Below are 139,040 nucleotides of genomic sequence, written 5' to 3' on the forward strand. Positions count from 1 at the left end.
CTCCACCTATCTCTTGAAACATATTCTTTCTGATTTATCGGCCAGTCTCTTCTATCCTTAGTTCTCAATAGTTGAGGTTGCCTGGACTTCACCTTGAGTGAGGAAAGTTCTAGCAAGTTAGTAGGGCCTTAACTGGATCTTCTAATTGGAGGTCAAATAACATCCACAAAGGCTTCTCTGGAGGTTGAGATGAAACATCCATTGAAACACCAATAGTGCTTGATCTGTATTTTGGTTCCTATTTTTGTAGTGTGATTGGCAGGGTCTTTAAAATGCATATTTCCAGGGCACACACTCCAGAAATTCTATCAGTCTATTATAGGGCGTAGAACATGAACATTTACCAAAAACCCAGGTCATTCTAACGCAAGTGATCTTTCTACTCTTACTCAGCAAAAGTCTAACCTCTGACTTTTGCTCTATTGGTCAGGTGAGTTAGATTGTTTGTAAGAGAATTAAGTGTTGTTTCTTGACATGTAATTTAGACAATGTAATATTTGCAACTTTTAACAAATTCATTTTCTTGGTGTGCAAAGAAATTTTAAAAGAGTATATAACTAAAATATGTGTTTGTTCTACACTTAGTGTTATTAGAACTTCTGGGATTTCCTCATCAATTTAACATTTAAGAACAGATTTCTCATGTGGAGCTAATAGGTAGATGTCTAGCTGGTCCAATTTTTGAACAGATGTGTACTTAGACTACTTGCTTCCTATTTTTATTTTGACTTTCTTATTTATAATTTTTTAGGATTTCTGATAAAAATCCAGTTGGAAAATTTAATAATAACCACACAATATCTTGCAACTATATGAGGGAAATATCTCCAAAGTAAAACCAATTGGCATTACTCACACATAGTATATTCCACAATTTATTTGAAATGGCATGCAGATCCCAAAGCCTTAGAAGCTTCTTTCAGGGACAACAGATTATTTCTGTTCCAAAAAAAAGAAAAAGAAAAAGTTGTACTTATTGAAGAATTTCCTATTTCTATAGTAATAAAAATATAAAATACTAAGGAACTATATTAGGTAAAGTGATTGAAGGCATGGACTCTGTGGCCATATAGTCTGGCATCAAATCCTGCCAGGTCTGCTAGCTGAGCAACCTTGAACAACCTATACCTTATTTTCCTCAGGTCTATGGGTGGAATCACGATAATACCTCCCTCCTGGGGTTTTAAGAATGGCTGTTTATCCTTTTAGTATCTGAGTTTCCTCATCTCTAAAATAGTGATAAAATCTCTAGGAATGTTTGTTTGCTGTGAAGATTATGTGATTTATATATGCACACTGTTCAGTATGGTATGAGTTGAGACACATACGACATTTAAAAGGTGCTTGGCATATACTAAACACTCAATAAGTGTTAGTAATTACTATGCACTACTAAGAAATTGAAAATAATTTTGTTTTTATTTGTAGGTGAATAAGTATGGACAACACAGACATACGTATGTTGAACTTTAAAGGCTATAATTTTGAATTTTCTCTAGCTGATCTTGACTTTCTAGAAAATCTAGATGATTTTGAAATTAGAGATGATGATGTCTTCATAATTACATATCCAAAATCTGGTAAGTTTGAGGAGTGGGCTACCTGTAATCAGTCTTCACTCTGGTTTGGTAATACATGTGTACAAATGTACCCTTTTCCAGATATTAACAGTAGCCCAGCCTACATTTAGACCACCATTTAGAATTTTAAAAAATGTTAAATAAATCTCAAATCTTTAATACATAAGGTCATTTGAAATGCATATATTGTCATTTTTGAAGGCACATATGAGGAAACCAAATATTGAGCCAATAGCAGATACTTAGTAAATGCTGACCTGTTGGCTTGCCCTGAGAATGGAAGAAAATGTATTTAAAAACCCAGCAGGGTTTTGTTAGGAGCATCTCTCAGTCAGAACTGATTCGTAATATAATTTTCAATTACTCTTATTGCTTTTATTTCCTTATAATAATGAAATAATTTCAAACTAAAGTAAATTGCACTCAAATTTTACATCCCCCCCCAAAAGCTTATGTTTTTTATTGTGCTTTTTAGAACACAGGATGATTGGTGTTCTTGAATCAATGTTGTACGAAGTGGTTAATATTGCTCAAAGATACACTGGAGTTGAAGTGAACTTTGCAAGTGTTTTTCAGTTTGTTTCTTTGTTCATTTCTGTATATGGAAATATGAGGTTACAGACCCCACAGAAAACTAACAGATATTTGGCTTGGCTTGGAGAGGAGATTAAAGTGGGTGGGAAGAAACTTTTGCCCTGATAGTGCCACTTAGTCACCCAGCTGCTGATCTTGTGCTTATTTCTAGGTACCATTGGAGACTGGAAACATCACTTTACAGTGGATCAAAATGAAAGATTTGACAAAATATTCCAAAGGAAGATGAAAGATTTTCCTCTGAAGTTCATCTGGGATTTAAATGAGGAGTAGAATCAGCGCAAAAGAATTCTAAAAAAATCTACTAACTAGAGAGCCTATTTTAACATAGACATTAATTTGTGCTTCTTATGCAAATGTTAATTATAAAACTTTATTGATTAAAAAATGAGTATGTGCTTAGATTAGCTGCCATGAGTTTGATAAACACTTTGAAATTTCAAAAATTAAAATGATTTAGGAGATAGTTTGCATTGATAGCCTGTATTATAAACTGAATAACAGAAAGCATGTAATGTGAATTATAAATGTTCTGGGAGAGTTTGCTGTAGTGTGTAGTTTTTCTTTACAATTTAATTTAGTATCAATGAAACATTAACATGTATTTCATTATTGCAATTAAACATTAATTCTTTTATTCAAAATCAGTGTGAATACGTTGAAATAGAGAACTGATATGAAAGCACATGCATCTATTTAATAATTTACCAGATCACTAAAATTTTTTAATTTATTGATTTTGAGAGGCGGGGGAGAGGGAGAAACATCGATTTGTTGTTCCACTTACTTATGTGTTCATTGGTTGATTCTCAAATGTGCCCTGATGGGGATCCAGCCAGCAACCTGGGCGTATTGGGGTGACGTTCTAATCAACTGAGCTAACCAGCCAGAGCCAGATCACTAATATTTATATTTAAGGTCAGAGGCTCAAAATGGATTAATCATCTAATGGTTTAATCACTTAACTATTTGGATTAAAATAATTGTATTTAGAACATATCATTCACTAAACTAATTCCACATGTATTTAATAGTTAAATATTTACTATAAAATCATTTTCAACCACTAAAAGATATAAGTGAATTTGTTTATAATTCCAAAATGGAGAAAAAATTTTGAAGCATAAAAGCAGTGAAAGAAACTTTAAGGAAAAGTTTCATAAACTTACAATCATAAGCATTTTAAGAAACCACCATTTATGATAGTCAACAAATGAAAACAACCAAATGTCCATGTACAGTAAAATAAATAAGTAAATTGTGAGGAAAAAATGTGCTATCATGTAGATTAGAGTGAACATACTCACATACATTATTAGCAGTGGAATGGCACAGTGATTTTCAAATATTTACCTACCTCTAGTGTATGTTACACATGCTAAGGGGAGGGGAGCACTGCAGTAAAACACAACTTTGTTGCTTTTAGTTGCCAATAATTGTATATAACAGTGATGGGTACATATGGGAGAAAACAGAAGGTCAGTTGCAAGTGAGTTTTAAGGTGTAATTTGGTGACAGCCTTCAGATCGCTGCAGAATTTTACTGCATCTCGGCCACTTTGAATTTAGGGAAGTGTGAGGTAGTTTCTGGGTCAGGTCTAAAGAGCTCAATACGTCCCCTTAAGGGTCCCAAGAACCAACAGGCCGAATGGTCACGTGACCTCAGTGAGAGCCCGGACTCCCACAAGACAGCCAACTCACTGTTCAGACGGTATGACTTGCAGGAAAGCTGTTGTCTATAAAGTGAGCCCCCAACAGGAAAGAAATGCCTTGAAGTTGCACGGAGGCTATAAGCAAGGCGGCCTGCATGCCTAGTTCAGCTAATATTCCCCGTGATCCTGCAGAGCACGTGGCACGCTGCCCATTTGACCGAGGCAGTGCCTCCTGGATGCGCGCGGCGACCAAGCCCGCACCCCGAGGAGCAGAGCCGGGCCCCCGCTCAGCGTGGCTCCCCCTGCGGGAGGCAGGTAGCTCCGCGCGCTGCGTGCTGGGCCGGGGAGGAGGAGGGGGCAAGGGTGGCGGGTGCTCATGGAATGTTAGAGGGAAAGGAAAGCCTATGAAATTGAACGAAATCGAATAAATGCAACTATTCAACCTAAGTATCAATGGTAAAGAAGTCTGGGAGTTTACTAGAAGCGCCTAAGTAGAGCAGAAAGAACCCATGTACCATCCAGCTAAATAACCGCAACTTCTCCCCATAAAAGAGGGATTCCGAAACAAGCGAGGCATCCTCACAGAAGGAGCTAACCGGGGGGTGAGGGGCGGGTGAAGGGGAGATGCTGAGAACCCCGCGCGGGTCCGAAAGCCGTTGGGTGGGCGCGCGGCCCCGGCCCCTGCGCCCACGGCGGCTGCGGGCGAGCTGCGCACCCGTCTGCGGGTTATGGGGCCCGCTCGCACCTGCGCGGCCGCCGGGGGCCCCAGCAGCAAAGTGAAATACTCCGTGCTCCCCAGCAGTGACGGCGGACACACCGACTGTCGGAAGGAAACGGCGCCCGCCGAAGGCTGCTCCAGATCCAAAAGACGCCCGGGCGGGGACAGGTCTCACTCACTCAAGTTCAAGAAAAGCCCCACCAGGATTCCTTACAAGGCCGTCGGCTGCGCCACCCTGCAGTTTCTGCTCGGCGCCCTTCTCCTGCTCACCGGCTGCCTCCTGCTCGGGGGCTGCGTCAGCAAAGTAGGACCCGCCCGGGCCGTCGCCATTCTGATTGTCGGCGTCCTGGTGTTGCTGCCGGGCTTTTACCACCTGCTCGTGGCCTGCAGAGCCCAGCGAGGCTGCAGCGGCTACTCCTTCCAAGACCTTCCGGACTGTGGCGACTAGCCCCGCCCCCGGCGCACAGCCCCGCCCACAACCCCGCCCCCTCACAACCCCGCCCCCTCACAACCCTGCCCCTCTTCCCCCCCCCCCGCCCCGCCCCCAGCCTGGCATCCAGCGGAAGAGTCAGGCGGAGCCGAGCGGAGCTTTAAGACGTTTGGCAGAGGCTGCGGGAATCTATGCCCAGAGACTGAGGAATTCTGCAGCTTTGCAGCTACTTAGCAAAACTATGGCAGGATTTTAGAAATCGTACCCAGAATGCTAACTGAGATTGTAATTAGACAAACAGGAAGCCAGGACGTGCTCTGTTTTTATTTTCCTGGCCCTGGCTAAACCCTTTGGCAGATTTTTCCACATGAATATGAAAAATGGAAGACTAGCAATATTAATGGTATGGGAAAGTGAAAAGTTACATTGTAAAACAAAATGTTGCCTCCTCCACCGTATTTAGAGGGGAACATTTCATTTAAATAGTCCTCATTGATAATTTTATCTTGTGGCAAATGGGAAAATGCAGCATTTCTAATTTCATATTACTAAGTAGTTTAGAAAATTTTTCAGTCTCTTATCCCCCACACTTACCTCTAACTTTGTATTCTATGGGTGATCTTGATAAAATCACATATCAATTTAGGAAAAATAAAAAGAGCTCTACAGTTGTATTGTGTGATGGCTCCATGAGCTTTTTAAGTGAGAACTGGTTTTAAATCCCAGATGCAAACTTTCTAGCTGTATAAGCTTCGGCAAATTATTTTAGTACTCTCAGACCGAGTTTGAGGCCGTAATTTCTACTTTTGGGGGTTTTAATAGGGGTCAAAGTATTTTATATCAACAATGTGGCACATAGATGTTCCCTAAAGTGTTAATTTCTCACTGCGAAATAGGCTTCTGTAGAAGACTGCACTTAAAATTAACTAAAACCATAGTGAATTGCATACATTCACTGAAAGTTAACAGAGAGAATTAGACTGCTCATCTGCATGCACTGTTATAATCTCAGATCAGATCAGGAAACTGGATTGTTTTTTATTTATATGAGCCTTTTCCTGTTGAGTCCTATATAAGAATAAGGCAGATCCAGGAGGCAAAGCTTATATAATTTGGGGGAGTTTCATGAGAAAAAAAATATGAAATTAAGTGCAGGGCATAGAAAGAGGCCTGTACAAGGCTGGGGCCCTGAAGCTTAAGTCTCATCAGTTTCATGATAAATCTGGCTGTGATCGGGGTGAGGAAGGATCTAGACAAAAGGACTGAATGTGGGATATATCTACAGTTAAGGCTCTGGCTCCAGATTAAAGGTTATAATTGATAAAACAGTAGTATTTTCTAGAATAAAGGATATCATCCTATAAAAAGAAATGCTTTCTGAAGTGTTGTAGATAAGAAATATAGACAGATCTGTAAACGATAAAGAATACACATCTGGGAGAGAATATTGGCAATTTATAAAGGAGAAGAAAGATACCCTCAAGTGTGTTATCCTTAGGCTGATAAACAAAATGTACCCAAGATAAAAAAAAAAAAGAAAAAACAATTTGGTTGTCTTCCATCAGTGCTATATTATGTGCCCATACTCATAATGAATGGGGGGAAAGTGATGTGTCTAAATATTAGTTTGTGATCTATCAAATTGTAATAAATGACCAGGGATAATATGAGCTGTACCTCATCTAGGCTCTGGTACCATCATCATATCCACCCTTTTATAAGAAACCACAGGCTACATGGAAAGTCCATTGGAAAAGTAACTGGTAAAAAGTCCACCACAACATCAATACGAATAATTAGCATTAAAAGTGACTTGGGCATGTCAAAGACGTGTCTTTTGCATATATAAAACAGTAAATCTGTGCAATGTTAGTTAAGGAAGGTAAATTCAGGAATCGAAAATCCAAATAAGGTCAACAGTATAAACTTTAGTTCAGAGATGGTCCTTATCACAAAGAGAACAGTTAGACAAATAAAGGCAAAAAAGAGTGTCATAGCATCATCATACTACAGAGGATATTAAATCCAAGCATTGTTTTCATTCCAGACATGGTATACAGTGTGTATGTTAACTTTAAATTTTTAGTTAACCAGGACACATACCTATCAACTCTTATTGAATTATAAATTATATATATTTCGATTTTCCTTTGATATGAAGGTTTAGACCAACTTGCTAGAACATCCTTTTGAAACAATTAGGTTTCTAAGCAGTGCCTGACAGTTGTCGAATCACAGTTAACTGGCTCACCAGGGCACATCCCATCTACAGAGAAAAATATTTCAGACTGCTCTGATACCTTGTCGGAAAAAGCTTTTGGTGTAGGCCACAATGTCACATTTTGCTGTAAGGTCTTCTTTCAATGTTTTTAAAAGCCTGTTTCACGATGGACTCCACACCCTCCTTAGTCAGCTGCTTTTCAAGAAACTTGCTGGTTGTTAGCACAGTGATTCTGGGTTCTGACATGGCTTAAGCTCATCACAGATGAATAGTCCGCACCAGAGTAAAGGCCCGCAGTGTAGCAGACGTGTGGGTGAGGGCAGGGCGCAGGTACTGCGCACAGACCTACGAGTGTTTCCCTCCCCCTGCCCCTCCTCCCGGCCCCCCTCACTCTCCCTCTTTGCCTGGCTTTCTCTGTCACACACGCACACGCACACGCTCTCACACACTCACACACACACACGCACACACACACGCACACACACGCTCTCACACACGCTCACACACACACGCACACACACACGCTCTCACACACACGCACACACACGCTCTCACACACTCACACACACACACACACGCTCACACACACACGCACACACACGCCCTCACACACTCACACACGCACACGCTCTCACACACTCACACACGCACACACACACGCCCTCACACACTCACACACGCACACACACACGCTCTCACACACGCCCTCACACACTCACACACGCACACACACACGCCCTCACACACTCACACACACACACGCACACACACACGCTCTCACACACGCTCACACACACACACACACACGCACGCACGCACGCACGCACGCACGCGCCCTCCACGGCTCCTCCTCCTCTGGCGCCGCGGTCCCGCCCCCCTCAGGTTTCCAGCCCGCCGGCGCCCGCAGGTGGGATTGGCTGAGCTAGAAGAGGGGCAGAGGCTTCGCCAAATCTCCGAGCTAGATTTCCTTCTGTCTTGGTCTCCTCCCTGAGAATCCCGGCAACCGACGTGCGCGTCTGGTTTCTCCCGCGGGAACCCTGCCCGGGGTTGCTATGGAGACAGGACGCTGCCGCGTGCGGAGCAACCAGCCCCCAGAAGTCGCTCCGCCAACCCCGCAAAGCGGGCGTCCTGCGCCGGCCCCCGCCATCCGCACGTCGTTTCCCTGGACTCCTGCCATGGAAGGCTCGACTGCCCCGAAGCAAGAAAGAGAACACCAGCCATCGGGGGGACGAGGGGAGCCATGGGAAGAAATGATGGCAGCTTCATCCCAAGATCCTCAGCCGGGGTCATCGGAACCCCCGGCGTCGGAGCAGCGGCCGCACGCTGGACCCCAGCCCCGGAGCTGCCCACCTCGGAGCCCTCAGTGTCGAGGCAGCACGCCCGTGGGTGGCCTCCCAGAACCGGGTGCGTCATGCGCGCCTTCGCCCCCTCAGCAGCCCCCCTCCACTCCTCCTCTGGCTCTGTCGGGGCAGGACCCGGCCGCGCCAGGGCGGACAGACAAGACCACCAGTGCGACCCCTGACGCCGGGAGGCCTCCCCCCGACCGCCTGAGACAGCCGTCTGGGGGAGCAGAATCGGCTCCTCCTGAACCGGGCCGATCAAAGGGGGCCGCCTTGCAACAGTTTCAGCAAACCGACAGTCAGCAGCGGGAGCCGAAGGACGTGAGCTGTAACAACTCTCAACCGAGCGCGCGGAGAGCTGACACCCTGCAGGAGGGAGACGCGAACGCGAGCTACGACCCGGATGAGCCTGAGCCTGGGCCTGGGCCTGAGCCTGGGCCTGAGCCTGAGCCTGGGCCTGAGCCTGAGCCTGGGCCTGAAGCTGAGCCTGAGCCTGGGCCTGAGCCTGAGCCTGAGCCTGGGCCTGAGCCTGGGCCTGAAGCTGAGCCTGGGCCTGGGCCTGGGCCTGAGCCTAGGCCTGAGCCTGAGCCTGAGCCTGAGCCTGGGCCTGAGGCTGAGCCCGAGCCCGAGCCCGAGCCCGAGCCCGAGCCCGAGCCCGAGCCTGAGCCTGAGCCTGGGCCTGGGCCTGAGGCTGAGCCCGAGCCCGAGCCCGAGCCGGAGCCTGAGCCTGAGCCTGAAGTGGCCCCCAGCGTGCTTGAGATCGCCATTCGGAACGCTAAGGCTTACTTACTGAGGAGCAGCAGCGAGTCGGGCTTAAATCTGTAAGTCCTGGCTGGGGGTGGGGGGGGAGTATGACAAAGAAAAGGGGGTGTGGGTATCTCTGTGTGAGTTTCTATGGGTGAATGGAATTATATTTGAAAGTCTGTATGAGTATGAGTGAGTTAGTGGCTTAATAAGCCTTTGCCTCACAGGACTCCAAATAGGTCATTGGTGGGGCTTCTTCTAGCTTCTTTAAGCACCCTTGGCATAGAGAAGCAAGACCTAGGAATTATGGAGACTTGGGTTTGAAAGACACCGTGGAGATATAGTGAAGTCTGAGCGTCTCTTCAAGATGCTTGTGAAAAGTAAGTTTCTGCCAGGGATTAGAGGCTTACAGGTGGCTCTAATGTAAGCCTTCCAGTGCTTCCGTGGCTGATAATGTGAAGTTACTACTTAAGAACTGAATTGTCTGTCAACGTGCTCTCAGGTTAAATAGAAACTCCTCTGTCCAATAAGGAAACTTGTGTAAATTTCCTCTGTGACAGATAAGAATTGTATCTCTCCAAGTTCATCTCTAATAATTAGTTCAATGATAACTACTGCCCCAGTGAGGTAAGTCTACTTCAGGTCACTCTAATATAGTTGCTAAGTCCTACCTGAGAGCCTTTGGTTGCTGTGTCCCACATATATCATTCCTCTCAAGAAATAATTTGAAACCACTTTGTCCTCAGGCCATCCTGGAAAACCATTCCTCCCTCAGTGAGAGGGGGCCTTTCTGAGGTCGTGACTGCACTGCTTTGTGTTTGTGTACATTATATATTTCGCATTCTGTTTTTACATCGCCCAAATTAGGTTTTTGTTTTTGTTTGTTGTTATCTTAATACATGTCCTCCCTTTTGACATGGGTATGACCTGGATTTTCTCTTTTCATGTAGATACGATCATCTCTCTAATATGCTGACCAAGATCTTCGATGAGCGTCCTGAAAATGCTGTGGACATCATCGAAAACATTAGCCGAGATGTGAAGATGGTACATTTTAGTAAAAAATTGGATACACTCCACAATGAGAATGAGATGCTTTCAACATATGAAATAGCAGAGAAGCAAAAGGCTCTTTTTCTCCAGGGAAATTTGGAAGGAGCTGACCAAGAGCTGGAAGATGAAATAGTAAGTCACTACTGTAAATCTGAATAATTCAGTCTTAAGGTTTTATTTGAGGTGAGTGGGTGTTGCTTTAGATTCAAATCGACAGTCTCTTACAGCTTGCTAGGTAGTACTTTCGACCTCACTTCGCACCACTCATTTCCTTGTTTCAAGTTTATTTTTTCACATTTGTGGCTTAATATTTCACAGGCTTGGCTATGACACGTGTGTGGGGTTGAGGTGTTCATATCAGAGAAAGTGGTCTCTTCATCTTTTATATTCCCAAGTGCTTAAAAGGGAAACAGGAAGCAAGCAGTTCTCCTTACGGATAACACGTTAACCTCAGCGCTTGTCTTCCCAGGCAGAAAACCCTCTCCCAAATGTAATGGAATCAGCGTTTTATTTTGAACAAGCTGGAGTTGGTTTGGGCACAGATGAGACTTACCGCATATTTCTTGCCCTCAAGCAACTTACCGACACCCACCCCATCCAGAGGTGCCGCTTCTGGGGCAAGATCTTGGGCCTGGAAATGAATTATATTGTAGCTGAAGTGGAGTTTCGCGAGGGAGAGGAAGAGGAGGTGGAAGAGGAAGATGTGAGTGAAGAGAGGGGCGACGGGGAGAGCGAAGGTGAAGAGGGCGGCGAGGGGGAGTCGCCAAGGCCCTCTTACAAGGCCCCACAGCCCATACCAAAAGAGGAAAGCAGGACAGGTGCCAACAAATACGTCTACTTTGTTTGCAATGAACCAGGACGAGCGTGGGTGAGGTTACCATCAGTTACGCCCGCACAAATTGTTACTGCCAGAAAAATCAAGAAATTTTTCACTGGGCGATTGGATACTCCCATCATAAGCTACCCACCTTTCCCAGGAAATGAGAGTAATTACTTGCGAGCGCAAATTGCCAGAATTTCAGCAGGGACCCATGTCAGCCCTCTTGGATTCTATCAGTTCGGTGAAGAGGAAGGAGAGGAAGAGGAAGAGTCAGAAGGCGGGCGAGAGAGCTTTGAAGAAAACCCTGATTTTGAAGGCATCCAGGTGGTTGATCTAGTGGAGTCCCTGTCCAACTGGGTTCACCACGCACAACATATTCTCCCTCAGGTAGGGCTTTGCGGTTCTCAGTCTACCAGCCGATCGGCACATGTTTCCTAAATTCAGTCAACAGTGCACACGTGTATTCAGACTCTAGACAGAGAAAGAGACCATTGAAAAATCAAGCAAAAACACAGGGTACTATATAATTGCCAACTAGTATAGACCTGGGGTCTTCCAACAGAGTTCTATTTCCAAACAGAAATAAGACAATTATTTCAATGAAGTATTTGGCAAGTTACATCAGGATTTAGATTTATGTGCGTTGTGAAACTGTTTTTTATTTGTTAAATATAGACGGGTGCACTAATTCAGGGAGCTGTTCCTTTATTGTGTTTCTGTAATACATGGGGATTTTATGCCGAGAACAATAAAAGATTATAATAAAAATAAAAACAATCAAACAGTTTTAAGTAGCAGTTGTATAGCACGTATTCGGCTAGGTGCTTGTAATAGCACTTTATATGCATTACCTCACTTAATACTCATCACTGTATAAAAACTAATATTATCCTTATTTTACAGATGAGGGGATTGAGACAGTTTAGGAAATGTAAAAGGAGTACTATGGCTAACAAGCAACAGGGTCAGATGTGAGTAGACACAATGGATCCAGAGTTCATCCTTTTAATCACTCTGCTATAGTGCCTCGTCTGCAGGTAGAAAATCTTCGTTATACTTGGACCCACATATGAGATATTCTTATATATCTTTAGATAAGTTAATTAGATCAGAAATTAGAACCTCCATAGCTAATCTTATTTAATTTTTATTAATAATAGTGCCTTATCTCTTCCTTATAAATTATTGATTACAAATTAGTAAAATGCGTCATTAACTTATTTTTATTAAGGCACTGCTAATTTTAAAATATAAATGTTCTGTAACTTCAAGAAGTTGGCAAATTCTTGAAATAACTAGTACAACCTTTCGCTTAGGCAAAAACCTAGATCATAACAGTACTTGGTAAATGTATGTTGAATGAGTGAATGAATGAGTGAATGAATGATTAGATTCCCACAGAGCGGAGCAGAACCTTGTGTGGATAATTGCTTCACTCCAAATGCATACTCGGATATCCTAAGGCCCTCGCCTTGCAATATTCATGCTCAGGGTCGCTGTAATTGGTTCAACCCCATACCAAAAAGTGAAGAGGAAGAAGAAGATGAAGAAAAGGCAGAAGAAGAAAAAGAAGAAGAGCCTGACTACATAGAACAGGAAGTGGGGCCTCCTCTCTTGACACCAATCTCCGAAGATTTAGGTAATTTTACACAAATGTATATGTATACTATGCAATATTACTATATATATGTACATATATGTACATGATGTACACATATACTCTGTATATTTGATACTATATACACATATACTATGTATATAGCATATTAAATGTATAGTAGAAATAATGTCCTATATATTTTGTATGTCGTATACATGTATATACTATGCATATATACTAAATCTATATATCTAAACACACACTCACTGTAGTATATGGTGGGGTATGAAACATGTTGTTGGCCAAACCACCAACTTTCTCTGACAGAAGAAGAAGTAGCACTCAGGTAGGAAGTATAGGTTGGTTGCAGCTCTTACTGAAATGCTGAGAGTGACCTTGTGCATCATTTATGTCTTGCATTCTGCAGGCCATACACAGATGACCATAAACACAGGACATCATTATACAGTGTATAAATATCCAAATTTCATTATTCCATAGTGTTCATAAAATTCCGCCTTGGTTTTATGTTAGCTGCTGATGTTTTAACCTTTCTTTTTATGTCAAGCAGGAGTTAAGCTTTTGAATTTTTCATTGATGTACAGAGATGCAGAATACACCGCCTTGGACAACACGACTCTCTTCAAATCTCATCCCTCAATATGCTATTGCTGTCCTCAGATCCAACCTCTGGCCTGGGGCATACGCCTTTTGCAATGGCAAGTAAGTATCTGACAACTTTCAAAGTTTTTATTGTGATTATTTAAGTTCTGGAAAGTATAAAGTATCACTGGAATCTTAAGTTAATATTATTTTAACTCAATTTTAGCAAGATTTAGCCAAACATTTGTATTATACAGTAAAGCATCAAATTTAGATTAATTTAGACTTCTGCCTTTTCATCCAAATTAATTAATGAAGCTAAATATGGCTTTTCTTCTATAGTTGTTTGAATAATTGGCATTCATTTAATTGAAGTAATTCTAAGCAGTGTTTGAATTAGTTTAAATCTCCCATTATTTTTGTTGGACATCTTGATTAAAGATAATTAAAAATATGTATTATTTAGGCTATCATTGTCAAGAGAATTAGGATCTAGAGGCTACTAAATGCCCTTTTATCCCTCACTTCCTTGAGTCTTATGCTTCCATTTCTTATCTAATAACCCAGGGTCAGAAGTTCAGCTGAGCTGAAGAGAGGCTGAGCTGCTAAATGTCAGAATAGTCATTAAAGCAACAAGCCAAAAATGAAAGCAAAAGCACTGATTCCCTCTCCCGCTCCCTGTTCCATTTTTCCCCATGAAGTGGCACAATGGTGGAAGGTCAGATGGATCAGCACAGGCGTGGGGTCGTCTCACTGATAAGAGTCCCCATCATAAGGCTCTTGCAGCTTTATGGACCAGAGGGCCAGGGCAAGTGGAGGAGAGCTAGGGAAGAGTACTGGATACTGAGTGGGGAAAAGTTTCTTTAAGGTTTCCCCTTCTCTCCCCCAAGCCCCATAAGGAGGCCTTGGTAGCGACACCCAAAGACCTTCTACCGAAGGTCTCAGAAAGAGACCTAGGAGTGAAGGCACCTGAGCTAGGAATGGAAACATGTGAAGAGCATGACAGGCCAGAGACCAGAGTCCTTGACTGCAGCTCCCCTCAGAGACTGCAGCGTGCTGCCTGGGCACCAAATCTGGTGTGGACAGGGCAGTTTTCCTGTGACGTAGGCCAGGTCTTTAACCACAAGCCCACTCCTCCTGCAGCCAAGTGCTTGCTAGTTTGGAAACTTTTTAATTCTTTCTAACTCTAATGAAGGTGGTAACTTTTTTATTATTATTATTATTTTTCTTTCTGAAAGTAATTAAATGATCAAAGGCTGTGGTTTGGGTACATCTTGACAGGGTCTAACCCTGTGGTTTTCTTAACCAGCTTAAGCAGCTTGGATCATAGAAAGCCCTGTGCTAGGGGAATCATTTAGGGGTATTTCACCTCTAATGAATTTTAAATGTATTGTTTTAAAATTATGGGACTGTGATACTTTAAGTACTTTATCATTACAGGAGAGGAAGGTCAACTTTTTGTACTGAAAAATTATATAATGATCATCTACATTTTTTTTTTAAATATAGAAAGTTTGAAAATCTCTACATAGGCTGGGGTCATAAATACAGCCCAGACAGCTATACACCCCCAGCTCCACCACCAATTTGTGAAGAATACCCCAGCGGACCAGAAGTCACAGAAATGGATGACCCCAGTGTGGAAGAAGAGCAGGCTTTCAGGGCTGCTCAAGCAGCTGTCCTCCCGGCCGAGGAGAACGAGGGAACCGATGAAGACGAAGAGGAGGAAGAGGACCGTGACTGAGGAGCAAAACCGGCGGCTTGCTCCAGCGGCACGTATGCTAAAGCAAAACCGCCGCCTTCCACGCGACCAATGCCTACGTACCACTTACGTGGGCCTAACTGTATATGAGAACATCAGGCTGGGGATTTCACATTTGGAACTGTTCGTGTGTGCTTATAGGAAGATGCTCAGTGGGTTTTCCAGAGGCTGACTGACATGTTCTGCTTCACTGTTCTGATAGCTACAAGTAATGGAATATGTGTTTCTGTATTTTTTTTCCCCACGTCTAAGGTTTAACTTCTAATATGGCAAACATGAAAATATATAACCCGCCCCGCCGGGTGTGGCTCAGCGGTTGAGCATCGACCTGGGATCCAGGCGATCAGGGTTCAATTCCCGGTCAGGGCACATGCCTGGTTGTGGGCTTGATCGAGGACTCTCTCATCATTATGTTTCTGTCTCTCTCTCTCCCTCTCCTTTCCTCTCTCTGAAATCAATAAAGACATATTTAAAAAAGAAAAAGGAAATATATAGCCCACAAAAGCTTCTTGGGCAGTTCAATATTTTTTGAGTGTCAAGGGAGAGTTTCTAATTCCATTGCCCACTCAAAGACTCCGTTTTTAACCTCTTTACTTGTTACTTAACATCTTTCACCCTATAGAAACGGGCTTGCAGAGATGGCTAGCTGGGATAGCCAGGTCTCAGCCTAATCTTCTCCACCGCTGCTTCTCCACAGCTGTGTCTTCACTTACTAGAGGATTAAGCACTGCACGCGCCAGGCACCGAGGCCACTTGCTGGCGGCTCGCACGTCACCCATCTACAAACACTTGAGTATCAGACACCTAGAAGGTGCCGCTGTTTAGACGCGAGCAGTTCAGGAAGCACTTCTGAGGGGAGCTAAAGGTAAAGAGGTCCTAGGCCGCACCAACTGTATTTTGGCAAAGGACTCTGGGCTAAAAAGAGTGGGCTCCTGAGGGTGAGAGAGGAGCCTGGAGGCGTTAGTGGGGCCCAGATGGTGTGGGATGTCTGCATCTACCCATGAACAAGGAACAGGACTCAACTGGGAAGTGAGACGTCACTTTTGTAGTGAACGCTTGGCTTCAGTGTACAAAAGGACCCACAGAGGATCAAGACAGGGAGCCCGGTTGGCAGGTTATCGTGTAAACTAGGTAAGAGGCCACGAGGGCATGAAAGGGTAACTGCAGGGGGGCATGAAGTAGAAACCCGAGGGACAAAGTATCAGAAAGGAGGATTTCCAGAATTTTCCAATTGGCAGTATTATTCATTCTTGGCATGCGACTTTCCGTATTTGATGGAGTTAATATTTATAAAACTTCATTCAAGTACGTTTTTTGTGGTATAGCAGACATTTGTTGTTTTTCTTTTTTGTTGTTTAATATCCATTTCCTCATCTATCCGTATTTCCTTGTGAGAAACTGCCTCTGTCCAGGGCACACACCATGGCATCAGACGGGCCTTCCCTGGAACCTGAACTGTGAGCAGACAGTCCACCTCGGCGCCTAACCTGGTTCCTGCTACGAACAAGACCAGTCCAGCCTCTAGAGTTGCCTTGTCCAGCACAGTGCCCTAGTTACCTAGGGATTCTGGGAGCCTCTCTGATAATCTTTCAATGAATTTCCTTCTGCTTAAGTTGGCTAGAGTAGGATTCTTTTACTCAACCTTTTATGGCACATCCAACATGAACCTGAAGGTGTCTCCTACAGGTCACTTAATGTTGTATAGGTCAGTGTGTGAATATTTAACAAAAGCAAATCCCTCTTTTCAAAGCTATGCCTCTTAAATATTAAGGTTATTTCTAAGTGGTGAGGAGGGAATTTCATTATATATGTTTTACAACAGAAGAACACATGTTTTATTAGTAAGAATTTTTAAATTAAATTTATTGGGGTGACAATGGTTAATAAGATATAGATTTCAAGTGTAATTTCCATGATACATGATCTGTATAATGTATTGTGTGTCCACCACCCAAATACTGATAAGAATTTGGAAGTGAGAGCCTGGGCTCACACCCTGAATTACGGTAATTTTTCCAGGCAAATTACTATCTAATCTTGCTGAGTTTTAGCTTCCTCACACACTAATAATAGAACTTGTCTCACAGAACTATTTTGAAGATAAAACTAATTAATACATGGAAAATACTAAGACTACCTAACACAAGGACCCAATCAATATTACATACGACTATGATACAAAATCAATTTCTGAAACATGGTAAGAAATACAAAACCCACAATGCAAACAAGATATTTTTTGAAATAATTTCTAAACAGTGAATCACTGATGATATAATGTAGACATTTTAGAAACTAAAAGTTGAGTATTTAGACAATTCACAGATCCGTAAGTTACATTAAGGAGTTTAATATCTGAATTTGGAAATAAAATTCCACAAGCACTGAAATGTTTAATTCGTCAAGGAATCTTCTCAGCTGTAAAAACTTGAGATGCTTGTCTCCTGGCCTTAAAAGAAAATAAAAAAAATTGTTAATTGTAAGCAATAAATCAATTAACTAGAATATATATTATCATTCTGATATTTAAAAAAGAAAATCTATATATTTTTTCAAAATAATGAAAATTTCTTAAGGAACATTACAATTTTGAATTTAAGAAATTAGGAATAAACATTTTTAAATCCAAGTCATAAAAAAATTAAATAAAATTCCAGATAAAGACTAAACAGAAAGAAGTAAAAAGAAAATATCATTTAAAAAAATGGAATAATAAGCCCAAAGTAAACATGCAGCAGGCTCACAATCAGAGAAGGGAAAACAGAAAGGAGAAATAGACGGCTATGAACAGAGAAAGCTTTAAGAAAATTATCTTATACATTATGGCCTTAAAAATGCCACCTTAAAAAATGTCAATGTCTGTGTTATTTTTACAACTTGAGTTACAAATCTAGGCATATTATACCAAGCTAAAACAAAGCTAAATCAAGTTAAGAGTATAAGGGTTACACATGGAAACAGAAATGTAATTTAACTAAAACATAACAAAATGTGAAAAGAATGAAAGAATATGGCTATTAAGTGGATTTGTATTTATTTTTTCACTTAATTTCATTAGGAGGTTTTTAAAAAAATAAGTATACTCCAACATCTAGAATAGAATTTTAAATTAATACTCAAAATATGTTTATGGCAGAAATTTCTTATGGTAATTATAAGACAGTTACCAGGATAAAAAATTTTTGAAGAACTGATTTTACCCCTTGAATAACAGCCACAGTTATTAAAATATTATAATTTAAATACCCAATGCAATTTGGGTATTTAAGTCACTGCAAAGAAACTTAAACAATCTGTGCCTTTATACTCCACACTGTGAAGTAAAAAGATTACTACCCTGGCGCTCTCTCACTTTAAACAACGCTAGTCCTTTCCCCCATGATCCTATCCTCCATAAATGCTCCTCATTAGTCCACCCTTCCCTCTTTAGAGGGAACAAATCAACGTGAAGTACTTGGATGGGGAAACTTTTTTCTTCAGGATTCTGAGAACTACACATTTTCTAGACTTGGTATGCTACCACATAGCTCTTTCATACCAAGTGGAGGGTTTGCAATTCCTGAAAATTTTTCTGTAATGAACCACTCATCACTTCACTGCAAGAGATAAAGAGGCAACTGTACTGAAGTTAAATTCTAAAACTGTGTACATCCAACAAGCCCAAGTGCATGGCAAGAGCCTCAGAAATCACATGAATCACGTTTAATAAACAATATCTGTAAGATCGACATGGGTTAGGTTTCCTTGGATTAAGTTAGGTTTTTTTACCATATATGCTATATAGATTGTCATTTTTAATCACTCACTTGACATTAAAAATTAAATTATTTAATATAAATTAAGTATTTTTATGAAGCTCTGAGCAATTAAGTACCATTTAAAATGTTAAAATGTCCATTCCAGAAATTAAATGACATAAAAACAAACTATCTTTCCCAACTTAATGATATAGAGAATAAGGTGTTTGGAGATACAAAGGGATAATACTGACTTCAAGTAAAAATTTTAAACTCAAGTTCAACTTGTTTAAGCTTCGAATAATAAATATTTAGATACTTACAATTTTCTCCTCTGCAGTAAGAACACCCTCTACTGCCACTATCTGGTATTGCTTATGCTTTAAATTTCCCACAAATTTCCGAAGATGCTTGAGACTGCTAGCTTCTATGTCTTGCTTTAATAGTTTCTGCATTTCTCGAGAAGGACATCCAGGATCAAATATTAGTAAACATAACGTTCGGTTTTTTCTCTCTTCAATTCCAACAACTGTTCGACTATGACCTATCAAAAAAGAAAATAACAGCTATATATATGTATCTATCTATAGTTACACATATAAATAACTACGTAACATACACACACTCAATAGTCTCTGTGTGTGCAAACGTGTATTTAGAATATAAGCATAGTTAGTCCCTTTGACATGGAGGTATCTGAGCTCTCTCACTCCTATGACACTAGAGTTCAGTTCTACTTCCTCACCTTCAGTTTTCCTTGGTTCAGTTTTAGTTTACTAAAGTCTTCACTACAAAAAGTCCTGCGCCATATACATTTCCTAATCCCTTCATCCTTCCTTTCAAAGTATCTCTGATGAAAGGATTTGAAGTTTACCTACCATAAGACAAAACTCCAAAGGTTCTAAAAGGTAAACCAAAGTAAATTTATACTATACCCTAGAATTTCAAAAGGGAGAGCTTAGCCTTTACAGCTTGTACTCCTAAATGATGAAACGCCTAACATTTACCTGTCCTCATTCCTGCCAATCCAGATCATCCATTCAACATATTTATCAAACATGCACGCACCAGGCGCTATTCCAGGCAGCCGGTGATACCACACAAGACAAACAAAACATTCCTGTCTTCATGGAGCTCACATCACAGTAGGAAGAAATACTCCATAAACAAGATAAATAAGTAAAGTATAGATTAGGCTCTATATGTAAAAAAATAAAGCAGGGAAGAGGAATAAGAAATGCCAGTGGCAGGGAGTTGGGATGAGATGATGTTTTAATAAGGTGGTCAGGGAAGGCCTCACTGAAGTGATATATAGGTAAAGGCCTGAAAAAAATAAGGGATAAGCCATAAAGGAAGAGAGAACCAGGCAGCCCTGAAGATACCAGGGATATCATTTTTCATTACCCAGGAATGGACTATAATGAAAATGTAACTATGAAAATCACACAGACTATTGTCATAATACTCTCCTCCTCTCCACGGTCAGAATCTTAACCTGTCCTAAAGCAGAAGCTAATTCGTTGTCTTATAAAGATATTCTTATAAATTACACTTATTATCTGAGTTGCACTAACCTTGGTGCTGCAGATAGACAGGAGGTTTAGATGTACACACTACTTTTGGACCCCCTTCCCTCTCTGAAGAATAATAGTTCAGTATCCATTCAAATAGGCGAGGGTGTGTACCCAAAGGACCAGTGGGCTTGTGAAAATCCACAATATGGCACCTAGAAAAAATGGACAGAATATTAGAGAATATTTTAAAAATCATTTTCATCAGTGGGGTTATCAAATACAAAAAATTCTTAGTTTAGAACTTCTTATATCTCATTTTCCTAAGAAGAAAAAAAATACAAATTTTATTATTTATATTAAAAAATGTCATTTATGAGGAAATAATTATTTGTAACTTCATAATAAAGTTGATGACTGACCTAGAAGTTATAAAAGATTTACACAAAATCTCCATGAGTAGTAAATAAGGATTATACTTGATTTTTAAAAATCACCTACATATAACCTGAGACACAGCTTTTATTCTAAAGCCTCTGAACCAGATTATCAATTAAAAGCTTGCTTCTAATTCATTCCTCAACAGCCTTTCAAATCTATTAAAAATATCCTGAATCTTTTTCCTGCCAGGTCTCAAATGCCAATAATAAACAAGAAAAGAATACCTGTAAAAATCAGAAAAACCTATATGTACCTCCATCTATACATCTATCTATTGCTCTCCTCTTTGGCACCAGACCCCAGTGGTATTATTTCACCAAGAGGAAGCCAACCTTGAATTAACAAAATTATTTTAACCAGAAGCACTGTTTACACTCTTCAAAAACTATTTTTAAAAGGTCAGGTATAAACAAAAACAAGTAAAAGCTTTATTTTCATTTAAAGTATAGCACAGATATCTGTCCTTGTCTCTGTTGGCAATAAAATCTCTAAATACTTCCAAATTGTAATGGTTGCTATCTTTAACTTCAGTAAGTTTAATATTGGTAACTTTGAAACTGATTACTACTGAGTTGTAAATATGGAAACGAAGTTTTGGAAAATTGTTAAAACAGTAGAAACCACTTTTGGCTTAGCAGTTGACTGCATGTTTATATTTAGAACAGTACCTAACAGAGTATAATTCATAGAGTGCAAAAAAAAAAAAAAAAAAGACATTCAAATAACTAGGAAATGAATTCAGGGCTTATTAATAAAAAGGCTTTATTGAAAGGAAGACTAAACCTTCTCAGGTACCAAGAAAATATATCAGGTATTTTAGATAGAAATTTTCCTTTCCTTAAAATTTATTTAAGAGCTCAAACATGGCCTGGCTGGACGTGGCTCAGTGGTTGAACATCGACCTAGGATCCAGGCGATTGGGGTTCAATTCCTGGTCGGGGCACAGGCCCGGGTTGCAGGCTCGATCCCCAGTCTGGGGCGGGCAGGAGGCAGCCGATCAATGACTTTCTCATCATTGATGTTTCTCTCTCTCTCTCTCCCTCTCCTTTCCTCTCTCTGAAATCAATAAAGATATATTTTAAAAAAAAAAAAAAGCTCAAACATGATACAGTACATGTAATAGGAAAACAGACTGGCAAAAAGAAAAAAAGGGAAAAAGAAATTTAGAGGGCATGAGAATAGTTCAATTTAAATTATCCAAGAAAGTTATTATACACACATTGGTTTTTTATTAAAAATATTTTTACTTCTAAATCTACTCAATTAATATGGGAGAAATGATATAAAACACTGGCTAAATTACCTAGGAACAAACATAAAAGAAAATATGGAGTCATGAAGCTTAAGGTAAATTTTCCATTAAAGATGATCACAAGCATCTATCTCCTTTCCCTCCTGAAAGCCCAACAACATAATATGGTGGGAGAAAATTACGTAAATACCCAAGGACAAGGAGAATGGGACAGATGAGAAACTCATGGAATTATAAAAAATGGAAAGCTGCATAAAAGTGAATGCAAAGAAGTAAAGACAACTGTCTTAAAACCCAAGGGCTGAAAGCGTTAGAGGCACAAGGTAGAGGGGAGAGTAGTAGTGGGGACAAAAATATGAGGTTAATTGGAAGTTTGTATAAAGAAGGCAAAATACTCCTCACCACCCTGCCACCCCCCACTCCACGGAGGCAGGAGCTGTAGCAGAAGAGTGGCCCCTGAGAAAAGGTCTCTGTCTGTACTGTTATCTGAGAGTTCCCCAACCAAATAGCAAGTTTCCACCTAAGACTCCTTAAATGAAGTCTGCTACTCAGTGAGCGCCATGCAATCCCACAGGACCTCCAATCAGCTTTTTAGTGCCTTGTTCCTCACTCTAGGAATAGACAATTAAGGGTTTACAGAAGTTAGAATGCCTTCAAAACAGAAAAGACTAAAATAGATAGATATAAAACAAATTAACATGGAGGAAACAGAAAAAGGTGAGGAACAGAAAGGTACAAAGTATTGGGAAAAAACTGTGCAACCATAAAAGAATACCATCCTATGAAATTACCCCTTGGAATTAAAAACATGACTGCTAAAATAAACATTTCAAGGAGCAGTTGGGAGATAAAGTTGAGTGAATCTAGACAGTAAAACAAAAAGCAAATATAAAAAATAAGACATGACCAATACACTTACAGTTAACCTCTGAGCTCTTACTACATTCTGATCATAGTTCCAAGCACTTTATTATCTCATTTAATTATCACTATAACTCTATGAAGTAGTTACTATTTATATGTTCTTTTATCAATGGTGGAATTAAGACAGAAATACCCTATAATCAAAATAAATGAGGGTACAGACAAGTTAAGTCACAGAGCAGGTAGTTAGGAAAGCCAGAAGTAATTGCAGGCACCTGACTCCAAAGTCCAAGCTTTTAAACACTATCCTGAGATCTTACAACTCACCATTCTAGATTCGAAAGGAAAAACAAATGCCTACACAATGTATCAAAGCCCCACATTCCCAGTGAAATTTCATAATGTCAGGGCTAAGAGAAAATGCAAAAAACTTCCAAAAAAAAAAAAAAAGTAGGTTATACATTCAGGAATGAGAATCTGGTGGCATCTTACCGTTGCAATAGTAATACCTACTGATCACTAGAAGTCAAGAGAGTAAAAACTAAATATGATCTGAAAGTGATTTTGAATTTAGAGAAATATAGCCAACCAAAGTATCATTTAAGTAATAGGGACTAGGGACCCTTTCTTAGGAAGCTGAAGAAGAAAGTGTTCAAGCAAAAGAGAGTAATCCACAAAAGAGGGTAATCCAAAAAAGAGGAAGACAGGGAATCCAGGAAAAAGCCAGTCTCCAATTCAAGAAAACAGTGAAGAAACACTATGTGGTTAGTTCCGGAGGGGATCTAGAAGGCAAATAATCCAGACCGGAGCAAAGAGGATAGATAGCTTCAAGAAGGAGGCATCCAGGAATAGGAGTGCTTCATATTACATGATAGCGAAGTGTTTACAAAAACTTAAGACTATGATGCAGCCAAACAGTAAAAGGGAAAAGGAAAGGCAATTTTCAACTCAAGGAAAAGTATTTTAAAATAAAATCAGCAATAATATTTATACAGTCATGACGTAAACTCTAACTTTAACTTAATAAAAGCAGAAATTTAACCATGTTAGAAGGATTGAGGGCGAACAGGTGGGAGATATAAGGGGAACGCAATAGATAAAGTCTAAAACTGATGAAACCAAGAAAAAGTCACAAAAGCATATTATTTAATACCAATGGCAGTGACAGCTGCCTCTGAGAAACAGGACTAGAGAACAGAGAGGAGCATGAGACAGGGAATGAGTTGCTGATTTTCATTATAAACCTTTCAGTGCTACTTAAAGGTATTTTATTTTTTAACTATCGCTTTGATAGAAAAGAAAAAAAAAAAAACACCAAAAAACCCCAGAAACAATAAAACCTCCCAGATATGACAATAATACAAACTTGGCATTTTAGGTACATACTTTACCCTTAGGGAGGTCAGAAGTGTATATATTTCACATGCTCCGATCCAGGCCTTTGTTCCCTGTAACCTGTCATTAAGTTGGGAGGCTCCCTGAGGATCAAAACCTTCCCTCCATGCATCTTCAATCATAGACTGAATTTTTGGAATACAAGGAACTGGCATACCTAAAATCATACAAGCAAACCTGTTACATGACAGTTATTAAAGTGCTGAATAATATCATTTAGCAGTAAACCACTTACTCTAGAGGAATCTACAACAGTTTTTAAGACAGTTATTCACGACATCTTCTGTTGTATCAGTTTCTCTTCCTCCAACCAGAATTCAAGTTTTTAATGTAAATATCCACTAAAGTATTTCTTTATCAAAGCCATTAATTGTCCCTACTATATATTAATTAATGTACAGCATTTACTCTAGAGAGTTATTCCTGACATTTTCTACTGTATCAGTTTCTTAATGTAAATATCCAAAATACTTATTCATTAAAGCTATTAATTATGCCCACTATATATTAATTCCATATCATATATACTTTATACGATGACAAATTCAAAGTATTGCACTTCACATACCTTTCAAGCAATCATCATAAGCATCATTTTGTAATAATGATGACAGTAGCATTTGGAAGTTTCTGTAACCACAACCCCAACCTTTGTCACCAAAAGATGAATGAAAGTGATCCACTGCTGCAGAAAGCCACACACGCCTCTCATCTGTGGCAGCATTCTGGTAATACCTATAAAGTGCTTCAATAATTCCTAAAGTAGAAAAGAGATTGAGAAGATTTGGAAGAATTGGTTACTTTCTAATATATTTCTAATATTAATCTGTCTCCCAGATCTAAATTCTGTCAATTCCATCTTCTTTATCTTTTTACTGATATAACCTTAGCTCAGGTCCTACTTTGCCATTACATCAATCACTTCTGAACTTCAAGGCAGCTTATCAAAAGGACACAGTATATTTTAGGGCGGTGTTCTGTAATCTTTTGTATTTATATTTATTTTAAATTACATATATTAGTTGTTCTATAGTAACTCTAAAATATATGAACAAATAGAAATTAAACAATGAAACAAATTAAAAACAAACAGAAGTTCTAATATTTTCTTCCTGTATACCCGAATGAATCATATTATGGATTTCCTGGGATCTCCTATTCCACACAGAAATCTTTTTACATAGAGACCCTTAGAGAAGTAAAAGTGGAGAAAGTACAGATTCATTAAATGGTACTAAGATAAATAAGCAATAAGAAATTTAAGTATTGTTATAAATAAAGGGAAAATATTTGATCCATACCTTCTCTCTCTCTCTCACACACAGACACACACACACACACACACACAAATAAATTGCAAGTGGATTAAAGTCAAAATATGAAAAGCAAAGTATAAATTTTGAAAAAATATAAAGAAATATGTTTATGACCTCAAAGATGGGGGAGTTTCTTAAACGACACTAAGGATACAAATAAAGAAAAAATCAAGAAATTTGATTACGTTCAAATTTAAAACTCTGTCTCAAGACACTATGTACAAAACATTAAAAATGGAACTGCCATATGATCCAGTGATTCTAATCCAAAACACTAATTCAGAAGAATATATGGAAGATATGGAAGTAGTCCAAGTGCCCATCAACAGACGAGTGGATAAAAAAAGGGTGGTACACATATACAATGGAGTATTACTCAGCCATAAAAAAGAATGAAATCTTACCACTTGTGATAACATGGATGGACCTAGGGGTGTTATGCTAAGTGAAATAAGTCAGTCAGTGAAAGACAAATACCATGTGATTTCACTTCTATGTGGAATCTAAAGAGCAAAATAAATGAACAAAGTTGACACAAACTCATAGATACAGAGAACAGACTGATGATAGCCAGAGGGGAGGAGTTGGGGGACTGAGTAAAAAAGGTGAAAGGATTGAGGAGTACAAATTGGTAGTTATAAAATAGTCATGGGGATGTAAAGTATATCATAGAGAATATAGTCAATAGTATTATAACTATGTATGGTGCCAGGTGGGTATTTCAAATATTGGAGAGACCACTTTGTAAAGTATGTTTGTGTAACCACTATGCTGTACACCTGAAACTAATACAAAATACCACTGAATATAATTGAAATTGAAAAATAAAATTAAAAAAATAAACGTATCAATTTAAAGGCAAATTATTAGACATGAAGAAGATATTTGTATCTCATAAAACCAACAAAGAATTAGAATTCTGAATTCTTAGAGGAGTCCCACAAATTAGTAAGAAAAAGAAAAACAGCCCAGCCGGCATGGCTCAGCAGTTGAGCATCAATCTATTATCCATGAGATCATGGTTTGATTCCCAGTCAAGGCGCATGCCAAGGGCTGCAGGCTCGATCCCCAGTGCGGGGAGTGCAGGAGGCAGCCAATCAATGACTCTCTCATCACTGATCTCCCTCCCTCCTTCCCTCCCTCCCTCCCCCAAAAAAGGAAAAAGAATGAGGAAAAAATACTGAACAATATGGTATGCCCACTTTGAAACGTTCTATAATGTATAAAATACACATTGTATTTTGAAGGATGTACAAATACTGCAAAATATCTCATTAATAGTTTTTTTAAGTGCTGATTACATTTTAAAATATTATGAACCTGATGGACTTAAAATTAATTTTACATGGTCCTTTTTATGTTATCTAATATGACTACTGAAAATTTAAAATTATCTATGTGACCCACTTATATTTCTATTAGATGGCACTGGTCTAGAACATAGTAAGCACTTATCAGAAACTTTTTTAAAAGGTTCATTTTCAAATACGAAGTAAATTAACACAATATAAAAGTGAATTATTTACTGTAAAAACAGAAGTTTAGAAGTTTCAACGCAACACATTTAAAAAAATTATTTGAATCATTTCACCTAAATCTATATAAACTGTGGGCTATGAAAATCAGGCAAAATTCAAGGAATTCTGCTTATTGCTCTGATTAGACTATTAAAACCATGATTTTGATGTTTAAGAACTCACCAGAAGTTTTTGTTTTTCCATCATCAATACCAATAGCTAGTGATTCCATCATATCAGCTTTTCTTCTGTGAAACTCAGATGGAGGCATTCTTCCACTATTTACTTCTCTCTCCATACTTCGTAGTAGCTGTTGTTTGTACCCTCCAGAATTATCTAAACCATATTGTCGCTATTGAACATAAAAACAAATAACTTAATTTTTATGTCCCTTTACCCTCAGTGAGGAAGGAAACTTGCAGTTTTATTCATCTGGAAACATTCTGGTTGACAGACTTTTATGGAAGTCAATTTGAAGATTTTTATGAAAAATAAATCACACACACACAAAATCCCTGAATAACAGCCTTCTCTACAAACAACGATCATGGCAAGAGACTTGTTTTCCTTGTATTAGGGAAAGCAGAGAATTCTGTCTTCCTACTAAAAGTACTGTAAAAAGCAGATGAGTTCTGAACATTCTGCTGATTTTTGGAAGGAAATCTGTCCGTACTTGTTATGTGGTTCCCAGGCTAGCCTACAAAGGCCTACTTAATTCATAATTCATTCAGGCATTCATTCTACATAGTAAATGAACCATGTTTTTACACACTGAACAGAGAATCTCAAAAAATATGTATAATGCAGCCTTCTTGGAAAAAGTGTCTGAGATCTAAACAACTAACTTGCAAAGTTACACAACAAATTCAACTTTAATACTGGAAACTTTTGTATTTATAATGTCCAAAATTACATAAGGCAAGACGACTTGGGGAAAAAGCCAACTTTCTTTCCTCTTTTGAATCCTGGTGGGAAAATATTTTTCACGTAAATGAATCACCAATGAGAAAAATAACCAAAGTTAGATATTCCAAAGTGAGAATTAAATTTTCTCACACATTGCCATGCCTGAGATGTCTAAGAAAAACGTCAGAGGCCAAATAAGTTTGGGAAAATTATGATATGCACAATGCACATTAGTATATAAAAGGATTTGATAAGTCCTGAAGTATACAACCTATTCTTTTATTTTTCAATTACAGTTTACTTTCAATATTATTCTGCATTAGTTTCAGGTGTACAGCATAGTGCTTAGACAGTGTATACTTTACCAAGTGCTCCCTCTGCTATTTCAAGTACCCACATGGCAACATATATAATGATTACTATGTTACAATACTATATTCCCTACTTTACATCCCCATGACTATTTTATAACTACCAACTTGTATTTCTTTTTTAAAAAATTAATCTTTATTGATTTCAGAGAGAGGAAGCGAGAGGAAGAGATAAAGAAACACCAATGATGAGTCATTGATTGGCTGCTTCCTGCACACCCCCAACTGGAGAACAAGCCCAAAGTCCGGGCATGTGCCCTGACCAGGAATCCAAACCCAAATCTCCTGGATCCTAAGTTGATGCTCAACCACTAAGCCAAGCCGGCTGGGAACCAATTTGTACTTAATCCTTTTACCTTTTTCAACCAGTCTTCAACCGCCCTGCCCTCTGGCTATCATCAGTCTGCTCTGTTTCTATGAGTCTGTTATTTTGCTTGTTCATTTATTCTGCTCTTTAGATTCCACACATAAGTGAAATCCTATGGGATTTGTCTTTCTCTGATGGATTCCTTTCACTCAGCATAATACCTTCTAGGCCCGCCCCCGCTGTCACAAACGGTAAGATTCCGTTCTATTTCACAGCTGAGTAATATTCTATTGTATACATGTCCCACAGCTTTCTTACCCACTCATCTACCGATGGGCACTTGGGTCGCTTCTATATCTCATTTATTGTAAATAACACTGCAATGAACATAGTGGTGGCTGCATTCTTTCAAATTTGTGTCTTGGGTTTCTTCAGATATATATCCAGATGTGGGATCGCTGGGTCATAAGGCAGTTCTATTTTTAATTTTTTAAGGACCCTCCATACTGCTTTCCACAGTGGCTGCACCAAACTGCATTCCCACCAACAGTGCACAAGGGCTCCCTTTTCTCCACATCCCAGTCAACACTTGTTTGATTTGTTGATGGTGCCATTCTGACAGGTGTGAGGTGATACCTCCTTTCGGTTTTAATTTGCATCTCTCTGATGATTAGTGATGTTGAGCATCTTTTCATATCCAATTGGCCATCTGTATGTCCTCTGTGGAGAAGTGTCTATTCATATCCTCTGCCCATTTTTAATTGGATTGTTTGGTTTTTGGGTGTTGTGTTGTATGAGTTCTTCATATATTTTGGATATGAACCTCTTTAACTGAATACTTTCAAATTTACTGGATTATAAAACCTTTTTATCCACATATTATCCTATTAAGACATACAAAAACAACATTTAACAACTCTGTGAGTATTACTAGCACAGATGATATCATAGTCCACTGCAAATTAGGAATGAAAAAGTATAACAATCTATTAAACATCTAAAGGCATTAAAAATATAAAAGATGTTGCCAGTTTTGTTGAACACCACCACCCACCTAACAAAGTTTCAAATATCATCAAAAACATTTTCCATTAAAAATGGTTCTAAATGCCTGAATTGCAACCACTAAAAGAATTTAAGATCAGACAGGAGACATTAATTGTAAATTTCTTTTTTAAGTATCTTTAGAAACATTTAAATTATGAGTCTAGTTTCTTAATTTGCCCCATCAACTTAACATAGGTTTGAATCCAAGCTTTACTTTTTTTTAAATATATATTTTTAAAAAATATATCTTTATTGATTTCAAAGAGAGGAAGGGAGAGGGAGAGAGAGCGATAGAAACATCAATGATGAGAGAGTTGTCATTGATCGGCTGCCTCCTGCATGCCCCCGACTGGAGATCGAGCCAGCAACCAGGGCATGTGCCCTGACCTCGAATAGAACTGCAATCTCCGGGATCCTAGGTCGATGCTCACCTGCCGAGGCACGCCTGGATGGGCCCAAGCTTTACATTTAATATTGCCTGATCCTGAGCAAGTTAAGATACTTAAGCACTATTTGTCTCCGTTTTTCCTTTGTAAAATAAAGGAAAAAAAGAAAGAAAGCTTAAGGTAATTTCTTCATAGAGTGTGGTGAAGATTTTGGGATCTGATATATAAAGTGCTTACCCTAGTGGGTGATCAGAATGAGTACTGACAAAGGTGCCTGTTAGGAACTGTAATATTTAGAATTCAGTCTTGACGGCATGTCGGAAAATGAAGAAGAATTCTACCAAAACAAAATAATGTATAATTGTAATCTCTGTACCTGCAGCTTCTGAAATCCTTCCCTTTCTTGCCTTGATTCTTCAGATCTCCTCTTTCTGACTTCTTCTTGCTGAAGTTGGTGAGCCAATTCTAGATCTCTAGAACACTGGATTCGATCCATGCCTATCAGATATTTTTAGCGTTTAGAATAAAATAACTACTGAAATCAAAAATTATTTAGTACATGTTAATGTATATTTTTAAAAATTGAGTAAATGCTATTACTTTGCCTGTGGTTTATGCCTATAATGTCACACAAAAAATAAGTGCAAAGCCAGCAGAACTTAAACTACTCTGTAAGGGTATAACCTTCATTCATATTACTAATATTCACTGAGTGTTTAGGCTGTGACAAGGAGTTTTCATTAATTATCTTATTTGGATCCTTGTCACAACATTAGGAAGAAACCTTCTGAAGAAACGAAAACTTACAGAAATTAAGCAACACCCTTCATTGGTGTTCCTTTTTTAACACAAATCAGATAGACTGGTTTTTGAAAAAAAATTGTGGGAAGAGGAAGGAAATACTAGAGCGTAAAAATATGTTTGCAAAATACAGATATTAGATCATGCAGATATTTAGTCTCGCCCAAACAAATAGTGCAACTCTGCAACATCTACCCGTTTCCTCTCTATCCAGTGATCCACAGATCCATTAGCCAGTGGCTTCTGGCTAGTATCTTATCTTCTTGATCTCCCAAATTGGTGGTTTAATTATGTATTTGACTATTCTTTCTTTCCTTTCAAATCTCTCAGCCTCCACCATAGCTTCCTATTTGGTCCCCACTTCTATTGTTGGAAACATGCAATTCACAACTGATATGTAGTGTACTTCTGAGGCTATCTACAGTACTCAGACCACATCTTTCTCTCATTACCCACTTTAGGCTTACAGAATAATTTATGCACCCATACAAAGCCTACCATAAACAAAGTAAGAATTATCAGATACTCAGCTCCAGAGGGTGATTCTTCCACAGTAGTTAGTAGAACCAACAGAGTACAAAACTGTTCCATCTTTGCTACAGTAATTCTCATCTTGGGATGAGTCTGAGTGAGCAGGTAATGCTATCTGTCCATGGAAATAATTGGTACTACAATCACTGACACTGGACACTAAAGGCCCTGCATTAACAGGTGGTATCTAAATGCCTTAAGAAACTGAAATCTATTAGAATACAATTGGTTTCTCTTAGGGTCTAAGTTATATTGTTTTAGTGGGACTGTGCAACTCATATAGTATTTTTCCACTTCTAAGTCACCATACTGATTACTTAAACAATAGCACATTAAAAAAATAGGAGACAGAGGAAAACTTTCATAGAGTCACTTATAAAACTAGTAAGGGGTAATGTAAGAAGCTGGGCTAGCAGCTGGAAAGGCACTTGAAAAAGTTTTAATCGTATAGTTCACACTCTTTAAAATTTATATGTGCTATATGGCAGCTTCCTAGTTCATCAACAACTTTGGCTAAGCAAATGCTAAATTCAGTTACTTCTAGCTTCTGAAAAAATGGCCTCAACTTACAAATCAAACAGATTTTTAAGACTGCACAATATTTCATTGCCTTCTCAACACTGGTACTCTGGGGCAAAACCCTGGATGCACACCTCTAGTTCAGCTGTTGGTCACAACAGTTTATTCTTCAGAATTTTTCTGTGAAAAAACCGTTTTTAAAAAGTTAGAATTAGATTCAAATTCTTTTAAGGGACAGATTTACTTTTGACCAGTATCCCTTTTCCCCACCTCTGCATCACTAGTCTAAAAATTACATGTGTCCTAGGAAGTAAAAAGTAAATAATGACGTTCTTATTTTTAAACACATAAACATACCTTGTCTAAAGCTGCTTTCTTCCAAATGCAAGTCCACATGTTCCTGGAGAATATGGTAATTGGAACAGATGAGCCCACACATAGGGCAGTCATACAGTGGTTGATCACAGTCTGTATTAGAGATACAATTCAATTGGTTTTATTTTTGAAACTTTTAGATTTTCACCCCAAGTCAAAGACTGTTTTGGTTTCATACCAAAGAATTTCTACAACTTGAAATGTCAAGTGTTTGAAAGTTCCTCCTCTGAGGATTTGAAGCCACAGTTTAGACGATATAAATTTACAGACATGCTCCAGCATCCTCTTTTCCTACTTCCATCTGCTTTATTTTTAACCAGCACATAAGAGGTTTTTCTCAGTCACTTGAAAATTTAAAAACAAAAAGGAAAAATTGGATGCAGCACATGCACTTTCCCTTTAGGAAAGAGCTTGGAAATATTCAGTTATATTATCTGTCTGATAATAATAAAGCTACAGAGCACACCAAGATGAGCGAAAGCACTAAATGTTTTCCTTTCAGTTCTGAGATATAACTGACATCTGGTGCTAAGTTCAAGGTGTACAGCACAATGACCCGATTTACTCATATTATGAAATGATCACTACAATAAGTTCAGTTACTGGAAGTTCAGTTACTTAGTTTGAACAGTGCTGAGAATTTAGCCTCTAAAGATCATATAAAAAGCAGGAAAAACATGTTTTTTTCCCTTGTGATGGGAACTTTTAGGGTTTACCCTCTTAGCAACTTTTAAATATAGCATACGGCAGTGTTAGCTATAGTCATCACATGCTACATTACATCCCCTGAATTTATTTTTAAAACTGAAAGTTTGTACCTTTGGCCACCTACATCCAATTTCCCCATCATTCACTCCTGCTTCTAGTAATCATAAATCAAATATCTTTTTCTATGAGTTTGGGTTTTTTATTTTTTAGATTCCATGTATAAGTGAGACTGTACAGTTACTTGATTTTTATGTCTGACTTATTTTACTTAGCATAATGCTATCAAGGTACAACCATGTGGGTACAAATGGCAGGATTTCCTTTTCATAGCTGAGTAATATTCCATTGTACTTATGTACCACATCTACTATCCACTAACCTCCTTAAATAAATAAAAGCTTTTTATAATTGGATTTAAAGCCATTTTTCTATTTCTAGGGTCAAGATGTGACTGAGCATAAGCACTAACCTTTCTTACCACTATAATAAAAGAAAATATTAACAAACACTGAGATCTATAGTCAAAACAAGAAAAGTAGAAAGGAAAATTAAAATGGTAGGTAGGAGCCAGTCTAGATAATGGCCTTTAGAGGCTCAATTCTCAGCACAGTTCAAACTAAGTGGTGAGATTCAGAATTCAAGCATTTAGCATAAAGCTAGATATTGGGATCATTCTACCTAGTTGGGAGCAAGAAATCAGAGTTGATCCCTCAAATAGCACTGCAGGCAGGTAAGTGCAGTTTGTCCAGGAGAGAAGAAGTGACACCTCTGCCAGACTAAGACCTGGCCCATACTGGACACTGAAGAGAAACCCAGATACACAGAGTGAAAGCACTGAGCAATCCAGACATTTAAGGTTTGGTTTGGAAGTGGAATAACTATGTTCAGCAAGTAGCTGAGACTCCTGTGCAGCTGTTTATTTCTGTGGACAAAATGAATGTGACTGGTTTCATTTTTATTGGATTAACTGACTTTAAAACTGAACTAAGTCAATCTGATATGTTTGATCAGAGTTTGCAATCAAGTCTTAAAATTAGTTGATATAATCTACAGCGGTGAATATGGAAACTAAGGTATAGAGCTACCCACTGATGTCCTCTCCAAGGTGAAATTTATTCAAAAGAAGAAATGACTTCAACAACAGTTAGATGAAATCAGCTAGGATACAGATAAGTGCTGTTTTGGAGATAAAGGCACACTAAAGGCTTTGGAAATGGGAGCTGTTAAGAGATTCTAACCGTTGATGAAAATCTTGATATAATGTTATGTTTCTCATTGCCAAGGCACAGAAGAGGAGTAACTTCTCTAACTGGAGAACAAGAGAAGTATAAGTTTCATTTTCATAGACAGGATAGAAATATGAGCTGACTGGGAACATGCCACTGTTGGAATGGTTTGCTAACAACTATAAAACATTTGGAGCTACCCTGGAAATAGTCACAGATAATTCACAAGCATCCCAGTTCATGAAAGAATGTGTAGGAATTAGAGTTATCCTGCAGTACCAAGTAGACTTCCAGGGAATGGAATACCAAGAGGAAACCATTGTTTTTTACCTGGATGAATGCCAGGTAGTTTTCAGGGTTCCTGCAAAACGTGCTTCACCCTCCTGCATCCAACCCAAGGAGCACACCCATGGTGGAATCCAAATAGATCCCTGCCTTACAATCGGAACATTTCCAAAACTTAATCCATGAGCATTAGATATCGAAAAGAAAAGAAAACCAGACCCAACTCTACACTTTGGTTTGTCATGGTGTTAGCATAGCAGCCTATAACTAAGTTCCTAAATGCCACTTCGAACTAATTTAAAAAGAAATCCAGTTTTTACTTCTATTTGATGGTGAAATTGGTTGCTCTCATCTTTTATGGGGAAAAAGATCTTTTTAATCTTCATACATAGAAGCAAAAATACATTCAGTGCTCTAAATCTTCACAAACAGAATTAACATCATAAGAAAAAGAAACGTTAGAAATAAAAAAAACACCAACAGAAGTATTTGATGGGCTCATTACCAGGCTGGACATGGCAAAAAAAAAGAATGTTAAGAGTGTCTGAACTTGTGGATATGACAAGGAATATTTCCCAAACTGAAAAGAGAAAAAAGACCAAAAAAAAAAAGAACAAAATATCTAAAGAACTCTTTAAAAATCAACAATAAGTAAACCAAAAACCAGATTAAAATATGGGCCAATGACCTTCACAGACACCTCACCAAAGATATACAGATGGTAAGTATGCATGTCAAAAGATGTTCATGTTATTAGGGATTTGCAAATTAAGATACTTCTAACACATATTAGAATGGCCCAAATTTGAAACACTGAAAACAAACACCAAATGCTGGCAAGAACTGAAATGAGAGTGCGGTCTCTGATCATAAGAGAATCAACTAGGACTCAATAACAAATAGTCAGAGTCCGAGACAGTCCAGATGCCCCTGGATTGGTGGTGTCTTTCTCCTCAGAAAGGCAATAAGCTACTCTCAATATGGCTGAAACATTTGTTAGCTGCATCCAAATTCTTTTCCATTATTGTATTTTATATTGCACCAAATGGAAATAAACATTGTTATAGATATAAACTGATTTTTAAAACATGGTTGCAATAATCTGATTTACAAACCAATTTTTAGGACACCGCATGTTAAACTGAGGCTAGTGTTGCTTATTATATAAAATGAACATTTTACCTTCTACTGGAGTGTCTAAAAGATTGGCATGCTTTGTTTTCACATGAGTTTCCATATCTTGAGTACAATCTTCTCTTTTTCCACAGAATGGACATTCAGGAGGACTATACATCGTCTCATATATTGATCCTTTTGTTTTGGATAGGTCACACTCTTTTTCCTTACTTTCCATGAGTCTTCTAGATTCAGTCAAATTCTCTGAATTAAAGGCTTTATGTTTTAAAGTACCATCCTTAGGCAGACTTTGAGCTGACATTTTTGAAAGATTAGATGCACAAGCTGAATGAACACTTGAATCAACTTCCATTCTATACTGTTGGGTGTTGTCCTTCTTGTTATCTGAAGTTCCATACTGTATTGTATTGATCCTCTCAAAGTTTCTTTCTCGTTCATTTTGCTCAAAATGAGCAGTTTCAATATGAAAACACATTTCATCATAATTCACCCCTGACAACTTGCAAAATGGACATGTAACTTCATTTTCCATGTGAACAATTAGGAGATGAGCCTTCATGTCTGGTTCTGAGGTTACTGTTTCACCACAAATGTCACAAGAAAGCATGGTACATCAGGGAGCTAGAAAAGAACACAGTAATATTTTAAGTTAGAAAATAAGAGTTGAAAAAGAAAATGCATTTTATAAAATGACTTGAAACAATTAAATTCATTTAAAACTGGAGTACTTAGATGAAGACATTTTCAATGTACTGTACTTACTGTTCCTCAAATATAGTAAATTATTAATAAATCTCACCTAAAATGCCCGTTTCAATTTTATGAGTTTAATAAAACAAAGGCACTAATAATACAAGTTTAAATAATTTTTCAAATATTTCAAAAACTATGGTGTGAGGTACAGAAAAAGTAACATTTATAAAATCATCCAGGTAAGATAAATCAAGTAAAAAAATACAAAGAAGCCTTATCAACTGATCTAAGTACAGAAACTTAAACTTGTTAACAAAGAGAGTGTAAATAAACACATGTTAACAATAGCTCTTAATAGTTAAAGAGCTTTATAAATATCAAACTAGTTTAAGTATCATTATTCTCCATGGAGTAAACCCTAGCTCAGATATGTCACTACAGGCAGAAAATGGTTAGCCAAAGTGCTGATCCAGTCAGGCTGATTCGAGAGTCAAGAGAACCGGATTATAATCTCAGGTTTCATAATTTTAAGTAAAACAGCCCACCTCTTTGAGGTTCGGTCTATAAAATGAGTTGTACTAAATCAGCAGGCACTTCTGAGTTCTGTGGCCTAATAAAGTACTAGCTACCGACAAAAGGTGATTTTGCTAAGAAATAATTTTTTAAAAAGCATTCACCTCCACAACCTTCATACTACAAACCATCGTTTAGCTACGGACTTAAAAATAAACAATAAAAGAAAGATAAGGGAAGTATTCCCATTATTTAAATGAATTTATTTTTATAAGAAGTCCCTACGCTGTCCTTATTTTTCTCATTTCCCTTATGACAAGTGAAAACGGTCCCTGGTTTTAGAAGGAAATTCCCCCAAACCCCTAGTGGAAAGACCGTCCCCCCGAGAGTTGCTCCCGCCCGGCCGGGACAGGACCAGCCACGGGAGACGCTGGACTCCCCGACACCTAGGGTGCGAGCGGCGCGGGGCCGGCGCCACAGGCCGGTGGGTAGGCGGCGAGGGGGCGGCAGGGCCAGGGCGCAGCGAGGCCAGGTCCGCGCCAGCGTCCCGAGGCAGGACTCGAAACCGGCTCAGCCACGAACTGGGCCTAGGAAATGAAAGCTGGGACCGTCAGTTCCTACCACGGGCCGGCCCGGCGATCGGGCCACGGCGACGGCCACACTGCCGCAGGCCGCGCTTCTCTTGGGGTCCCGCAGGGGAAGCCGTCTGGCTACCCGCAGAGGAGCGTGCGCGGAGCCGATTACCTTTCCCGGCCTGAGAGACGAACGTAGGCCCTCTCCTCACCCGGAGATTCACAGTTAACCGACAAGTGAACCGGCGCCTCCCTAAGACTTCAGCCTCCAGACTCACATTCAAAAAGCATTTCCTCCGGCCCCGGAAGGGGAGGGCTCCCGGCATGCACGGCGCGCCGGACGGGGTCGCAGTGCATTCTGGAAGTGGTAGTCATTTCTCTCCTGCCGCCAGGGTCCCCGCACCCGGGCACCCTGCGAGAAACTCGGCTCTGACGTATTTCTGAACGAAAGGGCGGGTCCCAGGGCACTGCACGAGTCCACAGTATCCACTGACTAGGACCTGAGTGCGCATTAAAGTGCTGCTAGGTGTCACACTCCAACCTATGCTCTGCAGATGCAGGGGCTCTAAGACAGGTTCTTGCCTCAAGGTTACAAGATCACAGGTATCTTATTTCTATGGTTCCGTCCTTACTTCATTCAACAAATATTTAATGAGTGTCTGTTTTAAAAAGGCATTCTGCATGGAACTGGAGCTGCAGCAGTAATCAAAGTACACAAAATCCAGGCCATTGGAAGCTTACGTTCTGAGGTAGAGAGGAAATGAACAAATAAATAAACTGATCGTGGTAAGTGTTACGAAGGAAATAAAACTGGGTTATTTACAGAAAGGACAACTGTAGTTAGCAGAGGTCTTTCTGAGGAGGTGAGTGAGCTTATGAACAACCTTGTGCCAACAGGAGGAAGAGCATTCCAGGCAGAGAAAATAATAAGAACAAAGCCTCTAAGACTGGAGCAACAAGAGCACTTTGTGACCTAAGCACACTGTTCTAGAAGTGGTTACAATGTGAGGTCAGATTTGTAGGCAAAAGTTAAATGGTGCAGGGCCTCATAGAAAACTATTGGAGTGTTTAAAGAGGGGAGTGGCATGGTCTGATGATGTACAATATATATTTTCAAAATCATTCTAGGTGCTGAGTAGTTAAACATGGCAAACTGAACTTGTACATTTATACACCATGCCTCTCAAAATCTACGAAAATGACAGGATAAAAATAATAATACAAATAACTGCAAATGAGATTTTAACAAAATTTGAAAGCTAGAAAAAGGGTGAATGTGTAGTAACTAGGTAGAGAAATCCACAAAAAACAAGTTAATTCATATACCAGACCCCTGGAGATGTTCAGAAATTCAGGACTAGGTACTTCTAAGAAAGATGTTAAATTTGGGCCTGAAAGAACATTTTGCTAAAATTCCGAATAAGGAGCAATTAGAACCCTACCTCCAGATGTCCTCCTGACATCATGAGGTTGCTAAGTGATTCATCCTTCCCTCCCAGACAGAACTCTACAGGTTTAGTTTATGAAGAAAATGAACTAGAGAGGCTGTAAAGTCAGAAATGCACAGTTAAGGGTGAGGGTCAAGGTGTTGGACTGAAAATGGGAAATAATGAAAGCTAAATACTGAATTATGAGGCCTCTAGCCATTTCCCCCTGTAACATTCTGATGTCTGATTTGTGTCTCCAGGTCAAGAGATTGGAAAATTATTTTCCAGGAAAACCATTGGTCCAAGAGAAAAGACCTACGGATAATGACTTGAAGAAAAATCCTCCAACGAATTAGCCAAGATCTCATTTTATCACTCTGTAGGGAGGCTGTCAGTGAGTAAACAAGCCCCGTGCATACATGGGCTTTCAATAAATTTCTTTCGTCTCTTTCTCTCTTAAATATGGATACTCGAAAATCACCAGGCATTGGAGTACCCCCTGTGGCAGGAAATATGAAAACCAAAATGATCAAAAAGGGAAAAAACAAACTCTGAAGAAACAGAGACAGTGAATAAAGGAGAGGAAAAAATATTTCGAGGAAACTGCAATTAGTTTCTTCAGAGACAAGAAAAGATATTTAATCCCTGAATAAAAAATAGGAAATAGCTTTTGGGGTTAAAAAAATACAAAAGCAGGAATAGAGAGCTGGAAGATAACCAAAAACAAAAAGAACAAGAGATGGAAAACAGGAGCTTGTTAGGAATAGGAATCATGCTTTTTTTTCTTCCTTATATATTCTGTGCCTAGCATTGCGTCTGGAAAAGTCTGTTTTCAATACTGTTCGTTGAACTTCAGGATGGTTTACAAGACTCTACATAATGTGTTAGAATATACTTTATCTGGAGTTATTTATTTCATATAGCAGTGACTACTTTTTGTGTCTGTGAAAAATGCACAGATGTTATAGGACTCAAAAGTTTAAATAAATAGCAAATTGAAAAGCTTTAAACAAAGGGGAGCATATAGGAAGAAGTTAATGCAGCTGAAGAAGGAAAGAGCCTCTGTGAAGCTGCACGAGGTTAGGATTTTGATCCGTTGTGTACACCGTTGTAACTCCAGTATCTAAAATAATGCTTTGCACCGATTAGGCCCTCCACCAATACTACGCTGTAGGACGGACGGACGGACGGACTGACGCATCAGTGAATGATCGACTGAGAACGCGCACGGAGGACCAGGAGAGAAGGACACACTCGGGCCGCAGGAACCGCGCGGGTCTGAACTCCGGGAGTCCCAGCTGACGTCGGCTCCTCCTCCGGCCGGTGCGGCTGGGGCGCGCCCCCTCCCCGCCCCTCTGCGGTCCGTGCGGCCGCCGCCGCCGCCGCCGCCGCCGCCGCCGCCGCCGCCGCCGCCGCCGCCGCCGCCGCCGCCGCCGCCGCCGCCGCCGCCGCCGCCGCCGCCGCCGCCGCCGCCGCCGCCGCCGCCGCCGCCGCCGCCGCCGCCGCGTGCAAGGGCTTCTGGGAAAGCCGGGCTTCGGGGTCTCGGGGAAGGGGCGCAGGTGGCCGCCATCTTGAGCTGCGAACCCGGTCGCGACGTTCAACGCTAGGGGCGGAGCGGCAAGCCCACCGTTACCCGCAGCGGACGCCGCAGCCGGGGAGTGGAAGCCAGGGCACCGGCTAGTGCCACCTTAATGGGTAAGTGGGACTGACACAGGCCAGGCTGGATGAGCCTCGGGTTTGGTCCCTTTGGGAGCTACTGGGTCCTGGGACCCCTGTTTTTATTGACCCGTCTCCTGGCGAAGGGTTCAGAAGCAGGCCACGCCGGGGCTTCTCTCAGCGTCCCCCGAGGGAGGCCGTGGTGGCGGGGGCGTGGCAGCTGGACCCGCGTGCGGACGCGGAGGCGCGGGGAGTGCAGATCCTCGTAGGCTGCCCGGCCCGTCCTGGGAAGGAGCTCCAGGCTGGGCGATTCCATTCTCTCCGCTTTGCTCCGTTTCTGGTTAGTTTTTCTTCCCGGTCTTCACTCCTGGCCTCAGCGTTTGTCTGTGTCCGGCAGCTTATTAAAACTGCCGTAATGTCCAGAATTAGGCAGGTTCGGTCCTGGGCCGTGCGTGTCGCACCCCCCGCCCCCGCCGGCTGCAGGTGCCTGGAAGGGCTCCGTCCCCACCCGACACGCCGGAGTTAGAGGCTTCTCCCTGCTAGCCCCGCAACCCCCAGCACGAAATTTTAATAGTGTGTCCTCGGTAATGGCTAAGAAGTGAAAGGGTCTGAAAGCTGTAAACGGAGCAGTGGTACTTCTAAGGAATATGACGTTGGCATTTACGCTTGAAAACTTTTTGAACACATTAGAAAGAACTGACTTGATGTCCCTTCGTCACAACACTCAATTCACGTTCTGTAGGAAAGTGACTGACTTTTTGGGTAAACAAAACACAGTTCTGTCTTTTAGATCTTTTAAGTACTGCTTGCTCGATGGCAGGGGCTGTAGCCGGCCCACTTCCTCCTTTGTACCAATCGTGTAATTTTACTAGTAGGCACCCAAACCCATAGAGATGGAGGCTTATGGGTACAAGAAATTCTGTTAATAGATGTTAGAAAAATTTTAGATTCCAGCTGTTTGCCCAACCTCAACACAGGTTTTCAAAGAGCTGAGTCAAAAATAAGCTTATGACTGAAGAAATTCCTCTGTTCTGCAACTTAAAGTGTTTGAATAGCATTCCTTCTATTTGAAATAACTTGCAGGAGACAACAGCCTAAAGTATAGTCTTCAAAGTTATTTTCCAGAGAATGAAACAATCCTATCGAGTGAGGAACTTGTAGAGATAATTTCCCTTAGACTTTATGTCCTCTTTAAAACAATTGCAGTGAAGATGCAGGCAAGAAGTTAGTGTTGTAGAAGAAAAAGGAACAAGTGATGTATCAGTTGTTGGTTGGGGCTAGATTTTATTTGGTTAACATATTTATAAAAAGGTTTTAATGTGATCGCTTAGATTAATAGTCTAGTGTATGTGTTGGGGAGTCACAAATGATTAAATCAGACGTGAGGAGAAAATATTAGAACTTCTGTTAGTTTACCTTTAAAACTATTACTTTAAAACTTTTTCTACTTGAGAATTTTATAATGGGGTAGTATTAGGCTAGTAATATATGTATATAAATAGACATACTGAGGATGAATGCACAAATATATTTTGTATACATAAGGATATGTGATCAAAAAGTTTAGAGGTCAAGGACCTACCTAGATAATGCCTAATGTATAGGTGATAATTATTTTTAAGAGGGTTATTGCTGTGAACATTTCATTTTGCTAAAATATTTTATATTTATTGAGCATACAGGTTGGGGCAAAGGTAGGTTTACAGTTGTGATTACCTGATATGAGTTTATTGTATTTATGATTGTATTATTTTCCATACAAACAACTGTAAACCCATTTTTGCCCCTCCTGTAATAGTGTCTACAGTAAGTTAAGTACCATATGAAACATCAGATTTGATAATTAGGTCGCTGATAAAGATAGTGAGAGAAATTTCATGAGTGGTGGAGCTAAAGGTAGAACAGAATGGGCTGAGGACTTTGGAATGATTTAAAAAGTATTTTCTGTCTTTGAACTTGTGTATTATAGCAATTAAAGTGTATTTATAATCCAACCAAATCCCTCTCTAAAATATTTAATGAATTGATTTCAGAAATACTGTGTGCACCAACAAATATTTGTCATTAGAAACAACTGGATCAAGCTTTATTAATAACAATGTTAGCATTGTTCTTTATCTCACATATAAAAATTCTGTGTCATTAATAAGAGCTTAATCTCTTGGAGGAGAAAAATAGAGATCAGAGTTCATTACTGATCTTCAACAAACTGAGCTTCAACATGAGTTGTTGAATTATGTATTTACATTCACTTGTTTCCAAAATGTTTCTGGAATCAACCTATCTTCCATATTTCCAGTGCAACTACTAATTTACTTAAGGTCTTCATCATTAAGGTTTGAAACAGCTTTTAATTTCCTTAGGTTTGAGTCCAAATTTCTCTACCAGATTGCAGGAACCATATGTGTTCTTACCTACCTTTCTAGCTTTTTCTCCTGACCCTTCTTCCATGTGTTGTCAGGCACACTTAATTTCTTACCGTTTTGTGTTATGCCGGGCTTCTTCAAGACTCTGCCTTTACGGATATTCCCTTTGCTTGAAATGCTTGTTCCCTCTCTTTTCCCTTTTCATCCCCTTCCCTGGGAAATTCTTGCTCATCCTTTAAAATAGGAGCTCCGTAATACACAGTTTGTTGCTGTGTTTTCTGTGTTCTCACAGGATTTAATGCATATGTTTTAGCGTACTTTACTGCCTGCGGTATAATTTGCCAGTTATTTTATTTCTTCTACATAAGAGATGGCAGATAAGTGTCAACCTCTTTTTCTCTGTGTTTACTTCATAACTGCTAATTGAACACAACATTCTCTCAGGTTGGACATGGATATACACTCAGAATTTATCAGAATAACTTTAGGAGCAGCCATTAATTATCTCTCATGTTAAATTCAAGTTGAAAATCCTACATTATACTCATTTTTTATGTGTAAATCCAGGATAGGTTATAATATCAGTAATTTAGCATTCATTTCAGATATCAAAACATCAGTATAATACTATTATTTAAAAGTGTTTATAATTCTTTTCCTAAAAGTAAAGCTATTATGTATATTTCAAATATAAAATTTCATATTTATATGAAATAAATATGCTTATAAAATGTTTATATAAATGTTAATGTTTTAAAATACATTTGTAATAAAACTATTTCAAAGTAAAGTATACAGAGCTAATTATACTGTAGTAATGAAATCTGGTATTGCAGTCATGACTCAAGTCATGACCTGAGTGGCCTTAGTTCTTAAACAGTGCCTAAAGTATGTGAAAGAAGCCAGACCCCAATAAATATCTGAGATGTGCTTACTGAAACCTAATGCCATATTCCATTGAAAAGAAGACATTTCATTGCTGCCTATTTCTTGATCTTGCCAGAAGCTGTAATTTGGAAGTTTTGTACCCAACTATTTCATGATTATTTCTTGGCCGACAGTGGTTTTAAGATGGCATCCCACTTCAGAAAGTTTGAAATACCAGGGATGGGGGCATGCGCCTTAGAATCAGTGAACTTAGGGTAATGACTTTGTGTTTAGACCAGAATCTATTATTTGTTTGATAGTTTAGTCCTAAAATATTACATCATTTTGCTCCAGTTTGTCATGGAAGTGTGGGAATGTGTTCTTTGTACATAATTTTCAGAATGGGTTTTGTTGATTTATTTAATCTCTGAGCCTGAATTTAGTTGCCCTAAGGTACACATCTCTTGTTGTTTGAGAATTATCGGTATCCATTTTTTTCTCTCCTAACCTTAAGATGCCATGGCTAGTCCAGGGAAAGATAACTATAGAATGAAGAGTTATAAGAATAAAGCCCTAAATCCCCAAGAGATGCGTAGACGAAGAGAAGAAGAAGGAATACAGCTTCGAAAACAAAAAAGGGAAGAACAGGTAGGTGTTTTAAAATAATTCTGTTTAACACTAAAGCATTATATGCAGATTTTAGAAGTTGTATTATATTGCTAATTTTTAGAAAATTTTAAATGAAAAAGTGTTTTAGGAAATTGAATGTAGATAAATCTATAATTTATTGGACTTTAGAAATAATATTAGCAAATACATGAATCAGAATCCTGTGCTAGTTTTAATCACTGACAGGCATAGCTTTTCTGCCTTATTGATAAATATTTTATGTTAATTATATTTCTATACCAGTGCTAAAGAAATTTTTACTCTTGAGCCTATTTAGATCACTTCCATTTGTCATTGTAAAATTTGCCTCCTAAAAACCAGTTACATTCATTTGTTTCCTTAGTGGTTTTCATAGCTTTTGCCCCTAAGTTAGTTACAGTCTTTTTCCTAAGCTAATCATACTATTCCTCCTATAGTCTCATCATCCAGATCTCTTAGCCTTCTCTGTTTGAACTTTGTCTATATGACACAAGGAATAGAAAAATCTTTTAAGAGTGCATCTTAACATTTTTCGTTCCAAGGTAAATTTATTTTTTATAAATAATGAGGATGTGGGCCTCACATACATGAATTAAAACTAATGTGTGAAAAGGACTAGCAATGAAGAGAGCAGAGAAAAAGGCCTGTTTTAGAAATATGATTATAATTTGTCATTTATCTATAGTATCTAGCACAGTACCTACTGTATTATAATAGATACTCAAAAAAAAGAGAGAGAAATCTGTTGAATAAATGATTAGAAAGGGAACTGTGTACAGATTGAAGAAGAGTGGTATTTATTTAGCTATAAAAAATAAGGTTTTTTACCCTCAGTTTTGATTTAGGAAATGCACCTTTATTTTTTATTTTTATTTTTTATAAGTCATGTGGTATCTTTAATGACAGTTAGTGAACCAGGATGAAAACAGTAAAGCAATATTATTATGGCAATTTATAATAGTCATTCATTAAATATAAAAAATGTGTTCTATTACAATGTTATTGTAAAAGTCAATGAAAGATAAACCAGAAAGTGATTTCCATCTACCCAAGTGGCCTCCACATTTCCTTCAGCATTTCAGGGCTTTGGAAACACCATTCCTACAGTATAATTAAATCATAGGATTTTGTCCTAGTTTAGTCTCTTCACACTGCAGATAAGAAAATTGCAGAGAAATCAAGTGTGTGTGTTTTTCACCCCCAAGGTCACAGAGTAATAAATGCAGATCTTGGACCCAGAATCTAGAATTGTCCTGATCCCAGATCCAGTAGTTTTAATATTCAAAAGCCTTAAGACTCCCAAGGATTTTTATTCTTTTTTGGCTTTGCATTGGTTTTGGGGGACCAGATGCACAGATGGGTAGATGAGTTGCAAATTCCAAAAGAGACAATTCTAGAGCTCTTGAGAGATGGGGACTAAATGTTCCATATGTTACTCAAGTGATTGCATGCCCCAGTTATTTCCAAAAATAGTTTCAAATGCAAATCTGAACAAGTGCTTTATTTTAAAGAGGCATTAACGAAATAGGCAAAGGAAATGGAAAGTTCATTATTTCATGTTTAGAAAAGAAATGGAAATACTGTGCTTAGGATGACTTTTCTGTTCAGCCTTCCACTTCCTAGCTATTCTTCCAAGACTGCAATGGCAGAGCACCAGCAATAAAGTCATTCTTGTGTCATCTGTTTCACGTATGTGTACATGTAATTTTTGTTATGCTTCATACACAGGTGTTCCTAGTTGGTCTTGTTCTTTTCTGACTCTCCAGAAATGGGAAGGAGCAGACAGAAAACAACATTGGGACTGTTTGCAAGAGCTGTCAGTTTACAAAAACCAGTATTACTTCTCTCTTGCTCTTTTCCCGTGGCAGGTGTTCCTTACTGCCTTGCCTGCCAGTCCTCTGCCCCTCATAGGCTCAAATATTAGGACTAAGGGAGATAACTGCTCAGCGGAAGAACCAGAAATGACTGAAGTTCCATTGCAGCCCAGATTTCTAGATATCCTGGTTTATAATTTATAAATATAACCCTCCTTATATATGTCTTTGAAATCGATAGTCCTGCTGATTCAAACCACTAAAGCGGGGACAGTTTGACTAAGGAGGTCTTTCCTCAGCTAACCCACATCAGTCAGGTTATGAATTTGAAGCAGAAGAATATAAAAGAGGGCAGGAGAGGGAAGAGGAGAAATGAAAGGGAGGGGAAGAAAGAGAATGGGGAATGGCGTGAGGTAGGAGAAGGGGCAGGAAGAGGAGGAGAGGGGTGTAGGAGAAGAAAAGGAGAGCAGAGAATAATTACCAAAATACTTGGGATGGCACAGCATAAGTGCACTAGAGTAAAAAGCGAAGATTTTGGAGCCTAAATAAATGGGTTTTACTTTCAGCTTGACCTTTATTCTGTATGTGATGTTGAACAAACTAAACTTCCTGTTCTCAACTTCCCCATCTGACAGAGAGGGATAAAACACTTCCTGTGTTATTTCGTGGGGTTCTTGTTTGATAAGGTGATCCATGAAATGTACCTTTAAATCTCCCATAGTGACCTCATCATGTCTCTTTCCTCTCTCTTTTTTTCTCTATTTTTATCCATCCCCAAGTTAATAAGCATAGGGTTATCTCTCGTGAGAGGGGTTCTCTATTCCTTGTTGATCTGATATACCAACTCTGCTAATACACCACATTATCTCACCTATGTAACAGATTTACTTTTTAATTAAGATTTTCTTGGAAAAATTCTTAGGTATCTCACAATCTAGTGTGGGCATATGTGCTTTCTCAAATGCTGTAAATTATAAATGTGTATTCTATTCATGGGACTGGCCTTTGGTAAAAGACCTGAGATTAAGAATGACCCAAAGCAGTCTAGAGGACAAGAGCTAACTTAGCCTAGACAGTCTAACTTCTCATAGATAATCTAAGTCCTCATGGTAAAATGATTGGGAAATACTAAAATATTCAGAATTTCAAATGATAAAATTATTAGCCCATTTTGTTCACTTATATGAAAAATATAATTCCATGGGGATTCACTGTTTTATGGAATACTCAATGTTTAGAGTGATTTCTCTTTATTACAGCTGTTCAAACGCAGAAATGTCTCTTTGCCCAGAAGTGATGAATCTATGCTAGAAAGTCCTATTCAGGATCCGGATATCAGTTCCACTGTACCCATTCCAGAGGTAGATTTTTAAAAAATATATTTCAAATTAAACTTGAGCAATATTTCAGAAATAGCAGCAGATATTATCCATGGAAAGTATTTAAGTGATTAATTGTATTTTGTTTTCTGTGTTTTAGGAAGATGTTATTACCTCAGATATGGTTCAGATGATTTTTTCTAATAATGCTGATCAACAACTAACAGCAACACAAAAATTTAGAAAGCTGCTTTCTAAAGGCAAGAATTATTTTCAGTGTTTATTTGATATTACAGCATTCTTTAGTAGTGTTTTATTTATGAGGTATTTTTTATTTTGAAGTAATTTTCTGTGTTAGGAGGGTCTTAATTATTCTTCAAAAATATTCTTAAATAATATCAATTTTTTAAACATTATATTAACAAAGTAATGTGTTGACCATAGAATAATTTTTTTAATTTAATTTTTTCCATTACCATTTATCCCCTCTACGTCCTCTTCACCTTCCCCTACCCTCTCATCCCCCCACAAATATAAAAAAAAATTTAAAGAAGCAAATATAGAAATCATTATTCCCACTGCCAGAAACAGTGTTATATGAGCGTGTTTTTAAATTCCTGTAGACATTTTTTTCAGACATGATTAAAAGAATTTTTTTTTAATATATCTTTATTGATTTTAGAGAGAGGAAAGGAGAGGGAGAGAGAGTGATAGAAACATCAGTGACGAGAGAGTCATTGATCAGCTGCCTCCTGCATGCCCCGGACTGGGGATTGAGCCTGCAACCCGGGCATGTGCCCCAACTGGGAATCGAACCCTGATCGCCTGGATCCTAGGCCCACGCTCAACCGCTGAGCCACGCCTGGCCGGGCAGACAAACATGATTTTTTAAATGGCAGCATAACATCAAAGTATGAATATAAAATACTTTAAGCAATCAACTAGACATTTAATTTTTTTCCACAATTTTTGATTATCATAAACAAAGCTACATAAATCCTTGTACAACCTAAAACTTCCTTTGTATCACTTCATAAAGTGAAATTGTAGGTCAAAGGGAATAAACAGTGTATTAATTTATACTCCCATCTTCAGTTTGTACAAGTATTCATTTCACTATGTTCTTAACAATGCGATTATCTATAAAAAAGAAAAAAAATGCTTATGTAATATTAGTTCATTGTGTGGCATTTTTTGAGTACTTAAGTTGAATGTTTTCCTTTAATTATTGATCTTTGTAATTTGCTTATGTTATTTGTCCAGTTTTTTATTGAATTTATAAAAATTTCTTATTAAATTAAAACTTAACCCTTAGTCTGTCTTGTGTTTCATATATGTAATTTATAGAATTAGTGATTCCAGTTATACTGAGTTGTATATATGAATTGATAAGATTTTTGAAAATGCCCTTGGCTAGCTGCCTTATCTTCCCTAAGAGAGACAGAATTTAGTAACACATGAGGAGTAAAATAAATCTTGTGTTCCTGTCAGCATAGATTACAAGGTTTTTGCTTTTGCTTTCTTATTGTAGTTCTTGTTTATAAATACATTTAACTTTTGTTCTCCATTTCTGCCAAGCTAATATAGCTTAGAAATGTTAGGAAATCCTTACGTAATCAAGAATGGCTTCCTTTTCCTCAGCATACTCCATACTTTTCGTTTTTGATATTAGGATTATATTTTGAATCAGGTTAATATTTAAAGGGTTTTTTACATGATCATATTCTCTTTCAGGGTTTCTTTTTCATATATGCATTATATTATAACGAATTAACAGGATTCATTTAGATTTAATTCTAGTTAAGAATGTTAGAAAATATGCCACCAGTGTTTTTATACCACAACTTCCCCATTGAATTCCTTAGTCTTAAGAGTTTATCCTCATTTGGTTTAATTCCTCATGCTATTCTGTTTCTTTTAAACTATAGTATCTTTTTCATAGAGCCAATGACTTTTTTCTATTTCTTTGTATTGGGATTATGCTTGCCCAAGTTGAGCATATAGCAGGAATTATAGATGCTTTCTTTTACTAATTGTTGTGAGTTCCTGCCAAATCTTTTAGGCCTAGAAAAATATTAGATTTACTGTAATTTTACTTGATCCATCACTGTAGGAAACATGAGAAAGGAGCTAGAGCTAGAACTCCTGATTTAAGTCATGATAGTGATATTTTGCTAGAATTTCCTATTTACTTCCCTGTCATGGCCATTCTTGTAGATGTAAATTCACAAGTTGTCCTTTTCTTAAATCTTCAGTGTAGAAATTTCTCCAAACCTTTTTTGTTGTGGAGGACTCTTAGTTTTAAGTGCTGAAGCAGATAACCCCTATTATACTTATGTTTATATTGCTGTATTAATGAAAGTCTTCTCCATAATAGTTGATCACCTTTGTGAGATAATAGAGGATATTATTCTTTCAATTAATATAATACCAGTGTACAAGTTAATAATAGTTCATGATATCTGTTAGATTAGCTGATGATCCAACTGCATTTTCATTGTTTTCTTTTAGATGAAAATAACCATAAAGTAATTTTCCAGGAAGAGACATATTTGTGTTCTTAAATCTCTATCATCTATCTATATAAAATCTATATATATATTATATCTCTATATTTATTTATCTGCATATTTATTATAACTGACAGTCTCAATACCCACTTCTCTCACCCTATAATCAGAAAACACTATGTGTTCTTCCCTCTTGCAACCTCTCCTTTCTCTCCCTTCAAATAAAAAGAGCAAGACAAAGTTTTTGTCCCTTTCAAAAAAGGGAAAGTAGATTTAGAATTCCTTCTTTTTTTTTTTTTAAAAAAAAGAGAAAAAACTAGTGAGGTGAAGATGGTAACTACCAATGTATAATTTTGTTTTAATTTTTTAAAAGATGAGGGTAAAGGCATTAATAATATATATTGTTTTATCCTGTTGATGTTTTATAGCTATAACAACAGTTTAAGCTAGGGCCTAGAATTCACATTTTGAAGAATTCAGACTTTTCATTTAGAATACCCATGTGTATGGCTTTACTAACTTTGCAGAAATAACCTAATTTTTGAACAAATTAAAAGGACAGCAAATTTGTAGAAAAAAGAAGAAAAGGAAGAAGTCCATTCCTAAATAAACCTTTCTTAACAATTGAGAACATGATTTCTAAGATTTAAACTGATTTAAAACTTAATAATAAGGTTTTTCCATATCAAAAAGACAGGAGCTATACAGATCTTTTATGGTTATGCTTTATACTGATTAAACATAAGATGTTAACACTTAAATATGAGTTATTTATGATCAGTAATTCAGTCAAACAAGAATTAAGAAGAAAGGTAAGAGTCAAAATTGGAAATGAGATTTTTCTCCTGTGAATAGTAGGTGGAAAGATTACTAATAGACAAATTTGGGTTGTGGGTACAGGGCAAGGGGAAGGTATAAGCAGTGGTATTATGAGTTTGGTTTTGGTTATGCTACATTTTTAAAAAGTTATGAATAAAAAATGTGGCCAATAGACACTTAAAAATGTGGTCTAGACTCCAAGGGAGAAGAATTCAGTTATGGGGGTTAGACTTGTGAATTATCACAAATGATAATCATAAGTGACAGGAGAATTAGCAAAATAGGTATATTTTCCAGGAAGAAAATATATAACAAATAACAGAGAAAAATAAACCCAAGGCCCATCAACAGAGAAGTTCCTGGAGAACCCCAGGAGTATGCTTTTTGCTGAAGCCGAGGGAAAAGAAAGATTTCCTGGTATTTAGATTGAAATAGCTGAAATATGTTTATTTTAATATTGAATGTCTTTGTCTTAAAATTCCTTAAAGATTTTATGATTCTCAAAAGCCCTCTGCAGTTTGTGAAAGTTTATCAAGAATTCTAGATAGTCCAGTTGCATTTATATAAGTAATAATACCTTGACAAAATGAGAGACATTAAGCAATTTATGGCTAATATAAAGGAGACATCCCTAGAAATTTGTGTATGGTTATAAAGAGTTAGTGGGAACATTATTCCTCAGTTGGTATTTTGAGTATTGGATTGAAATAGCTCCCATATTGTGAAGGTGACTTCCTAAATAGCCTCCGACTTATGAAATTTAAATATTTGTAAACATAAATTTAATTAATTTATTTGTCTTTTTTGTGTCTTCTGTTAATTGAATTTATTGGGGGAACATTGGTTCACAAAACCATATGTTTCAAGTGTACAACTCAATAAAACATCATCAGCACACCCTTGTGTGCCCACTGCCCAAAGCATAGTCTCTTTCCGTCCCTATTTCCCCACCCTTTGCCCATCTCCATCTACCTCCCAGCTCCCCTTTTCCTACATTTTCTTCTCATTATAGTCACTGAAAAAGAATTTGCTGTAATAAACATTGCAATTATGAGAACATTTGCTTTCTTCAGTTATATCCAGCTAAGAGTTTTAAACTTCGTCAGTGAGAACTAAGAGTTATTTTGTGTGCCTGTTAATTGACACAGACACCAGATAGATCATTGTCTTTTTTGGTCTATGTTATAACTTAATTGTTTAATTTTATTTTTAGAACCTAATCCACCAATTGATCAAGTTATACAGAAACCAGGAGTTGTACAGAGATTTGTGAAATTTCTTGAAAGAAATGAAAATTGTACTTTACAAGTGAGTTCTATAGTTTTCTTTCTTAATAGCTTTTCAGAAATGACATGATTAAAGTTTCTAGTGAAAGCAGCTTCTGCAATACTGAATATAAGCTTCAATGAATATTTGACAATGAAAGGAAAAGGTAGTGTCACTTGTCTTGTCATGGTCATGGTTGCAATGCTAGTCTCTTCTAGGGACTGTTATTAATTTTGGGGAAAGTTTATAAAATCATTCCTAATGTTAATAAAAATTTTTGTAGTTGTTGACCTTTAATAACTTAATTGTTTAGGGGAAGTCAAGGAAGACTTCACAAGGTAGTGTTATGTGGCTCGTCTTAAGGATAAATGAGAGTTTGGCAGGCTGAAAAAGGGAAAATTAATTTTAGGTTGTGAGAATGACATGTGCAGAGAGCACAGAGTATTCAGGAAGAACATTGGGAACTTGAGCATTTATTAATCACCATAATTAAAACCTAATGAAATTCAAAAGTATGGTCTTGGGACAGCTATATGCTGTGCCATATTACCCAAGTTCTGCCAGTTCAGAACAGCCTAACAGAGGCTTCAAACTGGGGGCCCACAGGCTAATTTCGCTCACAAATAAGTTTTATTTGGCTTGCACATTTGAAAAGATGTGAATTAAATATTGGACTTTAAAAAAATTGGGAAATTTCACCCCAGCTGGGTGGTTCAGTTGCTGGAGCATTGTCCTGTACACCAAAAAGGTTGTGGGTTGGCTTCCCAGTTGGGGCCCTTACGGAAGGCAACACACTTTCTCTTTCTCTTTCTCACTTTCTATCCCTCCCTTCCTCTCTCCTCCTTTCTTGCTCTCTAAAAAAAGATCAATAAACACATTCTCAGGTGAGGATTTAAAAAAAAAAAGGGAAATTCAAATGAAAATCTAAAGTTTTGCCCCGGCTGGCATGGCTCAGTGGTTGAGCATTGACCTATGAACCAGGCCATTCAGGGCACATGCCCAGGTTGCAGGCTTGATCCCCAGTAGGGTACCTGCAGGAGGCATCCAATCAATGTTTCTCTCTCATCATTGATGTTTCTCTCTATCCTTTCCCTTCCTCTCTCTGATATCAATAAAAACATAAAAAAGTAAGAAAATCTGGAGTTCTGGCTTCTTTTGACAAGTCAGAGATGGCATTGTTGCCACATAGTAAAGATCTAATGGACCTTGCTTGGTCTTTATTTTTTTAGAAAATTATTTTTTTTCTTCCTTCTTAAAAAAATCATAGCCATGCTCTCCAGTATGTCACAGTTTCCCACTTGCTCATATGACTCTTTTTTATGTTAATTATCTGTTCTATAAACTTGTGAATTCACCACTCTTTACTGATGCATTCCCCTGGCTATATCTAGAAGATTTTAATGGAGCAATCTTTTAATTGTCATTTAGTTTATTTCATTATCTATAGTTGGTTAGGACTATGGCCTCCATTTTTAAAAAATATAAATTTCTCCCTGAAAAATTTTTTTCTATCCTCATACAAAATAGTAATTGTACTTTTCATGCCTTTCAGTAATGCTTTTAGATGCATTTTTGTTTTATTAACCATAATTATATCTACCTTAATGTGAAAAGTTGTCTATGCCAAATATTTTTAAAGCTATATTTACTTCTTAGTTTGCCTATGGATTTGCAGGTCATTTAGTTTATTGTTTTAGAGACAAGGATTGAATTTTCTTAGTTGCTTCTGTTATATATCTATCACATGTAAGTATATACAAATTCTAATTGAATCGATATGACTAACTTCTCAGAGGCTCTGCCGCTTAAAATAATACCACAGGTCTTGCTTGTGGCCCTGCTAATAGTGAACTCTTTGATCTTGAACAAATCACCTAAATCTCTGGACTTCTAATTTTCTTATTTCTTAAATGAGAAGGTTGGGACAAGATGATCCTTAGGGAAACACAGCTGACTACCTTTTATGATTCTAAGTTTCATAAATATACTGTTTTTCTATTAAGTAGGGTGTCATTAATTTTAAACTGCTTGCTGTAGAACACCTGGCTCTCTAATAGTAGACATTAGGAGTTTTGTGAATTATAAATTCAAATGTGTACACTTATTGTTCATGAGTTTGTAAATTTTTATTATATTCTTCTCAGTTATTTTTCCAGATTGAAGAGTTCTTTTTTAAAATTAAGGGTTTTTATCTATGAAATCTGATTTCACATTGAATCTTATTAAATATAAGGCTGTCTATCTCAGATTTGTCCCTTTAAGTCTTGACTTCCTCTCCTTTTCCATTCTTCCTTTTTCTGACATTTCTCTGGTGCTTTCATTTATTCTACTTTTATTTTTCCTTAGTTTGAGGCTGCATGGGCATTAACTAATATAGCATCTGGAACTTTTCTGCATACCAAGGTAGTGATTGAAACTGGGGCTGTTCCAATTTTTATCAAACTTCTAAATTCAGAGCATGAAGATGTTCAAGAACAGGTAAGTTTCTGTTTGAACTGTTATATTTACTAAATTTTAATTTTCTCATGGAAGTACCATTTGTGATTTTGATTTGAAATTTATTTTTACCAAATTGCCTATGTATTGCATTTGTTAAAATACAGTAATTTCTATTGTGTCAAATTAAAAGAAAGGAAGAATTAACTGTCTCAGGCATCATCCTGGGTTATATAAAAGTGTGATCTCCACTATAAGGAAGTACTATACCCATTTATAAAAGAGCATACTGAGACCCAGAAAGTTAGTAATTTACCCAGAGTCACAGTGAATGGCTGAATCAAGACAAGAAAATCATATGTCTTGGTATTTTGTTTTGAATTTTTCTAAGCAAATTGATCTCAGATAGATATAATTTTCCCACTTAACACTAATATTGGGAGCCTTTTCTTATGGTATTAATTATATTCAAAGAAAATTTTACTAATTACTCATTATCCATTCAAGTATGTATCATCATAACTTATCTATTCCTCGATTGTACATCGGAGTTATTTCTAGTTTATTAGTGTTATTAATAATATTGTGGTAACATCATTATATATTAGTTTTTGTGTCTTTTGATTAGTTCATTAGGGAAAAATGTCTTTACTGTCAAAAAAAATTTTTTTAAGTTTTTAGTATATATTTCAAAGTTGACCTCCAAAAAAGTTATACCAATTGATATCCTCACCAACAGAATATTATACTTCACAGGAGGGAAAATGTCATTATTTTTAAAGAATTTTCTTAAAAAACAAACAAAAAACTTAGGTCTAGAGTAGATGTTAAAAATATTAACTCATGCTTTAAATGTTAAAATAAAATTTTCCCAGTTGTTAAAGTAACATGTCTACTTTTGTACTTCTATAAAGAATTCAAAATGAGACTATAATAAAATAACTCACACTTGCATCATTTCTTATGTAATTGAAATTTAATAAGTTAATAATTTGATCTTTTAATATTTATTTAAAAAATATAATGAACCTAGACTAATTCTAAACTTATTTTTAAGGATCAGTCCAAGCCAATTCTCATATTGGCCTTACCTAACTTTTTTATGCTTCGTCTTTCACTTCTTTTACAAATCAGCTTCGTCCCAGTGAGTAGTAGATTCCTTGTAATAGGAGCAAACCTCTAGTATTTGTAACTGGAAAATTCACTAAATAGATCCATTTTGTCTCTTCTTGAAGATTTGGTATTTCTTTATTGAACAGAGTAAACATTTCATTAGCATGTAAGGAAATTTCAAAAAATGTACTATCCTTCAATTTGATTAAAAATATTATTAAATAACACTTTTAAAGTTTTTCTTTCTTACTGTCCTGCTAGCACTGTTTTTAACATCTTGACGACTTTGTTCATTCTGTACTAAAATCTTATCTTAAGAGGAAGTATCTAATTTAAGATATTGTTGTAACAGAATATTTTTTTCTTCTTTTTTTAAGGCTGTTTGGGCACTTGGTAATATTGCTGGTGACAATGCAGAATGCAGAGATTTTGTGTTGAATTGTGAAATACTTCCACCTCTTTTAGAGTAAGCACTTTAAATTTATCACAATTAAAGTAGTACTACTTTTGGAAAACTATATTCAACACTATATTTTTATGTCCATAATTAAGTTCTTAAGTGATGCTTTTAAATTAGGCTTATGTTTAGCTGTACCTGCAATAGCTTGAAAATATTAGAAAAATTTTTTCAGTTCATCATATTTGTCATTTATGTTCTCTTAAGCCATACTTCATAGTGGTCATTGCTTACTTGACACTCGGTTAAAATAATTATTCTACAAAAACAGGGTATGTAGTAGTTTTTAATACAACAAAATTTTAAATGTTACTAATGCAGGAAATCTTTCATACATAAAGAGATGGTGTATTTAGAATTTCATGCTTTTATATTTGATTTTGAAATGTTCATAGAAAAAAGTAGGTTTGAGTACTTCAGATTTTTTTTCTTTATCAAGATTGTTTTAGCTATTTAAGACTCCTTGCAATTCCATATGAATTTGAGGGTTGACTTTTCCATTTCGGCAATTGGCATTTTCATTAAGGATTGCATTGAAACTGTAGATAACTTTGGGGAGTATTGCTGTCTTGATAATATTAAGTCTTCCATCCATGAACATGAGAAATCTTTTAATAGATAGGCATACTTCATTTTACTCTAATTTTTCTAGTTTCTTAAGATGAAGGTTTAGGTTATTGATTTTAGGTCTTCTTTTTTAATGTAGATGTTTACAGCTATAAATTTCCCTTTGAGAATTACTTTCATTGCATCCCGTATATTGTGCTTTCATTTTAATTTATTTCAAAGTATTGTATGATCTTGTGATCTTTTTGTCCCATTGTTTGTTTAAGAGTGTATTACTTTATTTCCACATATTTGTGAATTTTCCAGTTTTCCTTCTATTTGTGATTTTTAGTTCCATTCTTTGTGGTCAATGAATTTACTTTGTATGATTTCAGTCTTTTAAAACATTTCAGATTTGCTTTCTTTTCTTACATATGGTGTATCTTGGAGAATGTTTTACGTGCACTTGAGAAGAATATAGTATATTCTGCTGTTACTGAGTGAAGAGTTGTGTAGATGTCTGTTATATATAGTTGTTTTTTAGTGTTATTGAAGTCCTTTATTTTCTTGCTGATCTTCTATCTAGGTGTTCTTTCCGTTATTGAAAACAGTATATTGAAGTCTCTAATTACAATTGTACAACTGTCTATTTCTCCCTTCAATTCTATCAATTTTTGCTTTGTTTATTTTGCTTTGTTGTAAGATTTTATAAGTTTTTGTGTTATATTTTCATGATGGATTGACTTTTTAAAAAATTTTTCAACATTTTTATTGATTTCAGAGAGAGAAGAGGAGAGAGAGAGAGAGATAAACATCAAAGATGAGAGAGAGTCATTGAATTGGCTGCTTCCTGCACGCCCTGCTTGGGCAATTGAGCCCGCAACCTGGGCATGTGCCCCGACCAGGAATCCAACCCTGATCTCCTGGATAACAGGTCAATGCTCAACTGCTGAGCCACGCTGGCTGGACTGGATTGACTTTTTGTCAATATATAATGTTCTTTGTTTCTTAAAACAGTTTTTGACTTAAAGTTTGTCTGATATTATTAGTATAGCTACACTGGTTTTGGGTTATTATTTGCATGGGATATCTTTTTCTATCCTTTAACTTTCAAACTATTGTGTCTTTGAATCTAGAATGTCATGTAGAGTGTATTCTAGATGGCTCATGGATTGTCACATGTTTATTTTTGTTTTTTTTAAATGCATTCTGGCATTAATATTCTAGAGTTTAATCCATTTACATTCAGTGTAAATACTGATTAGGAAGGATTTATGCCATTTTTGTTGTTTTCTATATGTCTTATATCTTCTCAATTCCTTATTATCTTCTTTTGGCTTAATTGATTTATTTTTAATGTACTGTGTTGATTACCTTCTCTTTCCCTTTTCTGTATATTTTTGGTTATTTTCTTCTTTTTTTAATCCTTACCCGAGGATATGTTTTTCACTTATTCTAGAGAGAGGAAGGGAGAGAGAGAAACATCAATCAGTTGCCTCATGCACATGCCCCGGCCTGGGATGGAATCCGCAACCTGGTTACGTGCACTGACCGGGAATCGAACCTGCCACCCTTCGGTACATGGGACAATGCTGCTCTTACCAACTGAGCCACACCAGCCAGGGCTTTGGCTCTTTTCTTAATATTTAATCTAGGAAGTATAATTAACATTTTAAATTTATAACAACCTTGTTTGAATTAATACCATTTTAGTCTCAATATTATACAAAACTGTTGTACATCTCTGTCCTACCCCCTTTAAGTTGTTATTGTCACAAATTACATCATTATACATTGTGTTCCCATTAACATAGATTTATAATTATTGCTTTATGTATTTGCCTTTAATTCATATAGAAATAGAGAAGAATTACAAACCAAAAATACAGTAATACCTCCTTTTGTATTTACTTATGTAGTTATTTTTAGTAGTATTTTGTATTTCTACTTATGGTTTTGAGTTATTGCTTATTTTTCATTTCAACCTAAATGACTCCTTTTACTCTTGCAAAGCAGATCTACTGGTTATGAATTTTTATAGCTCTTAATTGTTCTGGGAGTCTTTTACATTCTCATTTTTTAAAGATAGTTTTGCTGGATATAGCAATTTTTGGTTGACAGTTTTTTCTTTTAGCACTTTAAATGTATAATTGCATTGCCTCTGACCTTTATGGTTTTTGATGAGAAATCAGCTGTTAATCTTAATGAGAGAGTACCCAGTTAGTTAAACCAAAGGCAAGCATCGTGCATGAGTTATTCAGGGAACACCTAGACAGTTCAAAATAGGCAAACACAATTCCTTGAAATTAAAGTCTCCTTAGCTCCTTTTGGAACCAGGAACTCACAGTGGGAGCTCCAGTGTTTGTGTCCAAGGCTGCTACCAGACTGGGGAGGGGATTGGGCCATGGGTAAGTTACACTGCTAGAAAGCTCTCCTGCTATATTTCAACTCTTTCCTGGTTAAAAGTTTTCTTGGTTAATGTAAACTTTTGACTATCTTTGAGAGTTTGAATAAAGTTGATTCTGACAGGATTTGTAAGTTTTTTGCATATATCTAAGGAGGTATGGATTTCAGAGTTCCCTTCTCCATCATTTTTGCTGACGTCACTGCAGAATAGGAACTTTTTTTTTAAAAGCCTAGGTTCTCTATACTTTTAGCAGCTGGAGATAAAAATTACTAAGGTGGACAATTTGTTAAAAAAACAACAACAGCCATCATCTCTTCTCAACAGCTGATCTTCATTCAATTTGACCCTACATCCTTGCTTATTGAATTTGTATAATGTATTATTTTCATGGTTAAAAAAAGTAATATAATACTCTTTTAAAAGTGTATAGGGATCAGTAAGTTAATTTCCCATGACATGTTTTATGTTTTGAACATATTTTATGTTTTGTAAGAATCCACTTAGATCGTAGATTTAAAATTTTTTAAATAAAGCTGTACTATATTTATTTTTGTTTCTGGAAATATAATGAATTTAAAAAACTCCCTTTTCCTATTTTACTGGTTCATTTTGATGACCTTATAAAATATATTAAGAATTTTTATGTTATGATAGAAAATAGCTGAAGAGGAAAAATGAAAGTAAAGTAATTCCTTTTTTACTTTTTTCTTGGCAGGTTATTAGCAAATTCAAACAGACTTACAACAACCAGAAATGCTGTATGGGCCCTCTCAAATTTATGTAGAGGCAAAAACCCTCCTCCAAACTTTAGTAAGGTATGAATAAAATACAGAAATTAACGAATCTGTTTAAAAATTTTAAGTCTCTTTGTAATAGATTTTTAGAGATTAAAGGGACATTATTTTTATTTTACTGTTTTCCTTATTTATTAGACAATATTTGCACGTATACCAAATCAAGAAGCATACAGTGAAAAGGAAGTTTTCCTTTCTACCCTTACCACACTCTGTGATTGCCTCTCCTCAGGCAACCACTGTTCACTAGATGTTTATGTATCTTAGAAACCTTCTAGTCTAGTTCTTGTCACTTAGGAAATTGAAGCCCCACACAAGATTAAGGCAATTCATCCAGGTCCATGATTATAAAATTAGAAAAGTAACTAGTCCAGAGTGGCTTGTGCTTTCACATTATACTTTTTATCTGTTAGAATATCGTTTTCCCCATCTACGAATATTCTGCTGCTAAAAGAATAGGTTATTTATAAATTCCCAGTCTAGTTGTATTGTCTTACCAGTAGGATGTTGTTAGAAGATGGAATGTGGGTAACTTTTGGGGATACCATTTTACTCCTTTTGAATTCAGTGTCTATGTGAATTAAAGGGAACAGTGACTCCTGCACTAAGAGAAGCTCAAAATCTAGTAAAGATCTAGTGGTACAGTTTCTGGACACAAAAATAACAAATTCCTAATTCAAAAAAGATGATGCATGAATTATTATGCCTTCTCATTTATACTTCCACCATTCCAGCTTTAAGAATTCATGATTTAAGCACATTTCATCGGAACTGCCAACATCACTTTAAAATCTCATTGTCTGTTGATCTTTTACTACAGTCCATAGCATGTTATAGGTTTAATCATAGTTCATAAAATTCTTCCACAACCTTTGTGTTTATTGACAAGTACGTAATATGACTAAGAAGCTGGTTTAAGACATTGTAAAGTATGCTAAAAATAAAAGAGGTAACACATTTATTATTTAAACCAGAAATTTGGTTTAATAGGTATACAATTGACTCTTGAACAATGCACAGGTTGGGACTCCAATCCTCCATAACAGTCAAAATCTTCATATAACTTTTGACTCCCCCAAAACTTAGTTTTCCCTCAGTATTCAATGGGAATTGATTCCAGGAACCCCCATGGATACCAAAATCTGTGGATGCTCAAGTCCCCTATAATATTAGCATAGATCAGTGCATACAGTTGGCCCTCTGCATCTGTGGACTCTCAGCTGTGCATGAAAAACACTCTACTGGTATTTATGAAAAAACTCCACATATAAGTGGATCTGTGTAGCTCAAATCTGTGTTTTTTAAGGGTCAACTGTTGAGTTAATGGATTACCTGCTGTACAGGGAGGGGCAAAAGTAGGTTTACAGTTGTTCATATGGAAAATATTACAATAATTAATAAATAAAACAAGAATAAACTTTTGTGTACTCACAGCTGTAAACCTTTCTTGCCCCACCCTGTATTTACTCTTATTGAAAAGGATTTTTATATAGTATAGTGAGAAATTTGGGATTGGGAGAACTAGGGATGGTTCATAGAAAATTATCAAGTAAAAAAATAAGGCAATTATAAACTCTAAAAAATAGAAAACAGAAGCAATCATTGTACTTATATGAGTGTGCCATGGGCAATACTTATATAGTTTTAATATAAATGCTGAATAAAAAAAAAAGTTTTGAGTAAGCTATACTTTAACCAGCTTCTCAAGGAAACAAGTTATAAAATGTTGTAGCAACTGACTTATTCAGTTTTTTAAAAGGATTTTGTATGATTTTCCCTTTAATAATAGGAGGAGAAAAAAATGAATATTTGGACTGGGTTTGATACGAGGAAAAGTATTTTATGAGGTGCATACATATCCTTCAAATGGCCTTTTAAAAAAATGTATTCTGTTTGAAAACTGATAATTTGGCCGTGATTGTTTTAGAATTGTAGGGAAAGAAAATGTTCATGCTTTGTCCGAGGAGATAATAAGGGTCAATGCATATGACGATGATGATTCCTTCACTTGCTATTTATGTTTTGACTAGCATATATAAAATTATGTATGCAAATTATATTCATGGTTTTAGCAATCATAGTAATTTTTCCCCCCTCTAAACATGATATGGATACCCATATTTGAGTTTTTACTAAGTGAACATTGGTTTATTCATTGCTTTTCTCCTTAAATTTCTTTTTTAAAAACACATTGTTTTTGAGAGTTTTTTTCCTTTTAAAATAAAGGGCATGCATCCATATGTGTGTATGTTGAGTTAATAATTATATGATACTAGTTGTAAAGATATAATTAGTTTAAAGTGCCATGTTTGATTTTTTTTTCTGTTTAGTAACAGTATTGGATTTTTTTTAAATGCAGTGTTTACATTTTGAGATCTTTTTGTTCTAATTCTATTACATGGGTTTTCAAAGCTCTTCAACCATAGGCAAGCAGTAGAGATTTTTAAAAATTTTGTAATAACAAGCACCTTTTATGAGTAACTCATTTAAAAAAAGTTTTTTCATTTGAGTAATACCTTTGAAGTTTACATTTTTCCTGAAGAATTTGCATTTTGAAAGGTACCGAAATTTATAAAATTGATAATCTGTAAAACCTGTCGTCTAAACTACATTTCTGTAAGCTTTCTTTTTAAAGTTATTACCTTTATTGCACCAATATAGAATTCCCTCAATGTGGTAATTATACTGTGGTAGAAGACTGTAGAAGAATGCCATTTTTAATGGAGAAATATGCTAAAGTATTTTAGGGGTAAAGTATCATGATAATATCTGCAATTGTTTCCTAAATAGACCAGTAAAATTTAAAAATATATATTTTATGTATAAATGAAGGTGGGGAGAGGGCAAATGTAGCAAAATGTTAACTGATGAATCTATTTTTTATTTTTTTAAACATATCTTTATTGATTTCAGAGAGAGGAAAGGAGGGGGAGAGAGAGAGATAGAAACATCAATGATGAGAGAGTCATTGATCGAGCCCACAATCTGGGCATGTGCCCTGACCGGGAATCGAACCCTGATTGCCTGGATCCTAGGTTGATGCTCAACCGCTGAGCCATGCCCGGCTGGGCTAACTGATGAATTTAGATGAGTAGCATATGGGTATTGATTGTACTTTTTTGGGGTAAATTTTATGTAAGTTTAGCATTTTTCAAAATAATATATTGAAGAAGGAAATATATCACTTCCTTTGATAACACCTGGCCCATGCTACCATCTCTCTATCGCCTTGGTTATTGGAGTAGCCTCCTCTTGCTTCTCTCTGTGCCCACCCATCATTTTCTACACCCAGGCTAGCAGCTAGGATGATCCTGTTAAAGTGTTAGTTTATACCACATCTCTGTTCAGAACTCTGTCATGGCTCCCTGTACTTTATTCATAGTAAAAGAAAATTGTTAAACATCATACAAGAATTTTCATCATTTGGCCTTTCTGTTATCTCTCTTATTCATATCCTACTATTTTCCTTCTCACTTCACTCCAGCCAACTGGCCTGCTTGCTAGTCCTTAAACTCAGTAAGCATGCTCTTGCCTTTGCTCTAGCTATTTCTCCACCTAGAACAAAATTTATCTCAGGACCCCTTTTCTCTCTTAAAAATTATGGGAACCCAAAAGCTTTTACTTGTATGTTTTATATGTAGCAATATTTACTATTAGAAATTAAAACAGAAAAATTTTCAATATTTACTAATTCATTTAAAAATAACAATAACAAACCCCTTGCACATCAAGTAACTTTTTTTATGGAAAACATTTTTCAAAACAAAAATTTTGTGAAAAGAGTAGTGTGAATTTATATTTTTACAGATCTCTGTGATATCTGGAGACATATAGCTGATTCTTATTTCTAACCCTTCATTTGATCTGTTGTGATATGTTGTTTTAGTTGAAGTCTTTTCAGATAATGATTAATTTTCTTTGATACTGTACCAAAATTTAAGTGGTTATTTTAAAGGCTAATTGCATTAAGGAATCTGAAATCATATTATTGAACTTTTGGAACTCTGTTACATTAAAATCCATTGGTCTTCCCTGCAGTTTGAATGGATCTTTTTCTCTGTAACATCATGAATTGGTTATCTGGAATATGTGATTCACTGAATTATGTTGACTTCCAAACGTTGACATTTCATTATATACTATTTTTTAAAAAAATCACAGTATCACCACCAATGTTGGGAACCTACCAAACTTAACGGTGAATACATGATTTCCAAAATTCTAAAATTTGTTTGAAATCTTAAAATTTACAACTGGCAACAAATATTATCAGTTTTTTCCTTGAAATTATAGGCTTTATTTTCAAAAATATGTCTCCAAAGACCTAATACTGAAAAAAGATTAACAGTCTTTAAGGTAAAAAAATCATGTTCCCATGGGAAAAAATGGCTAATTCAGTCTGCAACTCAAATGAGTGCTTTTCCTTGAGACTACCACCATGCTTTGGTGTACAGAAGTGCTCTAAATGCAGATTTCTCATTTTATCTCACAGTATATTCAAAAGACATATTTCAGTATTAAGACTTAATAAAATTAGGAATTTTTACTGCTTCTTCAAGGTAATTCTTAAACGAGGCTGGCTTCCCTTCCCTCTTTTAACTGCATGTGTGGAGGTGAAAAATACAGGTGAAAAAGATCTGTGGTGCATTTGTACCACTGCCTTGATTTGTGCTAAGGTGCTGATAGTTTTACCCACCATTGCTTTTGTACCTTTAGTGCAAATGCCAACAAAATGAAAAAGACCAGTTATGTGTTTGTATAATTATGGAAATAATTTTGGCATAAAAGACCCCCAAAGGTTTCAGGAATCCCTTAGGGGTCCATGGACCCCACTTTGAGAACCACTGGCATATAACATTACGTAATATCTACCCGACTAACTCCCTATATTTCTCTTATCTTCTTTCCCTTGTTTATGAGATGATGGGGCAGAAATGTTTTTATTTTGCTCTCTTAAAATAGGAATATGTAGCACTTCATCATTTTTTAAATAAGTAAGAAGGTATATCAGTTACACTAATGTTTTTTAATTTAAAACTTTATATTTGCTTTTAAGAACTGATTCTCACATTTCTCTGTTCAAGGAAGAGGAGGTGGTAGGCAAGGGTGAAGGCAGGATTGTTGGGGTAGTATCCAGTTGTGCAGATTCTGTTTCCTAACTTACAGATGAACATACCTGTTTTGTAAGTGAACTGATTTCTGTTCCTGGGCCCTAGGGTCATCTTTGCAGGAAGGGCCCAGCAGGGAAGATGAGTGTTTTCAGAAGGTTATAGTGTATGTATTGGCAGTCTTTAAAATAGAGGTGGAGAGAACATTTACTCTAAAATATTATAACATAAAAAAGCTGTCACCACTTTTTATTTGTGACATGTAACATACAACTCTTATCTGAGAAGACAGACTAAGGGATGTTAGGTTGCTGATTTTTTTAAAAACAACTTTAAGGAATATAAAATCACTACTGAGTATGGCAATAAAAGAAACAACATCTCAGAGCTTACTATATGCCAGGCATTGTTCTAAGATGCTATGTGCATTCTTACTAATTTAATGGTAGCATATTATCCTGATTTTTAAATGAAGAAATTGGGGTTTAGAGATGTTAGGTTACTTGCCCATGGTCACACAGCTAGTGAGTAGGGTTTGAACCTAGGTCTATCTAATTTGAGAGGAAGGATCATAGGATTTATCTAATTCAGACTCTTTGTTTGAGTCTGAGAGAGATGAAGTAACTTGCTCAGCTCACAACGAATTTGTTGTAGTATTTATGCTAGAGGGATTAAACATCTCTAGTGTCATATATGGTGTTTTAATTAAAGATTTAGGGTTTCACTACATTAAGAAGAATAGTTTATTAGTGACTTCCATTAAAAAACCCTTCAGTTTTCTTTTTGTATTTTTTACACCTTTACTTCTCAACAGATTATTAGATTTACTTCCAGTGACATGCATGTAATAGGTAAAGTCAGAAACTCATTTCAGTTGGACCATATTTGATGATTGTTACATTAAACACTAACAGAAACATTTTTACTTCTCTCAGTTTTGCTGTCACTTTGGGGTGTGTGTGTGATGATTTAGACACAGAGGATCCCAAATATGTATTTCATTACTTAAAAAAAACTTTAAATTATCACATATCTTAGTCATTGTAAGATTAATATGGGTCATAATCAGTGTAATTTTTATTTCTGATCATAATTTTAAAACAGTAGAATGTTTAATTTCTCTGATATTTTTTAGCATGAAATTTTAGTTTTAAAACAAGTTTCTATATTTTTCTAAAGAAACTTAGTTTTAGATAGAGAAAAAATTTAAATATTGCCTCTTTCTTCCCTAACAGGTTTCACCTTGCTTAAATGTCCTGTCACGATTGTTGTTTAGCAGTGACTCAGATGTATTAGCAGATGTGTGTTGGGCCCTTTCTTATCTCTCCGATGGACCCAATGATAAAATTCAAGCAGTTATCGATTCTGGAGTTTGTCGAAGATTGGTGGAACTTTTGATGTAACTATAATTTATAATTAATAACTATATGATTGTGAGTTTAGCAGTTAGAGTAATGGCCTTGTAAACATCTCGAGAATCACTATATACAGGAAGAGTTGAAAAGCTACTAACCCCACTTTGCAGAATAGCTGTAATACTGAAAATTCACCCTTAAACTTGTATCCTCTAGTTGGGACTAATCATTTTGTTAATGAATTTCATTAGCTTTAAGCTCTTAATGAATGAGAGGGACTTCATTCAACAAGTATGTATGGAATACCTGATACCTGCAAGAGTGTTGTGCAAGATGCTACTAAAGAAGTATAGGATATAGCTCCTGCTCTCACAGAATAAGTAATTTAGTTAATTGTCATTACAATAATTAATCTGTGTAAAAGATCATGTAGTGAAAATTATTTAGTATTTCACTTATATTAAAGATAATGTGTTTCTCTGTGCTGAGCTATTATTGCTACCTTCTTTGAAAAGAACAGATTTTCAATACAAGGAAGTTAAAAATTTCTAAGAGAACTTATTTTAAAAAGGTGTTATAATTTTTCCATCTCTTCCTTTAAAAAATGTATTGTCTTTCTTCCTTTCTTCTTTAGTCAAAAAGCCATTAAGTAAGCTCAAACAGGGTAGATGGCACAAAGAAGAGAGGTCTGATAAGGGCTTGTGGCCCCAGCATGAGGAGAGCATCTGAGGAGGGTAGACAGGCAGGTCTAATGAGGGGATCAGGGCCCATGCTTGAGGATGGCACCAACTAGACGGAGCAGACAAACAGGCTGGAGCAGGGGTGGGAGCCAGCACCTTGTGGCATAGCAGCCTGGCTGGATAATAGGAGCTAATTTCTTATTCTTGGAGAATGGATTTATAAATATGGGAAAGAAGAAAACCAGAAAAATCTTGTGATATTAAATTAGAGTTGGAGGTATCAATGTGAACTCATGGCTTTCAGCATTAAAGAGAAAGGTATGGAAACAAATATATATGTAAATGTGTGTGTATTTATGTTCTCTTAAAGAACCTGGGAGCCCTGACACATTTATACCAATAAGCTGAGTACACCAAATGCCCAGGTCTTGGTTTTTAAATACTGCTCTTCATTAACAGGAACCAGGATTCTTGGAGAAATGGCTGATTTGAGGGCTGACAGATAAAAAATAATATGAATTCAGAAAGTAATGACTGCTCAGAATGGATAAATGTTAAAAGGACACAGAAGCCCACTTGAAGGGACTCCTACTGTTCAAACCTGGGATGATTTTGATCATTGCAATACATTATAATAATATGTTAGAACTTATTAAATAAACTAGGAATCCATGAGTCCACACTAAAATAAGTAGATAGATCAATAGACAGAAAAGCCATGTAGTTGGAATGATAGTATTAGAAAATCATCCTTGGCAACAATACTAATAATTACTAATAATTCAGACACTAAACATCAAGAGATGCTAAAACTACTGGTGAAAGTGGGTTAAGGGATGGGATTTTACATAGTCTATAAGTATTTCCTCACAAAATATGAATTATAAAGGGAAAAATAGTAACATTAAAGTGGAGAAATCTGACAGACACCATCTTAAGCAACCAGAGTTCAGTGCCACTAATGGACAAAACAGATACCATATATGCTATCCAGTACTATTGTAATGAAAGGCTATAGCATTTGTGCTTCCAGCCAAGCTAATAACTTGGGTCTTAATCAAGAGGAAACATTGGACAAAACCAAATAACTGGCCTCTGATCAAAAAAAATGTCAAGATCATGAAAATCAATGAAAAACTAAGTACCTGTTATGAATTGAAAGAAAATGGAAAGGCATGACAACTGGGTGCAACACATGATCCTGGATTAGGTTCTTTATTATGGAGATAATTATGGGATAATTAGTGAAACTTGAATGGGCTTTCTGGGTAAAGAGTATATGGGATTTTTTTGGTACTATTTTTACAGATTTTCTGTAAATTTTAAATTCTGTAGTATGTAAGTTAATATTTTTATTATTTTAGGCACAATGATTATAAAGTTGTATCACCTGCATTAAGGGCAGTTGGTAATATTGTGACTGGTGATGATATTCAAACACAGGTGAGTTCAGACTTTCTGATATGAGTTAACATAAAGGGCTTTAAGAAGTTTATCATGTTTATACACTTGCTTACATGTTAATCAAGACTTTAGCATTAACATAATTATATAAGCACCTATAATGTAAGTATATTCTTGGTAATAAGTGACCAGACTCACATACATCTATGTGAAAGCACTATCCTAGACCTGTATCAGTGTGAAGAAGTACACACACACACACGCAAATCACCGTAGATAGTATATGTTTTTTGGGAGCTGATTGGCCAGTAAATGCTATAAAAATAAAAAAGAAATTAGTGTGCTAAGAAATCATCATAGAGTCCATTAAGGAATAGGAACTGAAGCTAGATCTTAAAAGTAAAGAACTCAAGTAGACTAGAAGAAATTCATGTGCCAGACATGTAGGAGGTATGTTTAAGAGGCATTAAACTTGACTAGAAAAGAAACTGTTAGTAAGAAGATGATTGATTATAAATAGGTTAGAAGTGGGGTTAGAAATGGAAAGGCCTTTTATAGTATGAAGGCCTAGATTATAAGAATGAAAGGAAAGATATCAAGGAAACACTTCCTAAATTGGTAATTAGCTATGTGTGTGAGATATCAAAAAAGATGTGACATCTGGATTGATGTCAGATCTGAGAGAGTTTTTCTAGAAACTTAAGCTCTGTAACACATTGGATTTTTTGTTTAACACCATATAGTAAGCTTTATATTCTAATCTAAATATTTTGTTTCATTTTTAATCTTTAAAAGTTCTATTTAGATACTTACCTTAATTATTAAACAGTTGATCCTTAGTAATTGATAGTTATTAATTTAAAACAGCTTTTTAGCCCGGCTGGCGTGGCTCAGTTATTGAGTGTTGACCTATGATCCGGGAGATCTTGGTTCGATTCCCGGTCAGGGCACATGCTCCGGTTGTGGGCTCAATCCCCAGTGGGGGATGTGCAGGAGGCAGCCAATCGATGACTGTCATCTTAGACGTTTCTGTCTCCCTCTCCCTGTCCCTTACTCTCTCTGAAATCAATAAAAACATACTTAAAATATAAAATAGCTCTTTAAATGAAAACGTCTCTTCTAAACATACATGATTTTCTACAGAATTTCGGTATTCGGCTTCATACGTTCTTCAAGTAAATTTAATGTAAATCATTGTGGGTATTTTGAAAATAGGAACATAATCTTGCCATATAATAAAGAATGTAAAAGAATTAAGCATAATATGCTTCTTTATGAAAAAAAGTGGAACAGTAAAATTTTTAAAAAAATCTTCACCCAAGGATATGCTTATTGATTTTAGAGAGAGGAGAAGGGAGAGAAAAAACCCACCATGGATATGACAGAACATTGACTGGTTGCCTTCCGTACATGTCCCTACTGGGGAACAAACCCGCAACCTTTCAGTATATAGGTCATCACTCCAACCAACTGAGCCACACTGGCCAGGGTGGAACAGTAAAATTTTTAATGAAACTAATAGACTTAGTTTTATATATTAAGGTTTCTTAACAGTTATGGAATTAGATACTTTCAAACTGTTTGATATAGATGGGGTGGTTGCTTTTTTATCAATTCATTTGGCAAAATAGAGAATGGGTCCTGACCAGTCACTAACCCTGTCTTCAAATAGTTATTTCAGTTGAACTTTGAGTGCATTTGTAATCTTGAAGGATACACCTTTGAGTGTCCTTCTTTGCATTTTAGTACATTGAGAACAGGGCACTTCACTGTACCAACATTAGAAAGGTTTTGGCAAATGGGAGGGTGGAAGACAGCAAGCAAGTGCCTTAAGTTTTACTTTGAGAGGAATTTCTTTTTCTTAATTTTTCAGAATGATTTTTGTATGTCTAAATAGTTCATTAGTTTATTTTTGTTTAGTTTTTTTGGGGTTTTTTGCTATAAAACTCTGTTTCCATTTCTAACTTTTATTTTTAGGTAATTCTGAATTGCTCTGCATTACCCTGTCTGTTACACTTACTGAGTAGCCCAAAGGAGTCAATCAGAAAAGAAGCCTGCTGGACTGTTTCTAACATTACTGCTGGAAATAGAGCTCAGATTCAGGTAAATACCTTTCAGATCTAAGAAAACAGGAAGATCTCAGGAGTTAGTTTGGAAAAAAGTCAGCATTTTATCAGTGATGTTTTTTAGTGAGTCACTGAAAAAGATTCTTAAAAGATTCTTGAAAAGTATTTTAAAAGTATTTTAAAGAACATAGCCTTTCCTCCTCTAAAATAATTACTTATTCTAATGAGGAATAGCAATTATATATATACATATATATACATATATATACATTTATATGCGTGTATATTTATAAAATTGTCCATCGCAGTGCCTGACACATAATGGTTAGTCTTTAAAAAAGGGATTGATTTTTGTTAGTTTTAAAAAAGTTAGGCAATGATCTTTCTCTCAAAACTAGTAAATAATGATTTATTAGGTCCCTATCAAACTCCCTGAGTCAGTAATTCCCTGGTCAATTGTCTGCCTTGTGTTTTATCATCTTTAAAATTTAAATTCTGCTAATATATTTTCCAGTCTTAAAAGGAAAGTATGCGAACTATTATTAAAAGATTAGAAATAAAATATTTCCAAAAGCCTTAGCATTTTAAAGCCATTGAGTTTAAAGATTCCACTCCTTACTAATATATGTAAACTGTATTTGCATTGATTTTGCTATATCAGTTTTTTCTCCTCAGTCTGTTATAGATGCAAATATTTTTCCTGTTTTGATTGAGATTCTTCAGAAAGCAGAGTTTCGCACCAGAAAAGAAGCAGCTTGGGCTATAACTAATGCAACATCAGGTGGCACTCCAGAACAAATAAGGTGTGATACAGATTTTTAAAAATTGTTTTTAAAATGTAAATGAGACTTTTACAAATTTAAAATAATACATACTTTTTATTTGTTTATAAAACTAAAACATTTCTATCCATTTAATAAGCATTTCTAATGTGAAGTCACTGTTATATCAGTTATACTATTCATTTACAGTGGTTTATTTTTTTCATATAAAGTATATTTAACATCATTCTCCTTGGCAGACTATGGAAAGTCAGAATTTAAAAATCTGAAAAAGAATAGTTTATGTTAATTTGCAAAATATACTGACATGGGCATTAAACATATCTTAGATCACTAAAATCATATACATGCAACTTTATTATGTAGAAATGGCCAATAAGTTTAAATATCTACTTATTTAAAATATAATTGAAATAGACATTTGTTTATATAATACTACTTTTCTAATCACTGTTAGCCTTATCTGTGGATAAGATCTTACTTCCATTTTTCTTTAGTAGTTTTTGTTTTTATGATAGCTTTATGAATCCAGCCCTTTTATTGTTTATTTGCTTGTTTCTTTTACTGACAACACAATTAGTAGGTACATGGGCTTTGAAATCAGCCTGCCTCCAAATCCTGCTCCTTCAGTAAAAGTTGTGACCTTGATAAAATCATTTAACCTCTAATCCACAGTTTCTTCATTTTTTAAATGGATTCATAATAGGGAGTACCTTATATAGTATCTTGACAGTTAAATGCAGTCCATACGTTTAAAGTGCTTAGCATGGTGCCTAAACAAGTTCTATACTAAGATTAGCTGCTACTATTATTTGTAATAATCATAATTTTTATTATCAATATTGGTTTCTAAGTCTCTTTTCATCTTGTGCTTTTACTCTTTTTCCCCCCACATAGCAAAGTTCCACTTTGCACTTCTGTGAAAGCCTGACTTCCTACAGAATCTTCTTGTTCTGAGGATCCCTCCAAGAAACTCAGGACTTTTTAAGTTTGTGAAGTGACTCTTTAGGAAGTATTTTCTAATGAATATTTGTTTGTTAATTTATAAAAGAAGAAGTCAGGCTACTATGCTATTTTACAAATCACAGGATTTTGAAATCTACCTATTGTGAGATCAGTTTATTATTGCCTTCATTTGTACCATTTTCCCGCTCTCTTGGATTCATATCTCTATATGTTAATGACATCCTTCTCTGCTTTTTATTTTCCATTCCACCTCTTTGCTTTAAATCAATATTTCCATTTCATTTGTGTCATGAATACAAGCAGTAATAAACAAGATCTTTCCTTTGTTCTGGCTTGTATTTTTTTTTTTTTAATGCTAATTTATTTTTATCTGCTTTGGGACCCAAAGTTTGTTTGGTTCACCTATAAACAGTTGTATTTTTAAAAATTTATTTCTATCATTATGTCTATTCAAGATATTGTTCCTTAAATTTATTAGTGTGAATCAGGTATCTAAACTCAGATTATTATTTTTCTAACCATTTCATTAATTCTGCCCATATATGGGAAGAGGTCTCTTAATCTCAGATTAGGTTTAGCCTGCATACCGCTAATACTGTGGTGTGTCTAATGCTGCCAGTTGTGTTGAATCATTTCAGTTATTGAGCACCAGTAGTGCATCAGGTGCTTTCACATCTTTTATCTCCTTTAACTTCATAACTCTATGAGATAGTTACTCATTCAACAAATATATTTGATGAGTTACAATATAGTATATGGCAAGTGAGTACTCCAGTAAAGGTATGTACATAAAAAAAAAAGAATGGAAACTTTTTTTGAATGCCTACTGTATTCTCACAGCACCCTCTGAGTTTGGTACTATTGTTATCCCCATTTTAAGATGGGGAAACTGAGGCACAGAGCAGTTAGTCAAAGTCACACATAAGGAGTGAAATTGGGATTTGAAGCCATGCAGTCTGACTTTAGAGCATATTTGTTTGTTTTTACCTTTAAGCTTAATATGTACTTTTTGCCAAGTGAACAAATCAATTACTTTATGGTATAGAGAATGGAAAAAGAGCTGAAAAGAACTAGAAAAGAACAAAGCATTATAAAAATGATTAATTTTTGTGAACATTATTTATTAAAATTATTCACATGGCCCATTTTGCTCCTAGAAGCCTTCTCTGCTTTCTGAAACAAAACAGATGTTTCAGAACATGAGCTATGATTATTTTTGTGGGAAATTTCCTGGTTTTATTTAGATGTCCCTCCTCCCTCTCCATTTCTACCTACCCCCCATATGACTGCTATGTGTGTACATAGGCCCACCCTTAAAAAACCCAAACCAAAACAAAAAACCCTCTAACTCACTTAGTGTTGATATGCCGTGCAAAAATAGGCCCAAATATCAGTTTGCTTGCTTGTCTTGCATGTATATTATAATATTTGTAATACTATCGTTAATTATGAGAACAGGGCAGTAAAAATGTTTTCAGGTTTCTATGTAAGTGAATATTTAATTGTTTTTAATGTTTGAGTTAATAGAAATACTTTTCTTAATTGTTTACATAACATTTCACTGAAGAATATTTTCATGTTGCCATAAACAATATTTAAGTCTTTTTTCAATGTCATTTCTCCCCATCTTTTTTTTTTTTTTTTTAATTACTCTGAAGGTATTTGGTAGCCTTAGGCTGCATTAAACCACTTTGTGACCTATTGACTGTTATGGACTCTAAAATAGTCCAGGTGGCTTTAAATGGACTTGAAAATATTTTGCGTCTTGGAGAACAAGAATCTAAGCAGAATGGGATGGGTATTAATCCATACTGTGCTCTCATTGAAGAAGCATATGGTAAGCAGACAGTTAAAAAATTATAATTACAGTCAATTCTTTTTTAAATTGAGATATAATTGATGTACAACATTTACATTGGTTTCAGGTGTGTACAATATGATTCAATATTTGTATATACTGTGAAATGATCACAATAAGTCTAGTTAACATCTGTGGCTGTATATAGTTATAAAAATTTTTTTTCTTGTGATGAGAACTTTTAAGATTTATTCTCTTAGCAGCTTTAAAATGTACAGTGTTACTAACTGTAGTCCCCATTCTGCACATTACATCTCATGCATTTATAACTGGAAGTTTGTACAGTTTGGCCCCTTCATCCATTTCGCCCACCCTCTGTCCCCTGCCTCTGGCAATCACCAATCTGTTCTCTGTATCTATAACCTCAGTTTTTGTTGTTGTTTTTTGTTTCTTTTAAAGATTCCACATAAGTGAGAAAGTATTTGTCTACATGATTTATTTTACTTAGCATAAGAACACTCAAGGTCCATCCATGTTGTTGCAGATGAACAAGATTTCCTTCTTTTTATGACTGAATAATATCCCATGTATATATACACATCACATTTCCATTCATCCATTGGTGGACACTTAAGTTGCTTCTATGCCTTTGCTATTGTAAATAATGCTGCACTGAAGATGGGGGTGTGTATATTTTTTTTAGTTAGTATTTTTGTTTTCTTCAGATAAATACCCAGAAGTGGAATTGCTGTGTCATGAGGCAGTTCTATTTTTAATTTTTTGAGGAAACATCATACTGTTTTTCCATAGCTGCTGTACCAATTTACATTCTCATCAGTAGTGCACAGAGGTTCTCTTTTCTCCACGTCCTTACTAACACTCTTATCTTTTTGATCTTATCTTTTTGATCTCTTATCTTTTTGATCAGCTATTCTAACAGGTGTGAGGTGATGCCTCATTGTGGTTTTTTTATTTCCCTGATGAGAGTGATGTTGAGCACCTTTTCATGTATCTGTTGGACATGTACCTGTATGTCTTCTTTGGCTAAATGTCTTTTCAGTTCATCTACCCATTTTTTAATTGTTTTTTTTTTTTTTTTTTTGCTGTTGGATACTAGCTCCTTGTCAGGTATATGATTTGCCAGTATTTTCTCCTCTATTCTGTAGATTACATTTTCATTTTGTTGATGGTTTACTTTGCTGTGCAGAAGCTTTTTAGTTTGATGTAGTCCTGCTTGTTTATTTTTTATTTTGGTATCAAAGACAAAAATATCATCACTAAGACTAATGTCAAGGAGGTAACATTGTGTTTTCTTCTAGGAGGTTTATGGTTTCAAGTCTTATGTTCAGGTCTTTAACTCATTTAGGGTTAGTTTTTATCTATGGTGAAAGATAGTGGTTCATTTTCATTTTTTTTGCATGTGGTTGTCCAGTTTTCCCAGCACCATTTATTGAAGGGACTGTTCTTTCCCCATTATATTCTTGGCTTTTTTTGGGTTGTAACTTAATTTAACCATATATGTGGGGGCTGTATTCTGTTCCATTAAGGTTTGTTTTTATGCCGATACCATACTGTTTTGATTATTATAGCTTTGTAATACAGTTTGAAATCAGAGAGTATGTTCTTTTTTTCTCAAGATTGATTTGGCTATTGGGGGGTCTTTTGTGGTTCCATACAATTTTTAGGATTGTTCATTCTACTTCTGTGAAAACTGCCATTGGAATTTTTATAGAGATTGCACTGAATCTGTAGATTCCTTTGGGTACTATGGACATTTTAACAATACTAATTCTCTTGATCCATGAGCACAGAATATCTTTCCACTTATTTCTGTTTTTCAGTTCCTTTCATCATAGTTTTCAGTGTACAGGTCTCTCACTTCTTTGGTTAAATTTATTCTAGAGTCTTTTGGATGCAATTATAAAAGGGATTGTTTTCTGAATTTCTTTTTCGAATAGTTTATTAGTGTATAGAATAGAAGCACAACAAATTTTTACTTATTGATTTTGTATACTGAAGGTTTGTTGAATTCATTAATTCTAACAGTGTTTTGGTTGTGTCTAGGATTTTGTATGTGTAATATCAAGTCATTACAAATATTGGCAGTTTTGCTTTTTCCTTTCTGAATTGACTGCCTTTTATTTCTTTTTATTGCCTAATTGCTCTAGCTAGGACTTCCAATACTATGTTGAATTAAAGTGGTAAGAATGGACACCCTTGTCTTGTTCCTGAGCTTAGAGGGAAAACTTTCAGCTTCCCACTGTTGCGTATGATGTTAGCTGTGGACTTGCCGTGTATGGCCTTTATTATGTTAACATACATCCCCTCTATACCCATTTTGTTTAGAGTTAGTCAGTTCTTAATTATCTTCCACAGGCATTTCTCCCACTCCAATTCCATAAAAATATTTGTGGAAAAGCAGTTTAATATTTTTAAAAGTATGTTTTAAAAGTTACCCTTCATTTTATTACCACAGCAATTTCTTTTCGGTATTTGCCTCCCTTTTTACTTCTTCCTTATGCACAAATACTTTGCAATGATATAACTGCAGTGCATGTGTAGATTTGTGTTCCACATTTCACCATTTTGGAGATATTTTATATTTCTATTTAACAACTTTTAATAGCCACATAATGTTATATTGAGTGAATATTAAAGGTCACTTTAGCCATATTGAGTGCAGTCTTAGCCATATTCTCATGGTTGATCACTAGTTTCTTTCCATTTTCTTTACCACTTTGCATATGCTAAAATAAGCATCTTTCTGAATATAATCTTTTCTGTTGAAATAATATCTTCAGGTAAATTTTTAGGAATACTGCTGCTGAGTTTTAGGCACAGACTTTTTAATCTTTTGGTATGTTTTCCATTTTGCTTTCCAAAGGCGTGTTACTTGACAATGTCACTGACATTGCATGAATGTACTCTATAACCTCTTGTGTTGTTGATTTTGCTGATTTAGCAGATGTAAAATGGTATCACCAAGTTACTTTTATGTGTCTCTTGTTTTATTTCATGTAGAAAGTGGTGTGTATTTTCCATGTTAGTGTATTTCTTCATCTGAATTGCATGTTTATTATACTTTGTCCAATTACTTGTCTCTTTTTTGCTAATAACTTGAATTAATTTCATTTTACAGTTTAATATGGCTTTTTTCCCATTTTTTTACCTTTTTATTTTAATAAGACAAATCATGTTCATTTATATTTAATAAATGACTCAATCTAATCTTCTGTTCCTTCAAAGTTTACAAAGTCATTCTCCCTGTAGAGATTTGATGAATTGTTTAATTGGCTCTCTCTCTCTCTCTCTCTCTATATATATATAGCCAATTAAAAAAAATATATATAGCCAGTAAAAAAAAAAAAAATATATATATATATATATATATATATATATAGCCAATAAAAAAAAAATATATATATATATATATATATATTTTTTAATTGATTTTTAAAGAGAGAGGAAGGAGCGGTGGGGGAGAGAAAGAGAAACATTGATGTGAGAGCATAACATCAATTTGCTGCCTCCTGCACACCCCCTACCTGGGATGGAGCCCGCAACCTGGGCATGTGCTCTGACCAGGAATGGAACTGGTGACCTTTTTGGTGCCTGGGATGACGCCCAACAAGCTGAGCCACACCAGACAGGGCTTGGCTAGATGTTTCTGACTGGATTCTTAAAACATTTAACTTAACTCACATGGAATTTATTTCAGGATAAGACATGAATCTAAGTTGATTTTTTCCCCCTTTAAATGTATTTCTATTAAATATTCAGTTCTGTCTTAAGTACCATTATATTATATGGTTGATTCAAGCTTTTATTTATGATGCTTAAACCAAGCCTGTGATATTACCTTGCCTTTATTTCAAATTGTATAATGTCATTACTTAGGACATTACATAATTATAAGATACTAATCACTGATTTAAGAATATTTCCTTACTACAGTAATTATTTTGACCCAAAGTTACAGTAGAGGTTGGGCTATTCTATGATTGTGTATAGATATGACTACTTTGCTAATTCTTTTGATTCTCTCATAATATAATTGAAGAGGTTTATCTGTAATTAAATGAAAAATATTTTCAGCATCACCCAGACTTATGTGTAGATTTCTTTTTCTTGTGAGCTATACATTCTCCTATCAAAATGGGCTTTTCCAGTTTCATTTATTTAGGTTGTAAATTACACAGTAGCTGTATTGAATTTGCAAATACTACTCATTACATTTGATGCTCTCTGGCTTATTCTGTGAGAGAATGTATGTGTTAGTTTGAACATTTTACTTTTTTCATCTGTTTTTGTTTTGCTGCTTTCCATTTTTGTGCTTTTTGTTTAGCATAATTACTCTGGAAAGGACCTGTGGAGTTGCATAATCTAAAACTGTCATTTTAAAATTGAGAAACTAAACTGCTGAGGAACCAAACTTATTTGGGAAAAATCACACAGCTAGCAGAGTGGAGTCTGTGATCTTACTTCCAGTCATTGTGTTACTTTCTCTTACCACACTGCCCCATACTTTCATTTTTGAAGTAAAAGACATGAGTGTTTGCTATCAGTATGTGCAAAAATTAGGTAAAAATAACAGTCCTATTGCCAGTGGACATGCTGTTGACATGATGCATGCTATTTTTTCATTATTTTGATTTAAATATATGTTGAAACTTGAGTAACATTTTTGTATAATATGCTTTGAATAACAGGTCTAGATAAAATTGAATTTCTGCAAAGCCATGAAAATCAAGAAATTTACCAAAAGGCTTTTGACCTGATCGAACATTACTTTGGTGTAGATGATGATGACCCCAGCATTGTACCTCAGGTGGATGAAAACCAGCAACAGTTTGTATTTCAGCAGCAGGAAGCACCAATGGAAGGGTTTCAACTTTAACTTGGTGGCAGAAAAAAATTAATGGCTAAAAAGGATAGCTTCAGATATCTCCTCTTTGTTACCATGTCAGTAGGAATGTTTGATGTGTTTTTATGTAGAAAAGAAGATGATGCATTTTTAAAAGCAAAACAAAACAAAAGTTCCCGTTCAGCTGCAACCTTTCAGTATAGCTTTGTGTTTATTTTGATGTGCCTATATATATGTCTTTTATTGTTTTGTCTATTTCTTAACCTACTATGAACAATGAAATGCATTATAAAGTTATTTAATAACTTAAGGTTGAAAAGGAGAACTTTGGTAAAGTATGGTTCTGAGTTTTTTTCTCGCATTTGGAGACTGCATATTAGCAGTACAGATATTTATAATTGCATTTTGGCAGTAAGTCTGACAGGCCCAACCTCTACTAAATCTACCTCTATCTTGAAGCAGAAACAAAACAAAAGGCTTCAGAAGCATTAAATAGTGTAAAAGCTAAATTCAAATGTGAAAATAATCTATTACTTTAAATTATAAATCACTGTGCTGTAGGTTATACTGTGCAAAAAAATTACAACAGAAAAAAGCTATAAAATTTATTTATAAAACACATTAGAAATATTGTACTGATAATCAATTAAAATGTGACGATTGTGAAGAGAGAAGCTGTTCTTCATGATGAGCACATTAAAATGATTATGCAACATTAAATATTTGTGTTTTTAACATATAAATGCTATTATATTGGTATATTTTGTATTTTGACCAAATGTGCTACCATTTTTGAAATAGTGTTTTATAATTTTTCACGCTTCATTTTAAAAAGCATCATTTTAAGGGATGCCATCATGAATCTAAAGTAGTGCTGCATAGCAAAAATAATACTGTAATTCTTTCTCTGATTTTTCAGAGCAGTAATTGGAAAGTTTCATTTTCTTTTTAGTAATGAATTTAGGTACTTGAAGGGCAAAGTTATCCTGAAGAAGTCACCTTGATATGTGCTAGTTTATTAAATATACTTATGTTTGGACACTAAAAGATGATGTTTATGGAAACTGCTAAGGATTCTTTAATATAGTTGAAATCTATATTAGGATTTTTTTTTTTTAATACTCAGAAGATCATACTGCTGTTATCAATCAGTGTATTTAAAATTACATTTGTATCAGATTGGTCAACATAATGTATGTGTTTCATGTATTAAAGGCAAAACCTCTTCAAACAAACTTGAAGAAAAGTTTCAATAGAAAAATTATACATATATTTATTTATGGATACATATATATGTATGTGTCTGTGTATTATTCTCACAGTACTATACTTGGTAGAGTTTTCTAAGCAGATATGGTACTGTTGAACTCAGTTTTTTTCATTTATAGTTATATTCAGGCTATTTACATTTCCAATTATATAACTAAAATATTTAAAAGTTAGTTTACAACTGTTTTAAGATGGGAACTAAAGCATTTTTGATATGATTCATAGTCTATTCTGTAAAGAAAGATTTCATTTATGATAGCATTTATAATGTTTCTGCTGGAAATCAGAGGCATGTTACAAGAAGAAAATATATATATGAGTACTTTTAAATAGTATGATACTTTGTAAATTATAATGAAACTAAGCTTTTGGCAAGACACTTAAAACCTACAGCTCTAAAGTACAGGTTTAAATGGTGTCCATAATGCTGACTATCTGCCAAACCTCTTTTATATTAAGTAAAGGATTGTATCTGTGCCCTTTTTATTGTAGTGGAAGTTACGAAGTTTAGTATAAAAAGTTTCTTTTGCATTATGTATGTTCGAAAGAACAGGGTAGTTATATTAAAGATTAGCAAATTGATGGTGAATTTATCAGATAAACACTTTTTGTGGTATAGATGATTCTAAGTATAAGGTGACAGGGTATTCCACTCTTTCTATTCAGTTGAACTTAATGCAGCATAATTCATAAACTAACCAGCTGTGCCTGCTTTTATTTTGAGGACCCTGTAATCACATTAATAAATCTCTAAACGAAGTCTTTCAAACAAATAGTTCTTATAGAAGGAAAAATAATACATATGTTTGTGCACATGCACACACATAGAGGAGGATCTGTGAAGGGAGGATTTTAAAAATTTTGCCAGTATAATAAACATATCTCTAAGTACAGATATTAACTATATTTTATGCATTCAAATACAAAATTACATTTGATTTCATGGACCTGTTACATGGGTATTTGATTAGACTTGAATGCAAGGGACAGTAATAGTTGGGATCAGCTATTGGTGCGGTGATGACTTTATTGAACGAAGACTAGCAAATTCTTTGTTCTCAAACTTTTTTTTCAATGTGGCTACTTTTTTCAAGTGTACTATTTAAAATGCTTCAAAATGTGTTTTCATTAATCTTCACTGACCCTTGTGGGTAAAAAAATGTTTTAACTTCTTTTCCTAAGGTTCATTATATTTAAATCCGAGAGAAGCTGTGCCAAAAAAAAAAAATTCAAACATGTAAAGGGGACACATGCAACATTAATGCAAAAATCTAGAAAATACTTGAAAGAGTCCTTTACATTTATTTAAGTAAATTTGGTGTTTTGTCTTAATTTGAATTTTTACTAGTTAATCTATGCAATTGTGCTTACTTGTTTTATATTTGTAAGTACTTGACTCACTGGACTGTTTTTTGTTTGTTTGTTTTTAATATAAGTTTTCTTTCTAAAGATGTTCCTAGGACTTAATTCTTAGTGTCATTTTATTCACTTACTGGTAGTTTCAGAACAAGCAAGCAAAAAAACACAACACAAAAAAAACAAAGTAATAAAATCTCTTGGTAACAGTAAAACCTGTTTGCAGTTAAAGCTTGATTTGTTTGATAAAGGACTAAAAGAAGCATACCTTTGCCTTCATATCTTTCCTCTCTTAAGAAGGAGCATTATGGAAAAAGTATGATAACAAAGTCTTAGTGGATTTTTGTTCCTGTTCTAAATTCAGCAGTCTGCTGGCTACTTTGTGAAACAGAGATCCAAGTATTGTTAACCTTTACTCACTTCAGTTCATAGCATTACTGTTTTATGAAATGTGACATATTAGGAGACAATATGCTAGGGCTCTAAAAGGATAATGTATTAAGTTCTGGTTGGGGAGTGGGGGATGAAGGGGGGACATTGTTGCCTAACTAAATCAACATTTGAGCAGTATGCAATATAATATGTTACAGCACTCTATTAAAAATAATAAAATACTATTTTACAATTGCATTTATGTATGTGTGTATTTCATTTATTCTTAGATTATATGTATATCCTAGCAGAGCAAAAACAGATGCCATCATTGATTAATATTCCACCCACTTTCTAAAACCAGTAAGACAAAAGTTTGTATGAAGCAGTATGTTGCTTTTATTTTAGAATCTATATATTTTGCTATAATAGGAAAAATGTCTAATATATTTTTGTCTCTCAAGCCTTGGCAATTACTGGACATTCATAGTTTTAACTGAGATTATTTTTTCCTATTCTGTTATTTAATACAATACAATGGGTTTATTTAGAAATTGGAGGGTTTAACTTTCTTACAGTACTCTGGAACGTAAGGCCACAGAGTAGCCAAGCCTAGGCCCCCCTAACCTAGTGTTTTTATCTTTCACCACCACATTTTTTGCTTTGGATGATTTCATTTCCTTCAGTATTTGAAACTATGTTAATCACAGAGTAGTGAAAGTAATTGGATGAGTTATTTTCAGTGTACAGTGTTTCTAGTCTGCAATTTTAATGGCAAATGAATTACTGAAAATGAATGAAGATACAATGTACATGCCAAAAAACAGACTTCAGTGTGCAGTGGAGTTAAACTTCCCAGAAATCCCTAAATATATCCTTTAATGAGGTGTTTGCTTAATTTTATACATGTTCTCTAATTTCCTTTCATATTTGAACAATTGACTAAGTTAAATAAACACATGATCCCTCCCTCCTTTTAGCACATCTAATGGTTTTTTTAAAAAATCCTCACCCGAGAATATGTTTTTCATTGACTCTAGAGAGAGAGGAAGGGAGAGGGAGAGAAAGAGAGAAACATCAGTGTGAGAGAGAGACACTGATAGGTTGCCTTCCACTTGCATCCCGACCTAGCATCGAACCCACAGCCTGGATATGTGCCCTGACTGGGAATCGAACCCATGACCCTTCAGTGCATGGGCTGATGCTCCAACCAACTGAGCCATACCTCCCAGGGCGCACATCTAATGATTTTTATGTTTGTTTCAGTAGTTTAAATTTTAGGAGACATTATATCATACATTATTAATACCACTTTATCATTACATTTTTTCATTCTGTTATGAAATGAAAATTTCAAATAATTTCACTGGCAAGCAATGCCGCACAGCACCACCAGAACTAAAATGCTGACTGGGGCAACCCCACCAAGTAAAGAACTTGGAATGCTCAGTAGTTAATGTACATTTTAATTTGGAAACAGTAGACAGTTTAGGCAATTTAATGTGTAATACCCCAAAGTGCCTGTTATTTAAAAATGGAATATTTTATACTTGTGGAAAACTTTACTGTTGAGGTATCTTTCTTGTTCCCTATAAAAAGAATAACTAGAGGGGCTATTCAGTTACCAAATACAGTGGAACTTTGGTTGAAAATTAGATTTAGAGAGTCCTTAGTGATTTTAGTTCAACAACATTTTAATGACACGCAGTGTTCATTTTAGCTTTTTCTGTCATGGCTAAAAACTGGGCTAAACATAAATTGTGACATATCCAATGGAATATTATACCACTAGAAGTGAATGAATTCGTGCTACAATCTGCGGATAAATCTCACAACATAACGTCGAGCATAAGAATCTATGCTCACAAGTGCGGATTGTGTAATTCCATTTATATAAAGTTCAAAAACTAATGTACGGTGATAAAACTCATGACAATGGTTACCTTTGGAAGCTAATGACAGGGCTAAAAGGAGGCTTCTGAGCTGCTGCTGCTGTTCTACATTTTGACCTGCACAGTGGTTACTCAGGTGTGCTCACTATGTAAAAATCTATCAAAGTGTGTATACACTTTTGTGTACTTGTCTGAATGTATATTTCAATAAAAATTTACTAAAAGATAAAAATAGAAAAGACTGTGCTTGTCACCAAAAAAATACCCATGGCAAGTGTTTTGCCAGATACTCTACTTGAGCTATCTTCTGTTGTCGCTGATAAGATGATATCCTGATTAACCCTCCGTCACTTAGAATATCATTTAGCCTTAGCCTGTGCAGCCAAAGCAGCTTCTTCACGCCACTTAGCTTTCTTTGCCAGGTTCCAGCTTGTCAAAGATTCATGTCTTTCTACAGCCTGAAAAAAAACAAAAAACAAAATGCAAAGCATTGTAACTCTCTGGAAAGAATTTGTGTTTTAGATAGACATGTAGGAGAGATTCAGTGAAAGGGAGAAAAGTAATTTAAACCATCTGTCAGTAATAGTATCCAAGAAAATGATCCCTTGGTATAGAAAACAAATTGCTTCAGTTGCTAGACTTCCAATCAACACGGCAGCTGATGTCAGAAACTTGCCCCATCCTTTCTTGGCGCACACAGATATATTTTGTATAAAAATTAACTCAAAGAAAGAGAAATCCTCAGGTATCAGAAATGAAAAGAACTCAAAAGGCATGAATTGGTGGGGAATGAGGAGGGCTGAAGTCAGGATAGAAGGAAATGGTTTCATTCTGGGGGGAGCAGTAGGAAAAAATACTGGCTTCAACAGCCATGGGCTGGGAGTTTACCCTCTGTACCAACCGGCAGGTCCAGGATTTGGATCTTGGGCATAGGGTTGAGCTACCAATGAAAAGTTGGAGGTCCTAGGAAAAGGTACCCCTATGAAATTACCAAAACATCTCTCACCAGCCTGAGGAACTGGCAAAGAAAATAAGCTTTTATTGGGGTGGGGGGAAGGAATCATCTGTGAAAAGAAAAGATAATTAAGGAGTAAAAACTCTAGCTAGAAGATAGATCTGAGGAAATAATCATCTAAAGTCAGCACAGTTAAGATACAAAAAACAGAAAAGAGAAGTTAAGAGACATGGAGAATAGAATTAGAAGTTCCAACATACAATCGTAGTAGGCGGAGAGGGAACAGATACACTGGGGGTAGGGGCTGTCTTTGAAGTTATGACAGTTTAACGTTCAGAGTGAGGAAAGCTATAGGCCCCTCAGACCGAAGAGCATACAACGTTCTTAGAATAAACAGAGGTGTGACATTGGTGGAAGTCTAATACGCATCTCACAGCTAATATATCCAAAGAGAGGACTGTCATGCCTGCCAGTTCTTTCTCCAGCCTTACACAGCTCAACAACAGCACCACCATCCATCTAGTTGTTCAAGTGAAAAACCAGGGCTTTGGGGTTTCTTTCTTCTGTTTTCTCTCCTCTTCTCACTTTGAATTTATCACAAAGTTCTCTTCTTTGTACCTCCCCAAATATATCAAATTGCTCACCTTTTCTCTCTAACTGCCACAATCTTAGTTAAGGTACACGCATGAACGACTCAAAATGAAAGGTGAGCTGGAGAGAGGCAAGAGGGGCGGCGCGAGGCGATTTCAGAAGATACTGCGGTAAACTAGGCGACAGGTGCTGGTCATCTCAGACCAGGGCGATAGCAGGAGAGACGGTGCGGGCCGCTCCAGCTGCGGGTGGGTTTTAAAGGAGAGCCAACAGGATCGATGACATATAATGACCTCATGAGCACTGGAAAGATGATGAAATAGTGCCTGGGGGAGGCCATTATAGACGGCGTGGTCAGCGGAGCTTTCTTTGAGAATGAGAAGAAGCCGTCTATGGCAAGAGCAGGGAAAGGAAGGAAAGCCTAGAGAGGAGAAAGAATTTGATGTTTCAGAACACAGAAAAAATAATCAGTGCAGACGGAGCATAATGAACAAAGAGGAGATGGTGCGAAACAGGGAGGGTCCGGACAGTGTCAGGCTCCAATCTGTCATTTAGGAGCTAAAAAAATCATCAACTTGGTGGGCAGTCATTTTATCTAGGGAAGGTCAAAAACAAGAGATGACCACATTTATTTCTGTGTTTATGTGTTCATCCCAACAAAGACTTAAGAAATTTTCCATTTGCTGAGAATAATTTCAAAGCATAAGTTCTTTGCTAGGGTAAGATAATAGAAATGAATGGCCATGTGCATAAAATCAGTAAGCCTAGTGGCCCTAGTCCACATGTGAATTATTGGGCTCAAATACTCTTGAAAACCTGGAAAGTAAAGAAGAGCAGAATCATAGGAGCAGGCAAAATTATCATTCTAAAGGGCCACCCTCTGGGCATCGGCTAAACATGCCCAGAGCATGACGCTGTATGGATCCAAGCAAACCAGTCTGTGTGACATGGCTGTCAAAATCCAGTTCCAACTCGTACTGAGCCACTAAAACATGATGTTCATAAACAAGAAAGTTCTAATCACGCTCTGATGGGCTCAGTCGCAGGTGTCACAATGACTAGAGACACTAATCAACTGGAGTGTGTCCAGAGGAGAGCTCCAAATAGAGGGACGTTTTTAGGGACAGAGTAATGAAGACTGGAGAAGGCACATAGGGATGTGTGAGATGTCTGCCAATATGTGTGGGGCTGCTGTTCGCTGTAAAGTTTGATCAGCAGATGGAAGGATTTGGTTAAGCAGGAAACAAAATTAGAGTAATTGATTAGCTCTTAATTTCTCTCTAGAAAGCACATATTGAAGACGGCAAGAAAAAGGCTCAGATACAGGATATAGACAAACTAGTCGGCCTTGGTGATCACTTCCCACTTTTGCATTTCTTACTATTTTGTGATTCTGTGCTATAGCTAATTGAGTTCACGACTTAAGGAATGATCTAGTCTGGATAACGCTCACACAACAAAGTTCTTCTGTGCCGATTTTAACCAGGCAACACACTGTTCTGTTGTTTTGTTTTTATCTTACAAATGAAAACAAACTTTTGTCTCTCCTGCTCATATAGTCCATTTGTTGACTCAAATTTCCATGAACAAGTTTGTTTCCAGTATAGATAGATATATGTGGGTGCCTCAAGGTGTCTAAGAAAAAGTTGTTCTTACATGGAAAGAACAGCAATAATCCCCAAATTGAGAACAAAGCTCTTAATACTTTTTAAAATTCTCAGTCTGTTTTCACCCCCACACTCCTAAGTGAAAACACACTGTACTTCTGTCTGTCTTTTCTTTTCACGTCTGTCTTTACCTTAAAGAGGTACTCACCCTTTTGGCCGACGCTATCACGGCAAAGCAGGCGATGACTGTGAGCCCAATCATTATGTAGCAGGCTTTCACTCGAGCTCTGTTTCTTGCAGCATCGATCATTTCTCGCCTACATCAAGATAGGTATTCTGTTAAGTACATTAAAGCAATATGATTTCCTGACTGGCATAACAGTGATTTGTAAGGTATCTATTCCAAAAATTTCCCTGAATGCAAACTGCAGATGTGAAAGACTTCCAAATGCTGGGTCATCATCTTACCGATTTCAAATGAACAGGTATATATTTAGGTGTTAACTGATGTTAGCACTACAAAACCAGTGCAGTTACTCAGTTTCTAACTGACCAAAATATAACGAACTGCTAGAGATTATGGCCTGACTGTCCATCCTTTGACTTTTTCCACTGGTTCAGGGGTAAAGGTAAGCATGAAAGCCACTGTATGCCTGACTCGTGCTGTTCATTTGTTTTTGTTTTCAGTTTTAAACAGGCTGTTTTTTAAAACTCATTTTCATCATTTTGCTTTTTTACCGGCCTCCCAATCTCTTATTGCCGCCCCCTCCCATCCTATCCCAGTTAAAGAGACTGTTACACGTTTTGTGAGGATGACTGTTGTTACACTGCTATAATACATTGTATATTTTTGTGAGAATAACTACAGAGAAAAGGTGTTTCCTTCATGGCTTTGCACGAAGTTTTTGGAAGAAATGATTAAAATCACAATGATTTGTCAAAGAAAAAGAGAAAGGACACCTGTATTTTCGTATTATTATTCTGAATTTTTACATGCTTATTTGAAAACTGAGTAGGCTAATTCATTAATAAAATTACAAGCAAGTTGCCCCAAATTTTAGATATACCACTTACGAAGCAGTGTTACAAAAGTAATCATGCCTGTAGGCCTATTATATTGAAGTCAACTTTAACAGTGTGCAGTAATATGGAGCAGCAGTTTATAAGTACACATAATTAAAAAGTGATTGTTGCCCGGCCGGACATGGCTCAGCAGTTGAGCGTGGACCTAGGATCCAGGCGATCAGGGTTCGATTCCCGGTCAGGGCACAAGCCCGGGTTGCGGGCTGCAGCCGATCAATGACTCTCTCATCATTGATGTTTCTAGCTCTCTCTCTCTCCCTCTCCTTTCCTCTCTCTGAAATCAATAAAGATATATTTAAAAAAAAAAAGTGATTCTTGAGAATGTACTCAACGGTATTCTTTCTTACCTAACATCGAGCTTAAATAAAATGCAATTACATAAAAAATGTTTTCATAAAGACAAGCTGTAGTTTCTCTTAAAAATGAAAAACGTTTCCACTAGTCAAAGAAGCACAGAAAACCAATACCTAGACTGTTTTCCTTAGACGTTAGGCAGATTAATATGTTTTCAGACATCAGCTGCAAACAGGCGAATATAAAGACATGTCATTAGATTATATTTGTTGTTGACTTTTATTCCAGATGGGACCTGATAGATCTGATGTTTTTTACCCATCCATCTGGCTTTGATCTACTCTACCAAATTAGTTTAGAACAGAAAGGACCAGAAGAAGTACAGTTATTATTAAATATCATTAATGTCTGGTACAAAAATTATAGGTCACTTGGTAATTACATGCCCATTAAGAGCATAAAAAGTGAAAACTGTCTACACTGTAAAAGTCAGCAGAGGAGGCGTATACCTTCCAAGTAGCAATGCTTTAAAAAAATTATAGAAAATAGTAAAATGAAAAGTGTTCAAATACTTTCATATTTTCAACCCCAAACTATGACACTTTCCATAGGCGTCTTGTTCAAAGTTAAATTCCCCTGTTTATAATACTCCTTTTAACTGTGATCCTGGGGAAATTAAATTATTTCTATAAAATGGATCTCTTCACACATACAGCTGTATTAATACGATGCTGGGCCTGGAGTCTCCTGACAAGCATTAATTTACAATACATTCTCAATTACTTTATTAGGGCACTAGCACTCAAAATCCAAAAAAACCTGAGAGTGCTGTTTTAGCATTGCTGAGGCTAATTTCTGCTTTGGGCTGTCTGCAGTTTGAAGTCTATAGATCTCAAAGAAAAGAAAGTTTCCTTTATAATATTAAAAAAGTCTCTGGATGAATAAATGCTGAAAAACACTTCAAGTTCCACGATATTTCAAATTCCATATCCATTCCTCATGAAATAATTTGATCCAAGAAAGGAATAAATGTTTGAGAATTCATTATTGAGTGAACACATACGAACACGTTTTATTTTTTCATTTTGTTAAGGTGCTTTTGGTAATTAGTAAATTAACAAGCAAGAGAAGTGTAGGTAGTTATGTGCAGAACAAGATGTAGGCCCAGGTTTCAATATCTATTCTGACAGGCATTTATTATATCGTATAAAGATAACATTCAGAACCTTTTAAGTCCTTATTTGACATTATAGTTCTAGTCTACTTTTAAAATCAGTTAAAAAATATTAGGTGGATTTTATTCTTAGTGTCCTCCCTTCCCTTTTTGCCCACTCCCCTGCAAAAATGCTGGCAAGTTTATGGGGCTTTGCACGAACTGAAACTGCAGGAAGGATAGTTTTTAATTTAGTTTCTTGTTTGCATTTACTCTGGAGGTGACGTTGTCAGCTTGCTTTATCTTTTACGGAGCCTTTATCGTGGGTTTGGGATGGAGACGAGGCCAGCGATGCGCTGGGGGTCCTGGTCCTACTAAAGCGGGGCTCAGAGGGGCGCAGAGCCGCGGGTACCCCAGGCGTCTCCCGCCCAGGAAAGGAGGCCACGCGGCCGCTTCCCGGGGAGTCTCCAGCCGACACCGGCCGCGGCGCCGCCCGGGCTGCGCGGGGAGCCCCCGCCGCGCTCGGCCCCGCGCCCCCGCAGCCACCTGGGGTGCGCGCCAGGGCCGCGCCTACGCTCCGCCTCCAAGAGCCGCAGCCTCAGGGGTAGGCGCTCCCCGGGGGGTGGGGGGTCTGAGCCCTGGGGAGGCGCCCACTAACTTCGGAGTTTTCACGCAGCTTCAGCAATCTCCCTGGAAGTTTAGCTGCCACTGTCCAGTCGAGGACCTTGACATTTAACCGAATGGGGCGGGGGGGGGGGGGGGTGCGCGCGTAGGTAAATTCCTTAAGGTGTTGGGTGTTCCTGCAGAGCACCGAGCAGCACTGCTACCGCCTCCGCTCCAGGGTGCGCCCAGGTCCGGGAGCGGACGGAGCCCGCAACCCTCCAGGCCCCCGCCCAGAGCTCCCCAGGGCGCACTTACGGGATCCGAGGCGGGATGTCCTCCATCGCTTTGAAACGCCCCGTCCACAGCAGGATTTTCTTGTCGAATTGGGAAGGCTTGTGCTCGGCGGGGACCTTGTGAACCTTCCCTGCTGCGGAAGCGGCGGGGGTGGGTGGGGGCGCCGAGAGAGCCGGGGCGCAGCGGCTCAGCGCGCCCACGCCTCCGCCCCAGCCCAGGCCCCCCGCTCGCCCCGCCGCAGCCCTCTCCCGGCCAGGCCATTCCCACTCCTGACTCACCCGGACTTTGGGGCCCCGAGCCGCTGGGGGGCCCGCCGCTGGAGTAGCGGGGGAGACCCCGGGGCCGGAGAAGCGCGACCGGCCGTCGTGCGGCTTCTCGAGGCGCCCCCGGGGCGCAGAGGAAGGTGCGCGCGGGGCAGAGGCGCAGGAGGCTCCCGGCGGCCGCGAACATGCTGCGTCCCGCGCCCGCGCCCGCAGCCAGGGCCGAGCCGGAGCGCGAGCCCCCCGCGCCCCCGCCCGCCGAGCCGCGCTCCCCGGGGAGCCGGCCGCGCAGCTGGAGCCTCCGAGCGCGTCCGCCCGGCTCCCAGGCCCCGCCCCGGCCGGCGGCCCGGGCCGCAGATTTCCTCCGCAGGGGGCCCCAGGGAGCAGCCCGCCTCGGCCTGGGAACTGCGCGCAGACATTTCCTGCAGCTCATTCCAAGGCACGTATTTCTTTGCGTGGGGTAGAAGCGTGTTTCCACCAGGCCTTCGCCCTGCGGTTCCACTTGCTGGTACCCAGGAGAATAAATTCAAACCCTCTGCTTCCAGAGCAGGACGCTTCAAACGCTTACCCAGGAAGGGTAAGCGAGGGCAGCCAGCGCATTCTGGTGGTGCATTAGCTCCTCGCCCCCGCACGCCCAGGCTTTTCTTATTTTCTAGGCAAAACAAGCTCAGTTGCTACAATGTTCTCCCGGGACGCAAGCTCTGCAAACCCTCCCCAAACGAGCCTTTCCGTAACCTTCGGCCGCCTCGCCTCTGCCGGGAGCCGGGAGAGCCTGCTGCTCTCTGGGCCCAGGTGCGAACAGGGCTCGGAGAGGGCGCGCGGGAGCCGTGCGCTGCGGGGGCATTGCTGTTTTACCCGCCCGCGCTCCGGGGACAGCAGATCCCGGCCGGGGAAAGGGCGCTGCAGACCCAGGCCAGGCCCGCTCACCCTCCTGCGGGCCGCGGTCCCCGGGATGCCTCCCCCACCGGACCCTGCCTTACACGCCCACCTGCATCTCCAGACATGTTCGTTCCTTCCTTTTTTTTCTTGGTAACTAGATTGTCAGGCTCTTGAAGGCAAGACCTCTCACCTGCAAGTGCGTTTCACACAACGGTGTTTGCCGAAAGGAGACAGGAGCAGTTTAGAGGCGTGGCTGTGGACCGAAGGCGGGCTTTGCCTTCACGCCGAGGTTTAAGCCCCTGATTTCTGACCTAAGGGTGGCACGGTCATGAGCAAACCATTGAAGTCACGACTCTTGGTCTCCTTTACAAAACCAGGATTTCTCTCTCTCAAGTTCATTCTCTCGGCGACTACAAAAGCCCTACTGTGGGTCAGCTGCCTCTCAGAGGTGGAAAGAACAGCGAACTTGTCCAGTGGGGATTAGGAGCGGAAGGGAAAGAAAGCAGGATTGAAAAAAAGTAAGCAGGGGTGGGGTGGAAGATGTTTAGAAAGAGCGATTAAGGGTATTCCTTCTAAAATGTGCCGCGCACGAAACAGCACTTCAGAACCGGTCAGGGCTTCCTTCCCTTGCGGGGTTTTGTTTAACTGGCCTCTAAGCACGAAGGCTTTCACCTCGTGCGCTCTCCTGCAGGGAGGTAGGAGGGTGAGCTCCTAGGCTGGGAGGGTTCTGTCTGAGTCACCACTCTGTCCCCGGGATGCAGCCCAAAAATGGGCATTTAGCAGGTACTTAGTAAGTATTTGTTAAATAAATAGTTCGTGAATGCAAGTCTTCAAAACCAAAATAGATTCCCTCTGGGCCAGTTTAAGAAAAAACTGAAATGCCTGACTACACAGTGAACTGAGTGAATTGCGGCAACAGAGGGGGTTGCTGTACATGATATTGATTGTTCCAGGAATATGCTGCGTGACGATGCTCCCGTTATTCAAATACGTTATGTTTTCCTTTAATATTTTATTTTTCTTCGTGTCGCGGAGAAGAAATCACCTCTGCCAAACAACCAATCGTTAATAGCTCACCAAGGAATGTTAAACTAGCTAAATGAATTTATTTCCCTGGAGAGAACTGGACGTCAGGCATCGCCACATGACTTTCTCTCTCAAGCTCCTCTAGCAGCACAGAAGGACAGGCGAGGAAATAAAGGCTTATGTCATGAGAGAAAGAACAATTTCCGTCCTACTCTCTATTCCTGATGGGATTGAAATGTCCCTACTTGGCAGTGGTCTACATAAAAATATTACTTACAGCTGCATGAGAGATGTTTTCTTTGGTTCTAGAGTTGGAACAAATTTAAAAAAGACTTGACTCAACCTCTAACGGAAGGAAAAGCTAGTTGTATTACTTTATTTGCGACCCCCCCCCCTTCTTCTAGCCAGGACAGCGCTGAGTGTCTCCTATGTGCTGGGCGCTGTTCTAGGCTCTGAGGTGACAGCAGGTAAGCACACGAACATATTTACCCCTCACAGAGTTGATCAATCCGTGGTGTTTTCAGTTTAACCATTCAGTACTAGATTGAGTGGAAAGTGTGGGTCATTTAAAAATGATCATTATTTTTCTTTATTAAAAGCTACTGTGTGCTCAGCACTGGGCTAAGGCAGGAACGCAGAGTGCTGCGAGCTGCCCGAGAAGCTCCCAGCCTGGCGGGTGTTCCCTCCCAGGAAATGCCTGCTTCCGAAGGAGCGGTGGGAGGGCCTGACTCACTGCTTCCCAAGCCCCTGCTAGGCTCTCTGTAGGGGAAGTGCTAAAGTGAGTTTACCTGCAGACACAGCTCACAGTGGTCTCCAGGGCTTAGGACAATCTTACCAGTGGGTAGTCTAGGTGAGGGCCAGTTGCTCACTAGGTACTAGGCCTGGGCTTAGGGCTCCAGGAAAAGCTCAGCATGACCTCTCGAAAGTCATCAGTGAGCTCCTCCGTACAGATCTTCATGTGTTCCTCTTGATTCCCATTTTCACTGCTGTAGTTCAGTCTTTTATTTTCTCTCAACCATTGTATTGTAAAAACCTCCAAAGTACAGGGTGTCCCACTTTAACCGCTGACAGCTCAATTTTGAAAACGAAATGTATTTTAATAAACACTGTCTTTATAATTATTCAAAGTGTATGTATATATTTTGGGGGACACTCTATATTTTCCCCATCGCTGGTCAGTTCTTACTCCAATCCTCTCCCTGCCTAGCCTTCAGAGGTAGTTTTCTAAAACATGGATGTAATCGTGTAAAACTTTCATGGTCCAGTCTCTTCCCTATTCCTCCTCTAACCCTGCACCCCACATCTCTATCCACAGACCACAAAAACAACTCTGAAGAAATTCATAATGAGGCTGGGAGAACTCTTTCCAAGCCTCCTGCTTTGATATTTTGCATAGTCTGATTTAAATTTTCTGCCCTTGCCATATCCCTAGACCATTTAAAAGATCACGAACCACAGGCAGGGAGGCCACATTGAATTACTCTGTGCTAACAGGGATGCACAACAGCTTATCAACTAACATCACATTTAGTTTGGCTTGGCGGGCTGGGTAAGCACTGTGTGTGTGACCGGTGCTCATCAGGGCACGGCTGAGTCTGACTGGCTGAGTTACTTGTCCCATTGTTCAAAACATTAGTCTGAGAAATACATACAGAAGAAAACAGGCTGGATTACCTGCTCCCTGAACTGTTGGAAGGCTTTCATGTTTTCCATATTCCATATATTTTTTTCAAATTATAAGAGAAAGTTTATTTAGAAAATCACAGAGGTAGAAGAAATGGGTTCAGGAAAACAAGTTACAGAATCAAAAGAAGGGCCCTTGGAGCTTAGGAGAAAGAGGGAGGCAAGGAAAATGCTTGGGGGAGGAGGGTGAGTCCTGCTCCATAGAGAGAGCCGCTTACATAGCTTTCATTTGTTCTAAAAATAACAAATCTGAAACGCATGCATATTTATAAAGTACTGTTGATGCAAACCACCCTCAGTACAGTGAAGGGGCATCTGCAGTGGCCCCAGGGATCAATTTCAAACTCCAAAGCTCCTAGTAACAATTGTGTGACACAGTTAGCATTTTGTGGTCCCAAGAACTCAAACTTTTCACCCTTGAGGCACAATAATGACTTTACTTGGTTCAAATCTGCATGCTTCAACAGAATTCTGTGATTACTTACTAGTACTTCTCCAGCCTCCGGTCCCACACCACCTTCCACACACACACACACACACACACACACACACACACACACACACTCATACGTATTTGCATACACATACCCATACACATAGGAAATGGGTCTAATCACACCCATTATAAATGTACAATATAATACCTATATATATGGTTACAAACTAAGAAGGCTGTTCTTCCATAATCATGATGTGAATGATGCCACCCCAGGTTCCCTGAGGACAACTACCTCTTGTCCTACATGTGTTTGTGCAACTCTTTCTCAGCTTCTCTCAGCTGCTTATCTCTCTCTTGGCTTATGTGATCATATTTACTCGGAAATTGGGAAATGACCTATTTGAATGTTTTGCCTGTTCAGGGATAAAAAAAATAAACTTATCAGAAGAATTTCTTTTTTCCTTTTAAATCTTTTTAGTTGGGGTTACTCATACTGATTTCTAATTTTCAGTGTGAAATATAATAATATTTAGGCATAGCTATTTTTTAACTTTAATTATGCATAGCTAATTTAAAAAGCTGAGATTAAGTTGCTTGGTTTTTGTTTTGCACATTTCCCCATTTCCTATTACATCACCATCTGCAAATGAAAATTTAATCATTATTTATGATTTACAAGAGAATTTGTTTAATTGTCAGGGTGCTATTACTACAAACAAACAAACAAACAATCCAATTAAAAAATGAGCAGAGGACCTGAACAGACACTTCTCCCAAGAAGACATACAAATGGTCCACAAATATATGAAAAGATGCTCAACTTCATTAGCTATTGGGGAACTGCAAATCAAAACTACAATGAGATGCCACCTCACACCTGCTAGAGTGGCTGTTATCAACAAGACAGGTAATGGCAAGTGCTGGAGAGGCTGTGGAGAAAAGGGAGCCCTCCTTCACTGCCTGTGGGAATGGAGACTGGAACAGCCACTACGGAGAACAGCATGGAGGCTCCTCAAAAAATTAAGAATAAAGTTACCATATAACCCAGCAACCCCTCTTTTGGGTATCTGCCCAAAAAGCTCAAAAATACTTATTCGCAAAGATATTTGCACCCCTATGTTCATTGCAGCATTATTTACGGTGGCCAAGACATGGAGACAACCAAAGTGTCCTTTGGTAGAGGACTGGGTGAAGAAGATGCAGTTCATATATACGATGGAACACTGCTCAGCCACAAGAAAAGATGAAATACTGCCATTCGTCACAACATGGATGGACCTTGAGAATATTACACTAAGCGAAATAAGTCAGTCAGAAAAAGCTAAGAACTATATGATTTCACTCATATGTGGGATATAAAACTGAAACCCATAGACACAGATAATAGTGTGGTGGTCACCAGAGGGAAGGGGGATGAGGGGTGGTAATGGGTAGAGGGGCCCAAATATATGGTTATGGAAGATGATTTGACTTTGACACACAGTGTAATATACAGATCATGTGTTATAGAAATCTACACTTGAAACCTATATAATCTTTTTTACCAATGTCACCCAAAAATTTAATAAAAAAGAAAAGATAATTGGCAGGGCACTATAATCACAAGCCATCTAAATGATCAGAGTTCTCCAACAAGTGGTCTGGGTTGGGTTAAAAAACCAAAATCTAAGGAAATTTTTTAAGATTGAACTGGATAACCTGAGAGTCAGAGTGTTAAAAAGGTGAAAAATCAGTCATTTTATTTGTTCAATAATTCCTTCATTCTTTCATCCAATCAGAAAGTGTAGATTAAATATGTGCTTCTACAGATCCAAGAGTTATCCTCACTAGGCTATCCAAAAATTGAACATTAAAAATATAGAAAACAACCGTTTCCTTGAATATATACTCAATTTTTATGTCTTATGTGTACTTTGACTAAATAATAACTCAAACAAAAGAATTTATGGCACTGGCAAAATGAGATGTATTTTTCAATAACAAAGTTCAGTTTAGGTCATGCAAAAAAAATTAAATGGAATGGCAACCTATGGGGATATTTAGCACTTGTTTTGTGTATGTCGTGAGTTGGAGATCTAATTTAATTATTTTTTAAATAAGGACAGCCATTTTTCCTGCCATCATTAATGAACCATCCATATTTCTGCACTGATTTTTAATGTGGCCAAAACATATATCTGGCTTTTATTTCTGCTTCATTGGTTGGATCACTACCCCTTTACCAGTGCATTGCTACCTTAAATCCCATTACTTTGTTCTTCAAGGCTATCTCAACTCCCAATACATCTTAGAATCTGTTCATCAATCCTTTTGAGATTTTTATTGGAAATGTGTTAAAATTAATCTTGGAGAGTTGATTATATAGACAGTATTTACTGTCCCTATAATAGCAAGTCTTTTAGCCCTTGATTAGAAGTTTGCTTTATTCAGGTTTTCTTTTACATCCTTAATAAATATTTGGCTATTTCTCCATAAAGATAATACCGTATTTCAGTTGATTTATCCCTAGGTACCTTATCACTTTTAGTACTTTGGGAAATGAATATATTTTCAATGATAATTTTTGATGGGTTATTACCAATGTATGGAAATGCTGTTTAGTTTTCTATCTGCTCTTGCATTCATCAATCTTGTTGAACTTGCTTATAGTTCTGTTCACTGGTTTGTACATATTCTTCAATTTTCTATTTATATAGTGATATTATAAAAAAGTAGGCACTTCAGTTTGTTTCCTTCCTGCTTTCATACCTCCTTGGAATCATTGGCTATGACTTCCAGAACAATGTTTATGAGAAGATATGAAAGTGAACTTTGTCTCCGAATTTAATGAGAATACTTACTAGTTACGAATTTAATTAAAGTTCCATCATGATGTCTAATATTGGTGCTGTGGTCTGAATATTTATATCCCTGTCCCCCTGCCTTCCCCACAATCAATTTCGTATGTTGAAATCCTAACAGCCAAGATAGTGGTGTGGTGAGGGGGGTCCTTCGGGAGGTCATTGGTCAGGAAGGTGAAGGCCTCCTAAGTGGGATTAGTACTTTTATTAAAAATGCCCAAGAAAGCTCCCTCGTCCCTTCTGCTGTGTGAGGTTACAGTAAAGAGATGGCCATTTAGGGCGTGGGATTTTAGCAGACCTGGACTCTGCCAGCACCTTGATCTTGGACTTCCCAGCCTCCAAAACAATGAGAAGTAAGTGTTTGCTGTTTATGTGCTGGGAACCCAGTTGATGGCATTTTTGTTATAGCAGCCTGAATGGGCTAAGACAAGTGACTGGAAAGTTTGGGTGGTGTATTAGTTTCCTAAGGTTACTGTAACAAATGATCACAGAGTGCCTCAAAACTGCATTCACTTACTCTCTCAGTCCTGGGGGCTAGAAGTTCAAAATTAAGGTATTGGCAAGACCATGCTTCCTCCAAAGGCTCCAGGGAAGAATGCTTCCTTGCCTCTTCTGGCTTCTGGTGGTTCCCAGCGTTTCTTGGAGCTCTTGACTTATAGATGCATCATTCCAATCCTTGCTTCTCTCTTCACATTGCTTTCTCCTCTTGTGTTTATCTCTGTGTCAAAATTCTCTTCTTATAAGTACACCAGTCATATTGGGTTTAGGGTGCACCTTAACCAAGTATGACTATGGCTTAATCAGGTTACATCTGCAAGGGTCTGATTTCCCAATAAGGTCACATTCATAGGTTCCAGATAGATATGGATTTGGAGTTGGGGTGGGGGACTACTGTTCAACCCAGTACAGATAGATAGATCTGATCAGTTAAGAATGTTTCTTCTAGTTTTAATTTGCAAGGATATTTTTAAAAGAATAGAAGAGTATTAATTTATTAAAAGAGATTCTACTTTTTTTTTCCAGATAAAATGAGGGTATTACATTAACAGACTCTGGAAGTTTTGCTTAAAAGCTGATTGTCATGTTATATTATTTTTGATAGACTGATGAATTTCATTTAGCCAAAAGCTTTCTTAAAAGGACCCTCATACTTAATCATAAGTTAGTTAGGCATATCATTTGAAGATAGAAAAACAATTATTTGCTTCTAAAAATGTATCTTTGCATTTCTTTCTTAATTTTCTTATATCTGGTAAGCTAGTAAAATGCACATTTTAATTTAATGCCTATATTCATCATCAGTATCGGACTAAATAGAAACATCAATATTAGTGTTTATCATGAAATTGCTCTGCAAGTGTTCCATGAGAGTCTTAGTTTCGGTTATACAAGGGTGGGGAATAGTATGTGTACAGTTGTAATACAAATAAATAATGCAATAATTCATAAATAATAATACAAGAATAAACTGTTTCACGTACTCACAACCGTAAACCTACTTTTCTCATGCCTGCGTTGTCTATAAATAAAAAGTAAAAATGTAATTGCCCACCAGGTGGCAGTAGTATTCCAAATTGTTCTCTAAACACTCGGACAAGAGTGTGGGCCACTGTACTCAATTCATGGAATGTGAAGAGGGTGAGTTCTGTCCTTGCCCTTACCTAACTCGCAGTCTGTATTCGGAAACTCAAATACGTGCATTTTTTCCCTTTTTTCTGTTTTTTTTTGGTAGTAAAAATTCTCAAGTGTCAGAAGGAAAAGTGAGGCTACTAACCCCATTTAGCCTGAGCTACCGATTGGTTATGTGACGCGCTTGGAATCCGATTAAGAGCTTAGTGTCATACCCCCATCCCCTCAAAAGTAAATCTAATTGACATTCTGTAATAGTCTTTCCACTAAAAATAGATTTGGTTTCAGGCCTTGCAACCCCCCACCCCCACCTTCCCAGCCTCCAGACAATTGAAACTGGCCTTTATTTATTGGAAAACAATTGTGCTTTTATGGCATCCAGTTCACATTTATTACATTCACTTTATAGTGTACTTTCACCCTAACTAGTAGCAATAGAATTGCAAATTGATGGGAACAATCTTACTCTTGTCATCTGTAAATTTCAATATACTCCATTAAATTACTTAAATATATACTGTTAAAGTAACATTAAAGGTCACAAAATTATTCCATATTCATATATCCTGAACACAAATATTTTCTATTTCTCTATAGAACCTTTATTCACATTTATACAGAGTTCTAATTTGAGTACTCATAACATTTTAAAATTTTCACTTATTAGTTCACCAATCATTTCTGTTTTGCAGTCTAACCTTTATATTTATATTTTTAAGTAGCACCTTAATATTTGGTCATAAAGATACATTACGTTTTATTTTATTTCTCTGGTGGACACACACAAACTGTTTTTAATTTTATCTTTATCATTCTGTTTTAGAATATTCTTTATCATTTTTCTATTTTTATTATATAAAACATGATTTGCATTGAGATAACACCAAATTAGCAAATGGACTGGTTAAGAAATTACTTTTATTTAAATTTTATTTTGAAATAAAACACGCTCATTGTCATGAAAATTCAAACAATTATGAAACATAGAAAGTAAGTCTTTTCAATCGCATACTCTGAGGGGAAACTAATATTATCAGTTAGATGCTTCTTTCTAATCTTACATATATTATACATGCAAAAATTATACTATTCTGCAACTGGTTTCTATCACTTTTTCAAATGGTTGAACAGTCTTTTATTGAACAAATATCCCATTCATTATATAGTGGATTCTTTATGAACATTTAACATGTTTGAAATTAAATTTTTTTAAATTATTGTAAAGATTGTTACAAAGAACATCCTGTAATAAAAGATACCTCTCAATAGTTGGCATTTTATTTTCTAAGGTCTAATTTCCTAGCAGGGGAATTGCTAAGTCAGAAACTGTTCCTTTAATTGTGATAGATATTAGCAAATTGCCTCCCCAAAAGTTGATCTGAATTATCCTTTCATCTACAGTATATAATAATTTATATTTTCAAACTGGTAAATTTAACAAATTTTGAAGGCCTAAGAATACAGTGTCTATTTTTTTCCATATCTGGTTTTGATTGCTTCACAGGAAAAACAGGTTTATGATTCTAACTTTATAGTTTGAGTTGGATGTCTGTAAAATTAATAAATCTTTTAAAAAGTTTAAACATTTTAGGTCAAACGCATGATAAAGTGTCCATATACAACTCTGGAAACCTCTTTCTGACTTTCAGTGTACACGAATTTGCGTGGTCTAGTAGTAGGTGAGGGTGTCTGAATTCACATCAACCTGGCCACCGAACAGCTGTATGACTTCAGGCAAGACAAGGAATCTCACTGTTCCTTAATTTCCTCCTTAGTAATAGCTACCTGCCTCACAAGATTGTTGTGAAAACAAATAATAACAGTGATGAGGATAGTAATAATATTTTGAATAGTGATTTATAGCTTTCAAAACACTTTAATGTGCATTATCTCTTGATCTTTACAAAACCTTACATGGTAGCAGGGCAAGTATTTTTAGCATCATTTTTTCACATAAGAAAACTATGGCACAGTTAAGTCTCGGCAACAATAACAAGGACACACTTACATAAGTGCTCCTGGCAAGGAGCTTTGGGGGAATACTGTGGGTACGGCATTACTTCTTGCAACATTTCTAAGGACCCCTTCCTCTCTGCTTTTCCCACCCAAACTCCTTGTATATGGTTATAGAGAAACATTTAATTACCAGAAGATAGAAATGTCTGTGTGTGGTTTATAAATGTGTACATGATATGAATACTGAGAATTATTTAACAGTTGTTTTTATATAGCAATTCATCTCACCCATGCCCAGTGAAAATAGGATAGTTAAGTTTTTTTTCCATCACTACTGGAAGCCTTGGTTGTGCATCTAGCTTGTAACTCCTGTTTTCTCAGCTTCCACTAGGTCTTCATTACAAGCACTGATTTGGGGCCTTGCCAAGCTCATTCTGGGCGAGCTGCACACCAGGTTTAGGCTTGGCCCCAGCACACCATGCACACTGTGTCTTAGAGCAGAACAGAAAAATGACTCCCTTTCATGTGCCTAGCAAAGTGATTGTTATTTTCTCCCCCAGTCGTCTATGTTCAGTCTTCCAAATCTTCACATTGTTTTTGTGCTTAGCCACTCATTAAAGCATACAGGCAGCTCACACATGAATGTATCAGGCTGTTTGATTTTCTTACAGAGTCTCTAAGCATAAGTCACCCAGGGCTGTAAAAGCAGCTCCAGGTCCTGGGGACCAAGGTTGCTTCAGTCTTGCTGCTTTGCCACCTTCAGCTTGCAGATTCCCTGTCATGGTCCATGACGGGGGCTGCATTTCTGTGCAGAGGCCAGCAGGCACGGGGAAGGAAGTGATTAATGTTACAGTCCCTTCCATGTTCAATTGTTCACCTGTTAAGTCTCCATCTTTTTTTAATTTTAAATATTTTTTAAAAATTTCAATCACAGTTGACATACAATATTATGTTAGTTTCAGGTGTGCAACCCTGTGATTAGACATCTCTTATTTTAACCTTAGTTTTGAGGATTACGTAGTAAATTGTTTGCTACTCTAACTCCTAGGTTTCTTATTTTGCTGACAATGGCAGTGAAGGCCTATCTTAAGATCTGGTTTAAAGATAGCTCAAGAGCTGCGGGCACTCAATTATTAGAGCGAAAGGTTGTTAAAAAAAAACAAAACATCATGGAATTACTGTGCGGACCAAGGTATCAAGGATATTTGCGAGAACATTAATTTTACTCAGTCCGTGTTTATTGAATACCAGGTTTGGGGGTGGGCATTTTTAAACCCAGAGTGCACAGATAACAATTGCACTTGGACCTTGCTCTGAGATCTTCACAGCAACTTGGGCCGACTGGCTTCTGATTTCATTGTGCCAGTAAAGGCTGAGGTACAATGTGCCTTATTCCACAGCCCCCTGCACTTGAACAATAAGATATGTTAGTATGTGTGTTTCTGGGAGCAAGGTAAGGGGATAACTGTGTGAGTCAGTCTGCACAGAACTCTGAATGCTTCCCTGTCCCCCAGATCAGTTTGTCTTGAGCAATGCGAAAGTTTCTGTCTGAATAATGATTTGGACTTGATTAAGACAACCTATTTAGAGTGGACTGCTTATATAATGGAAAATTGGTGGGTGGTGATACAGTTATGTGTCCTTTTTTGTGTGTTATTTTTGCTTAGTTTTATTTTCTTATTTTTTTAGGTAAGATTTACATTTATTTTATTTTTTCCAACACCATTTATCCCCTCTATGCTCTCTTCCACCTCCACCCACCCTCACCCTCACCATCCTCCCCACATTTAGATATTGCCTTTGTAATAAAAAAACGAAACCCTCCTTTATTTCAAAAAGAGCAAGAAAATCATTTAATTTACACCCAATTGATTTTAAGAGCCTCAGAGGTTAACAGAAAAATGAAAGGCACAATAGCTATTCTCTTAGGAGTTTGCTTTACATGATGCTATGGATGTAGCTTTTGCTTCATGGAATTCAGAACTTCATTTCTTATGTTGAGTGGCATTTTTTCCTTCCAGAGTAATTGCTGAAAGCTAAGTAATTGTAGTAAGACTCACAACTCTTATGAAACAATATTTCTTTTATTGTTCTATTGGCACAACACTGCAGGGGCTTCTGTTTTACGTGATCACACCCAATAATCTGGGCGCTCTCCTACAGCTTTGCTCTCATGTCAATAGGAGAAACTGTTTTCATATAAACAGAGCAATGAGTCAGTGAAATCACAAACAGACTACTCATTTCTTAAGACATTCATGTACATCAGAATATTTTATACCTTAACAATTTCATGAGACACTATTACCATATTGCATGTGAATACATTTAAGCTAAGCAGTCAATTAGGATTAATATCTTGTTTTGTTTTTGTTTTTTAACATTCAGTCCATGTTGAAGTAAGACCAAGGAAGGTCTTGCTTAGCAAGGTAGGAGAATTTAACATAATTCTGAAGGCAACAGGAGGGTATTCAATTTTTCTGAGTAGGAGTATGACCATATTGGAATTAGCTTCAGAAAGATTGATCTGTGATGATGCATTCTTTGTGTTGGAAGGGGAATCCTGGGGCAGGTAACTCGCTTGGACTCTTTCCACACAGAGGTATGAAATCCTAAGAACCTAAATTGGTGATGACAGTAACGGTAGCAGAGAGGAAAGAGCAGCTGCGAGAGCTGATGCTGAAGAACTGACTGTTTACTGCACAGCGGTGAAAACACTAGGATTAAACTCACTGAGAGGAGGGGACTTGTCTGTCTCATCATTTTTATATTTCTAATGCATAGAATTATGCCTGGTACACAGTAGATACTCGATCAATATTAGTTGAGTAAATTAAAATAAAACAAGTAAATGCAATAAAGTGCGAGTCGGGTGCTGGCGACTCAAACATGGCGCCTGCCTGTCAGCTGTGTGCGGGGAGGACTCGCCACAGGGGCCATGGCCTCCGCCGGCCCTTCTGCCGGGAGGAAGCCGCCCTCCGCCTCTCGCCCGGATCTCAGGCGGGTTAGTTCCCCCCGAGGGTCCCGGGTCCTTTCCGGCCGCTGCCCGGCGCTGGGCCCTGCTGTGGGGCTGGGACCGCTCCCTCCTCCGGGAAAACTCCGCCGCCGAGATTCCCTCCCGGTTTCCCCGAGGCACCGAGTGTGGGCCCGCGGCTGTCTCTGGGATTCCGCCCGCCCCGCCCGCGTCTCCCCCTCCTCCCGTCTCGGTGCCTCTTCGGCTCCCTGGCGCGGGGCTTCTGTTCGGGGGCTCTCAGGAGGCCCTGAGTGACTGGCTCTGTAGCTTAGTCGTGATTTTGATGCGGCTGCGGGGCGGCCGTGACCTCCGCGCCTCGTTCAGCGAGACCAGCCCTTACTCATCTTACAGGACGCCGCCCGGACACCACAGCCTTTGTCTTGCCCTTGGAAATCCTCCCATCCCCTCTCAGGGGCGCAGGGCACTGTACCAGCCTAGGGCCCTACGCATGTTGCTCGCCTAGGGTTCCCTACTGCGCTGGAGAGGCCTGATGCGGCTCTCCCGGGATCTGAGCCCGCGGGGGTCAGAAACGGTGCCTGGATCCCGGCCCCATTGAATTAGCACATCCCCTGGCGCAGGGCAGCTGCTCCAACGCCTGTTCAGCTGGACTGAGCGGGGGAGGTGGGAAGGTAAAGGTGCTCAAGAGACAAGGAGAGGACCCCACAAAGAGGCTCGAAAGAACTGGCGGGGGGCAGAATAAGGGTGCTCTATTATATTACGGACTAGTTTTTTTTGTTTGTTTTTTTAAAAAAATATATCTTTATTGATTTCAGAGAGAGGAAAGGGAGAGAGAGAGAGAGATAGAAACCTCAATGATGAGAGAGTCATTGATCGGCTGCAGCCCTCCACCCGGGCATGTGCCCTGACCGGGAGTCGAACCCCGATCGCCTGGATCCCAGGTCGACGCTCAGCCGCTGAGCCACGCCCGGCCGGGGCTGGACTAGTTTTGAATAGAAGAAATACCTTTAACTATGTGCCTAAGAGGAAAGAGGTAAAGATGGAAGCAGATGGACGTAGGAAGGAATAAAGTGAGTTTCAGGTTAAGGAACCTACTCTTTTTGTTAAACAGGTGGTTGGACAGAGAGGGGAACGTTCAACCAAAATTTGGTGAAAATAGTGTCAGTGAAGAAACACATAGGATATATCTGCCCGGGGAGTAAATGCACATCCTAAACGCAAAGACCCTAGAAACACTGTATTCTGGAATGCGCCACCTCTTAAGGACTCACTTATATGCTTGAAATTCTTTTCCGAGGCCAAATTTTAGGTGCACTTGTAGCATTTTCCTTGCATATGTGTGCAAATGCTTGTGTGCCGAGGTCTTTGCTCTTTGGCCAGGCCGCGGGCTTGCCCGCAGAGCTGGGGTTGGTTATTGTGACGCCGGTGTTAGTGGAGTCCAGTGAAACATGACTCACGGCCAGGCTGCCTGCACTGTGGGAAGAGTAACTATAAACCGTCTTGAGAAAGGCGGATTTGGTGTTAGTGTCTCGCTTACAAAGGATAATATAGCATTTGGGGAAGAATGTACAACACAGGACCCCATAGTTAGATATTAAAATAACGATAATCTCCGCAGCTGGCAAATACTTGCCAAATGTGGTAGCGTATACGGGGATGAATGTGGCCCAGGCTATGAAGTAAATGAGCATGCCAAACGTTATGAACTTGGCTTCATTGTAGTTCTCAGGCAGTTTCCTGCCTTTGAAGGCAAATAGGAAGCAAACGAAGGCCAGGAGGGCAATATAGCCCAGCATGGTGCCAAAGGCAAGGCTGGACCCCTCCTCACATTCGAGGATAATCACCCTGGGCAGCGAGACATTCTCTTCCACAGCAGGGGCTGCGAAGATGAGCCAGAGTGTGCAAATGACAACCTGGGTACCTGTGCAAGCGAAGACGATGGGGAGCGGCTTATAGAGGCACTTCAGGACCTTCTGTAACTTGGGGTCAAAGCTGAAGGCTAGCAGAATTTTCAGGGACTTTGTCAAAATGCAGGAGATGCAGAGAGTAAAGCTCACGCCAAATAGCATCTGCCGGGTTTTACATGTGAAGTCTTGTGGTTTTCCGACGAAAAAGCCCGTGCTGACAAAGTTGAGGAAGTGACAGAGGAGGATCACGTAGCAGACCATTAATCCCCCGGATGATTTCACAACAGGTGTGTTCAGGTTTCTTGTAAATATTATGCCAATAGCCAGAACAAACATGATTCCCAGCAGGGAGAGCGCCAGGAGCAGGATAGCCAAGGTGTCATTCCAGTCGAGATACTCCACTTCCTTTTCAAAGCACGTCTTGCTCTTTACAGGGGCCCAGTGAGTTTCGTTGTTGCATAAAAGGCAGTGATCCATGTCTAAAAGACAGAGGAGATTCAGTTACACTGCAAACATTTAAACTAGGTGATCGTCCAGCATGCTACAGATAGAATCCTTCTCAGCAATAGTCCGAACTAGAAATTGGATAGAGAAAATTGTCGCAATGGTTACTTATTAAAATAAAGCATGCACAAACCCCAAAGAAAGAGAGAGAGGAAGGTGAAGGTGAGGGAAAGGAAGAGGAGAGGGAAAAAACCTGAAAGAAAGCCAGCTAGGCTGTGAGTTTTTAGGAAATTAATATGCTCAGGATAGATGTTAGTCTGCTGTGAACTTGCTATTATAGGCGGCCTTTCAGGGACTCTGTTGGGAATAAAAGCTTTAGAATCAGATATATCTCAAGTCCCTTTCTCTATCTCCTATGATTCCTGTAATCTTGAAGAAGCTAAGCAAATTTTCTGAGTCTATTTCCAATTCTCTTAAAAATCCAAACATGACCCTGCCTCATTGGGGTGCTGCCTTCAGTGAGGTAATAAATATGCTTTGTGTGGAGCATATCACACAATAGACAGTCACTGTGGTGGGAGCTGCTATTGTCAATAAGGCTGCAGCTCTTTCAAAAGCAGAGACGATATGGCTGGGTCACCCCACAGTCCTCTAAAGACGAGATAACAAGAGATTGCCATCAATGACAGTTGATAAGAATGAAAGTTTATTTTCCCCCAGGAGGTTAGTGACGTTGAGCCTCTCACACAGGCAGTGATAAGGTTGGAAATGATTTATGCTGATTCTGACTGTCGGTGAGGGACCAATAGCTGATATCAGAGTGGAGGTTCTGGGAGTGTGATTGCATTGGCTCCCCATTTCCACCCCTTAATCACGGGGTCCCAGCTACTTCGGGAAAGCCTTTCTGTGTGCATCCACCTGATTACACTCCACGGTGCCTGTGTTCTCTGCCTCCTTAACCTCAAAGCCAGGTTGTGTTTCTGTTTATAAACTTTTTTACCTTCCCAGCCTCCTTCTCGTTCCAGATCCTATTTCCCTACAAGGATCCATTCTTCCCCATCTTTCCTTAGCCACTGCTGCTAGTATCTGACACTTTGTTCATTCAGCCAACAGGTAGTGGCCTTGTTCGTGTACAAGAGCTGTGCGTTGAGACGTTGAGAGGAACAAGAGATGATATCTTCTCAGTTTAGCTAAATCCTCACTTTTCATCCAAAGTTGTGCTCAATCTTTTACATTTGTTCTTGGAAGCAACTTGCTCTGGTTAGCAAAAGGCAACCCAGATTGTATCTTGAAAGACTCTCATACATCTCTATGGGAAATAAATTCTACATACTTTCTTGGTGTTTTTATTTATCCCACTTGGCAAACAGTTGCTAGATACCATATTGATTACCCCTCCCATTAACTAATTATTTATGCAGCACAACCCATCTCAGTTTGGGATAAACGGCATTTTTGTAGAACAGTGACAGAACACGGACATTGGAATGTTGACGTTGGGATACTTCTCCCCTTGGAGCCAATAAGAAAAAAAAGAACAGGCATTTGGGAGCTACTCTGGCTCTGGGGGGTCTCAGCTTTTATAGGATGACTAGGAACCCTAGTCATAAACAAGGGAACACGATGCTTTCAAATCAGGCTTAACTCCAGGAAAGTGCTGGTAGCCCTGCTAGGGTTCCGAAGGCTGCTGGCCTCCCTCCTATTCTCTAGTTTGTGTTTTGCTATGATGTCATCAAGTTGTTAACAGATCTGGCAAATGATCAGTTAGTAGCCTCTCATCTCTGCCAATAGTTCATCCCCTTGTCCCACAGAAAGTTCTTTTTTAAGCTTCACTGTCGTTTCTGAGTAACAGGGTAAGCAAACTGTGCATACATGGGTTTCTCTCCTGCTCAGTTTAGCGAATTCAGAATTAGTGATTTATAGTCATTGTGCCCCAGCTGCAAGTTGGGCATGTCTGTGTGGGAGACACATGGATAAAAACAGACAGAGTACATGCACTACTTTGAGAAGTGCTGGAGAGGACTCAGTTGGGGGAATGACGTTTTCCCTTGGACGTGAAGTTTCTTTCACATCTCTACTATGTATTGGTTGCATGTCTGCTGATATAATAAAGCAGATTCCAAGATAATGGAGTTTCACTGGAATTTAATATAGCAGGAGCACAAGATGTTTCTTTTTTTCAAATGGAAGAATAATCCAAATTAGGATTCATGCAAACAAAAAATCAGTCTAAGAGATGGTGGAGGTGTGTCACTGCACAGGCTATAGTGATTGTACTCACCTGTCTGGTTACTATAGTGATTTTCAGGACAGTTCACACATTCATAGCAGCAGATATGTTGACTTCTCATGGTTTTCTTCATTTGCCCAGGACTGCATTCCTTGGAGCATTTGGATTGAATTTGCTGCAAAGCGAAAAACTAACTTTGACTTAAAGATTTACTAAATAGTACTTTGGCCTCTAAAAAAATAGTATAATAGAATTGCTTTGTCATCTGAAGGAATGTGAACAAGTCTTAAAAAATAAATTAAAAAAAAACACACTTCAGATAATAAAACTACCTTGTGGGTTCTCCAGAGCAAAGCTTTAACCAGAACCATCCATGTTCATGGAGGATGCTTGGAGAACACCAAAGGACTTAACTATGAGATAAGCTGGACATCATTATGGGCATAAAAGTGAAACCTTTCTTCCCAGCAACGCGGTCCCTTGTATCCTCCCACATAAGAGACAGCAAAGACATTCTAAAGTATTGGTAACTTTGAGATGTCAGTAGATTTAAGGTTATCTGATGTCTTGGGCTATGGGTCTTGCTGACTTACCAGAAATGCTGATAGCCACCACCTCGCCTGAATATTGACAAGAGGATCTTAAAATCTGACGTACCTGATCTCCGGAATTACTAATTTCTGCTACTTCCTTGAAATATTTATGGGTGTTTCCATTGGAAAGGGAAACTTGTCTCTCTTTTTATGGCAATAAAACCCCTTCCATTTAGTTGCTAAAGGGGCCGATCAGTTATTTGTCATTGTATCACCTCCCCCTCATCGAGTATCTCCCCTGAAAAGTCTGAAGATAAGTCTTGGTAATAGAAAGACAGCTGTGTTTCTATCTTTCCAGGAAATAGTATGTTGCTTTACTGAAACAGGACAGGGGAAAGCAGCACAAGGATAGTGGCTTGAAGCATTTCTATATTTATTCTTCCATCCAACACATGTCTGTTGAAGGCCTGTTATATGCCCAGCACTGCTGTGATTGTTGAAGCCACAGCAGGGTTTAAAACACAAAAATCCATGTTCTCATAGGACTTCAGGTCTAGTTGACAAAATTGACAACGAACAAGACAAAAACAAGCAAAATGTACAGAATGCTAGACAGTGATACTCGCTAAAGAGAAAAATAAAGGAGGGTGTACATGAAGTATTAGGGTTACTTTGCAGTTTTAAATGAGGTAGCCAGGGATGGCCTCCCCAAGCTGGTGACATTTTAGAAAAGACAGAAAGGAAGAAAGTGAACCACATGGACAGGCAAAGGAGACAGCAGCTGAAAGGCCTTGGGCTAGAAGGGAAGGCATGTGTGGGGGAGAGAGAGCCTGTGGGGTTGTAGGAAGGGGCGAGAGGAGGGGGACGGTAGTAGGAGGTGAGGTCGGGAGGTACCGGTGGCAGGTCGTATATGGCTTTTTAAAGACATGGACTTACTCTGAGAGAAATAGGATGCATAGGGGGGTTCTGAGTGAGTGTTATATTTTACAGGGTTGCTCTGGCTGCTGTTTTAAGAACACCCTGAAGGGGGTAAGAACGGAAGCAGAGCAGTTAGAAGCCTATTGCCTTCACCTGGGTGAGAGGTGACAGGGGCTGGGAGTGGAGAGGCAGCCACTGAGTAGAGGGTAAAAATGGTCGGATTCTGGACCCGTTTGAGAGTGGAACTTGGATTATATTTGAAGCATGACAGAAAGAGAAGTGACAAGGGTCCCACCAGGTTTTTCCATGAGCAACTAGAAGGAAGTTGCCATTTGTTGAGATGGGGTAGGTTTGGGAGCTCAGTTGTGGAGATAGTCCATTTCTATGACCGTTAGACACCCAGGCAGAGATGCCCCTTAGGCAGCTGTAGATTTATTTGGGTTGAAATTCAGAAGATAAAAATCTGGGAGTAATTTGTCTTCTATATAATGACATTGTTTAAATCCACGAGCCTGGATGAGATCACTAAGAAGCGCGGACAAAAGGAGCAGTTCTGAGCTCTGGGCACACCGGTGTTTACAGGCAGTGGGGGTGCGGAGGAACCGCAAATGAGACCGGGGAGCAGTGGCCAGAGACAGGAAGAACGCCAAGGGAGTGTGGTGTCCAGGAGCAAATAAAGCACTTCAAGGTGGGGGGAATAATTAGCTGGTAAGAAAAGTACAACGATGTTTGGTGAACTAGACAGGAAGACGTGTGACGGATTGGAAAGAGTGCAAACAATTATGGGAGGAGAGAAATCGGGGCCAGTGAATATATTCAACTTTTTCAAGGAGTTTTGCCTTTAGAGAAATAGAGAAATAGGCAGTATATGGAGGGGGAAATAGAGGACCGATGGAGTTTTTCTTTTTTCTTTTTAAGATGGGAGGAATAAGCATATTTGTATTATCCTGTAGATAACACAGAAGAGCAAATGCTTGAGGATGCAGGAGAGAGTAGAGAAGTGCCAGAGCAATATCCTTGAGTAAGTGAAAGGAGTTGAGATCCAGAGGTCACGTGAAGGGGCTGACCTTGGCTGGGAGCACAGACAATCTATCCACAGTGCCAGATGGAAGGCAGGGACCCAGGCATAGGTGTGGTGGCAGGGAACACTGAAGTTCTTTCCTGATTGTTTCAGTTTCGTTAGTGAAATAGGAAGCAGAGTCAACTGAAAGCGAAGTTGGGGAAGATGTGTTGGAGTCAGAGAAGAGAAAGCATAAAATAGCCATCTAGGTAGGTGGGCAAGTTAATGGACTAGGGTAACAGTCTGTCCAGCAGCATTAAGGCTCACTGAAGGTTAGAAATCATGAATTTAAAGTGAGAACAGTTAGCAAGGTGTGTTTTTTTTTGTTGTTTTTTTTTTCTTCTCCAAGTTCAGGTACATGGGAGCTACATTGATTATGCAGAGTCTTTAATTTAACCAGGATTTTGCTTTGGTAAAATGACTATGACTAAGAAAGAGAGAGGGACAAGGGAACTGAAGTTGTGTACAAGGGAGAAAAACACAAGTTGGCCATGGAATTTGAGGAAAGAAGTTGGGGACAATGAACAGGTTAATAGGATCACTGGAGGTCCTGGTGGGGTCAAGGACTTTTGCAGTTAAGGTATCAATTAATTTGAATGTTACAAAGCAATCTTCAACCTTAAGATTACCTTAATAGTTACCTTAAGATTCCTGAACTCATTTTTTGTTTCCTGGTCTGTGACGATAAAGACATCATTCTTCAGGTCGTATTGTGCCATCTTGGTGATAGTCATGTGGCCATTGACCTCCTTCCAGAGCACAACATCATATCCAGTATTCATGTCCCCATGGGCATCAAAGTGGAATAGCTTCCCTCCATCAGTGAATGTCACATTTTTCAGTACATCTAGTAACTATAAAAATAATAATAGAAAACAAACACTAATAGAAATATTGTAAGTGTATCCATTATATCAATTATAACACTGCCTTATAAGGAATATCACCTAAAATTAGAAAAAAGACATCCTGAATCAGTGAGTGTGGTAACTAGTTGTGAAGGTTCTTACTTACTGGGCAACAATTTGAGAATTCTAGCCTCGTTTCTGCCAAAGTCTAGTCCATAAAATTGAAATCTGAGCATCTTCATTTTTCCACATTGCAGAATTTCAGAATGGGTCCTCTGGGGCACATGTCTGGGCTCTAATTCTGGTTCCATATCTCATTAGTAGTGTGATCTTGACAGTTTTTCCCATTTATAAAATGAAGTAAATAAAACCTACCTTATAGGGTTATTGGAAGAATTAAATATAATTATGAATGTAAAGAGTGTAGCCCAATATCTGGCACAGACTAAGGGTTAATAAAGACCATATTAATACCTGTTATTAGTTAAATGGGGACATTGTGCAAATAAATAAAAATATTGAGTCTATCAACTAATAATGTCCCCGACATTCATATATTACTTGCTAATACTCAAATCTGTGATATCCTTTTACTCTATAACAACTTGGTGAAGCATGTTGAACAGGGATCATCTCCTCTTTTGTTCTATGAGGACCCCCAACCAAACAGTAAGGAACTTATTTGAGGACACACATCTTGACTTTCATTATGTGGTCATTTCATTGCACCAAAAATATACTAATTCAAAGTCTCCTCACTATTTTTTCTTTTTGACTCCAAAGTGATTACTAATGTGCCATCTGGAGCTATGGGAGGCAGGAAAATGCACCTTTTCCTTCTAGAGTTCACAATTGGCCTGACTGTTGGCCCAGTTAGAGTGGGTGATCCAAGCTAGTCATTGTCCTGCTCACCATCCCCAAAATGAAGGCTGAGCGGACAGAGCTAAAAACCTGGGAGATGGGCCAGGAACAACAGTACCCTGTTCTTGGGGAGGTAGTGAGTAGCATCCCCATGAGAGAAGTTTAGTTGATGGGTGTACATAAGGGAACCATTAATGACCACCCTAAGTCCATACTTTGTTACTCATATGGGGGGTGTGGATCTTATTATCTCCAATGATTTTCAATGCTTCAGTGATTGAGTGCATAGTATAGTGACTTCTAAATTCTATTTCTAATTTAATTCATAAAATGATTTCTTTTGACTTGAGAGGATAGAAATGCAATGAAAAATCATTTGTCTTATCACCCAATTTGTACAGTGAGCACTTGTATGCAAGGCGATGTTTTACTGACAAGTGAGGCAGCCACGTTGAGCTTGTGCTGCAGAGAAAAAACACTGGACTAGGAGGGAGGAAAGCAGGTTGCACTTCTGGCTCCACCATTAACTTGATATACAACCATGGCTAAGTAAATACCCTCTGCGAACATGCCAGGCCCACTCTTTATCTAGGTCTATAAAGCCATGTGCCTTTTGTTGGGTGCAAAATCTATGAAATGAAGTAAAAATCATTCTATTGAATAGAATTATCATTTTATTCCTGCTCAGTTAATCTTATATGACTGTTTCTTCTTCTATTTTTTGTTTTTAGTCAATATAATATAAAAAAATCAAGTTATATTTTAAGGTAAATATATTAGCTGTGATAGTCATGTCAATGACCAAATGCCACTTTAGTAAAATCTCTAAGCATGTTGATTTTATTAGATATCCCCACAGGTTTCATAGTTCTTGTAATGAATGTAAATTAGTATTAGATTTAAATAGAAGGGCATTAGGTTTAACTTGGTGAATTTAACCAAAAAAAATCATATTCTAACAATTGCATGGAAGAAAAAAAATGGAGGGAACAAAAATAAAAGAATAAGTGAGGGCCTACTGTCAGTGTTCCCAACTCTGTCTCTATATTGATTTTTCTTCCGTTCCTTCCTTAAGCAAAACACACACATAAGACTCAGTAACTCAGTTCTTTAGGGAGCATATCCTTTTCCACTCTTGTGCCTGAACTGTAGTTTATACCTGTTTTTTCCTGTATTTAATTAGGTTTTACAGGGTGAAGTTCTGACACATAAATGTCCTGTAAATAATGATCACATTGTATGATGTAAATAAGTGCAATTCCATATTTGTTCTTACAGGAAGGAGGGTGGAGGCAGATAAAACAATGCCTTTCTTACTTGTTAAATATGATAGAACATTTACTCTGCATTAAGGTACAATTTGTATGTTAATGCTCTAGTTATTAATCTATTAAATGCTTTGCCCACCAATTATGCACTTATTTTTCATTGAGACTGAAATTCATTATAAACTGACACTATAAAATTTACAGAGTAGGATTTGCATTTCCATTATTAGCTAGTTCACCTCTGTATGATAATGACCTGTGTTTGAGAACACATCAGTTTAGCTGGTGTGGTTGATGTTTCCATTTTCCTAACTGCTCTGATGTTCCCTCTTATCTCCACAAGTAGGCTGTGCTTATGAAAAGGAGGTTTCTATGTGAGTAAATTACAGAATAGCAGAGGAAGCAGCCTTGTATCTCCGATACCCAACCTTTGTTTTTTCCTTTTATGACATTTTCTGTGGTGTAGCAAAAAGCCCACTGGACTAAAGCTGGGACAGTTTCACTACTAACTATGTGGGTGACCATGGGCCAGATCCTTGTTGCTGACGTCCCCTCCATCTCTAAACAGTTGCAAGTCTCAGTCACCAATAACACTTCCTCTAGTCACTTCTCTCAGATGGAGTGGAAAGCATATGAGTCCTGTGGACCTACCCTAATATAAAAATTAGAGAGGATGTATCAGTGCTTAGTACAGTAGCCCTAAAATTTTATAGTTATTTCCCTTATCACTCCAAAATCCACCCAAATGTAGCTGATCACCTCAGACTTTGGAGCATGTGTTTGTGGGTATTTAAAGTAAAAATCACAAAAGTAGAAATAGCCTGTCCTGGGTTCCCACTTGTAAAATCAGAAGAATTGAGTCTTGCTACTTTCACCTTCTTTTCCCTTACAAATTTAAAACAAATATATTTTAGAACAAAAAGCAATTGGTAGAAATGCAGGTTATTCAAACACTGAAGATGTCTCCTAATAAAAGGGGTATTACAAGCAGTTCATATAACTCTGCAAACTAAAGCAATGAAGGAAATTATGGTGGGAGAATTTTCTTGGATTGTGAGTTAGTACCTCCCATGGCTGAAAGGCGTTGGGGTTCTTACAGTCTCGAGCTTGGCACAGATCCCGAATGGCATAACCAAGGGCAAACACAGCGAGCTGAATGCTGTGAACAAGTCCTGGCTCAGTGTAATCCCACAGGAAGTCATTCCTCAGGGAGAAGTTCCTGCCTATATCCTTGTTAGCCTTGTAGGCCAAAGTCGCCTGAGAATGGTTGAAAATGCATTGACTCAAATCACTGTCTTTGACATAAGCACAGGCAGACAAGAGCATGGCGTATTCATCTAAGGGTTTGTTATGATCACTGGGAAACATACGCAGGTTTTGAAGAAAGGACTGGAAAGAGGACACATTCCCTTTTCTAAAGGTAAACCCTACAACTTTGCCAATCCTTTTAACATTAGGAATGGTGGTGATCTTGGTGGCTGTTGACCAATTGTCGCTAGCAATCCAGACCTTATTTACATTCCTTTCAATGGCTTTACTGAAGAGACTGAACACATGGAACTGCCCCAGAAATACCACAATGACATTAACGTGGGCTTCTGCTATGATTTTCTCAAGTGTCTGGTTGATCCTGATTTCAATGGTGTTATCTGAGAGGAAGGCTGGGAGGACTTCTTTGAAGGCTATGCACACATTATTTGCCAAGGTCTGAATTGCAAAAGTGCTGAGAGCCAGGCGTCCATAGTCATCATCTGTGGTTATGATGCCAATCCAGTTCCATCCAGATTTCTGAATCAGGTGGGCCATTGCTTTAGTTTGATAGAAGTCACTGGGCACAGTCCGTAAAAACGAAGGAAAGCGAATTTTGTCACTTAGTATTTCTGCCGTTGATACATAACTCACCTGGAAATTGAAGAATCTTTTAGTTATGGTGCTGAAGAGCTCCAGATGGCTGTTCCTAGTAGGTGTCGCTCTCTTTTATTTCTGTGAGTTTTCATAACCTTTTTAAAATTCTCTGGTCCTTTCTAGCCTTCCCTTTCAATGAACTCCAAATAGCTTAAATCATGACACTTAGTACCTGGTGACTGGTTACAGTCACTGCTCTCTAATCATTACATATTGTGTAAAGTGTAAGTCTTTGGAGGGTTCAGGCTCTATCCTATCTCTTTATCTACACTTCTATGTCACAGAGCTAATAATGGATATTATTTAAATACTTAGTGGTAAATACAAGAAAAACACAGCCAGTCAAATAAGCAATGCATTTTGGGAGGCCTAGTATGTTCAAAATTTTGTCTAATTTACAACTTTGGTGATTTTTATTTGAGATAAAACAAATCATCCAGCCAAGTAATCATTTAGTCCAGGGGTGAGCAAACTTTTTCTGTAACGAACCAAGTGTAAAACATTTTAAGCTTTGTTGGTCACATATGGTCCCTATTATATATTCTCTTTTGTTACAACATTTAAAAAAATATATAAAAATCATTCTTAGCTTGACTGCTTAAGAGATTGAGAGCTATATTTGGCCTGCAGGCTATAGTTTTCTGTCCTTTGATCTAGTCAAATGAGCATCAGCATTTGGGGAGACCTACCTGATGTGTGCAAAGGTTTGCCCGATTTACAATTTAGGTGATTTTAGTCTAGGGAGAATTATTATGGTCCACAGCTGCAATTGCTCCATGTCACTTGCTCAGTGGTTTTTATTTTTATTTTTATTATTTACAGCAACCACATGATATGATGGAAAAACAATAGGCTTTGGAGTCAGACAAATTGTTAGAGTCCTGACTTCGATAAATTTGGGAAAGTTAGTTAACTTCTTTTTACCTAGGATTCTCGTGACGATTACAGGAGAGCATTTAAGTGGATGTTAGCCATGGTGGACCTTAGTTCCCTTCCTAGTACCCGACTGATGTTCCATGCCTGCCTATGTTGTGAGAGCTGGGCTACTGTAAAATCAGTTTTACCCATGGAAGGTCCCCTTTCCTTCTGTGTTGTCTATCATGGAAATTACATTTCTACATAAAACTATCATTGTCGAGATAATCTACTTTTCTTATCACCTAAATAGCATTATACATCGTCTAGAAAATTTGAGCTAAAGCCTTACCTCTGAGATATTTGGAGGGATAATTCTTTAGTTTTGTCATTTTGGATTTAAACTGTTTATTGTCATCTTCATTAGGCTATAACGTAATGGGACTTCCCACTCTTTCATGGGTATATGTACTTATTTACTCTAGCTCTGAAAATTATGTATTTTGATTTCTTTTGCATGTTTATTATATATCTTTTCACTTCTAACAGATGGTCATTTCTTTGTAATATGACTATAAACCTTTTTATTTTCTTTGGCGTCTAATCTTCCTTGAGCTTAGGAAACAGTGACCTATCGAGTTGCAAAGTGATGTGACACAAAGGTAAGCAGCTCAGAATGAGAGTCCAGGGGACTTGCTAGACTCTGAGTAACAGGCAAGAGCTTAGTGCAGGGCTCTCTAAAATCTGTTTCGGGTTTTCTGAGACCTTTTTGCTTACTTCCTGGCTAACGGCGTGCATTACAGAGAAATCCGCAGTTCCACAGTCTGCTCAAAGCCTTCTCATCATTCTCAGAACAAGTGCAAATCACACCTCAGCCTACAAGATGCCCCACCAACTGACCTTTGCCTCTCTCTGTAGGTGCATCTCTTACCATGCATGCTCCTTTCTGCTCAACCGATCGAGCCATATAGACATTTTTGTTATTCTTTGGACATATTAACTTTGTACTTGCTGCTTTTTTAGCCTAGACACTGTCTTTCCTTCCTCCATCTTCCCTTGGCTGTCCCTTCTCATTCAAGTTTTAAGCTAAACATCATTTCCTCAGTAAGCCTTCCTTGACCTCCATCTTCCCTTCCTTCTCACTCTCTTCTGTTTTCTTCATAGCACCTGACTGATATTATTTCAGAAACAAAGCAGTTGAGGTCCTCAGAGCTTTGTGTCTGGTCAGAAACTAGACATGACAGATTGAGGGGTGACTACTCCCTTAGTGCTTTGCCCACTATCTGATCCATATAGGAAACATCCTTTCTTTGACTAAGAGAAAGGAAAATTAAAATAAAAACAACTTCCTAACTAGTTTCCCAGGTTACCCATAATAAAGAACATAATCAAAACCAATGTAGGGAGGTAGAACAAAACCTACCTGTGGCATGAGCTGTAAATTCAGTATCCTGGAGACTGCCATGCTTATCTCTGAGTAGCCAGCCCCTATGACAGCCTTCACCCTTGGCATGTAGCTGGAATAGTTACACTTAAACTCCACAATTTCTCTGGAGCAGTTGAACTTAGAAAGAAACCTCAGAGCAGCTGCCATTGCCACTGTGACTTCACTACAAGTGTCATAGATTTCGTACCCCAGTTTAACTCCAGATAATAATGTTGAATTATTGATCATCTCGATGCTGTGTATCATGGCAAGAGTTTGAAGAAAATTTGATATTTCGAACCTGTTGAGAAGCAAGAATTTTTTGAAATCAGAAATTAACTTTTCTACGGACATGGTTATATCTTATTTTACACATCTCTGCCTTAGAGTAGATGGTTTCTGGATCAATGTGACTTACTTCTTAAAGGGCTTAAGAGGTAAAAAAATTATTTAAAAATAATTTTTGATAGATGTGGTTTTAAAAAGGTATATAGAAACCCACAATTTCTCAAATGGGTTTTATGGAATGAATTTTAGGATAATTTTGAACACTCTTTAGTATTCTGCAGTATGAAGGTGTGTTAGATTTTTTTTCCTTTTTGAGTTAATGTCAGCATTTTATTGCTCTTCAAGCACTTGCTTTTAGATTCACAAGCCTATCTTTTAATTTTCTGATTCTGATATGTTGTGGTTGAAAACCAGATTAATAAGGCTCTTAAAAATAACTTGCAAAACAGGCTCCAAATAAAAGCTCAGTAGCCTTCTCCTAAAGTACACTGTTTTAGTGTCAAGGCTTAGCTATCTCCTATTTCAAAGGGCTTTTCCAGTTGACTTCTAGGTTTATGATTATTCCAGAGCAATGAGTTGTTTGATTACTGATTTACTGTTTCATCCACCGCAGTTACAAAAGGCTGCAAACAGAGCCAAAAATATAAGGATTAAATAGAGTTTTTAAATGAATAAAAGGGGATATTATTGCTCAGCAGTTTACTATTCTAAAGTTTCCTTTTACTTCACTGAGTTACGACAAATCAAATAAAACTGTTTGAATAATATTATTTGTCCTTGTGGATTATCTAAATGTGAAGTTTAGCAAATTTGCATTAAAATTTTAATTTAAAGAAAGACACAAAGAGAAAGGTTAAAGTATTGAATTGTCTGCCAATGAAAAGTACAATATTTTCAGAGCATCGCACATGTTAGCTCCACGAGCGTCAGAACCTCTTTGGTGTACTCACCTCCGTATCCCCCATGCCTAGCATCGGGGCTGCGTGATGTAGACATTTAACAAATAGTTGTCTAATGTTGAATGAATATTTCTCTCAAGGTGTGACAATAAGGTGAAAGGATGCTCCATGTAGTGATTTTTCCAGAATAAATTTGCTTATTAGGTCAAATAATTCTTTAGTTTTTCCCATTCCTAATTATTGGCCTATAATAGTGGGCCTCAAATCTGTAGTCATTCTCTGGGTACCAATTCAGTGCTCTGAAAAAATCTTCATGAATTATTTTGAGGTGTTCCCTGGTATTCTTGGTAATCAACAATTATGATGACAGCAGCTCAACAGGCCGAGCTTCCGAGTAGAATGGCAGGAAGGAAGCTCAGTGTGATGTGGGGTCACATTTTATCTGAAATCATTCTTAGAGGGCCTGGTAAATACATTAAAAAAAATTTGAGTATAGTTGGTATACAATATTAAGTACTTTTTAATAAAGAAATAAAAAGGGAGGGTAAATGAGGATATTAAATTTATACACAAAAACATCGAGATAGAAATTGAGATGTTAGAGTTAAAAGGAAGTGTGGGGATTCTGTTGCCATAGCTACAAAAACTGATGCCACCTGTGTCCTTCAGGAGCTTATTTGGGCCCCTTATTTTATAGATGAGAACACTGGAAACTGGAACTCAAAGAGTTTAAGTGATTTGCCTAAGTCTACAAAATTAGTTTACCTCCAAACTGAAATTAGAATGCAAATATCCTGCTCTCTTAAAGAAAATCCACTTGTAACATCTTCTACCCAGCTTTGCTTTTCCCTATTACACTTTGCCTAATGTCTTTCCTACAGTCAAGCTTTAACCATGTAAGGTGTTTATCAAGGAATGAACACTTTGAGTTGAGGTAGGGCCTTACTTTATCATAAAACAATTAGATTTTTTTCAAGATGGAAATAAATACAGTGTTGATAAAAGTTGTAGTGTAGAGAAAAAAATTAAAGGTAGTCTATTTTAAACAAAAAAATAATAGATCCATGTTTAAAACAAAAAGCATGCTGTGAGTATAGAAATGTAAACATGTTATGTATGCTTGTGGTGGACAAACTACAGTTCTTCTTATTGGTTTTCTCAAGTGACTTCTGAGATTTTTTTTTTAGGCAAAATACATTTAAATATATCAATAAAAATATTCATTGCTTCTGTACTTGGAGGTTGGCTATACATATAGCACTGATATATCTCTCCTTTAAGGAAGCATGGGAAAACTATGGCAACTTAAAAATATGAGAGTTTAGATTTTATTAAAACAAGTTAAAAGTCAATACAAGTACACATTTATATAGCTGGTCTCACTGTGTACTCCTGAAATTTAATTATGTTCCTTAAGGCTTTACTCACCCAACACACTTCTGGATTTCTGGTCGTCTGGGATAATCTTCTGAGGATAGCATTTTTTCATGAATGGCAAACAAACCTCCAATCATGATATGTCCAGGAGAAGTGGCAGCCACAAAGTCATCAGGGGTCTGGCAAGGCTGGGCAGTAGCAGGAATAATCACAAAGCAGGTAATCAGTACAATCAGTAATGCCATGTTTCTCTCTCACTTGCTCACTCCATGCAAGTTCTCAGGAATCATTAAGCTCACAGAGTGCCAACATGTAACTATTTCACCTGTAAACACCGTGGAAGGTATAGGACAGTGTCAGGGCCCAGAAACACTCAGTATTCAGATACTTGATGAAAGTCTAAACAGCTCTTCACCAATGAGAGCATATCAGGCTTTCTAACACTCCCTTGTGGGAGATGGGTGACAGCAGGGCTGCTGGGTAAAGCTGGTAGAAACACGGACAGGTTTGCATTTCCAGGCGTAGCACCTTCAAGGCACAAAAGCTTCACTGCAGTTTAAACTGTTGAAATAGATCCCACTTTTATTTTGTTGGAAAAGCTCTATTTAAAAAAATAAAACTCAGCGAAGTTTAGGTTTTTATCACTTCCTGCTTACGAGTGTAGCTTTTGCAGTGATGGACAAAACTAAAAACGAGGTGAAACTTGTCTGACGTAGTGTTTTGCTTTGGACAAGAAAGGTCTGTCATGTATCATGGGCACTTCCACAGTTTGTGGATTTGATCTTTATAAATTTGGAGCTAGTTTCAGGCTCTATGTTCTTAAAAGCTTAGGAATCTGATCTAACATGACGTTAAGGATATAATTTAGAATTTGTAGAGGACAGATAGACCTCAGTAACTTGGGTGCCATTAAGAAAACATTTAAAATTCTAAACTTTACTTTTTAAAGTCAACCTTTTTTAAATATTGGATTATTAAGAACTATATCATGGGCAAGCAGTTTTAAATCCAATATATCCAGTTTGATGGGTAGCAGACGTGTTTACAGGAATTTCAGAACCTAAAAGATTACTGTGACTACCATGGTATTTTTCGTCATCAAAATTAGCCTTAGTTTCCATTGACACATGGGGTTATGCCAACTGAAGAGTGGAGAAGTTATAGTCAAATGTTTTCTTAAGTCTTACCATTTTCACCAGTGGTAGAATTTCCTCTTAGGATCCAACCAGTTAACTTTAGTTTTCAAGAAAGTTTAATAAACGTACATGAGTTCGAAGACTCTTCAAATGTTTTGCATGTGCGTCTTACCCATCTCAACCATAATATTCATTTGTGTGTTTTTGTGCATGTGTACAATTGGATAAATTTATATTTTTGTTTTGTAGTGAAGGTTATTTTGCTCAGATAACTTTCAAGTTCCTCTGTAACTACATGTTCAAAGATGAGCTTTGGTAAAGACATACTAAAAACATTACTTTGGTAAAGAAATACTAAAGACATTAAGATCATTCTTCAGCAAAAATATATAATAGGTATTAAGCAAAATATGACCTTCATGTGACTATATTTTTCAGACCTGACTTTTATTTGAAAAATCAGTGACAAAAGTTATACCAACTGATTTCTCATAGGTTGCCATTTTAACAGTATTTAGGGTCTTTGTTATGTGGTAAAACTTAAAAATAAGCCACATTTTCTTATTTTAATCAACATAATTTAAATTGGAAATCTATTTCTGTAAGGCAGCCTTCTGAAAGTAGGAGAAAAGTTTTTGAATGCCCTTGTTTTGTAAAATGCAGTAGGTTCCTTGTTTTGTAGGTTCCAACTTTGGCTCAGACCTGGGTGGCTTTGTCCACTTAGCATGTGACCATGAGTGAGTTACTTAACTTTTCTGAATAATAATCTTCTCATTTATAAAATAGGTAAAATACCTAATACGTATCTCATAAGGTATGTGTTGAGACTTTTGTAAAGCTCCTGTAGTATTCTGGTAGGCACCCAATAATTAGCTCCAGTCTTATTAGGGCCACTATAGCAAAATACCATTATCTGGTGACATCTAAACCACAAACATTTATTTATCTGGAAAGAATACAAACATTTATTTCACTGGAAGTTCAAGATGTTTTGCTGGCACATTCGATGTCCCTTGAGGGCCCACTTCCTCATACATGGCTGTCTTTTCACTATAAACCTCACATGATGGGAGGTACAGGGGAGCTTTCTCTGCCTGCTTCTGTAAGGACACTAATCCCACTTAAGAAGGCTCTGCCCTCATGACTTATTCACTTGCCCACCTCCTAATACCATACCTTTGGGAGGACACAAACACTCAGAACATAGCAGCTCCCCCCTTCTTGTTCCCAAACCAAGACTGAGTTATTAATTCTTAAATTTGGTGTGCTTTCTACAGTTGATTAAATCATTGTTCAGAGCTCGTTCTCAAACATCTTAAGTGCATGCATGGTAGAAATAATGATGTTTGCAATAGTATCAATAGCTGATTATTGTCTCCCTAGGATGTAAATCCATAACTGAATTAAGCTTGAAGGAAGATACAGAGTATATTAATTTCTTCAGAATTCCGTTGGACACATTGTCTTCATTGTGATATCTTTTATTATCATCAAGGTTCAATTTTTTAACCAGAGACAGAACTTTTAGCCATAATTTAGAACCTACAATAGAATTTATAGAGGATGTTTCTGTTACTTTAAAACACTTTAAAATGACAATAACTATTGCTATTCCAAAAATGATTTTTTGTTTTGGTTTGTTTTTTATGTGACGAGGTACCTGATTCATATTATTTAAAGGGAATAGTGAAGAAGTGGTATCACTTCGAAAGTAATTCTCATAAAAGCACCATTGCTCTGCTTGGGCAGGTACCGTGCAGTGTGTAATCCCGAGTAAGGATGGGTTGTCCTACATTATCAGTTTGCAGCACTGACGGTGGGGTGACGCCCCCATGAGGAAAGGCTGCCGTGAAGACTGGGTCAGGCCAGAAACGACTGTGGGGCCAGAGGCACAGAAACAGCATCATCACCCTGCGAAACTTTTAGACCAGTGGCTTTGCCACCTATCATCTTTTAGCACCTAGTTTTCCTTCCAGTTATCATAGTTTCCCATCTACCCTCCCACTCCACACCCCTCTATTTTATACTTCATTAAATTTTATACTAATGATAGCACCACAAAGTTGTTTTCCATGCTATTTGCATCAGCAATGAGAATTGTAAAACAGAACCATCAACAAAATTAAATGAACCAACTGAAACTGTGACATTTCAGTTACCTGCAAAAGGTGGTGCGGGAGCTACGGCGCAGCCGGGGCCCCTGGGGAGCCTTGGGGCCGTGCTGCTCAGCCCCAGCAGCCAGGCAGGCCAGGTCAGAGGGCTCACTCAGATAGAGCAGCGGCCACCACCAGCGTTACGAAGGAGACGCCAGTACCTCCAGCCTAGCGGGGAAAACAAACAGCTTAGGAATGTGCTCTGATCACCGGTCCACAATGTCAGTTTCCTTTCATTTTATTTTCTCAGGGCTGCACAAACACATATTTAGCTAAAGCAAGGACGTATTCAAAGCACATACCGTAACTATATTTTAATCAATCAACATTGAATTTCAATTTGTTTTTATGTTTATAGTGTGTTTGTTTTCCACAAGAATCCTTTATCAAGCCCGGCCGGGCGTGGCTCATCGGTTGAGAGTCGACCTAGGATCCAGGCGATCGGGGTTCGATTCCCGGTCAGGGCACATGCCCGGGTTGCGGGCTCGATCCCCAGTGGGGGGCCTGCAGGAGGCAGCCGATCAATGACTCTCATCACTGATGTTTCTCTCTCCCTCTCCTTTCCTCTCTCTGAAATCAATAAAGATATATTAAAAAAAAAAAAGAATCCTTTATCAAGAATTCATAGCAGGAGAGACTGTAGCCTCAAGAACACAACTCCAAGCCATAAATCCTATGATTAATTACTTTTAATCATCAGCATCTATTGTGTTTACTTACTGTTTCCCAATTTTTTATGTGCTTAACTATTACTTCGTCAACTAGATGGAGGCTTTTTGAAAGCTGAGATAGGGTTTTATAGGTCTTTGTTCATGTCATAATTCAGTATTAAAAATACAGTTTTGTGATGTATTTAACTACATTACAAATATATTGCTCAGTTTGACGATCTTACCAAGTCATCAATAAGCTTATAGCAGACAGATTAGCCCCGGAAAGCTAATCTGAGTTATAGTACTCAGTAGACATGATCAGAGGCATCTTTTAGAGTTGAATATTATAATTCACTTGCAAAAATTAAAACATCAATTCATATTTCTGTTGCTTAAGCGCTTTGAGTGCTGAAGGATGTCATTGTACCGTAAATCACAAAGTTCAGCAAAGCTTCAGCTGAAGGTAATATTACATGGCAAAAGCCTAAATTCCTACTGCATCTAATTGGGTGTATAGCTAAGTAATTTCATTTAGTTGGTTTTCAAATATATCAATAAGATCAGCGTTGGTCCTTAACAATGTTATAAAATAATCGAGTCAGATTTTGGTCCTCTTGTATTTTTTCCCTTGTCAGGTAGCTTGCTCCTCTGTATTTACCTATCTTGGCTCAGTATCCCATCACTGAGCTATTCCACACGGAACCGTCGTTTATCCCTGCAACACTATCATATACTCTCTGCTGGACTCCTGTCTATAATCGAAGTTTATCTCTTAGCATTTTCATTTAAGATGTAGTTTTAATAGTAGGTAATCATTTTTTATATGCTATGTAGGTGATATTATTCTACTCAGGGGACTTCATGGGAGTCTGCGAATCCCTTACAGCTGTATAAAAAATGTGAGGGAACATGCCTATGTGTACTTTTTTCCAGGGGGGAGGGCATTCAGTGCTTTTATCAGATTATCCAAGGAGTGTGTTATGCCCAGAAAAGTTAAGAACTGTCTATTAGAACAGATTTGAGCCTTGCTTCCCAGGAAACACAGGGATGTCTTCTGCGATGATAATTCTGCCTTTGCTGTTACCCATTTCTAACTCAAATCCTCCTCACATATTTTCCAATAACTTCATCCTTTGCTTGATACACATCACCATTTAATTCCACCAACTCAAGGGATTACGTGAGCAAAGTACTATCACCCACAAATCATGTCTCTTCCCTGTCAGATTGGAACTCAGATCACTACCCTAAGACCAGACCTACTTACCACAAAATAAAGTTAAGAATGGTTGTTTCCTGAGGAAGCTGAGCAGAAACCGAGTACATACAGTGTTCTATTAGTTCAGAACAGGTCAAGTGTTCATATAGCTTTTTCAAAGCTGTTTTCATTTTCTTTATTTTTTATTTTTTTATCAATGATAGAGAAAATGCGAATTGTTATTAAAATAATTATGTGCTTGTAACTTAAAGGTGTGTGTGTGTATTTCTCCCTGCCCCAACTCTCTCACTTAAGGGAAGGACTTTAATATTTTAGGTTACTTACCATTTACATCCACCTTTCATAGTCTCATGTGGAATGGTAATGTAGCTCGGATATTACAGTCCCACTTATTAAAGTACTTTTTTTTACCAATCTTATCACTACTTGTAAATAGGTAAGGAAATAAAAACCCAGAAGGATCTACCTCAGTATCTAATCATTGCCTCAGTCTTCTTTTCATGTTAACTAAATCTCTCTTATTGCAAACTATATTTTATTTTCAGTAGAGTTATAGAAAAAAATGAAAGTTTTTAGTTTTTAGTATAACAAGTTGCATATGCTTGAAAGCCATTTTTAATATCAAGCTAAGTTGTAAATTCAATAAAAAAATGTACCAAATCACTACTTTAGTGTTGTTGATACAGTTAGTTGAGTGCACTTCTCACTTTTCAATCAGCTTTTTGATATGTATAGACATAGTCCAAGTAAACCACTTAGCTCTCTTTTCCCCATGGTACATAAATAGTGCATAATTTATAAAATATATTTTCTTCAGGAATTTACAAACTGTGTGCCCATGTCCTCCCATTCCCGAATAAACATTCTGCACACAACAGATGCTCACATTGGTGGTAAACCTACCCCTTCCTACCCAGCTTGATGTGTTGGGTCCAAAGTTGAAGAAGTATGAAGATCATTCTTTTAACCCTGCAGATGTTGATGCAAGGGTATTTTCAAATTTCTTGTATTTGATTTTTGTTTAAATGTCACTTCCTAGAGAACTTACTCATTTTCTTCACAGCATTTATTAATATCTGTCACTGTTAGTTGCTCATTTGTTTACTGTCCATCTCCATTTTATTTTAAAGCTCTATAAGGACAGAAATTATGTCCACGTTTACTTGAATTTCCAGTATCTTACACAGCACCTGCCACATGGTAGACACTCAATAACTAGTTGTTAGACAAATGAATGAATATATTGGAATAGCACAGAAGTGGTGATTACAGCTTTGGCTGCCCTTCTTAGCCGAGGAACTGCTGTACTTTGAGGAACTCTGAAAGCTCAATATTGGTGAAGACCACTCACAAACTAAAAGCAGAAACTCCAAGTTCACACTGCTTTTCCCCAGAATGAAGATTTGTCTGGGGAACCAGTGATACCTGCTTCCCTGCTCTGCTCTCTGCTCCTCATGAGGTGGTTTAGGAAGCACCAGGCTGATTGCGGACCCAACACACTATTCACTACCAACTTATTTGTTTTCAACATACTTCATCAGGTTCACAGTTCATGTGAGTGTCACATGTTTGTGTTTTAAGGATAAATAACTTCTTATATGTGTTACACATGCAGCTCTTAGTTTCAATTCAGTAGCAAGAAACAGGCCAAAATAACTGATAAGTAGTTAGACAACAAACTCAGAAGCTATGTCATATGAACAGCTTATCAGTAAAAAGACTGCAAGATTACTCGGGAATAGGAATACTTGCATTTGTAGGTTTCATTTCAATATTGGTAAAAATAAGAGCTTGGCGATTTTGAGTGAGAAACAGGACATTGTGCAAGAGACAAGATCAGGTCTGCTCCTTTGAGCTTCCAGACAATCAACAGGTTTAATCCCTCAAACAAAAGCAGACAATTTGGTTAGACCAGGTTAGTGAATTATTGCAGATCTGGCTGCTTCAGTTGGCAAGCAAACATTGACAGGTGTTTTTTTGTTTTTTTTCCAGTTTACCTGTAGAAAGAGATAATAGAGCTATTGAAAACAAACAGTTAGAAACCTTGCTTATGATTGAAGAAGGCAGTGTAACAGGTAACTAATTTAGAAAGATAACAATTCTAGTTATGACTGTTGTATAGAATCCTAGTTAGTTAGATTCAATTGACCGGTAGTTTCATTTAGCATTTTGAATCTATCAATTTGTTCTCAAATACTGTAGAAATAACTATATTTAATTCTTTAAATCTGTAAGGTAGAAAATGAGAGTTGGAAACAAATGAGTCTGAGTCGTAAATATATTTGTGCCAATAGACTATTATCAAACTTATTATGTAGCAATTCAGTGCTTTGGGGAGGCAGACAATTACACAAAATGTTTTATAATATATTAGATATTAAGAAGGTTTAAAGAATAATAAAGCAATGAAGTGGCATAGAACATTCCAGAGAAGAGGTGAAAGTTTGGTGAGGCAAGTTGGTCAGTTAAGGCCTTGCACAGAAGAAGACATTTGAGCAAAGACTTAAAGAAGGTGAGGGCAGACCTGGGTGGATGGGGAGGGAAGAGTGACCCAAGCAGAGATGAGGGCAAAGGCCCAGAGAAGGAGCACAGCAGAGCAGCAAGGAGGCCAGAGCATTTGAGCAAAGGGGAAGAGCAGCGGCAGGTGAATTAGAGAAACCACAGGGCTTTGCAAGTCATTGCAAGGACTTTGGCTTTTATTCTGAAATGGAAAGCTATTGCAAGGTGGGGTAGGAGAGTGATACATTCTGATTTACATTTTTAAAGGATCGCTTTCTGTCTGGGTTGAGATTAGATCGGAGGCCAGTTGGTAGCTGTTGCAATAATCCAGGCAGGTTGATGAGTCTGGCTCTGATGAGTCTGGTAGCTTGAAGAAAGTGAGAGGTTGTCAAATTCTGGATCTATTTAAAAAGTAGAACCAAACAGAATTTACTGAGATAATTACTTAGGAAAGTTGCCAGCTCTAAAATTCCTATTTTTCCCCCTTTCTCCGTTTCCATTTACAGATACAGTAAGGATGTTGTGGCAGATTCCGAAAGTCAAATTACTTGGCTAAAGAGGCTATAATTTTGAAGCAGATAAAAGTTCAAGAAAACTATACACTATTTCCAAATATTTTTGTCTTATTATATTAATTCTAGGATATTCAGATAAAATGGGATAAAAGATAAAATGCTGTTTGCCTTTTCTCTTACTAAGTGCAGTAAATATTACTTTTAATGAGGTGTGACTGCGACATATAATTTCAACGTCATGGTTCTGTCTTTGTGTTTACCTAACAGTAACAAAATACATCCATCTTGGAAAATACAAAAGATCAGAGGGGCTCTCCTCCATTTCTTTTCAAAGACAGTAAAGGGACAACAGGAAAAGAGTGATAGTGGACATTTTCCACTTTTGAACTGTTACTATCTCTTAGTGTATTTTCATGTTTTGCTTTCGTGGTTAGTTTAAATCCTCTATAATTTGCTTTAGTAAACAAGAGGCGATGAAAGCATTTTCTTGTGATTATGAAGTAAAAAAAAACTTAACTCCACTTAAGAAAAATTTCAGGAGATACAAGAAAAGCAAAATGCTGATGAGCTACAATTTCAGTGAGTGACAGCGCACTAGCTAGCAAGAGCAAGGTGCCTGCTGACCTGCTAGCTTGGGTGCCAGGAACGTCTGAGAGTTTAATGTAAGCTACTAGAGGAAGGGAACTCCCTGAAGATGTTGATGGTGTCCTTTGATAAAAGGATTGTTTATACAAATAAAATTGGAAACACTGGCTTAGTCAGATTATTTATTCTCATCCTCAGGGCTCTCACATCTCAAACTTTATTCGGCCTAGACTGATATAGCCATATAGGGATATCTTTTACAAAGTGCATATTCTAGGTGTTATGTCCATTTAAAATGGGGATTGATTCTTTTTCTTATCGATTTGAGTGAGTTCTTTATGTATTCTGCTAGACATATGAATTGAAAATACTTTCTAACACTCTGTAACTTGTCTTCTCAAACCCCTCTCCATTGTTACTCCCTGAAGTGTTAGAGAAAAATAGTGTCCCATTTAGGTTAGAATGACTAGTCCAAGGAGAGAATTTCATGGATAACTCAGGAAAACACTATTTTGTATTGTTGCTGAGCTAGCAGGTTCCATAGATGAGCCTTAAATTGCGTTTTGAAAGAGGTGAGTTAAATGCTGTCGTTTTGGCACTGGGGGAGATATAATTGCTAGTATTCATTTAATCTCTAGGCTTTTAGGCAGGATTGACTCCTAGGACAAAACATAGATAAGCCATCAATTAGATACCTTAAGTTGAGGTGGGACCAACAGTGCACATGTTTAAGTTAGTTTCTCTTTTAAAGGTCAGTAAATGAATTTTGATATCTTATTAGGTAAATGAGAAACAAAATATGAAAGTTAAAGAGGCTTGATTTACAATTCTGCCTCTGCCATCCAATAGTTGAATGCACCTATCTAAGTAGTAACTTAATTTCTCAGTTCCCCTATCTATAAATTGGGCTGATAATACTGACCTCCTAAGACTGCTATGAGGGTTAAATAATGCCCAGTATGGAAAGGACCCAACTTAGCACCTGGAAGCAGTAGTTGCTTAATAGCCATTATTAATAAAAGGAGAATACATAGAGTCAGGCTCTATCCTACCATTTTTAGCACGTGGGTCAGACACAGGCACTTTTTCATCATTTATATTTTGTAATCTACTCTTAAAGCACTGAGTCCAAAATTAAGATGATACATTGATTTAGAGTCTACCTAGCAGCCCAGAAGCAGGAGGCTGAAATGTCAACCGTTTGGTAGAAGGCCTTTCTCCAGCATCTCCAGAATTCACATTCTAGGCTGAGTCCAATCATTTTTATAGTTGTTTTGAAGCCTTTAAAAAGTTATTTATAATTTTTTGAAAATATTTTCCATTAAAAAGACTATGTAATGTAATAGGGCAGACATTTATTCAGAGGCTGCTTTTTTTGTTTGTTTTTAAAGTCAGAAACAGGGCTTGGGACAAGTTAGAAAAATATTGTTCAACATCCCCACCTACTGGTGACTCTACACAATATTATTAAATTAGTGAAAGAACTGAAAATTCCTAGTTTTAAAGATACAATGTACTACTACTATTAATGGCAATGATTAATGTGTACTGAGCACTGACTAGGTGTGGGAGTTCTTTTCAAGAGCTTTGTGATTCACAGAATAAGAAACCATACTTTGGATTGAGTGAATATAGCATAAGGAAGAAATTATTTTAAACATTATCACTGGGCGAGAGAACAAATCATTGACCCAATCCCAAGCAAGATCTTAGGTTCACATTTTCTTGTGTCTGAAGGATTGCGACAGCCTCCTAAATGGCCTCTCTGCCTCCAGTTCCCCCCAAGCCCGTCCATTCTGCAATGTGACATTAATTTTCTCATGGTGATTAAAAACAAAGAAAGGAAATGAGTTTCTGCACAGACTTTTTTTTAAAAAGGATTTTAAAAAGTTTAAAGCAGAGACAATAATCTTAAAAGCAAGACTTTCAGTTGAGAAGGTTGAACTTGTGAGAGAAAGTATGCAAAGAGGAACCCAGAAGGCAACCCAGAAACAAGTCTCCATAGGATAGAGTGGATTGGAAAAAGATACATAATGATTTCAAAGCAGATTCCCCACCCGATTAAATAAAAATCTCATAAAGTGGAGAAAGCAGGAGACTGGGAACGGATGTGATCGAGACAATGAGATCCTGGACCTTAGCCTGAACCTGGTGCCATAGGAAATGATACACTTAGGAATTTGGGGAGGGAGGGAGTGAATTTCAAAAGTGGGAGAAATATAAGTGATTTGTGGTCAGAGAATGGACTTTAGAGCTTGCCATAAATTCTGGGACATTCCCCCCATTGAGAGATGAGAGTCTATAGCTCTTTTCCTCAAGTTTGGCTGGCTCTTAAGTCCTTTGACCTATACAATATCACAGAAGTGACACCATTCATGGTGAGTCTTAAATGCAAACATCAGCTGTCTTCATAAGGTGTTTTAGTGTGGTGTTTAGTGTTAACATATTTAGTTATGCCTGAGCATGTACCTATTGAAATGCATATTCTTTATTATTAATTATCTTTCTTTAGTTTACTCTTTATATTAGAGCCAGTGTATTACATTGATTAAATATATGTGTGTAGTTGTTTGCAAATTTATTTTTGGTGTTGTAAAGAGAATATTGTGAAATATTTATTATAAAGAGGGGGTATGGGGATGTGGGTTGATACGGCTGAGAACCACTGGTCAAAGGACGTGTTAGATAGACTGGGCCCCTGTGTTGGTGGGAGGTCTAACAAGCTTGGCACTATACTGGTTAAGACTATAAACATTTAAGTCAGACAGGGCAGGGTTCAATCCTGGTTCCTCATTCATTAACCGTGAGACTTTGGAAAAGTCATTTCAGGTTTTTGAGTCTCTTTCTTCATCTGTAAAAAAACCATATTTGCATGAACCTCATATTATCAGTGAGGATAAAATGACATAACATTTAAAATGCTCCATATATTGAGTACTGAGCACAAAATAAATGTTTGGTGTACGGCGTGTTATTTTTAAAACCCAGCAAGTTCCTTGGTTCCTATAATATATATTGAGTAAAGCAGTATGTACTACTAATGATATAGCTGTTGGTAAATGCTTTACACTCATCTTTTTATTCCCGAGAGACTCGCATTTTCATTCCAGTCCATAGGATTCAATGACTAATATTCCACAATTGTTTTTTCCAATGATGCCAAACCTTACTCCTGCCAGTTTATCTTGGTTATTTCCTCTGGGTCTTGGATTTGCATTCAGATATATCAGACACTTAGGGTCTCTACACCAGCGCCCCCATTTTCTTACTCTCATTGTTATATTCTCATCAAAACTTCTTTCCCTCTTGGATGCCAGGACAGCGCGCAGGTGAACGTGAGCTTCTGTCTCTTCGGACGCCATCAGGCCGTCACGCAGGTCATCTTGTTGGGTGAGTCCAGGCCTCTGCAGCAAGCCTGCCCGCGTCCTGTCTGCAGGTTAAAGCGCATCCCCGACGGGGCGGGAGCCGCCTTTCCTACGGGGTCTCCACGAAGCTGCTCACACAAGGAGCACTTCATGCCTACGGCTCAGCGGTGAGGACATCCTACCCTTCCATTTCCCGGTACAATGCATGCTAATAAAACACTGGAAGGTCATGAATTTGAAAAGTATCACTTTACAATTTTAGCTTTTGAGTTAAACTCAGAATTTCTTTAAGATATGCATTCATATTTCCACAAATTTTCATGAGTACCAGTTTTTCTAGCTTACAAATTTGCATTCAGTCTCAGCCAAGTGGCTCCATGGAATTACTTTTTTTGTCCATGGGCTTGTAATTATTAATACACCGGAAAAGGGTCAGAACAGAATCCATCCTACCATGACCCTGACTTTACCAAAGTCTTTCTTTTTACCTTAATCACTTCCTGTCTCAACTATTGCAATTTCCTTTTTTTTTTTTTTATGGTCTTTCTCAGTCCTCTTATTTCTAACACTAAGTGAGTGTTAGAGGCACCTGGCGATCCATAGATTATTTAATGGAAGCTTGTCATAGGAGAATTTTCCATTAGTTTAATTTTTCATATATGGTCCACCAACAAGCATTTAACAACCTTGATAATTGACCTACTATCTCTGGAGAGACCAATTAACATTTATGTCTCTCATGTCTCCTTTCAAAATTAACTCATACTTAGAAACAGATAATCAACTACCTTTTTGATGTGATTTAAGCTATAAATTAGCAGTTATAATAGCTATGCTGTAAGGCTGAAGTGGCTATTTATTCAGTTCATAAAATTGAAAATTAGTTCACATTTACTTAAGTTTGTGAATAAGCTTAATATGCACTTTGGTTTTACATCTGATTTTATGTTGCCCTGCTTGCCAATGAGTTCAGTTTCTAGAGACGTGAGCAAACAAAAATTACAGCTCAATCAACCCAAAATGTGTAATCACATGTAATTATTTGCTTTCCATGTTAGTGTAAATGTTACTATAGTTTACTTTTAGTACTGTGTGCCATTTAATTTTAAGTTGATATATTATTTTCAAAGTTATATATTCTGACTTATTTTAATGCATCCAATTAATTTTGAAATATATTGCTAAAATTCAACATAGTTTGGCTTATGTATATATGAAACTTACATTTTTGGTACCACAGGACTTAGAAAAATGATCAGTAAGCATTTCTACTTGAAATAATTATTTGATGTTTTTAACTATTTTTGGTTTTATAAAAGTTAATATCAAAGCCACTTTTTGACTTTTCTGTTCCTCATTGGCGCTTCCTCCCCACTTTTATTTATTTATTTAACCTGAAATGCATGATTTTTTTTTAGGATGCAACATGATCAGCAAACAGTTTTGACTCAAGGGTAAAAATGGGCTCTATCACTTTTCTATATATTTTGCATTTTCTTATTTTATATTTATACTCTATTTTTAAAAATTTTCTGTGAGGTAATAAAAATTATCTTAAAATTTCATTCACATCATCATAAATGGCTAACTGAAAGCACAAGATATGTAAAGTGTACATGCTTTGTAATGAAACAATTATTAAATTATTTGTTTTATTCAAATGTAAATAACATATAGTAATCAAGAAAAATATTCTACATATAATGCCATATTCACTGAATATGGAGGAACTACCCCATATTCTTCTTTACAGGGAGCTGGTGAATGACCCAGCAACTTCCTGGTGGAAGCCTTCTTGTTACGCAAAGTGGAGAAAATAACACCAGTGCCCAGGCATTGTTTAGAGCATGTGGTGCTGAACATGCGGACAGAGAGAGTGATGGGTGTTCCCTGGGGAATTTTCCCAACAGGGTGACCTCAAGAGAGTGGCATCAGTCCCCCATCTGCTTTGGGGTGTGCAAAGTCTCTGGTCTGCTTACCTGTTCCTGCGAGCAGACTCGTGTGTCTAGCCCAGTGTGCTGGATATAACATTATCATTCATGTCCTACCTGTACCATGGCACAAAAAATCAAACCAGGAAAGCATTGCTGAGGTTACTGAGACCACGATCACATTCTCATTCTTCACCCCCCCCTCCCCCCCCAATCTTCTTTTAACTACACTGCCTTTCTGGTTGAGCCAATGCTAAATCATAATCTGGCGGAAAGCATCCTTTATTACGTCTTGAAGATTTTACACTATGGCTGGGCCACATCTCCCCTCACGTCTTCTACAAGCCAATTTTCCTTGTCTTGATGTGAGAAATATATAATATATGACACAATATGGATAAAATTTATTTCAAGTGATTCCCTAGTTCTGAGGTGGGTATCTGCATGTATCACATGTATTTCAGGTGATTCTGTTGCAGATGGTACAACTTCAAGAACTACTATTTTAACCCTTGCATTAAACATAACCAATGGCCTCTTCTCCTGACCTAATGCTTACTTACTTATTACACTATTCTATGGTTATCTATTCTCTACTGGCACCCAAAAGCAATATGTTGTGGAAAGAGTAGCATTTACTCAGCTCCTCCAATTGATGACCTGTTCCGTAGAGATGATATATTGGGCTCAAAGCTATCAAACAGAGTGAGAAATGAGGAATAAATGCACTGTACACACAGTCTTAGAGCCACAGCCTGGAGGTAAGAGGCAGAGTTATCCATCACAGTCAGTGGCAAGTTAAAAAACTAGTGATTTAAGCAAAACTAATCTTGTTTAGCTTGAGGAAGTTACATGAGTTCTAAAAACAGTTATTGATTTCAATATTATATTTAAAAGGCAATGTATTCATCAAAATTACTAATGCTTATTAGTCAAATTATTATATACAGCAAAGTCATTACAATCAGCATACTTACAAGTCAATTTTATAAAATACAAAATATTGGAAGGCTGAGAAAAATAAAAGAGACAGTCTAGTCTACAATATTCAAGGAACAGGAATTCTAAGTAGAGGGACCATTTAGAGTATGTTTCACCCTATACAATGATATACAGTGGTACACTGAGAAGAAAAACAGGTTTGGAGCCAACTATTGATTACAGAAAGTAAGGGCAAACTTAGGATAAATCATGCATGCTGCTTTAAATTTTCAATAATCTGATTTGTTCTATATTGTCCATGATAGTAGACAAAACATGACTAAAAATTTATACTTACAATATGTGTGTAATTTTTATTATTGCCTCATTATGATAGGAATATCAGCACTAAAAAGCACCCCGTTTTTGTCCATTTCTCCCAAATGAAAACCAATATGACATGAAGCAGTTTTTTGTCCTCATCTTGTAGACTACACATTATGCTTTGACATTAAATGCTAGAAAAATAGCATATTTTGTTACATAATTTGTTTTCTCAAATAGTAGGCACCTCATCCCAAGGCCACTAGGAAAATAGGTGGTATGTATAATAATGTGAGTAGAAAGTTGAAAAGTGAAGAAGAGTGTAGCCCTTAAATATGCTTAATTTATTTGGAGGGTTAAGAGTTCAGACTGGAAATATCTTACTCTGTTTATACCCATAGTGTGTGTCTCTATGCAGACACTTCCTTTCAAAGAATCAACAGCAGAATTCTCTGGGTTTGGGGGTGGATGGAGAGATATGCTTGGGAAAATTCATGCCACCTATAAGCAGAAGCTCCCAGGAGCTGTTTTAGAGTGGACTGGGGCACTCCAAATTTCTCCCCAAAATGGGATGTATGTGTGTATCTTTGCATGTGTAAATCCACTTGTGTGAATTCCCTTAAAAGTCAAATAGGAAATAAAGTACATATAGGCTACATATATAGACTCATAAGGTAACAATTATTTTCCACTTGATCTTTTTGTGTATACTATTGCATTAGAGCTTTATATGAACCCTTTGAAGTAAGTTATATTATTAAAAATCTCCCTCACTTTTGAGTTCCATTCTTCCCCATCTAAAAACACACAAACAAAAAACCCCATCAAAAATAAACTCACTACACTCACTCCTCAAAGAACTGCTTTTCTCACTTGCAACTGCTACTCCCATGTCTCTAAAGGTTCAACTAACTTTTTGTGACATGTAAAGCTATCATCAATCCATTACTGCATCAGTTAGTTTTTGCCGTGTAACAAACCACCCCAGATTTTAGTGACTTAAAACAACAATCACTTATTAGTGCACAGTTCTATGGGGTCAGCAGTTTGGGTTGAGCTCAGCTGGGTGGGTGGAGGGGCTTCACCAGGATTACCTCATGACGCTGCACTCCGCTAGCAAGTCAGCTTAAGTCTGGTTATTGTCGACCGGCTTCAGGTACATCACTCGCGTGTCTGGCAGTGGTTCTAGCTATTGATTAATTCTGGCTGTCAGCTGGAGTGATGGGTTTGATGTCTCCAGCAAATTAGCCCAGGCTTGGCCACATGGTGGCCGTCTCAGGGTTTCCAGCATCAGCAAGAGAAGTGAAGCCCCAGTGCATAAATCCTTTTCAAGCCTCTGCTTGCATGTTTGCTAATAACCAAGTTCGGAGTCAGCATAGGAGGGGATTGCCCAAAGGCATGGATGTAGGACGCCCGAATCATTGGGGACCAATACTTCAAAAAATCCATAACAATCACTATATATGCATCCTCAATATGTTCTTGAATCCCTGCTTTCTTTTTGCCTTCGTTGCCATCGCCCTAGTTCAAGCCTCCATTTTACCACCTGGTCTTCCTCTCCTCCCTTCTCCACAATCCACTCTTTCTTTGTGACATTTTTCTTCCTGAAATCCCTCAATGATTTGTTATTGTGCATTATAATAAAGTATACGTTTCTTAGCTTTAACAAGCCCCTCAAGACCCTACCTTCACTCATGATCCCACATGTCCCATGATGGTCCTTATCATTCAACCTCACCCAACTGCTGACTTTTCCAACCAGCCATGCTCTTTCTTGCCTCCGTTCTTCTGTACATTCTATTCCTTTTGTCTCCCACCCTTGGGTGCCTACCAAGCCCTCAAGGCTGGTTCAACAGCTACATTCTCTGTGACGCCTTCTGCCTGCCCGCCTTGGACCCAGGCTGCCCTTGCCCGTGCTGGTCACTCTTGCCTCTTTGCTCCTAGGGCACTTTGTGCCTACCCCCGTTATGGCATTTACCATGCTGGATTCTCATATATCTTCCTCCTCAGCTAGACTGAGAGTGTTGAAGGGAGGGAACCCTGTCTTACTCATTTTTTCAATTCCCAGGTCATGATAATTTATTTTTGGTTGAATAAAGGAAAGGGTGGAGGGCTGACACCGCTTTCCATTCATTTTTGTAACCAGTATTTAATTTTTAAAAATGTATTGATTTTAGAGAGAGAGAGAGGGAGGGGGAGAAACACAGATCTGTTGTTCTGCTCATCTGTGCATTCATTAGCTGACTTGCGTGCGCCCTGACGGGGGAATGAACCCACAACCCTGGCATATCAGGACAACACTCCAACCACCTGAGCTACTCGGCCAGGGCCTGTAACAAATATTTACTACGTATCTACTATGTACCAGCTGCTGTTTAATGTATATATTTAATATTTAATTTAATTTGCAAGTTATACTCTTGCTATTTACTACATGTATTTATTATGACTCTATATAAGAAGCAGTCCTCAAGTATACATAAAGCAATACATTATTTACTTTTGCACATGGATTAATGTAATCTATTTTCTTTCTTCACTATTGCAAACATACAATTAGCTTTATATTAATCTGGAAAAGATCATTAAACTATCTTTTATTGGAAATGGAGAGAGAGGTAAGTGGTTATTTATATGTGAAAGACAAAGGTTCCTGGAGACACTGGATATCAAAGTTGAACAAAATAACTTTCAATAAAAAGTAGAGTGACTTTAACTAGAGAAGTGAACATTAACATTTTAAATGTATGCTCTCTGTTTTTAACATTAACATT

The 139,040-nt window shown here is 37.7% G+C and overlaps 5 protein-coding genes, 1 long non-coding RNA gene and 2 pseudogenes across 11 annotated transcripts; 5 read left to right on the forward strand and 3 right to left on the reverse strand.

Moving 5' to 3' along the window:
* The first annotated feature begins 4,553 nt into the window (after positions 1 to 4,553).
* Positions 4,554 to 4,991, forward strand: LOC148093116 (transmembrane protein 230 pseudogene; annotated as a pseudogene).
* A 3,325-nt stretch (positions 4,992 to 8,316) lies between these two features.
* Positions 8,317 to 15,653, forward strand: RSPH4A (radial spoke head component 4A). 2 transcript variants are annotated; one of them, XM_087817166.1, is made up of 7 exons: positions 8,317 to 8,949; positions 9,226 to 9,355; positions 10,229 to 10,463; positions 10,801 to 11,538; positions 12,643 to 12,790; positions 13,357 to 13,474; positions 14,864 to 15,653. In XM_087817166.1, exons 1-7 carry the CDS (start codon positions 8,370 to 8,372, stop codon positions 15,096 to 15,098), a joined length of 2,184 nt encoding a protein of 727 aa, XP_087673292.1. In that variant the 5' UTR covers positions 8,317 to 8,369; the 3' UTR covers positions 15,099 to 15,653. The 2 variants fall into 2 exon arrangements, with proteins under 2 accessions (XP_087673292.1, XP_087673293.1); XM_087817167.1 differs by lacking the exon at positions 12,643 to 12,790 and having other exon boundaries at positions 8,317 to 8,958; positions 9,268 to 9,355; positions 14,864 to 14,954.
* A 1,265-nt stretch (positions 15,654 to 16,918) lies between these two features.
* ZUP1 (zinc finger containing ubiquitin peptidase 1) lies at positions 16,919 to 37,812 on the reverse strand. Of its 2 annotated transcripts, none has more exons than XM_016198702.2 (10): positions 37,699 to 37,812; positions 35,794 to 36,369; positions 32,375 to 32,485; positions 30,543 to 30,664; positions 27,333 to 27,501; positions 24,885 to 25,073; positions 24,308 to 24,473; positions 20,428 to 20,579; positions 19,177 to 19,397; positions 16,919 to 17,565 (listed from the first exon to the last, which is right to left on the reverse strand). In XM_016198702.2, exons 2-10 carry the CDS (start codon positions 36,353 to 36,355, stop codon positions 17,518 to 17,520), a joined length of 1,740 nt encoding a protein of 579 aa, XP_016054188.2. In that variant the 5' UTR covers positions 36,356 to 36,369; positions 37,699 to 37,812; the 3' UTR covers positions 16,919 to 17,517. The 2 variants fall into 2 exon arrangements, with proteins under 2 accessions (XP_016054188.2, XP_087673703.1); XM_087817577.1 differs by lacking the exon at positions 37,699 to 37,812 and adding an exon at positions 37,576 to 37,592.
* LOC107526303 (eukaryotic peptide chain release factor subunit 1 pseudogene) lies at positions 33,396 to 34,797 on the forward strand (annotated as a pseudogene).
* Positions 37,813 to 38,145: 333 nt separating the features above from the next.
* On the forward strand, positions 38,146 to 40,252 carry LOC107526314 (uncharacterized). Its single transcript, XR_001602151.2, has 3 exons — positions 38,146 to 38,312; positions 39,214 to 39,347; positions 40,103 to 40,252. It is a non-coding gene; the product is annotated as an uncharacterized LOC107526314 (long non-coding RNA).
* A 293-nt stretch (positions 40,253 to 40,545) lies between these two features.
* Positions 40,546 to 82,249, forward strand: KPNA5 (karyopherin subunit alpha 5). Its single transcript, XM_016198703.2, has 14 exons — positions 40,546 to 40,648; positions 44,357 to 44,490; positions 47,564 to 47,665; positions 47,784 to 47,883; positions 52,166 to 52,260; positions 54,565 to 54,696; positions 56,145 to 56,233; positions 59,893 to 59,992; positions 66,315 to 66,478; positions 68,479 to 68,557; positions 70,496 to 70,621; positions 71,260 to 71,387; positions 73,991 to 74,169; positions 78,840 to 82,249. Exons 1-14 carry the CDS (start codon positions 40,645 to 40,647, stop codon positions 79,025 to 79,027), a joined length of 1,620 nt encoding a protein of 539 aa, XP_016054189.1. The 5' UTR covers positions 40,546 to 40,644; the 3' UTR covers positions 79,028 to 82,249.
* Positions 82,250 to 84,233: 1,984 nt separating this feature from the next.
* Positions 84,234 to 90,913, reverse strand: FAM162B (family with sequence similarity 162 member B). 2 transcript variants are annotated; one of them, XM_087817169.1, is made up of 4 exons: positions 90,742 to 90,913; positions 90,485 to 90,593; positions 87,245 to 87,353; positions 84,234 to 84,341 (listed from the first exon to the last, which is right to left on the reverse strand). In XM_087817169.1, exons 1-4 carry the CDS (start codon positions 90,911 to 90,913, stop codon positions 84,243 to 84,245), a joined length of 489 nt encoding a protein of 162 aa, XP_087673295.1. In that variant the 3' UTR covers positions 84,234 to 84,242. The 2 variants fall into 2 exon arrangements, with proteins under 2 accessions (XP_087673295.1, XP_087673294.1); XM_087817168.1 differs by having other exon boundaries at positions 90,485 to 90,596.
* Positions 90,914 to 105,417: 14,504 nt separating this feature from the next.
* On the reverse strand, positions 105,418 to 121,210 carry GPRC6A (G protein-coupled receptor class C group 6 member A). 3 transcript variants are annotated; one of them, XM_016198735.2, is made up of 6 exons: positions 121,017 to 121,210; positions 118,399 to 118,702; positions 115,806 to 116,117; positions 111,880 to 112,092; positions 108,779 to 108,902; positions 105,418 to 106,532 (listed from the first exon to the last, which is right to left on the reverse strand). In XM_016198735.2, exons 1-6 carry the CDS (start codon positions 121,208 to 121,210, stop codon positions 105,418 to 105,420), a joined length of 2,262 nt encoding a protein of 753 aa, XP_016054221.2. The 3 variants fall into 3 exon arrangements, with proteins under 3 accessions (XP_016054221.2, XP_016054219.2, XP_016054220.2); XM_016198733.2 differs by having other exon boundaries at positions 115,281 to 116,117; XM_016198734.2 differs by lacking the exon at positions 111,880 to 112,092 and having other exon boundaries at positions 115,281 to 116,117.
* Between the last annotated feature and the right edge of the window lie 17,830 nt (positions 121,211 to 139,040).

The sequence above is a fragment of the Miniopterus natalensis genome, chromosome 5, assembly GCF_054644295.1.
Source record: "Miniopterus natalensis isolate mMinNat1 chromosome 5, mMinNat1.hap1, whole genome shotgun sequence".
Taxonomy (NCBI): Eukaryota; Metazoa; Chordata; class Mammalia; order Chiroptera; family Miniopteridae; genus Miniopterus; species Miniopterus natalensis.

Excerpts from the sequence above, each read along its gene's own strand:
- RSPH4A (XM_087817166.1), top strand. The coding sequence starts at position 8,370 with ATGGAAGGCTCGACTGCCCCGAAGCAAGAAAGAGAACACCAGCCATCG. Across the intron at positions 10,464-10,800 it reads AAGAGCTGGAAGATGAAATA|GCAGAAAACCCTCTCCCAAA; the intron begins GTAAGTCACTAC and ends TTGTCTTCCCAG. Across the intron at positions 13,475-14,863 it reads TACGCCTTTTGCAATGGCAA|AAAGTTTGAAAATCTCTACA; the intron begins GTAAGTATCTGA and ends TTTTAAATATAG.
- ZUP1 (XM_016198702.2), bottom strand. The coding sequence starts at position 36,355 with ATGCTTTCTTGTGACATTTGTGGTGAAACAGTAACCTCAGAACCAGAC. Across the intron at positions 25,074-27,332 it reads TGGAAAAACAAAAACTTCTG|GAATTATTGAAGCACTTTAT; the intron begins GTGAGTTCTTAA and ends TTTCTACTTTAG. Across the intron at positions 19,398-20,427 it reads TGTCTATCTGCAGCACCAAG|GTCATAGTCGAACAGTTGTT; the intron begins GTTAGTGCAACT and ends CTTTTTTGATAG.
- KPNA5 (XM_016198703.2), top strand. Across the intron at positions 54,697-56,144 it reads ATGAAGATGTTCAAGAACAG|GCTGTTTGGGCACTTGGTAA; the intron begins GTAAGTTTCTGT and ends TCTTTTTTTAAG. Across the intron at positions 74,170-78,839 it reads TCTCATTGAAGAAGCATATG|GTCTAGATAAAATTGAATTT; the intron begins GTAAGCAGACAG and ends TTTGAATAACAG.
- FAM162B (XM_087817168.1), bottom strand. The coding sequence starts at position 90,913 with ATGTTCGCGGCCGCCGGGAGCCTCCTGCGCCTCTGCCCCGCGCGCACC. Across the intron at positions 90,597-90,741 it reads CTCGGGGCCCCAAAGTCCGG|CAGGGAAGGTTCACAAGGTC; the intron begins GTGAGTCAGGAG and ends CCGCTTCCGCAG. Across the intron at positions 84,342-87,244 it reads TGATAGCGTCGGCCAAAAGG|GCTGTAGAAAGACATGAATC; the intron begins GTGAGTACCTCT and ends GTTTTTTTTCAG.
- GPRC6A (XM_016198733.2), bottom strand. The coding sequence starts at position 121,210 with ATGGCATTACTGATTGTACTGATTACCTGCTTTGTGATTATTCCTGCT. Across the intron at positions 118,703-121,016 it reads GAAATCCAGAAGTGTGTTGG|GTTCGAAATATCAAATTTTC; the intron begins GTGAGTAAAGCC and ends GCTTCTCAACAG. Across the intron at positions 106,533-108,778 it reads TCACTATAGTAACCAGACAG|ACATGGATCACTGCCTTTTA; the intron begins GTGAGTACAATC and ends TCTGTCTTTTAG.